Genomic DNA, 144,179 nt, shown 5'->3' with positions numbered 1-144,179 from the left:
GATGATAGCTGAACGGTTCAAAGAAACCTTGAATCTCATTACAAATAAGTACCCCACTCATACAGTTATAATTGGTGCAGACTTCAATCTATCCTCGATTTGTTGGTGAAAATACATGTTCAAAGCTGTTGGTAGACAGAAAACATCTTCCAAAATTGTACTAAATGCTTTCTCTGAGAATTACATTGAACAATTAGTTCATGAGCCCACACAAATTGTAAATGGTTGCAAAAACACACTTGACTTCTTAGTCTCAAATAATTCTGATCTAAGAGAGAGCGTCATGGTGGAGACAGGGATTAGCAAGGCTCAAAACCATATCAACCAAAACCACTAAAAATAAACGCAAAATATATCTATCTAAAACAGCAGATAAAAATTCGCTTGATGCCTTCCTAAGAGAGCGTCTCCATTCCTTCCAAGCTAATTATGTAAGTGTAGACCAGATATGGCTCAAATTCAAGGATACAGTATCGAGAGCAATAGATAGATTCATACCACATAAGTTAATAAGGAATGGGACTGATCCACCATGGTACACAAAACACGTCAGAACACTGTTGCAGAAGCAACGAAAAAAGCATGCCAAATTTGGAAGAATGCAAAATCCCCAAGACTGGCTAACGTTCATGGAAGCTCGAAATTTAGTGCGGATGTCAATGCGAGATGCTTTTAATAGTTTCCACAAAGAAACATTGTCTCAAAATATGGTAGTATACCCAAAGAGATTCTGGTCATATGTAAAGTACACCAGTGGCAAAAAAACAGTCAATACTGTCACTGTGCGATAGCAATGGAAATGTTACCGATGATGGTGCCACTAAAGCGAAGTTACTAAATACAGTTTTACATAATTCCTTCATGAAATAAGATGAAGTAAATATTCCAGAATTCGAAACTGGAACAGTTGTTAGCATGAGTGACATAAAAGTAGATATCTTAGGTGTTGCGAAACAACTCAAATCACTTAAGACAGGCAAGTCTTCCGATCCAGACGGTATACCAATCAGGTTCCTTTCAGAGTATGCAGACACAATAGTGACTTTCTTAGCAATCATATACAACGGTTCACTTGACAAAAGGTCTGTTCCTAAAGACTGGAAAGTAGCACAGGTCACATCAATATTCAAGAAAGGAAATTGGAGTAACCCATTGAATTACAGACCCATATCACTGTCCTCAATTTGCAGTAGGATTTTGGAGCATATACTGTACTCGAACATTATGAATCACCTCGAAGAAAATGACTTATTGATACATAACCAACATGGATTTAGGAAATATCGTTCTTGTGCAACACAGCTAGCTCTTTATTTCCATGAAGTAACGAGTGCTGTCGACAAGGGATCTCAGATCGATTCCATATTCCTAGATTTCTAGAAGACTTTTGATACAGTTCCTCACAAGCAACTGTTAATCAAATTGCGTGCATATGGAGTATCGTCTCCGTTGTGTGACTGGATTCGTGATTTCCTCTCAGAGAGGTCACAATTCGTAGTGATAGACGGTAAATTGTCGAGTAGGACAGAAGTGATATCTGGTGTTCTGCAAGGTAGTGTCATAGGCTCTCTGCTATTCCTGATTTACATAAATGATCAAGGTGATAATCTGTGCAGCCCCCTTAGATTGTTTGCAGATGACATTGTAATTTATTGTCTAGTAAAATCATCAGATGATCAATTCCAATTACAAAATGATCTAGAGAGAATTTCCGTATGGTGCAAAAAGTGGCAATTGGCACTAAACAAAGAAAAGTACGAGGTCATCCACATGGGTACTAAAAGAAATATGATAAATTTTGGGCATACAATAAATTGTCCAAATCTAAGGGCTGTCAATTCAACTAAATACTTATGAATTACAATTATGAGCAACTTAAATTGGAAAGACCACACAGATAATATTGTGGGGAAGGCGAAACAAATACCGCACTTTGTCGGCAGAACACTTAGAAGATGTGACAAACCCACTTAAGAGACATCCTACATCACACTGTAATATTGCTGTGCGGTGTGGGATCCCTACCAGGTAGGATTGACGGAGGACATCACAAAAGTGCAAAGAAGGGCAGCTCGTTTCATGTTATCGCGCAATATGGGTGAGAGTGTCACTGATGTGATACACGAGGTGGGATGGCAGTCACTGAAACAAAGGCAGTTTTCTTTGCACTGAGATCTGTTTAAGAAACTTTCTCTTCTGAATCCGAAAATATTTTGTTGACACCCACCTACATAGGGAGAAATGATCATCATAATAAAATAACAGAAATCAGAGTTCGAACGGAAATATTTAGGTGTTCCTTTTTCCCATGCTCCATTCAAGAGTGGAATGGTAGAGAAGTAGTATGAAAATGGTTTGATGAACCCTCTGCTAGGAACTTAAGTGTGAATTCCGGAGTAACCATGTAGATGTAGATTTAGATGTAGAAGAAGAAGGAATAGTAATTTATGTCAGTTAAAGTTATAAAACTCCAATCACCTTAAGAAAGAAGACCAGAGAGCTGCCCAACAAAGTTGTATCAACAGTGACGATAATTTCCTATGATATCAACAATGATGGATCGGATGAATCGAAGGAGGACTTGACAACTATGACGGAGGACATCAGAAAACATTTGTGAAATTAATCATTATTAGTGGACTCACGTAATTGCTAGGAAAATGAATAGAGACAAGGGCAGTGGTGATGAAATGAAAGCTGTAGGACTCAGCCTGGACACGTATGAACTAAGTGAAAGTGTAGTTAGCAAAGAAACAGTGAAAACCAATATTTTGCAGTTGATTTTATTAAAATTAGAGGAAATGAAGATAGACAACAATAGCAAATTTAGTGTAGTTAATGGTCAGTTAACTGAAAAGTTTACTTCACTACAAGGACAATTAAATGAACTGAAAACAATGACAAAATGGACAGGGTACAATACCAAACAGACCAACTTAGCAGCCAGATTTCAAAGCTAAAAAATGGTTTGTCAGATGGATTAAAAAGTGTGAATGAAAAAGTCGATGCAACAGAAAATAAATTTTTTGTTTTGGAAAATGTGTTAGTTGCACAATCTTTGCATCAGGAGAAGAATGTTAATGATATCAGAGTTCATCCGAAGGTCATATAGGAAAAAATGGAACAGAATTTTAGTAGTTTAGATCAAAAAATTTTAAATGTTGAAAACAGTGTGCTCAATAATGTAAATGTTCTAGATCAAAAAGTTTCAGTAGTTCAGGAAAAATTCATTCACACAATCAGTACTCAAACAATGGTATTGCGTGCTCCAAAATTCCAATCAAAGGTTTTTCATCAGACAATTTACATCCACTGGATTTTCTACACCACTGTAGGGAGAGTTTTGTGTCAGGCATGAGTGATGACCAAAAGGTTAAATTTGTTAAAAGATGTCTTGAAGGTGAAGCTCTGCCATGGGTAAATCTAAATTTAAGTCAGTGGGTGACAAACCAAAGCTTCGAAAAAAAAGTTTTTTTAAATAAATTGTGGTCAGAAGCTGAACAAGGGAGAATTAAAAGTGAATTTCTGAATGGTCCAAACTATAGGAATAGGGACGGTACACTGAAAGAATTTTTTAAGAATCAACTTAAGAAATTAGTACACCTTGACAGGCCATTTGATGAAATGACATTAACTGATATATTAGAAAGGAGATTACCAGAAAGGTTACAGTGGGATTTAGTACACAGACCTGATGATTGTCTAGAACAACTTTTACGATGTGTAGACAGGCTGGATAGGGAAGCAGAAAGAAACGTGTACCATAACAATTGAAATGATAGAGATCACAGTGGTGACAACTACAGAAACAGAGATAATGGTAATTTCAATCAGGGTCAAAATGTTAATAGAGACAGAAATTTTGAACCTCAGCAGAACAAGAATAATGGGGATAACCATGGGCAATATAATAGGAGAAACAATCATAAAGGCAAATGTTTGGGAAACAGTGGTCTGACTCAATGAAGGTCCACAGTTTTGGGGCAAGGAAACAACAAGTACAGGACCCCAACTTACATGTACATTTAGACAGTAATAACAGTACTAATAATGTAGCACAGGCATCTGAAGTTGATCAGAAGGAACACCAGATTAATCATTTATGTTTTGATCAGAAGTTTTGGAATACTGTGTTTAATTACAATGATGTAGATACTAATCACAAACCAGAATGTGAGAGTAATGAGAATTTTGATGTAGTAGGTACTAATGATTTCTTCTCTTGGTCAGAAAAGAGTGTCATCGATGTATGTGAAACAGGTAATAACTGTACTGCATCTGAATTAGATGGTGTTTTTTATGTAAATGTCAATGAGAGCTGTGAAGTGACTGAGGTTGGCAAGTCTGAGATTGGTAGCTTATTGCTACAAGAGTGGCAGGATGTTTACAGTGCTGATAACATAGGTGACAAATATAATGCTTTCACTAACACATTTCTCATACCTGTTGAGAGTTGCTTTCCATTAGAACATTCTAAACGGGGTACTAGCATTAATAGGCAGCCCAGGTGGCTAATTAGTGGGATAAGGATATCTTTATTTTTATTTATCTACAAATTCCATAGATCCTGTTATGCATATGACGCTAAGATGTAGAATGACTTGAGTAATATATGTTCACAGGCCATGGTATCAATTAGTTTACAAGAGCAGAACTAGACGTAAATTACATAAGACTTGCAAAAATAATAATGAACTAAAATAAAGTCGTAGGAATAATACATTATGCAAAGTTTATCACATTGCAAAAGCCTATTTGTCACAGTAAGTATATGGTTACAAATAGGAACAAAAAGAACATAAACAAAAAAACAGTAAATATAAATACATACACAGACTACTTTTCTCTGTTGAAGTATTCATCAAGTGAGTAAAACATTTTCTCGATTAAATATGACTTTAGATTGTTTTTGAATGATGCACTGTTACTATGTAGACTTTTTATATAGCTCGGTAATAAGTTAAATATTTTGACACTGGAGTAATGCACTCCTTTCTGTACCTGAGTTAAACTTTTTAGTTCAAAGTGAAGGTCAGCCTTCTTTCTCGTATTGTGATAATGGAAGCTTTCATTGGTTTCATAGTGGGCAGGATTGTCAACCAAGAAACTCATTAGAGAAAAAATATACTGGCAGGTTGTGGAAAGTATTCCAAGTTTTTCAAAGAGCGTACGGCAGGAGGTTCTCGGGGGTACTCTGCACATTATATGGACTACTTTTTTCTGCATGAGGAAGATTTTTTTAGATGAGGGTGAATTGCCCCAGAAGGTGATGCCATAACACATAATGGAGTGGAAGTATGCAAAGTATGTGGACGTCGTGACATTTATGTCTCCAAATTGTGAGATTGTCCTAATGGCAAAAATTGCTGAGGACAGCCTTTTTACAGTCTCGAGGACATGGTGGTCCCAGTTGAGCCTACTGTCTATGTGGAGGCCTAAGAATTTGGTGCAGTGTACCCTTTCTATCTGATTATTGTTATTTAAAACAGTAATCTCCTGGGGGAGTTTGTTGTCAAGGCTGAAATGGATATAATTTGGTTTGCTCAGGTTTACTGTGAGCGAGTTCACTTGGAACCAGGTTAATAGTACTGTAAGTAATTTGTTGGCATCAACCTCTATATCAGTGAGCTGTTTGTTACTAATCAAAATGCTGGTGTCGTCAGCAAACATGGTGAACTTGCATGTATTGCATGAAAAAGGTAGGTCATTTACGTATATCAGAAACAGCAACGGACCAAGGACGGGGGTACTCCATGGATTACAGTGCTCCAGTCTGACTTTACTACCTCTCCCTCTTTATTGCTCCCATTGAGAATTACCTTCTGCTTCCTGTTTTGGAGGTAGGATTTTAGCCAGCTTCCCACTGCCCCAGTGATCCCATAGTGGCGTGCTTTGTTGAGGAGTATTTTGTGGTCCACACAGTCGAAGGCTTTGGACAGATCACAAAATATTCCAACTGCCTTCATTTTATTATTTAGGGATTCCAGTACATCATTTGTGAAAGAAAATATGGCCTCAGTTGCGGACATACGTTTCCGGAAACCGAACTGTCTATCACTTATGATGCCAAAGTTTTCTAGGTGCCTTACAATTCTGGAGTGCAGTAGTTTCTCAAGGACTTTAGCAAAAGTGGACAGGAGGGAGATTGGACGATAGTTTGAGACTTGCGTTGTGTCTCCCTTTTTGTGGAGGGGCTTCACTATAGCAAGTTTCATGCCCTCTGGGAAAACACCCTGGTACATAGAGGCATTAAATATATGGGCTAATACTTTGCTTAATTCGTCAGAGTAGGTTTTTAGCAGCTTACTGGAGATATTATCTACACCAGATGATCCCTTACATTTTAATGAGGCAATGGTTTTTTAATCTCAGATCTGGTTATGGGGGATGTCCTTATCTTGCTCACCGGAATGGGAAAACTGTGCTTCAGTAGATCCATGGCACTTTCTAAGGATCCATTGCAACCTATTTGCTCTGCAGCACTTATGAAGTAGTCATTGAATGCATTCGCAATAGTCTCTTGGTTGCTTACAGTATTGTCATCAATGTTTAGTACAATGTCTACTGGTTTACTGGCACTGTTCGTACCAGTCTCGCTCCTTATTATGTCCCAGATTGTTTTAATTTTATTACTGGATTGGTTGATTTTGGATCTAAAATACATGCTTTTTGAAAGTTTGATTACCTAACTCAAAGTTTTACAATACTTTTTATAATGATTTATTTGGCTGGGGTTTCCTGATTCTTTTGCTGTTATGTACAAAATTCTTTTGTGGTTGCAAGATGTCCTAATCCCATTTGTTATCCATGGTTTTTTTGTGTTTTCTTTTGGTACATTCCTATAAACTTTTTTTGGGAAGGAGGTTTCAAATATTGATGCAATTTCTTTACTAAACAGGTAGTACTTGGAATTTACATCTGTTTCGGATTATATGTGACTCCAATTTACATTATGGAGGCATGATTTGAATGTTTTGATTGTTAGTACATTTATGGGCCTGAATACCTTCCATGTTGGCTCAGTTTTATTCTGACAAACATTTATATTTTTGATGGTAAGTCTTTGACCATCATGGTCAGAAAGACCATTTATTATTTTAATAATGCTGATACTGCCCAATTTCTCTTGGTCTACAAAAATGTTGTCAATTAGTGTGCTTGAATATGAAGTTACTCTGGTGGGAAAATTGACCACTGACAGAAGGTTGTAGGTATACATCAGATTTTCTAGGTCTGTCTTCCCACTACTATGTGTAAGAAAGTTGATGTTGAAATCTCCAAGTAGTACAACATCACTTTTATTGTTGAATAAGTGCAGTAAAAGCAAATCGAGCTGCTTCAAAAAGAGGTCAAGATTTCCAGAAGGTGCTCTATAAATTGCCACAACTAATAGGGTGGAATTACTTACAGAAATTTCGATGGCACATGATTCAAAATGTTGCTCTAAAAAAAAATTTTGAACATACATTTCTTTGCAATTGATACTGTTCTTAACTTAAAGTGGGAATTATATCAAAATGTTAGAAGTAGTCACAATCAAGCTACAGTAGCCCATTACTAACAGTATTGTAAGGTGCTTAAAAATGTTATTAGGAAGGCAAAGAGTATTTGGTATGCAAATAGAGTAGCTAATTCACAGGATAAAATTAAAACCGTATGGTCAATTGTGAAGGAAGTGTCTGGTCAGTAGCCTAAGGTTGATGACATAAAGTCAGTTCGCAATAAAAATATTTCTGTTACTGATAAATCAGATATATATACAGTATTTAACAAACATTTTATGAGCATTGCTGGTGAATTTAAAAAAAAATGGTTTCTACAGGGAATCATATGACTTTCTTGGCAAATACCTTTCTGAGATTGATATCTGAAATACTCCTCAGTGATACAGACAGGAGGGAGATTGAGTTAATAATTAAATCACTAAAGACTAAGGGCTCTCATAGTTATGATGGAGTGCCTAGCAGAATATTAAAGTACTGTGCTTCACATGTTAGGCCTGTGTTTAGCCATATTTGTAATTTTTCCTTTAGGAATGGTCAGTTTCCTGAACGATTTAAGTACTCAGTAGTAAAGCCATTCTATAAAAATGGGGAAAGGGATAATGTAGATAATTTTATACCTATTTCTATGCCATGAGTGTTTGCAAAAGTTATTGGAAAGGCTGTGTATGTAAGGATAATTGATCATTTTATATCACACAATTTGCTATCAAATGTACAGTTCGGCTTTAGAAGTCATTTAACTGAAAATGCTATATTGTCTTTTCTCTGTGAGGTACTGGATGGGTTAAACAAAAGGTTTTTTTTTATTTAAGTAAGGCATTTGTTTGTGTTGATCACAAAATGTGGCTCCAGAAGTTGGACCATTACAGAATACGGGGACTAGCTCACAATTGGTTCACCTCTTACTTTAGCAACAGGCTGCAAAATGTCATTATTCACAATGTTGATAACAGCTGTGATTTGGGGTCTGAGTGGGGTACTGTCAAGTGGGGGTTGCCCCAGGAATCAGTGTTGCGGCCACTCCTGTCCCTTATTTATATAAATGATATGCCCTCTTGTATTACGGGTAACTCTAAAATATTTCTGATTATTGATGACACTAGCTTGGTAATAAAGGATGTTGTGTGCAACATTGGCTTGGTTTGAAATAATGCAGTTCATGAACTAAGTTCATAGCTTCTAGAAAATAAACTAACATGAAATGACAGTAAGACAAAGTTTTTACAGTTTGTAACATGCAATTCAACAAAACCTGACATTTTAATTTCACAGAATGGGCATATGATTAGTGAAACTGAACTGTTCAAATCTCTAGGTGTTCAGATAGATAGTAAGCTGTCGTGGAAACCCACGTTCGGGATCTTGTTCAAAGAATTAATACTGCCATTTTTACTATTCAAACAGTATCTGAAGTGAGTGATCATTCAACATGAAAATTAGTCTACTTTGCTTATTTTCATTCGCTTATTACACATGGTATTATATTTTGGGGTAACTATTCCCATTCTAATAGTATATTTTTGACTCTGAAACGGGTGGGTCAGGCAATAAGTGGTGTAAGTTCACGAACCTCTTGTCGACACCCGTTCACGAGTCTGGGTATTTTGACATTGGCCTTTCAATATATATTCCTTAATGTCATTTCTTGTTAACAATATTAGCTTTTTCCCAAGAATAAGCAGCTTTCACTCAGTTAACACTTGGCAGAAATCAAACCTGCATTTGAATCGGACTTCCTTAACTCTTGTGCAGAAAGGTGTGCAGTGTATTGCTGTATCCATTTTCAATAAGCTACCACTTGAATCCAAAAATCTTAGCAGTAATCCATATGCTTTCAAATTGAAACTGAAGAGTTTCATCATGGTTCACTCCATCTATTCTGTCGAGGAGTTCCTTGAAAAATTAAGCTGATTCTTGTTGCATTGTTGATTGCATTTATTTAAACTTATGGACTGACTTTTTTTGGGGTCATAAACATTTTTCTTCATTTGTTATTACTTTTATGTTGTAATTTCATGTAACGACATGTTCCATGACCTTGGAGATTTGCTCCTCAATTTTGTCCTACATTACTTGACATGTAAATAAATAAATAAATAAACTGCAAATGAAGTTGAGGAGTGTGACTTTGATGCTGATGAGACTTGTGTTGTTAATGATGTTATTGATGAAGTAATTTTGGAAGAATATGATGACAATATTGATGGTGATAGTATGATGATTATGATTATGATGAGTATCAGGTTTTTGTGGAGTTTAAGAGTAATAAAGTTAAAGAGTTATTTGTAAATACAGATTAGGTAAGTGATGTTTGTGATGATGTAAGTGAGAGTTATGGGACACTAGTCCAGTCAAAGCAGTTTTCATTAATGTTATGCGGAGTAATGATCCAAACAGTAAACGAGGGTTATCTGTAAGCTTAGAGAATAAAGGTGAAAATTTTTTGAAATTTGATTGGGACCATAGTGATGACAACATAAATAAATTTGCATTCTGGATTAAGTCAGCTGCGCTTAGGCAAAATCTGTATCCTAATTGGGGGAGTGATGTGGAAGAAGATCTAAGTAGAAAGTGTAATTTTGACAGTAATGTATTTTGTGTTCCTTCTGTAATAAGTGATGTTAATTGTGCTATGGAACCCATTCAGTGTGTTCAATCTTTACCTAACAACACATGTAACCAAAGTAATGCTATGATACCAGGAAAGTTGATAAAACCCTCAAAAAGCAGTGTAGATGTAGCATTTGACGAAATTGAAAGTGATCTTTTGCATGAAGTGTGTAATAACAGAGATGATAATTCAGATTTTGAATGTCCTTATGTTAAGGTTAAGACTGATCAAAGGGAAGGGGACTGTTTGATTGATACAGGTCGCCCAATTTGTGGTATATCGAACAATTTAGAGACAAAATCCAGTATAGTAAGAATTTTGTGAAAATTATGGGCTGCAGGTAATCAAAGTAAATTGGTAAAATCTCAGGTGCTTTTAACGTTTAGTGTGGAAGGCAAAACCTTTGAACATGAATGCTTAGTGGTCCCCAGTCTGGAAGAAAATATAATTCTTGGTATGGGTTGGATAGTGAAACTTGAGGCTTGTTTTGGATGGAATGCTAGAGAATTGTTTATTTTTGAACCTAAATGTAATACTTTCATGAAAACTAATTTCTGTATCTTAAACTGTGGGAAAAGTTGTAACTATTTGCAAAACATTGTGAACCAAGGTGAGTACCAGTTGTTTGATGATGGTAAAGATTTTGATGAGACTGAGGATCAGGATTTTGAAAGTGTAGTGGATTCTAAAGTAAGGGAAACTATGACTCTTAATGACATACAAAAGGAACAACTTAGAAATTTGTTACTGGAGTTTAGAAATGTGTTTAGTGAAAAACCTGGGAGAGTGAAAGGCTATCAGCGCATGCTTTACCTTAAAGATCAACCTTTCTTTCTCAAGCCATATAATACACCATTTTAAAAAAGGAAACATGTAGAGAAAGAAATTCAGAAAATGGAAACATGGGGTGTAATTGAGAGAAGTAGGAGTGCTTACAATAATCCTTTAGTTGCGGTAAGTAAGAGAAATGGTGCAGTGAGAATTGTTTTGGACTCTAAACATCTTAATAAATTTCTTATCAGAGAGAATGATCATCCTGAGAACATGGACGAGCTGTTACACAAATTTGATTATGTAAAATACATGATTAGTTTGGACTTGACCTCTGGATTTCACCAGATCCCACTTGAAATTAATTCTTGAAAGTATACAGCATTTTTGTGTGGAGGTAAGTGTTTTCAATACTGTGTGGTACCATTTGGGCTAAATGTATCTGTAGCTGAATTCATAAGAGCTCTGGAGTCTGTCATAGGAAGTGAAGTGAGTTCAAAATTAATTGTGTATGTTGATGACATACTGGTCACAGAAAAGACTTGGGAACAACATTTGAATTTGTTGAGAAATGTTTTTTTCAAAATTAGAATCAGGAGGCATGACTTTTATAATAGGTAAGTGTAAATTTGGTGTGGAAGAAGTTAAATTTTGAGGACATGTTACATCTGAAAAAGGAATTGCACCTGATAAAGAGAAACTTGATGCTATTGCTAATTTTGCTCCTCCTTGCAACAAAAAACAGCTTAAATCATTTTTTGGGTTTTATAGAAAATTTTGTAGCAGCCAAGCTTTGAATGCTCCATGCTTGTGTGAACTTTTGAAGAAGAATACCATTTGGGATTGGAATTAGGAGTGTCAGGATGCTTTCGATGAGACCAAATGACAGTTGTGTCAGAGTCAGATATTGTTCAGAACAGATTTGTCTCTTCCTGTTTGTATTATGACAGACAGTAGTGATGTTGATTTGGGTGCTCACTTATTTCAGGAAGTTGAAGTTGATGGTATTATTGAACATATATCTCTTGCATTTGCTAGTAGAGTATTGCAGAAACATGAAAAGACATACACTGTTACTGAGAAAGAACTTTTGGAAGTACATTGGACATTAAACAAATTTAAAAATTATTTACTTGATCACAAAGTCATCATCTATACTGATCACAAAGCATTATGTTATCTTCAGGTGTGTAAACTGTACCATAACAGAATTACTCCTTCGGTCTTGTTTTTACAGCAGTTTAATTATGAAATCAGATACATTAAGGGCACAGACCATGTAGATGCTGATGCTTTGCCTAGGTCACCTTTAGGAAGTGAATCATGTAACAACTTTGGAGAAGGAGAAAAAGAGTTTAAAATTATGTACTTGAAATGTGAGAAAGATGAAAAAGATATCTTGAAAAATTCCAAAGACATCCGTAGGTATCAAAATCATGATAAAAATGGAAATTGGTCAAGAGCATGTTGGGTAAGAAAGGAAGAGAAAAGACAGAACAGTATTATAAGGTACACAAACACAAGGGTATTTTATTCAGAAGATGTAAGACTGACTCAGAGGATTGGAAACTATGTTGTCCGGAACAGTGTATTGATACTTTAATTACTTATACACATGAGAATTTTGGTCATTGTGGAACAACCAAATACACGCAAAAGTTGCTAATTGTGACAAATGTCAAAGAGTGAAGGTAAGAATGCAAACAAGTAGAGGCCAAATGCAAAACATACTGCCTAATAGTAACCTAGATCTCATGTCTGTGGATGTTTATGGACCTTTACCTAAGTCTAAGAATGGATTTTGTTATGTTTTTGTGGTGGTTGATGTATTTTCGAAATTTATAAAACTGTTTCCTCCCAAGAAAGCTACCAGTAAGCTATCATGCAAAAATAAGGCATATTCAATCTTGGTGTACCATCTTCAAGTAATCCTGCAGAGACTGGAAGCCTGTTTAGAACATATTGCAGTAAGAATCATACTAATTGGATAGATTATGTCAGTGATTTTGAGGATATTATGAACAGCTTACATTCTTCAACAGGTTTTTCACTATTTCAAATCATGTTTAATCACAGACCACATAACTTTATTTCTGGAAATGTTGAGTTTCCACCATGTACAATTCTGTCACCTCAAGAGAGGGAAGAATGTGTTAAGGAGATGATGAAAAAATAGGGGGATAGGAGAAAGCAGAGACATGATGGTAAAGGTAGATTTTCTAAGTTTGAAGTAGGACATCTTGTCTTGGTGAAAGCCAAAGAGAAATCTAAAGAGTTGGCATCTGAGATAAAGAAATTTTTCAATATTTATATTGGACCATTCAAAGTTCTTGAAAATCCACATCCTAATGCATACAGACTTGTGTATCCAAAATCTAAGTTGTTGTTTGGATTACACAATATCACTGAACTGATCCAGCCAGCCATAGTGGCCGATAGGTTCTAGGCGCTTCAGCCTGGTACCGCGCGACCGCTATGGTCGCAGGTTCGAATCCTGCCTCGGGCATGGATGTGTATGATGTCCTTAGGTTAGTTAGTTTTAAGTAGTTCTAAGTTCTAGGGAACTGATGACCTCAGCTGTTAAGTCCCATAGTGCTCAGAGCCATTTTTTGAACTGATCCATAAGTATCTAATTTATGTTTGTTTGTTCTTTTTTCCATTTTCCTGAATTTAGTACCGTATGTAAGATGATGTGATTTCTAGAGTTCTGTTTTATCCATTGACTGAGTTTAAATCTATGTGTAGATTTATAAGACTATATAACTATGTTTTGTTTGTCTGGAATTTAGTATGTAAGATGATGTGATTTTTAAAGTTTTGTCTTATCTATTGACTGGGATAAAATCAATGATACACTATATAATTATGTTCTGTAATAGATTTGTGCATTAGAATTTAATATATAGATGCCATGAGACTAAATGAATAGAGCTTTTTACAGTTCTGACATGGGACAATATTCATAACTTGTACTGCAAAGATTAGGAATAGTATCTGAGCATATCTGTGTGAATTACCTTATTAGTCCATTTTTTTACTGCATTTAACTCTGATTATTAATGTTTCATATGCGAACACTTTTCAATCACACCAGACATAAATCCTTTATAACTGACTGTAAAATATCCAAGGAGAATATATTTTGTGTGATGTGAAGGAGGTATTGGTATTGAGCAACATATTTAGTATGCAAAACAATGTTTCAGGATTTGATGTGAATCCTAGACAGGAAGTCACCTATCTGTTGGAGTGTGTGATGAGAACTTTAAGGAGGAAGCTGAAAGATGTGGGCAGACCCACTCTCCACACTGCTGTATGGCTGTACCCTGGTGGACCAGTCAACTTGCAAAAGGTCGTGGGTGCTGGGTAACATACTCGAGCATCAGTAGTCTGGGTAGGTATTGTGACTAATATGTGTGAATTGTTAGCCAAGACTGCTAAAGACACATTTTTTGCTGGTTTGTACCCGATGTGGTTTGCATTCATGGGTCAATCCCCATATTGTAAACTTAGACACTAATATTTTTCCATTATTTTGTTCTTTCATGAGCCAACGTATCCTTGAATACTACCGTTTATAAGGCTGATTGATTCCCGGTCATGTTTGAGTATATTCTACTGGTCTGTACCTGTTGTTCTGAGTTTTTCGAGTCAGCTCACTCATCGTACTCTTAGGTTCTGAAATTTTTTCTCTTCTCTTTTGAAGATGCTGAAGGTTTGAGTGTATAGATCTTAACTTAAAATTTATAAATTCTGGTAATTTACACTGTCTCTGTAATTATTTCTAGTTTAATGGTGTAATGTTGTAGTTTAGACCTTGCATTATTTGTCTTGTGACAGTATGTTCCACAGATCTGAAAATATGCATGCCATATCCTGATATATGTATAGATTATGATTTGTATAGTAGATATTTTTCTTATGTTCTCTGTAATATGTTACGTATCAGATACTTCTATACATCTGTCTGCTATCTTGGGCATCATTTTGTACACCATTTGGTATGTATCACAGTCACTGCTTTTATACTATGTAAACCCATTGCTTGCGGATGGCATATTAATGTAACGACAAACAAAACTTTAATTATCATCAAGATATCGCCCATTGCTGTTGTTGTGGACACCAGTCTGAAGACAGCATTGATGCAGTGCTTGATGCCAGTCTATACTCTGCAAGTCTCTATGCCTCTGCTTAACTGCTGAAATTTATATTCACTTGAAACTGCTTACTGTAATCAAGCCTTGGTCTCCTCCGGCAATTTTTAACCCCCCCCCCCCCCTTTACACAATTCGATCTGTTACCAAACTGTTGCCTCAGTCAAATTATTCCGTGCCTCTTGATCTGAACTACCCATCCTTAGAAATTCCTCTTGGAATCTAGAATTTATTCATTATAGGATTCTCAACCTTCTCCAGAAATGATTGGCAGTTATGCAACTAAATGAGAGATTTAGCAATACTGAGCGCAACAGTAAGAACTGTAGCTTTAGCAAATACTACAAAACTCAAATTTGTTTGATTCTCAGGATGTTCATGGTAAATCATAGCATTTCCTTGGTGCAGTGGCAGTGTTGGTGCTGTTTTTCATACATGGCAGATTCGGACATGATGAGGACATTGCTGAAATATAGTCTCCATCCTTTTTAACACAGTGCAACACACAGGCATCACATTATGAATTGTACCATTCATTTGACATGAATACACATCAGTGTATCAAGTTGAGGAGACAAGAATTGTACTGGCTCAGTAGTAGGTTGCTGAGAGTCAGTTCAGAGGCCAGCTGTGGAAAGGGTGTGCTCCCCACACTGTTTGCTGGCGACTTGTGCATATATATATATATATATATATATATATATATATATATATATATATATATATATATATATATATATATATATACACACACACACACACACACACACACACACACACACACAAACACTCTGGCTCTGGCTACAGTGGCCATCCTAGATATTCCATTCTTAGAAGTCATGGAAATAATGAGATAAATCCATTAGCATGCTCAGCTGTATTTGTCAAGAGAGTAGCCTTGTACAGAAGTGACACATAAACATGTGAAATTTTGTAAGGAAAAACAATGGTATCAAAGTTGAATAAGTACTTTTTTTAATAACTTTATTTAATTTTTATCCACCTGGAAGTGTATCAAAGAGGGGCATTTTTAACTGGTTATATTTTCTGATTTTCTATAGGATTTCTTCATTGAATCTGATTGCTATTCTCTTTTGGATTTTTAATTTTCACTAAAAGCTCAACATTTGTGATTTATGAATAAAAATATAGTTTGCAAATAGTTTTTCATATTATTTCATAGCTCACTGGGTTTAAAAATCTTTAAAAATTTGAGATTTACAGATACTAATAGAATATGCTGACCATTTAGGTAGGAAAGTAATCTAATCTTCAAAAACATATTGAGTGGATAGCTGTCAAACAATTAACACAATAAGTTTTGTGTAGCTCTTGTCAAATTAAGTTCTTAGGACACAACATGTTCTCAGACACCCCAAATCAGTATTATAAAAGCAGCAATTTTATAATCTCCCCCCCCCCCCCCTTGGATAAAAATCTGTGTACACCTATCCATGATTACATTAGTTTTTTGTTCCATAGATCCGTGCTGAGGAGATCCTCGTGGATGTGGAACATGTCAATTTAAAAAAAAAAAAAGAAAATGCTGAAATAACAATACTAATAGTATGAATATATACAATACATCATTTGTTTCTATTAAAAAATTCGTCAATGGAGTAGAAGGCATTGGCCACTAGTAAGTCTTTCAGGCTCCTTTTAAACTGATCTTTATTTGTAACTAAATTTTTTATGTTTGCTGGCAGATTATTGAAGATGAGTGTTCCTGAGTAGTGTACCCCTATTTGAACTAAAGTAAGTGCTTTTAAGTCCTTGTGCAGATCATTTTTGTTCCTGGTATTGTATGTATGAACTGAGCTGTTTGTTGGAAAAAGAGATATATTATTTAGGGCAAATTTCATTAAGGAGTAGATATACTGAGAGGCAGTAGTTAGTATATCCAGTTGTTTGAAGAGGTTTCTACAGGATGTCCGTGAATTTACTACACAAATAATATGTATTACACACTTTTGGACTCTGAAAACTTTTGTTTGACTTGAAGGGTTACTCCAAAATATTAGACCATATGACATTATGGAATGAAAGTAGGCAAAGTATGCAAGCTTTTTCATTTTTATGTCGCCTATGTCTGCTAACACTCGAATTGCAAATACAGATTTGTTAAGGCGTTTCTGCTCCTCCCAACTGAATTTATTATCAAGTTGTAATCCCAGGAATTTAAGACTGTCGACCTCTTCTATCTGCTCTTCTTCATACTTTGTGCATATGCTGGGGGGAAACCTCTTACAGGTTCTGAATTGCATATAGTGAGTCTTTTCGAAGTTTAATGTCAGTGAGTTGGCTTTAAACCATTTATTAATAGCCATGAAAATGTCATTAGCAGATCTTTCTAGAACTGCACTCGACATACTATTTATTGCAATACTTGTGTCATCTGCAAACAAAACAAACTCTGCTTCTGGCAGTGTAACTGATAAGAGATCATTAATGTACACAAGAAAAAGCAATGGCCCTAAGATGGATCCTTGTGGGACACCACATGTAATTTCGTCCCATTCTGATGATGACTGATGACTTAATTCAATAGTCCCTTGCACTGACACCCTTTGTTTCCTGTTAGCGAGGTATGACTTGAACCATTTTGTAGCACTGCCTGTGACACCATAGAATTCTAATTTATTTAAAAGGATGTTGTGGTCCACACAATCAAATGCCTTTGACAAATCACAGAAAATACCTGCTGCTTGTAACTTGTTATTTAATGAATTAAGTACATTTTCACTGTAGGTGTAAATAGCCTTCTCGATATCAGAACCCTTCAGAAATCCAAACTGTGTTCTTGATAATATGTTATTTGTGGTCAAATGGTTGAGAAGCTGCCTGTACATTACTTTTCCTAAAATTTTTGAGAATGCTGGCAAAAGTGAAATTGGTCTGTAGTTTGACGGTATCTCTTTATCCCCTTTCTCGAATGGAGGCATAACATCTGCATATTTTAGCCAGTCAGGAAATGTCCCAGTTACAATTGACTGGTTACCCAAGTAACTTAGAATTGTACTAAACTCACAAGAACATGCCTTAATTAACTTTGTTGATATTTAATGGTAACCACTAGAATGCTTTGTTTTTAAAGATTTTATTATGGAAGTTATTTCTTTTGGTGAAGTGAGTGACATATTCATGTACCTGAAGCTATTTGTAAAGGCTAGTTTCAGATATTCAAGGGCATTATTTACTGATCCTGACAATCCCATTCTATCAGTAACGGATATAAAGTACTTGTTAAATAGATTTGCCACACTATGCCCATCGGTTACTAATGTGTCATCTACCCTTAGTGCTATTTGCTCCTGTTCCTTTCTGGTTCTACCAGTCTCCTCTTTTACTATATCCCATATTGTTTTTATTTTGTTCCCTGACATTGCTACCTTCTTCTGATAGTGCATCTGTTTAGATGTCTGAATTATTTTTTTAAATATTTTACAGTATTCCTCGTATTTAGCTAAATCATCAGCACTGGAGCTCTTCTTGGTTGACAGATACATTTTCCTTTTTGTCTTACAGGAAATCTTTATTCCTTGTGTGGTTTTATTATAGACTTCTGTTTAATTTGAGTAACTTTTAGAGGAAAACAGTTTTCAAACATGGTACTGACATTGTTCATGAATGTGTTATATTTTTCATTCATGTCATGAGCACTATAAACGTCTCTCCAGTTCATATATTTGAGCAGTTTTCTAAAACACTCAATTTTTAGTTGATTGACTACTCTCCTGTACTCAGATTTAGCAGTCTTGATAATCTGCTTAGAATTTACATCTAAAACAAGGAGCTGCATGTCATGATCTGATAGTCCATTTATAACAGGTTTTATGATATGATTTTGTTCACTTGATTTGTCTAGAAAAATGTTATCAATGGCTGTCCTTGAGGATTTAGTGATCCTAGTTGGAAAGTTTACAGTGTGAGTTAGATTGAAAGACAACATTAGTAACTGCAGTAAATGTTTACTGGAAGATTGCATTAGAAAATCTGTATTAAAGTCACCAGCAATCAAAATTTCTCTGTTTCTTCCTGTTAAATAACCCAAAAGAGCTTCTAGGTTACTTATGAATAGATTATAATTTCCTGCAGGTGCTCGGTAAATAGTTACTATGATATAGGATGTGTTATGGAACTCTACTTCTGTTGCACATGCTTCTAGATGCTGCTCTAAACAGAATTTATTAATGTCAATGTTCTTGAATTTATGGCAGCTTTTAATAAATGTGGCAACTCCTCCTCCATCCATATGTACTCTGCAGAAGTAGGAAGCTAGCTTAAATCCTGAAATGTCTAACGTATCTATACCAGTGGTCACTTGATGTGCCCATCCAGTAACTTCTGGGGCTTGGAGTCCACAGTCAAAATGAATTTTTAAAGAACATCAGCTTTCTGCCATTGGCTGTAATGTATTGAGAAATAAAACATTACAGTGAACAGCAGAAAGACAATATTCTTCAAAAATGCCCACCAAGTCATCAGCATTCTTCTATAACAGTACATTTCAGATGCTTCTAATCTTGTCTTGTCTGAACTGCTTACTGTTTATGTGTCACTTCTGTAGAAGGCTACTCTCTTGACAAATACATTCAGAAAAGACTTCCAAAAATATTTATCTTTTCCAGCAATGCTTCTCTTTATACTGCTATTCTGCATTTTATATCCTCTCTACTTTGGCCATCACCAGTTATATTGCTGCCCAAATAACAAAACTCATCCACTGTCTCTAGTGTCTCATTTTGTAATATAATTCCCTCAGAATCCCCTGATTTAATTTAACTACCCTCCATTACCCTTGTTTTACGTTCGTTAATGTTTATGTTACAATGGAATGTCTGGAAATCTGACTGTACCCACACTGTATGACATCAGGTATATGCTTCTGAGGTTATGCAGGATGTTGCTATTCATAAGAGAGGTATTACTGCTCAAAACTAGAGACAAGAATTCTGCAAAATATGTCAAGAAACAAATACATATATTTTTAAATGTGGACCATTTTACTTGTGACAAGTACAGTCAGTACTCAGTCATATAACCTGTCATTCTGTTGACATTCATTCATTATTGGATGTATTTGTCTCAGTACTTGCAACAGTTTCCTGCGTCAGTCATTCCATTTGTATAATTTTGGGTTGTACTGGTATTAGAATAAGATTAATAATTCCATGGAGTGTGAAAAACATAACCAGTGAAACTGAGCCATATTGTTCCATGCGGTAATTGGCAGATCATGGACATGGTGTTCTGCCCTTGATTTAACCAACTATGTTAATCATCAGACAGGTGTCCTGAATGCTAAACAACATTCTCAATCTGCATTCCACATGAAAAAAGAAAAAAAAATTTTTCAGCAAGTTGTTTTGGTGACCTAAGACACAGGATCATAATAAGGACAAGGGATCACAGTAGATCTTGCAAACCAGATATGAAGGATTGAGTGTTGTGACAAGCTGAAGATGATCTGAAACAAGTGTGTGAAGAACTGGAGTATCTGAAGGCATAAGCCACACTCTGGCATGGCCAATTCTGCACAATTATTTATTTTATTCATATTGCTTACAGGTTCACTTTAGTATCAATGTGTGGGAATAAATTGTGGGTGACAGACTTGCAGCACCATACACTTCAAGGCACAAATTACCAGGTACTGTTTATCACCAGTTTCTGTGTGACAAATTACCCACACTGTTGGAGAAGGTTACCCTTACAAGAAGACAACTTCATGTGACAGTATATATCTGTTTAATGAGGAACTCATTAGTCAAAGAGGCTCATTGGTACAGCCACCTTGTTCACCTGAACTTAATCGATTATATTTCTATGGACACAGATAAATACATTGGTGTATTCTGCACCCATCAACAACATTAACACAGTACAGGAGCATATGCCCCTGACAAAATCTGAGAGCAGACTTAGTGTGTTTTCACATGTTCATGATTCTCTTAGAAGTAGGGCTGAGAATGTTGGAATGAGTGGTAACCACATTGGGTAGTAGTGTCAATAGTCTGATGGCTATCATAGGACAATGTCCAAATCTCAACAAATAGTTGGTTCCTTTTTTTCTATCTTTGACCAGTAATATCTCCTGTAAATATATGGGACACTTTTTTAAGACCCTGTGTCAACTAACAAGACTGTAGTAGACTGATAGATAAAAAGAAGTACTGGGGCAGCAAATAAGGAAAAAAGATCTTTTTAAGTAGTTTTCCCTACCATGTGATATGAAGTTTTTGTCAGTTATGAGAGACTAATAGAAATAGTCAAATGCAGTTTCTCTTCTCTAGCATCTATAGATTTACCAACAAATACTAGTTTGCTAATGTGTATTTCACATATGGTATTACTAATGTCTAAATGCTAACAGTCTGACTCCAGATTTTCATGGGTTGCCTAGTTTCCTGTTATGTTCAGAAAGTGTCTGGCATAGTGCATACCAATATACAGGCATGCATAAGATGTGACTAGTATGCATCCTTTATATGAGGGTTGGAAGTTAAATAGCACAACTATTTATTCACAACTGATACAAAAGGGTTAAATGTTTGCACCTATTACTGTCCTTCAAAGTAGTCACCAGTGTTGCTTAGAACCTGTTGCCAGCAATGTGGAAGGTGTAGTATACCGTTAGCAGAGCCTGTTCTGTTGATGGTGCGAATAGAGCGGTCTACTGCCTGTCGAATCTCTGGAACAGTTCTGAAGCAAATGCCACGAAGTGGTTCCTTCATCTTCAGAATCAAATCAAAGTCACAGGGACTTAAGTCTGGGGAGTATGGTGGATGGTGCAGTATTTCCCAGTCCCATCGACTGAACGGAGCAACCACAGCTTGCGCTGAATGCACCCACACATTGTCATGCAGAATGATGGGTGGGTTGCGCAGAAATTGTCACTGCTTCTTTTGCAAAGCTTTTTTTTGGAGCATCACCTGCGACCAGCTTTGCAAAAGAAGCAGCCACACTTTCTGCACAACCCACCCATCATTTTGCATGACAGTGTGTGGGCACATACAGCACAAGCTGTGGCTGCTCTGTCCTGTTGATGGGACTGGGAAGCACTGTACCATCCACCATACTCCCCGGACGTAAGTCCTTGTGACTTTGATTTGATTCCGAAGATGAAGGAACCACGTCGTGGCATTCACTTCAGAACTGTTCCAGAGATTAGGCAGGCAGTAGACCGCTCCATTCACACCATCAACAGAACAGGCTCTGCTAACAGTATACTACACCTTCCACATCATTGGCAACGGGTTCTACACAATGCTGGAGACTACTCTGAAGGACAGTAACAAGTGCAAACATGTAACTCTTTTGTATCTGTTGTGAATAAGTAGTTGCCACTATTTAAGTTCCAACCCTCATACTCAGATATATTTCTCAAGATATATTTCAAACTTAATCACTTACATGTTACGGTATTCCAGCTAAAATCCAATATAAATTCTTTCTCTGTAACAGTACTGAAACCAAATTCTTAGGACTTTGGCTGCAGAGCAATGTCAAATGGAATAAGCATATTGGATACCTCAGTGCAGAACTGAGCAGGACATGTTACCTTCTTTGCTCAATAAAATCATGCTGTTGTGAGAAAACCTACTTCCATTCTTGCCTTAAATATGGAGTCACTTTCTGGGGAAACTAAAACAGTTAATAGCACTTTCAAACTGCAAAAAAGGACGATTAGATCTTGCTTTAATACAATCCTAGAGATTCTTGCATACCTCTGTTTAAGATATCTGTTATTTCTCCATTATCATGTACATACATTATGGAAGTGTTTATATTATTTAATATAAATGTAATAGGTAAGGACTGCAGACTGGAAAAAATATGTGATTGCATGATCACTTTACAAGACAAAACAAAAATTTACACATAACCCAAATCAACACACCTCTGTTGCAAAAAGGTACTTTCCACATGGTAGTTAAACTTTATAACAAACTTCCTGAAAACATAAAAAATATTACTGAGATCAAAACTTTTGAAAAACCTCTAAAGCCATATTTACAGCACCACTGTTTTTAACTCCATTGAAGAATATTTAAATTTATGAAGTGTGTTATATAAATACTTAGTATATGTATAAAGTGTTTTATTGTAACGTTCAATAAGTATGCCTAGAAACCACTTTTAGAAGTGTACTTGTAATTTGACTTGTCCAATGTCTTATGCAAAAGATACTTTTGTAGACAACAAGACCAGTACATACAATACAATTTCCTTGTTGTATTATGAGAACCAAAGTGTTTCATGAAAGGACAATTCTTTTTTGGTATGATACAGTGATTTTTGTTTTGCCATTTTACCATAACATTTCCATTCCATTTGCAAAGAGTCCATTGTTCTCATAAGTTTTGTTTTACAATATTTTCCTTTCTCTTCTGTTATATACTTATTGAAGAAAAATTTTTGAATATTTTTTTTTATGAACTTGTCAGTCCTCTTCATGCCTAAGCCAGTAAATCATAAGTTTGAATGATTGAGCATGTAAGCAGTAGCTGCAAGGAAGTAGGATCATTTTCACTTCAACACCTTTTTTTTTCAGTTGCTAGTAATTAAGAGGAGGTCTGAGGATGCTTCATTTTTTCCGTATTATTCCTACCACACAAGTTCATGACCTTTTTTCTCAGGACAATGCGTTACCTGCTACAACATTGTAACTCTAAAAGCTTATTTCCTTGTGAATTTCCTGATCTCAGGCTATCTAGAAAGTGACACATTCATATTCGTCCCTTTAAACCCATCTGCAATATCAATTGCCTGTTTTATTTAATGTCTAATTTTAGATGTTCCTTTACATTTTCATTTTCTATCTCAGAACTGGCCATCAATGATGCTTAGTTCTAATTAAGAACAGCACTCTTGATATCCTTACCTGGGCTTCCCATTGTTTAGTTCTAAATAATATTGGTGGTGTGCAAATAATTGATTTAATATTGTTTGTATGATCTATTAAAAAAATTAACATGTTTACCTTATTTAATACCCCATGATTGTATTTACTAAGAGCTTCACATGAAATTCATCAACGTGATAAAAAGTCATATTTCTCATATTACTTGACTGCAGAGGTTGCCAAATGGTTTGTTTATTTGATGGCCCCTCATCTGTTTATTAACAACAATGAAACAATAAGCTATTCAAAAAAGGGAAAAGTCAGGAGACTGGGCTTCTTTTTAAATTTTAGCATTTTGTAGGGTTACATCAGACACCATTTCATGATGCCTAAATACTAAACACCGACACTTAATGCACTATGCATACTATAATGACAATACAACATAATTTTCTCCATAGACTTAATTTTTTAATGTGGTTATATTGCCTTAAACAAAAGAGTGTGGTGGATTGATTTATTAAATCTTGTAGATCATTCGTAATCATACCACTCTCCTATTTTCATCTCAGTGGCTCAAAGAAAAGTCAGATTTCATCAATTTGGCTAGATTTTAAAAGCCATAATGTACTGTAGTGATTAAGAATAATGTAGGATATTTTGATAGTGATTCTTGACATTCTATATTCAGTAGATACATGAACATACTGTTATCTAATTCAGTGGCATTGATTGCCCCACATATTTGGAGGCATTACACTCCCTACTGAGGCCAAGTAAGAAAACTAGGATAAGAACCCATCAACATTATTAAAGTGGCTTACATAATTCATGGAAGAGTCCCAAAAATGATAGTAAGTTCGGAAGCTATGTGTCGAATATGATGAAAGCTTAACCAAGTGAAGAACATGTAACATGGCATAGAAAAACATGTAAATGCAATGTCAAACAACAACAAAATTGGAACCTAGAACATGTTTGAAGTATTCAGTATTGCAGTACTTAATTTGGGCAATTATACAGTGATTGGCTACATGGGAAGTAAATTATTCTTTTTGCAAAACTGTTCAGTCCTGCAAAGTAGGTATCAAGACTATTAGCAACATCATCTCTTATGAGAGCATGCCAAACATGTTCTTTGTTGTTGAGAGTATGAGATTAAACTGGCTATCCCATGTTCCAAATTATTTGGTAGTAACAGTTTTTGTCTGCATGGTGAGCCTTATGTAATTGAGCATTGTCATCTTGCAAGATGAAATCATCACCTAGTTTTCTGATACAAGGAATGACATGAGCACAGAGGCCATAATCTGTGTTGACCTGCATAGTCACAATTCAGTATAGAAAGAACTAGATGAAACAACCAAGTTATGGTGTTTTGCCAAATCAAAACATGTCTGCTATCACTCTGAAATAAAAGATGAGACTTATCCCTGAAGAAATAATCCTCCATTAATCTGCATGCCACTGTGTATGGTGGCTTACATACTGAAATTCCATATCTGATGTCCCATGAGTGATACATGTGTGGCTGGTCACATTACATTTATGCATGAGAACTAGGAGACCTGCTACACTAAGTGAGGATTTTTTATGGTACCGAGTAAGCAGAAAGAGAACATGGAAAAAGATGTAAGTAAAACTGTCCATCTTAAATACCAGTGTGACAATAGTGAGAGGAATATAAATACCGGACAAAGATACAATCCAGGTTTAATGACACAAACTGAAAAAAATCACTGCGTAGTACCAGAAGCAAAGGGAGCAAGTGAAGTGCTTAGTATATTACAGGAAGGGGAACTATTACATTTAAAGCCAACTGTTAGAATACTTCACCAAAATGTTCAATACATAAACAATAAAACAGAGGAACTAGAGGTAATATTACAGGAGTATAGGCCAAACATTCTAGTAGTTACAGAACATGGGCTAAAAGAAAATCACATAGGAATTTACAACTTGAAGAATTATGTGAAAGTAGCCAGTTTTTGCAGAACTTCCTATAAAGGTGGTGGGGTTGCCATTTTTTCTAACTATTAATCAACTAAAGCCATAAATATAACAAAATATGCTATAGAATTGAGCTTTGAAGCTACAGCACTGGAAACTAAAATTGCTGGGAATTTATGTTGTGTATTAGGTTTGTATCGATCACCAAATGGTATAATTAAAACCTTCTTTGAACAGCTGGAAGATATAATCCAACACCTCTCAAAAACATATACTTATCTGATCATTATAGGAGATCTGAACATAGACACGAGTAAAAATACAGACAATACTAAGACCCTACTGGACTTATTGTGCATATACAATCTAAAAATAAAAATAGATAAACCAACCAGAGTAACAAAGCATAGTGAAACTATTATTGATCATGTAATAACAAATATTCCTACATGCTATTGTGACACACAGGTAATAAACTCCACATTAGCAGACCATTTTGCAATCATGATAGACATAAATATAAAGACTAGTGATTCAGTGCAGAAGATATGGGAGATGAGAAGACAGAACTACCCACATAACATAAATCTGCTAAAAAAGATGTTAGAGGCAGAAAACTGGGAAACAATATATGCAGCTAAAGATGCAAACACCAAATGGAACCAGTTTTATTCTTTATTCAATTATTATTATGATGTTACATGTCCTGTTAGTAAAAGGCTTGTCAAACAGCAACAAAAAAAGAAAAGCTGGGTGACTGGAGAAGTAATCCATGCCAGAAATTATCTGAGAGTGTATTATGACCTCTCCAAACAAAAAAATAATGAGGCCTACAACACACTGTATAAAATAAAAAAGAAAGAGTACTGTAGTTTTATCAGAGAAACTAAAGCATCATTCATCAGGATGTCTATAGATAAGGGAAAGAACTACTCAAAAGGTTTATGGTCGTTCATTAATGGAGAGAGAGGAAAAGTAACAAATCGGGCAGAGGACATCTGCCCACTGATGAGTGGGAAAAGCAACACAAACCCTCTAGAAGTAGCCAATACTTTTAACAGATATTATATTACTGTAGCAGACGAATTAATAAGTCAAAATAAAACAAATGCAGTAAGTAAATTGTTAAACCCCCCACATACAAATCATACTATGGTTTTCATACCTACAACAGATGCTGAAGTGTCAAACCTAATAAAACAACTTAAAATTAAACACTCTTCTGGCTTGGATGGTGTTACATCACATCTCATAAAGGAATGCAGAGAATGTATATTAAAACCATTGACACACATGCTGAATGCTGCGATAGAAGAAGGTATATTTCCAGATTCACTGAAAGTAAGTAAAGTGAAGCCAATATTTAAGAAAGGGAACAGGGATGAATTAGGAAATTACAGGCCAATATCATTGATCTCAACTTTTGCTAAAATCTATGAAATGATAATAAAGAATAGAATTGTAAGTTTTATAACAAAGTACAGTATACTGCATTCATCACAACATGGTTTCAGAGAAGGGAAGTCAACAAAAACAGCATCAACAGATATAATTGAGCACATTCTTAATTTACTTGACAAGCAGCAAAAGACTTGTGGGATTTTTATGGACCTATCTAAGGCATTTGATTGTGTGAACCACTCAAAATTAATGATGAAATTATATCAGTATGGAATTAGAGGAAAATGCTATGACATACTTAAATCATACATTACAAATAGGAAACAATGCACAGAAATCAGACATACTAGTGGGCGAAATATAACAAACTACATATCAGAATTACAAACAGTTGAACACGGTGTGCCGCAAGGATCTGTGCTTGGGCCAATACTATTTATACTCTACGTAAATGACTTCCCTAGCTATATAAATCAGAAACTTATAATGTATGCTGATGACACAACAATCATTTGCACAGCTGACACAAAGGAGGAGTTTGAGAAGGAAGCACTCCTGACTATTGAAAATGCAAATAAATATTTAACACAAAACAACCTGTTTATGAATCAGTCTGAAACAATGAATGTAGTATTTCAGACCAATCATAGTGAAAATTATAATATAAATGTTAATATAAATGGAAAGACTATTAAAGAAGTAACCAGCACAAATTTTCTAGGAACTATAATAGACAAACATTTGGCATGGGGGGAGCACATAGATGCACTGTGTAAAAAGATAAACAAACAGATCTTCATCATGCATAAAACAGCTAAGACTGTGGATGATAAAGTCCTCAGATCAATGTATTATGGACTTGTCTTCCCACATTTGTCTTATTCAGTTCATATATGGGGAAATGCACAAGCTGGCTACCTAAAAAGAATATTCACAATTCAGAAAAGGGCAGTGAGATGCATTGCAAAAATACCACCAAGACAGACCTGTAGGCAAGCTTTTATACACTATAATATTATGACAGTATATTCACTGTATATATACCAAAGCATAATGGTGGTAAGGTCAAGTGATAAACACCTCCTAAATAAAGATGTACACAAACACGGTACAAGAGGAAATGAAAATTACTACATGATAAACAGAAATCTAAAACTGTCTATGACTGCCCCAGAAGAAGCAGGCAAAAGGTTTTTTAATAAACTCCCCAAAATCATTAAAAAAGAAACAGATCTAAAATGTTTTAAAAATCATTTGGAACTATATCTCACAGAGAAATGTATATACAGTTTGAGTGAATACTAAGATGGTGTTTAAATATATCATTACTGAAATGTACCTGTAAAAATTATCATTTCTGTATGTTTTTTCGATTTGTGTGTACGTATAATGTGAAACATGTAAAACCTTTGTATGATTATGGACTATTTCTGTTTAATCATTTGTTTCATTTATATATATATTGAAATCAAGTTTGATGTTAATAGGCTATTGTATGACACACCCAATACTCTCAGCTGGATTTTCAGCTAGAGTCCATGGGCAAATAATAAATAAATAAATAAATAAATCTTTTATGAAGCCTTTTGAACACGGTACAGTCTGGTAACTGCAGAAAGGGATGATCATAGTTAGGATAGGGTCATTTTCATACTCCTTCAGATACATAATGGTACTTGCACTCATTGCAAAATAATGTTGATCTTTGAATCCTCTGGGTGCCAAATCTTTGGTATAAGCCACAGTGTTTGAACAACAGGATGATGAGTGTTCAACCATCAGATCAACTTTGAGTCTCCAGTGACTCTCCGTTCATCCAGAGAATGTTGCCTCAATACCATTCAATCAAACTTATCATCCCAACTACTTTTTCTTATTCTCATAGTTCCAGTGGCTTGTTTCTCTGATGTGCTGCTCATAGATGGGGCATAAACCCTAATCTTCAATCCTTCTTCCCAGCTGATGGCATAATCAGAAACACACAGTTGATTCCTACACTATCTGATTAAAAGTATCCGGACACCTATTCGTGGACATTAATATTTAGTATGACTACTCTACATCTTTATGACAGTGTGAACTCTTCTGAGGACACTTTCAATGAGGTGGCATGAATGGCAGTCCTTTCTTCCTCAAGAGCTAAAGTCAGAGAAGGTAGGGATATTAGACACTGGGCTCCAAATCACTTGTTTTCACTCATCCATTGTCCAGTGGCATTGCTTTTTACACCATTTCAAGCATTGCTTAACACTGAGTATAGAAATGTGTGGCTTACGAGGAGCTGCTTAACCATTCTACCCAATTCTTTTTAACCCCTTATGCACAATGACCATGGTAGTTGGGCTAATGGTAGCAATTTGGAACTCATGAGTGATTCCTTCTGTTGATTTCATGTGATTTTTTACACAACCCTCTGCAAAACTCGATGACCCTTGTCCGTCAGTACACAAGATCTGCCTGGCCTTAAGCTGTGGTTGTTCTTTCACATTTTGACTTCACAATCATACCACCAAGAGTTAACTTCAGCAACTTTAGAAGGGGTGATGGATTTGCTTTTCAGGTGATGCCCAATGACTGGTCTATGTTTGGAGTCATTAGGGTCTTCTGACCAAGACAGTCTACTGGTACTGCTTCTTTACTGACAACACAATGCTCCCCACCTCAGGTCTGCATCTCATGACATCCATTGGTCAATTCTGCATTAATAGGTGTGTCCAGATACTCTTGATCAGATAGTGTATGTACAGACAATGTAAGCAAACTACAGCACTGCTCATTTAATCATAGGAATTCAGTGCAGAAATATTACTTATCAACAAATTCAGTCTCTATGTCAACCTTGGAGTCATACAAGACTATTAATAATCATTTTTCATGCCTTGGCTCTCTCTGTTCACTATCTTTAGTATTTAGGTTAGCCAAGAACATGTTCCTGTCAGCAGATAACAACTGGGAGTTATAGATGTGTTCTTGGTATTAACTACATAAATGTTTGTGAATTAATGAACATCAGCATACCACCAACCATAATGTTATGATGAGGAGAAGTAATAGCCACAGCAGTGCATACCAAAGACATGGAAACTGTTAAAATCTACAAGAACAGTACATTGCACAGCAGGAAATACAAAAAGAACAACTGTTCCATCTATTACTGCTGAAGAAACAACAATTAGACACCACAATATTCCAAATTGCAGTCACCAGCTCTAGAATTCTTGTTCTTCCGACCAATGAAAGAGGATTGGCAGCAGGGGACACCTCAGGTGTCACTTGTTTTGCCCATGGGCTCTGCTTCTGAGGCACCTCCTAGTCCTCATGACGTGGTGGATCCACCATCACAGCAGGGTGAGTGGCCGGTGGTAACGCATTCGTGTCGCTCAAGGCAGAGGGCCAAAGTGGAGACTGGCTGCCTGTCTTCACCCATTCACCCTGTGAGTGGATAGGTGGCCATTCCTTCAGCAGGGTCTGAGCAGGCACCCAAGGGGAGGAGTTTACTGATTATTGGGAGCTCCAATGTTAGGCACATTATGGAGCCCCTTAGACAAATAGTGTTCAGGGCTGGAAAGAAAGCCCATGTGTACTCAGTACATCCGCCGGGGGGCCTCATCTGAGATGTGGAGGTGGTCTTACTGGTGGCTATCAAGCCTGTAGGGTGCAGTCATCTGCAAGTTGTGGCTCAGGTCGGCACCAACAATGCCTGTTGCGTGGGTTCTGACGTGATCCTCAGTTCGTACAGAGGGCTGGCGGAGGTGGTAAAGACTACTGGCCTTGCCTGCAGGGTGCCAGCAGAGCCCACAATTTTCAGCATCATTCCCAGAGTTGATCAGGGTCCTTTGGTCTGGAGTCGAGTGGAGGGTCACAACCAAAGGCTTCATTGACTCAGTGACTGTCTTGGCTGCAGATTTCTGGACCTGCGTTATCATGTGGGGTTTTGTAGGACTCCCCTTGATAGGTCAGGGGTGCACTACACAAAGGAAGCAGCTACTGGGGTAGCAGAGTACTTGTGGAGTGCACATGAGGATTTTTTAGATTAGACGGTAGTTTGAGGTGCTCTGATGAACACATGCCAGTTGATTCACAGCAGTGGAAGTCAAACAGCGTTCAGAATAAAGACACTTTGACTGTCACAATTTTATCAGTAAACTGTGAAAGTATTCATAATAAAGTCCCCAAATTTACTGCCTTCCACGAAGATTCTTGTGCTCAAATTATTCTAAGGACTAAGAGCTGGCTAAAACCCTAAATGGAAAGCTCTGAAATATTTAGCAAATCATGGAACATATACAGATAGGAGGGTTTTGATTGCAGTTGACAAAAATATTATCTCTATTGACGTCAAAGTTGTGTGTGGCAGTGAAGTCATCTGGTCACGTATAACAGGTGTAGGTGAAACTAAGTTAATTGTTAGATGTTTTTATCAGCCACCCAATTCTGCTGTGACAGTTATAGAGTCATTCAAAAAAAGTCTACTGTCAATAGTGCATAAATACTCAAATCATGCAATACTAGTTAGAGGTGACTTTAACCTGCCAAGACAGGGATGCCTATGGATTCTTTTCAGGGGGTACAGACAGACAGTCATGCAACATACTTTTGAATATGTTTTCTGAAAATTGTCGTGAGCAGCTAGCTCGGCAGCCCACACACAATGAAAATATCTTAGACCTTGTAGCTACAAATAGCCCAGACCTTATCAACAATGTCAGTATAGAAACAGGGATTAGCAATCTTGATGTCATTATAGCAACTATGATTACGAAAGTTAATAAATCAGTCAAGAAGGCTAGGAGAATGTTCCTGCTAGATAGACCAGATAAGCAGTTATTAACATCTTACTTAGACAGTGAGTTGGCATCACTTAGTACCAGTAAAAAGGATGTAGAGGAATTATGGACAAAGTTTAAGCAGATTCTAAATCATGGTCTGGAGAGTTACATGCCTAGTAAATGGATCAAGGATGAAAAATACAACCCATAGATTAATAATGAAATTTGTAAGATTGTGAGGAAGCAGAGGCTGTTGCACTCTAGGTTCAAAAGGGGATGCACAAATCATGATAAGCAGTTAGTAGAGATTCATGCGTTTTTGAAAAGATCTATGCACAAATCACACAATAACTACCACCATCACACCTTAGCAAAAGATCTGGCAGAGAACCCAAGAAAATTCTGGTTGGGTATAAAATTGCTAAGCGGGTCTAAGGCTTCCATACAGTCCCTAGTTGACCAGCTTGGTGCAACAGCTGAAGATAGCAAAATAACAGCCTGAGTTTTGAATTTAACATTCAAGAAATTGTTCACACAGGAGAACCATACAAATATACTGCCATTTGACCATCAGACAGAGTCCCATATGGATGACATAGAAATAAGCATACCTGAAGTAGAGAAGCAACTGAAAGATTTGAAAACAAATAAATCACCAGGTCCCGATGTAATCCCAGTTTGATTTTACAAAGAGTACTCTATGGCATTGGCCACTTACTTAGCTTGCATTTATCATGAATCTATCACCCAGCACAAAGTCCAAAGTGACTGGAAAAAAGTGCAGATGACTCCAGTATATAAGAAAGGTAAAAGAAGGGACCCGCAAAATTGCAGACCAATGTTACTAACTTCTGATTGCTACAGAATCCTTGAACACATTCTCAGTTCAAATATAATAAAATTTTCTTGAGGCCAAAAGCTTATGTCCGTGAATCAGCATGGTGTTAGAAAGCATCACTCATGCAAACTCAGCTTGCCTTTTTCCCACATGATATACTGAGCACTACAGATGAAGGGCAACAGGCTGATTACATATTTCTAGATTTCTGGAAAGCATTTGACAAGGTGCCCCATTGCAGGCTGTCAACAAAGGTACAAGCATATGAAATAAGTTCACAAATATGTGAAGGGCTCGAAGACTTCTTAAATAATATAACCCAGTACGTTGTCCTTGACAGCGAGTATTCATCAGAGACAAGGGTACTGTCAGGAGTTCCCCAGGGAAGTATGATAGGACCACTGTTGTTCGCTATATACATAAATAATTTGGCAGACTGGGTGGGCAGCAGTCTGCAATTGTTTGCTTATGATGCCATGGTGTATGGTAAGGTGTTGAAGCTGAGTGACAGTAAGAAGATACAAGATGACTTAGACAAAATTTCCAGTTGATGTGATGAATGGCGGCTAGCCCTAAATGTAGAAAAATGTGAGTTAATGTGAATGAACAGAAAGAACAAACCTGTAATGTTCTGATACAGTATTACTAGCGTCCAGCTTGACACAGTCAAGTCATTTAAATATCTGGGCATAACACTGCAAAGTAATATGAGGTGGAATGAGCATGTGAAAACTGTGGTAGGGAAAGCAAATGGTTGACTTCAGTTTATTGGGAGAATTTTAGCAAAGAGTTGTTCACCTGTAAAGGAGATCACATATATGACACTGGTGCGACCTATTCTTGAGTAGTGCTCAAGTGTTGGGGATCCATACCATGTCAAATTGAAGGAAATCATAGAAGCAATTCAGAGGAGGGCTGCTAGATTTGAACCAGCAGGTTCAAACAAAACATAAGTGTTATGGAGATGCTTGGGGAACCCAAATGGGAATCCTTGGAGGGTAGGCAGTGTTCATTTTGGTAAGCACTATTGAGAAAATCTAGAGAACTGGCATTTGAAGCTGACTGCTGAAAGATTCTGCTGCTGCTAACATACATGGGCACATAAGTACCATGAAGATAAGAGATGAGAGGGCTCATACGGAGGCATATAAAGAGTCATTTTTCCCTCGCTCTATTTGCGAGTGGAACAGGGGAGGAAGTGACAAGTAGTGGTACAGGCTATCCTCTGCTACAAATCTTATGGTGGCTTGTGGATTATCTATGTAGATTTAAATATATTAAATGATTGACATAGTATTTCAAAACATATAATTAAATAGACTCTTTGAGTTAGAATGCTTTTTGTTCTGTCATTGTCTGATCATGAAGGGTATTAGTTGCTGGGTTGTTTACCCATTAGTAGACACACAGTTGTTAATTTTCAAGAAATATGCAATATGTTAGGTTCTTATTAACAAAAACTCATGGGCTAGCATCTTGGTTGAAATTGCACCAATCATTAAGCAATCACAGAAAGTACAAATGGCACAGCAGTCATTGCAATTCAAGTCACAAGTGGGTTCACATGTCAGAATTGGCAAGTGACATTTGCTGACTCATTAGTATTTAATTTATTAATGACAAATCTCCCCGAGTAGGCTGTTCAGTATGAGATGTTCAAGTTAACATGCTCATTATTGGAAGAAGTACTACAAGTAGCTCAGGCACTCAAGTTTACAGACAAAAAAAGATAGACTTCTACAACATAAAACTGAAATTGGAACAGCTAATTCTGACTACCAACCACTGCTCATCAACATCCAGTTAACTCTTATTAAATATCACAAAGCATCATAACTGCTGACATTAGCCACTGCTTCTAAGGCAGTTGAGGCCATATCAGGAAAACAGTAAGCCCCATAGCAACACAATAAACAAAAAAGTGGATGCTGGAAGATACAAAGGCAGACATGAACAACAAGACATAAATAAGCTTTACAATTACGCTTGGATTGTTTCAAACATAGTGATAAGCAAGAATGCCCATTTTTCACAGCAATAGGCAATTACTGTAATAAATATGACCACATAGCAAGTTACTAACACATTTTTTCTATTGTTATCCAAAGTATTTTCATTAACATGTGACAGGCTTCATTTTATATATACTGCTTGGCTATGAATTATGGGTCAGCGTTAACTGCCATATCATATGCAGAAACTTGCTTGAGACAGAAAATTTTTATAGTAGTAACAAGGAAATAGTCCAATAAGACATTTCAAAACCTACCCTGAAATTTTTTACACAGGAAGAAGACAATGAAAGAATTGCACTGTCAAAATTTTAGCTGCTAAGAGGCACTGCAAGTATTTAAAAGAAAATTTTTTAAAAAAGAAGAAAATTGCCAATTCATAGTGTACCAGGTGACGGTAGAAATGTACACCGCTACTGATACTGTAGCAACTGCACATGTGAAAAAAAAAAGAAAGAAAAAAAGGAAAAAGAAAACACACACACACACACAAACACAAACAGGAAAACAATACAACCTGGTAAAAGATGTTTCAGGTTACTGTTTGTTGATAGTTTTTCTGACACTACAGTGCACAGTTACTATTCTCTCAAATTAGCCACTCAAGTAACATTTATTACAAATTATCACTAAGTATTGACAATACAGATAATGCTGAATTAATATTTGTCATCCTTCTTTTTTTTCCTTCCTGTTTCACAGGAATGTGCAATCCACTTAACATTCTCAGTTTAGTAATGATGAAATATGAAGAACGTGGCTTGCAGCTGAAATCGCATACTTCTCCTGAGGATGTACGTATGTGTCATTTGTTAGTTGATTCCCTTGTCATTCATTCGAATGATATCGACATTTTGTTTGAAATTGTGGATACATTAGAAGACATAGGAAATAACAGTGATGATTCCATGAATTGTAGTTCAGGTGACATAAGTTGTGCCAGCCTAAAAAAAAACACTAACTGCAACAGCCTTAGAAGAGGCAGTGAAATATTGGTGAAACGAAGGAGGGAAAAATGCTTGAAGTTACGCAGAGTGCAAAGGCCTTTTCGTTTCATAAAATTGGAGTGTCAACTGTACAAATGGAAGAATGAATTACATGAAGTAAGAAATATGCACCAAATGAAAACCCGAAACCATCTGAATGAAAAGCTGTTCTAAAGATTTAGAGCTGCTCGTAAGAAGCTATGCACTGTTACTGATGGAGATCTACGAGACTGGGCCCTCCGAATTTCATCTGACATGAACATCACTAATTTCCAGGCTCCATAGACCTGGCTACTCAGGTTCAAGAAATTGTACAGAATAGGAAGCTACAAAATTACCAAGTTTACATCACATAAATGAGTAGAGCAGCCACCAGTGATAGTCAATGCTAAACAGAAATTCTTACCTGACATAAAGATGAAACTTGTCATTATCACCACAACTGATGTTTATAACACTGATCAGTTAGGTATCATGGAAGAACTGCATGTACACCACACTTTATCATTTCGGGATGAAAAAAAGACGGAGTCAGTTGTCCAATTAATGAATGCAATGATACATTCATATACGATAATGCCAGTGATAAGTATGAGTGGTTTACTGTTTCCGCAGCTGTATATCTGTCTTCAAGAACCACAAGGCAAATAAGGACCAAAAATAAAAAAAATGGACTGTTTAATTGCAAAAATCTTGTAATCGATGTATCAAAATCTGGAAAAATGGGAAAGAATAATTTTCAACATTTCATTTGAAACATATTACTACCAGCTGCAGAAACTAACTCATTGCTTTTGTTGGATTCATGGTCTGGACATAACGATGCCTCTGTTTTTGTGTAGGACAATGAAAAATCTGTAGATATAATGTGGAGTCCACCTGGAACTACTAGTGTGATTCAACCTCTCGATAAAGGTTTATCAGCAAAACAGTATTCTTAAGCTCCAGTCATTTGTGCATTACCAGTTTTCTTTGCCATGCTTTACAAATTTGATCAAGTATGCCTGGTATGCAGCAAAATATGCAGAACAATGGCTGGGACCATTTCTGACTCTATCCCAGTTCTTTCTAAATAAAACTAGTGGTTACTGCAAAGTGCCTGACTGCATTAATTTTTCCTTCGTCTGGTGTGCCTGGTGCAAGAAAAATGTTTGTTTTTGTCATTCAGTAGGTACTTCCCATTTTTGTGACAACTAAAGGGAATACACAAATAACTGTTTCACTGATATTCAGATGTACAATAGCCAGACATTATTATAAGGGATGGCCTACATGAATTGTTATAAAATGTAGTACTGCAAGGCACATTTCATTTCAACAAATTACAAGTCCTCATTGATGGAAGTTGTCTGTGACATCAAACACCACCATGATTTTATTTTCTCTGCTAGCCACTTTCATCAGAATTACATGTGCAAGAACTGAGCTGTTGTTATGCAGTTATTAAAAAAAATGTTTGTGTAGTTTAAGCCAGGTTTTCACCTAAGAAAACATACTAACAAGCGCGAGCAGAAGACAATTCTGTCTGGTGTACCTGGTAGGCCTCTTGCAGGTCTTTCAACTGGATGCCACTGCAGCTACTTAGGTGTCCCTAACCTTCCCCAGTTACCTAATCGGAAAATGGAGGCCTGAGTTTAACGTGGAATCTGAACCACATGTCTTTTGTGGCCACTCCGTCTGTGAGGAGTGAAAGCCTGGTTAAAAATTATAGTGAAAAAGTTGTGTTCTGAATGGAATTTGATACCGCGCTCTGTGGATCATGAAGTGCACACTTTGTCACTAGACCATTTTTATGCTAGCTGTGTTACCTCTTGGCATGATGCTCAGTGTCGATAATTAGTGTTCTGTTTATAAATTTCCGCTCAATGGTAATGAGAAGCCAAGGAAAAATGGCAGCCGACATACAAGGAAAGTTTTTGACCAGTGCTAAAGAGAGATGGAGATGCAATTCCATGTAAAGTGCATGATCTCGATGCATGTCGCACTTCCATACAAATTGAGACACTTAAATTCTTCCTTCCCTTGCATCAACCTTTTCCATTACCCCATGGACTGCAGTGACACCCTGATCAGAGCGGTAAGTTTGGATTTCTCTCTCTGTCAGACCATTGACCAGTGAAATATAAATCACATGACGTGGAGAATTCAGTGTTCGGTGGGCCTCGACACGAACAGGATAGCTGTGGAGGAGTGGAGTTGTAAGCAGTTGCTGGGCTTGAAAATCACAATTATTCTCCAAAAGCAATGTTCCATAATGTAAACAAGAGCACTATTTCACAGGGCCTGCAATTTCATCAACACCTTTCTGAATAATAAGCAGATTAATCATAACAAAGGACTGATGTTCTTCAGTATGTGACACCACGAGGAACTGAGGTGCAGCTGAGAGATTCTTTGAATCTTTAGCCTCATTCCATTTATGTTTAGTAGACATAGACTGATATGGTGATTGGCTGATTGCGCCAAAATCCCCCACCTCACCTGCCTTAGGCAGTTATTCACACCTCTGGTCACTCCTCCTGAACTCCTGATGGAGGGACCAATTTTCAATTTGGGAAGGTAATACCTCAGACAGTCACCCCTCCCTGGGCCTGGCCTGTACTAGGGGTACGTGCAAACCCTGCCTATTGACCCAGGGCTGGGAATTACGCATTACCCAGTCACCTGTTACATGTCAAATGGATGGGCTGGACTTCAGGAGCACATAGGGAGGAAGAAGAAAAACAGAGGAACCTTTAACACTGATACAGAGAAAGATTAACAGATGGAGAATGAGGAAAGAAAGAAAAAGCAGATGAGGGGCTATTAAAACCTCAGAATACATTCCCAAAAATATCCTGGGCATTTTTCCTGAGTGAGGTGATAAAGAATAGCAGGAGGACAGACATGCAACGTGGAAAGTAAAAAGGTACTGCAAAGGCTGGGACCCTGTGGTAGCCAAGCACAAGCTCACTAAAGAGTTGTGAGCCCCCGGGCGGGGGGGGGGGGGTCATACTTGTATGATTCCAGCAACTGGCAGAGAAGGTTGATATGTCCAATAAAGCTCATAAGTTTCAGCGCCGACTCCAGAACTGATTGTGGCCCCCTTGTTCAGACTCAAGTCGTAGGACTGAACCAGAGACTGTAGAGGTCCTGTGACAAACTAGGTTGCAATTTCCTGGTCTTGTGGCATAGGGTTGAGAACTATAGGGTGCATCTAAATACACTCCTGGAAATTGAAATAAGAACACCGTGAATTCATTGTCCCAGGAAGGGGAAACTTTATTGACACATTCCTGGGGTCAGATACATCACATGATCACACTGACAGAACCACAGGCACATAGACACAGGCAACAGAGCATGCACAATGTCGGCACTAGTACAGTGTATATCCACCTTTCGCAGCAATGCAGGCTGCTATTCTCCCATGGAGACGATCGTAGAGATGCTGGATGTAGTCCTGTGGAACGGCTTGCCATGCCATTTCCACCTGGTGCCTCAGTTGGACCAGCGTTCGTGCTGGACGTGCAGACCGCGTGAGACGACGCTTCATCCAGTCCCAAACATACTCAATGGGGGACAGATCCGGAGATCTCGCTGGCCAGGGTAGTTGACTTACACCTTCTAGAGCACGTTGGGTGGCACGGGATACATGCGGACGTGCATTGTCCTGTTGGAACAGCAAGTTCCCTTGCCGGTCTAGGAATGGTAGAACGATGGGTTCGATGACGGTTTGGATGTACCGTGCACTATTCAGTGTCCCCTCGACGATCACCAGTGGTGTACGGCCAGTGTAGGAGATCGCTCCCCACACCATGATGCCGGGTGTTGGCCCTGTGTGCCTCGGTCGTATGCAGTCCTGATTGTGGCGCTCACCTGCACGGCGCCAATCACGCATACGACCATCATTGGCACCAAGGCAGAAGCGACTCTCATCGCTGAAGACGACGCGTCTCCATTCGTCCCTCCATTCACGCCTGTCGCGACACCACTGGAGGCGGGCTGCACGATGTTGGGGCGTGAGCGGAAGACGGCCTAACGGTGTGCGGGACCGTAGCCCAGCTTCATGGAGATGGTTGCGAATGGTCCTCGCCGATACCCCAGGAGCAACAGTGTCCCTAATTTGCTGGGAAGTGGCGGAGCGGTCCCCTACGGCACTGCGTAGGATCCTATGGTCTTGGCGTGCATCCGTGCGTCGCTGCGGTCCGGTCCCAGGTCGACGGGCACGTGCGCCTTCCGCCGACCACTGGCGACAACATCGATGTACTGTGGAGACCTCACGCCCCACGTGTTGAGCAATTCGGCGGTACGTCCACCCGGCCTCCCGCATGCCCACTATACGCCCTCGCTCAAAGTCCGTCAACTGCACATACGGTTCACGTCCACGCTGTCGCGGCATGCTACCAGTGTTAAAGACTGTAATGGAGCTCCGTATGCCACGGCAAACTGGCTGACACTGACGGCGGCGGTGCACAAATGCTGCGCAGCTAGCGCCATTCGACGGCCAACACCGCGGTTCCTGGTGTGTCCGCTGTGCCGTGCATGTGATCATTGCTTGTACAGCCCTCTCGCAGTGTCCGGAGCAAGTATGGTGGGTCTGACACACTGGTGTCAATGTGTTCTTTTTTCCATTTCCAGGAGTGTAGATCAGGTGTGCACTTCACATCACAGGCTACCTAAGTAGTTGACTGTGTTTGGTGAGTGCACAAGAGTTTTTTAGATTAAGTGACTCACCATCCAGTCCAGCTGTAGAGGACCTGATAGTGTCAATATAAAATCCAAATAAATGCTCTGTACATGCAAGAGTATAAAATTCTAGTGATTAAATGCCCAAGAATTTACAACAAAATGCCAGAGACTGAAGGGCTCCTAAAAAGCTGTGGATCTCACATTATACCAGGTACAGAGAGCTGATTGAAACCCAAGATTGATAGCAGTGAGATATTCGAGGAAAATTCAAGTGTATATCAAAAGCATTGGCAAATAGTAAATGTAGATTGTTTACTTGTCACAGTAGACAAGAAACTCACGTCCACAAATATAGAAAATGAAATTGCTTGCTAGGTTGTGGAGGTTCAGTAATATGTAAGTTCCCCAAAACATACTGTTATCACTAGAGGAGACTTTAATCATCCAATAACCAACTGGAAAAATTACAGTTTCATAAATGGTGGGTATGGCAGGATGTCCAGTGAAACACTACTGAATGTGTTCTCCAAGAATTTTCTACAATGTATTACACAGAAACCCATTCATGATCGAAATATATTGAATCTAAGAGCAACAAATACATGTGACATCTCTGAGGGTGTCTACATTGAAACTAGCATCAGTAACAATGAGACAGTTGTAAAACCAACAAAAAGGGAAAATAAAACAATTAGAAAGATTTATATTTTCAGCAAACTAGATATAGAGGCAGCACTGTCATAGTTCAACAACAAACTTTAAACATTTCAGTCTGTAGAAGAGCATGTAGAAAAACTGTGGCTCAGATTCAGAAAAATAGTTGATCAGGCACTTTATATGTATAGACCTAGTACAACAGTCCATAATGGGTGGAACCCTCCATGGTATACAGTCACTGTATACAAACTTCTATAGCAACAGATATTACAGAACTGCACAATACATGTTCAAAAAATGGTTCAAATGGCACTGAGCACTATGGAACTTAAGATCTGAGGTCATCAGTCCCTTAGAACCTAGAACTACTTAAGCCTAACTAACCTAAGGACATCACACACATCCGTGCCCAAGGCAAGATTCGAACCTGCGATCATAGAGGTCATGCAGTTCTAGACTGAAGCACCTAGAACCACTCGGCCACAGCAGCCAGCTTAATACATGTAAAACAAAGCATAGGGCTAGAGATAGGGAGATGCTGAATGAAACACATTTGGTTGTAGATGGCAATACATGAAGTATCTCTCACAAAACTGAAAGGAAGTCTGGACATATGGAAAGGGTTGTTACTGATATAAATATTAGTGTCCAGACACTCATGGATGAGGCAGGAACTGAAATGGAGAATAGCAAACCAAAAGCAGAAATACTGAAATCAGTTTTCAAATGTTTACAAATCAGTTTACAAATGAAAATCCACAAGTACTGCCCTAGTTTAATTCTTGCACCACTGCAAATATCAGTCATATAGGCATTAACTTCAGTCATGAGAAAGAGCTGGTACATTTGTCATAAAATGTTGCAGCATATTCTGAACCCAAACATAATCCAGCATGGGTTCCAAAAATATCAATCATGTGAAAACCAATGTGCACTTTTCTTGCATGACATCAGGAAAGCTATGTACAAGGCAGTTACATGGCTGCAACATTTCTTGATTTCCAAAAAGCATTTAACTGAATACCACACCTGGGTCATTCAATTGGAAATCATCAGATGGGGGTTGCAACATGGTTACAAATTTTAATGAAATTTGGTAGTTAATAGTTGCACTAAAGTAAGTTCATATCTCAGGTACTGAAATGTGAAACCCCTGGGGGGCTGAGCTAGGCCCTCCTAAAGTGACAGTTTTGGCCATTTTTTTTCCAAAAAACATGCCACCATGTGTGACCTCCTAGCTCCTGTACCAAATCAGATACAGCCAAAAGGTTGGTCTCATTTGAAAGGTAACACCTCTCCCTTGTAGGAGAGAGCAAGGATGTGTTGCAATCGTTCATGGTTTGGAAGTAGTACATAGACAAACAACTACACAAGTTATCACATTTTTGCAAGTTTCCAATGTTTTTATCTCATATGTGAATGATAGTACTGAAACAGTATTTGATGTGTAAAGAGAACCGATAAGGCTGAATTCATGGAACAAATTTGGTTGTGTTACTTGCATGCACACATTGACTTTTTGGATTTTGAAAATTCTGAAATTGTTGAAAATCAATATCTGGGACCTCCCCAAATGCAGCGTGTGCAAGGTCACAGTGTGCTGCAAATTGCTTCATTGTGTAGCTTGTATCTAAGTCTAATTACCCCCAAAATATCTTTGTGTTACTCCCATTTATTGTAAGTCATTTAACAATGTTCTAATACTGATACACCCCATATTATACCAGGCATTGCATGAGTGAATGAGCCTGTGAATGGATGTTAAAAATGTAAAAGTCATGACTGTGAATAGTTTCAGTGAAATCCTAAAGCAGTAAAATTACAAGTAGAGAACAGAAACATTCTGCAACTTCTTTTTAATATTCATTTATCACCATCATCTTAGAGAAATTACACTTGTGGCTTGGTAGTCATAGATGGTAGGTTGTCAAGTTGGCATTGATTTCACACCATTAATGACAAACAGTTCACTGTTACAATGATTGCCCACCATTATTGACAAATAGTTCATTATTAAGCTTGTTTTCAGTAGCATAGCTAGAAAATCTGGAAACTTGTTCGCATCACCAAGTTCTTTTGCATTAATTTCTTTTTCACAATGAAAGCTCTCCCATCTGTCACTAAAATCATGCTTTGGTTTTTGATAGTAAAGAAAGACTTTTATTTCACTGAGTCATGATCAAGATCTACTGAATTCTGTAAGCTATATTTTAATTCAAATTGTTTTTTCATACATAAACACTGTGATGGATAAACACTGTGATGGATGGCACATGCTACTTGTGATGGATGGGACAATTTATATGAGATAATTAAGTTAAAACCTATCCCCTGAAGCATCAAACTATGACACTGCTATCTTTCTGGGATGTTTTCTGAAGTGTCGACAGTGCACTAAGTTAAATTCAGCATTAATTTTTTTAAATTTTTCACTCTGTCATATTTTTATGGTGTTAATCCAGAACTAATAGTCAAAACTGCAGACAAAAATAATGGTGAATTACTGAAATTGCCCATTAATCTTGTCTATCAAATAATAAATGTTTGAATTACAGCTAAAGAAATCAAGGATTTACATTAAACATTTTCTTTTGATTTCCCTAACTCCAAATGTCGCATTCATCACTTGTGGAAAGCCAGATACATGTAATAGTAATTTATCATTTTTATGTACAGATAGCAACCTAACACACCACCTGTAATACAGTTGTGCCAGCCCAGGAATCCTAATTGGTCCACCACCACCATCCAATCACAACTGTGCTGTCATTGTGCACAGTATTGAATCATCTTATGAAGAATGTGCATGACACTACAGTTCAGTATGGAAGTGAGTCGTGAAGTGCATGGTCAGTGTGTGGATGACGTGGAGAAATGATTCCTTGGTACAGCATTAGGACAGGAGTGTCATAAACTATCTTACTGTGGACAATGAGGGCTCAAACGTATGTGTGACTGTAGTGATGAGACGAAACACCTATTGGCTGTTCATACAGGATTACAAATTGATGATGAGGAAATTTTGTGTTACCATCATGAGAAGGTATACCTATACAATTTTACACACATTTTTGGTCATGTATGTTGTGACCCATTCTCTCGTCACAAGACTGTGGTAAAAAAATCTCAGAGTTATTTCCACAGAGCTGTGTAGGCAGCTTTCTGGTAATGTCAATCTTACACCTGGCACATCTCTGTGCTCAAAGTGTTACTGCATGGTCAACACCAGTATAAGAGGCAACCAAGAGAATGAATGTTCAATCGATACAAGTGATAGTATTCAGCTTGCTGAAGAATTTGTAGCTTCAGTGAATATGTAGTGCTCTCAGTGTGTCACCACTTAAGAAACGGTGCCTGAGTAGTAGTAAAAAAGTCTCACATGGCAAAATGAAGTACAAGAAGATCTGCTCTGCTGACCTTGAGCACTTGAAAAAGGGTCTCAAAGTTACAAAAGCTAATGATGAGGATCATATCCCTTCAGCTTCCAATCAGACAGACTTTGCTGATATTATTGAACAGCTAAAAGAAAAATGTAATATGGCTACCTATGAAATAAAAATCTAGATTATCAGTCTCCTTCTTTTGAAGTGGACAATTACATACTGTGCTAGGGGATTTGAGGTGTCGGAATATTTGGTTCGGAAGGCCAGGGCACTGAAGGAAAAACAAGGAATCTTGCCTGATGTGACACATCATGGACATAATGTACAAGATACTGTTTGTATATTTTATGAAGATGATGAGTACAGTCATTTGTGTCCAGGGATGAAAGACTTTGTATCTATCCGATTGGAATGTGATGTTAAAGAACACAAGCAGAAATGCCTTGTTTTTGTGACTTTGAAGGAGCTGTATGCAGCCTTCAAAGAGAAGTTTCCCACTTATAAAATTGGTTTCTCGAAATTTGTACAGTTGCATCCCAACTGGTGTGTATTCACTGGTGCTCATGGAACCCATGCAGTGGGTTCTGGATTCATCATCAGAACATGAAGTTGATGTTAGTAATCACCAAGCTTAGTAAGACAACTACAGACTTACTTGAGAAGATTGTCTGCTCTACAGAAAGCAAAGACTGTGTGTTATATAAGTGTAATAAGTGCCCTGGAGTGCAATGTATTTCAGCTCTTCTTGCAAAATCAGAAGCACTGTGTTTGGCTGAAGATGTCCAGTATATGCTGTGGATCACAACAGATCAGTGTACATTGATATCGGTGGTGGAAACAGTTGATGATTTCGTACACAATTTTTGCAACAAACTGGAATTGCTCAAAAGTCATCATTTTATAACAAAACATCAATCACGTTCTCTAGCTTCACTAAAAGAAACACTCAGCCCATCAGAGTGCATTGTGATTGGAGATTTTTCTGAGAATCAGTCATTTATTGTACAAGATGCAACACAAGGATTTCACTGGCAACAATCCCAGGCCACAGTGCATCCTTTTGTAGTGTATCTACAGAAATCAGGGTCAGCATCATCAACTGTAAAGACAATGCGCATAATAAGTGACTATCTTATTCTCTCAACAACTGCAGTACACATTATCAGAAAACCTTTATTCCCCGTATAAAAGATATAATGCCACACTTAGGAAAAATTCACTACTTTTCAGATGGAGCATCATCTCAAGATAAAAACTGGAAAAATTTTAAAAATCTGACACTGCATCCTGAGGTCTTCAGAATTGGTGCTAAGTGGCATTTCTTTGCCACTAGCCACAGGAAGAGTGCCTGTGATGGAGTTGGGGGGACAGTCAAAAGACTGGCTGCCAGGAGGAGTCTTCATGAACTTCATCACCCAATCCTCACTGCACAAGCACTTTTTGAATTTGCGTCACAAGAGATAAAGGGTATACAGTTCTTCTCTGTGTCCTCAGAAGACATTGAAGGTAACAGTGCAATGCTACTGAGTGAAAGATTTGATCAGTGCAGGACAATTCCCAACACAAGAGAGTACCACCTCTTTATATCTGCTGGAAAGGATGTTGTTAAGATGTATCATACTTCATGCTCTGTGAGGTATGATATGGGTTATCTCACACACAATGCAGAGGCACAACAGCCTCCAGTACAATACCAAGCAGTATCATTGCAAGATGTCAGGCTGTCTTCTTACATTATTTATGTCTACGATTCTAAGTGGTATTTTGCCTTCATTTGGACCGATGTGTTCAGAGTGTGAAACATATTATTTCTACTTATTCATGCTGAATATGTTGCAGAGTAATGGGTCTCTTGTGTCAAATTCTGTGGAACTTACAATATTGTCCTTATCGACACATACACGCTGTTAAAGAGTACAGTAAAAAAGCTATGCATTGGATTAACACAAAGATATTTTGGGAGTAATTAGACGTAGATACAAGCTACATAATGAAGCAATTTTCAGCACGCTGTGACTTTGCACACATTGCATTTGGAGAGGTCCCAAATAGTGATTTTCGACGATTTCAGAATTTTCAAAACTCCAAAAGTCAATGTGTGCATGCAAGTAACACAACCAAATTTATTTTGTGAATTCAGCCTTATCACCTCTCTATACACCCCAAATATTGTTTCAGTACTATCATTCACGCATGAGATAAAAAATATTGGAAACTTGCAAACATGTGATATCTTGTGTAGTTGTTTGTCTATGTATTACTTCCGAACCATAAACCATTGCAACATATTATTGCTTTCTCCTACAAGGAAGAAGTACTACCTTTCAAATGAGTCCAACCTTTTCACTGCATCTGATTTAGTACAGGATCTAGGACGTCACACATGTTAGCATCGTTTTTGGAAAAACGACCAAAATTGTAACTTTGGGAGGGCCTAGCTCAGCTCCCTGGGGGTTTCACATTTCAGTAGCTGAGATATGGACTTACTTTAGTGGAGGTATTAACTGTACCAAAGTTCATTTAAATCTGTAACCATGATCCAACCCACTTAGTCTAAAATCTGATGATTTGCAGTGGAATGACCCACCTACATTTATTGTCAAAGCTATGGCTGTGTACGGTGTATCAAGCAAAATTTGTGACTAATTGAGGATTTTTCGGTACGGAGGACGCAGCATTTTATCTCGGATGGAGAATCATTATCTGATGTAGACATTACTTAAGATGTGCCCCAACAAAGTGCGTTGTGACTCTTGCTGTTCATGCTTGATATTAATGACCCTGCAGACAATATTAATAGTGACCTCAAAACTTTTTACAGGTGATGCAGTTATCTCTAATTAACTACGGTCTGAAGAAAAGTGCACAAATATCCATTATGGTCTCGATAAGCCTGACAACTTTCTTTAAATATTCGAAAATGTATAACGGTCCACATCACAAAAGACAGAACATAGTAGACTATGGGTACAGTATCAGCAAGGTGCATTTGGAATCGGTCGTCATAAAAATATCTGGGTGTGATGCTTTGTAGGGACATGAGATGGGACAATCACATTGGCTCAGTCGTACGTAAAACCGGTGACAGGCTTCAGTTCATGTGTAGAATACTAGGTAAAGCTATCAATCTAATATCTATTTACAAGGCGATTCCCTGTAAATTATTCGTGTTACTCATTATTCACCGCGCCGATTGTCGACTTAGTTTGGGCGTCGCAGTGGTTTACGAATTAAGTGGATGTAGAATTCTAGCGGAAGCCTTTGCCCATACCTCCACCGACTTTTAGTTAATTACGTGCCATATTCTTTATTGTGCAGGTATCAACAACAGAAACATACAGTTTTGGGTGATACATAACTGGTTTAGTTAAGCGTATTTTATTACGCGCAGTGCTATTTGACATTCCTCTTCCGCATATTATCGATTCTTTTATCGAAAGTGATATCTCTGAAGCGTATGGTATTTGTTACCCATAAGCACCCGGGCTACAGCTTTGATCTGACGCACTATTCGTCAGTGGAAGTTACTGTATTGGCATTGGTTGTCAGTGCTGAGACTAGTGATATTGTTAGCGTTGAGTAAGTGAGTCCCGAAATAATGAACAAAAAAGGTAGTAAGATGGATGTAGAAATAGCACCCTTACGAAGTCTAGGTGATTTTATGCTGGAGTCGGCGAGATTTCAAATCCCAAACTTTCGTGATCTTGACAAATGGGAAAAAAGAGTTGTAAACAATCTTTTGTATTACCAGACAAATTATTTCTTACTGGGCATAGTAATTTTCGCGATCGTGGGGTGAGTAATACTAAGTTATGTGGAAATAATTACCTATCATAGAATGAGTTAGTTACACGTTCCATCGATCATTTTACACGATATATCTTAATGATGTGGAACGAGTCATTCACTCACATCGTAAATTAATTTGTAAATATGGTTACATGCTGAACGTTTGTTTCTTTTTTTAAAATAATATACAGACGTGGGTTAAGAATTCCTCACCCACCACGTTCCACACATTGCAGTATTAGAAATTCTACGGAGTAGGAGGAGTTGTCAAGGAAACACTTTCTCAGTTTGTTTTCAGATTTTATACTGCTGTGTGTTGTCATTTTATATCACTGGGTAAGTGATCAGAAATTTTTGTTGTAGCTTTCTGCACTGCTGTTTGTGCTAAAGACACCCTTCATGTGGCGTAACGACTGTTATTTTTCCTGCTTATATTGTAATCATGTACATCATTTTGCCTGTGAACTATAGTCGACTGTTTACAACAAACTTCATGAGATAATATATATACTGTGAAGAACTACTTAAACAGATGCCTACGAGATAATCGTGGGGGAGCACCACATATTATTCTTGCAGCACGGTTTTGAGCAGCAAAGGCTTTCTTTCACATAGATGAATTACCCCAGAACGGAATCTGAGTTTAAATGTGGTTGAACCGAGTTGTTCTCGGAGTTTCGAAATGTGTGTTTTCCAGTTTAAATTATCGTCAACATGGATACCTGAAAATTTTGAAGTTTCCACCCTATTTATTGTTTCCTTTCCATTAATTGTCATGTGCAGTACTGAATATGTTGCCTTATTAAAATTAAGGGCAAGGCCATTCACAGAAAACCAATCAATGAAACTTTTAAGAACCTTGTTTATCATTACCTCAGTGTCTGTGTGTATACCTGGATTGTTTACAATGCTAGTGTCGTGCACAGAAGAATTAATTCCACTTGTATATTAGGTGGAAGATTGTTTGCATATATGTGGAACAATAGTGGAGTTAAGATTGAGCCTTGGGGAACCCGTATATGACATTTTTTTTTTTTTTTTTTTTTTTTTTTTTTTTCCTCCCCCAGTCAGAATTGACCCTGAACTATATTGGTTTAATTGCTAAGTATCATTTTCTGCTTTCTTTTTGATTAGATATGACACTAGCCATTGGTAGGCTGTTCCCTTGATCCCACAAGACTTCAGTTTATCTGGGAGTATACCTGGTATTCACGCTCTCAAATGCCTTTGATAGTTCGCAGAAAATACCGACTGGCAGTATTTTCTTATTTACTGCTTGTAAAATCTGGTGAGTGAACATGCAAATGGCGTTTCTGAAACCCAAAGTGTGATTTGTTGTGGATATTGTTGCTGAGGGGATATACTATTCTAGAATACATCACCACCTCGAAAATTTTAGAAAATGTCAGCAGTGAAACAGGTCAGTAGTAATTGACATCTCTCTTACCACTTTTCGCATAGAGGGCCAAAAGGCATATGTCTGTCTCTCTGGCAGAGTACCGTGAGAAAGTGATGTATTACTTATCAGTAGTGTTGAACTGCAGTCACATACATTAGTTTGTTCATATAGCAACATCATTTCTCTCTTCTTGTTTAATATGTAGCTTGAAATTTATTTTCCAGTTTTTAATTTAATATTTTATTAATGACATGTGGATAGTGATTATTTTATATTTGTTTGATATTGAGAAGGTTTTTTTATTCCACACTCCTGTAAAACTTAATTTTTTGATGTACAAGACTACTGTTCAACACCATCAGTGTCTTGGATAAGACTGGTCATATTATATGGCAACAGATCTTTAGTACTCAATTGGAAACTCCTTCAAAACCAGATGAGCTTCTATTTTCTAGAGAATGTATAATTTTATTAACTTCAGAAGAAGTTGGTAATACATTCATATGATTGAATTATGTGAGTTACTTTGTCAACACACTGCTGTTATTTTCCTTATCAACAGTTTGTCCCTATACTTTCTACTATAGTTAAGAAATGATTAGAATATTTGATACCTATTACTTATCATTTACAGCCCTTCCATTCAATTCAGTAGTCATGTTATCTTGTTCTGTTGCTGATTGTCCTGTCTCTTGTTTCACTACATTCCATATAGCTAGCCATAAGTCCATTGTTGGAATTAGGCTACTGATTTCTGACGCGACTGCTACGGTCGCAGGTTCGAATCCTGCTTCGGGCATGGATGTGTGTGATGTCCTTAGGTTAGTTAGGTTTAAGTAGTTCTAAGTTCTAGGGGACTGGTGACCACGGATGTTAAGTCCCATAGTGCTCAGAGCTATTTGAGCCATTTTTTGATTTCTGACATGTATGTGCCTTGATATTTTAGTAATCTTTCTGAGTAATTTTGAGTAGTTTTCGTAGTGTGAAACTAGTGCAGGATTCCTATTTGTTGTTGCCAACAGATACATTTCCCTTCACAAAATACTTTAATCCCTCTAGTTATCCATGGTTTTTGACATGTCTGTTCAGTTTGATCAGCTTATGTGGAGAGCTATTTTCAGATGATATGAATTTATCGTGAAATAGATTTAATTTAATGTTAGCATTTGAGTCATTATAAATTTACTCTTAAAAACATTTGTCCTAGAGGTATTAATTATCATAACTGATTTCCACTTAGGAGAATCCATACTGTAAGGCACTGGCTTTGCATCATAAGTGGAGCATTTGTTACTGAGTAAACAGTTATTTTTCTTGCTTTAAGCCTCACTATAGAAAACATTATCAATTAGGGTCCTACTGTCTATCCAACTGTGTTGGAAAATTAACTACGGAGATGAAATGATAGGATAAAAATAAGTTTTCCAGATCATTTTTCGTATCAGAATCCGCAAGAAAATCTCCACTGAAGTCACCATAGACAGTTAACTGCGTGCTGTTGTCTGTTGGGCAGAACAGTAAGGAATCAAGATTCCTCATAAACAGTTTGAAATTTCCCATGGGGATTATATACAGTTACAATTAAAAGTGAACTATTTTTCAATATTAATTCACGAACACACTCCTGTGCACTGATCACTACAAAATCTACTTGTCTCAATGTTTTTGAATTTGGATTCTGTCTTGATATATGTAACAACTCCCCCTTTGACTCGCTAGTCGAAGTAGGATGGGAAGAGCCTCATCCAGCTGTATGTCACAGTATGGTGCAGCAGATTTCTTTCAAAGAAACTCAGTGTAGGTTGGTACAAAAAGAGAGTAGGAAGAAGTCTTGTTGCTAGGTAGTAGCCCTGGGAGGAGTGTAGACCAGGTGGTACAGGACAAATTAGGAAAAGTGTACCAGGTCACAAATATTGTGAAGCCAAGGGCTAGCCTTAGCCAGGTGACAGAGGATATAGGGAACTCATTCTATGAACAGGATGTACCACGTCAATGTAGTGTATGTGCAGCTGTTAGCATTCACTTTTATCACAAAAAGTGAAATGTGTGTTAACTGTAGCTGAATGTACCAAAGTATATTAATTGCATTTCATTGTGATGATGATCTTTAGTCATACCAATTTAAAAATATGTAAGATACATAATATTTACTTTTGATGTTGAAATAATTAGGTGCTTCAGATGTACCGAGGTATAGTTCTGCTGAAAAATTGACTTTTGAAATAAATCCTATTTAGAAGTAGATTATATGTACAAATTGGGAGAACTTGTGAAATTGGATTAGAAAATTAAATTTATGGACATGTTTTGGTGGAATCAGTTTCATTTATGAGTGAATGCCTATAAAGGGAAGCACTGAGCGATGGAATTTTCACACACGCATGTTTGTTGTGTGGTAGAAACTGTCACACAGTCAAAGAGTGTGACGCCACCATATTTTACTAGACGTATTGTGATTGGGGGTAGTATATATGCCCTTCTTTCTTTGAACGGTAAAAAGTTTAGCCAGTTTGTTATCTAGGACGGTTTAATAAATCTGGACCACAGTGTGACAACTACTGTAGTTATATAAAATTCGTCATAGGCCAGCAGACTTTACCCTGTTAACATTGTTCTTGAAGGTATTGGCAGGTGCTTGGTCGTCACTCCATAAAATGCATAGACTTTTTTTAATTTTGACTACAGTGTGTTTATTCTTAGGAGATTTGGTTGTCTTACTGAATAATTTTATGTGAGCAATTAGTTCTAATGCCAGTTTCTTTCCATGGTGGATTTGTGTGGCACTGGTGATTAGACACTTTTGTGTTCAGTGTTTTGTTCCTAAGATAGAGGTTTAGACGCCGCAGTTGCATAAAAAAAAAAAAGTTAACAGCCCCACTCCGCCATTGTCCTGCCGCCCGAGCTCTTCACCATTGTCATCACCAGGTGCAGATAAAGTATGTCACCAGTCTTGAGAATAATTTCATATACAATCTGTAGCACCCAGTTAATGTAAAGTAAGAATAAGACGTCAGCAAAGACTTTTTTACATGGTTTCCCCAAATTACTTAAGTGCCATGGAATTCATTTGAGAGGCCCACAGTTTCCCTGCCCCATTCCTCTCATGTCAGAGAGCTTACACTTTCTAATGACCTTTTCTTTTATCTTCCTTGCTTCCTACCATCCTTCTCCAATCTGAGTTTGTGATTAGTCTCTAATGACTTCCTCGTTAATAGGATGTTATACCCCAATTTGTCTTCAGTTTTTAGGACTTTTCCAAGAGTGTTAAATATATGCCAGTGAACTGTTACTCAGTTGGATACCAAGTTGTTAGATTAAAGCTAAAGCTAAAGCTGGTACCCGGTCTCTGGCACTGTCTTCTCAGGAATGCATAGTAGTTAAGACCTTCAAATTGTATGTGACTGTAGTGGGGCCTGACCATCCAGTGTAAGTTTCTGTATGATCCTAAAAAGCATTTTATAAAATGGAGAGGTCTTCTTAAGGAAGACACACTTCATGCTGTTGCCCTCCTCTAATGCTTGCCCAACAGATCTAATTTTGCTTGTGTAGTTATGGTGTTCAGTCCAGTTAACTGAATTTAGTGGTGACTAATGTTGAAGCACATTTGGCAAGAAATAGTGTAGTAATTATCATTACATTGCAAACATTGACTTAGCCAGCTCACAGCCAGTCGCTGTACTAACTTAGACCTCATTTTGGCATTCCGGCTCAAGATGCTGGAGTTGGCAGTCACGAGCCTTAGACCTCAGGCTATGTTGTAGGTATCCTATCTATGGGACCAGCTCCTCACACCTGGTTCGAGAAGGGCATTCTCCTCCGGTGTCTACTCATGACAGGATTCCCATTCAAGAACCCTCTCCCAGAAAATTTACAGATCAGCTACCCAGCCTCAGCCAGTGGCTGAGGAAGCCACAAAATTATGGTCCTAGGGCTGTCTGCTCTTATTGTATTCCTACACCTACAGTGGATAAACCCTCACAAAAATCTTTGCCACCAAAAGTTGTGAAAGAGTTAGAGAAGAAATCTCAAGTGAAGGCTACTCGGGTGTCTGCAAAGGTACCAGATTCCCCTACGCTGTTGGACTCTGAACTGATGTTCATTGATGTTTTTCCAACCCCATCAGTGGCAGTGATGCTGGGGCTTGACCTGTTTTCCTGGTCCCTTTATGCCTATTCAGGACACCCTCAATGTGAAGATCCAGTGGAACTGCAATGGATATTACTGTCACTTGCCAGAACTGCAACTAATTTTCTCGTGTTGTGCTCTGCATTGCTCTCTGATGACCACTCTACAATTCTTTGGCCTTAAATTCTGTTGTTCTACAAGAGAGCATCTGGAGAGATCTGTAGATTGGTTTTCACAGAAGTCATCAGTGAGTCGATTCCCCTCTGCACCATGTTGGAAGCAATAACAGTTAATGTGTGAACAACCCAAGTGATCACCATTTGTATCATTTATTTACTTCCAGGCAGGGCGCTTACCTTGCAATGACTATCTTAATCCAAAACACTCCCTCCCCCCCTTTTTTCCACCTACTTGGGGATTTTGGTGCACACCATCCCCTTGGATAAGGATCATATTGTCTGGTAGGGGCATTTTGATTGATCAGCTTCTTCCTGATCGTGATCCATGTCTCCTCAGTGACGGTACTCTTGTGCACATTAGTGCTGTCCAATGCATTTTGTTGGCTGTCAACCTTATGATCTCTTGGCACATTCTTGTGGCTTGGATGCCCGATGCTTGAATGTTGCGGCACAGTCCCAATTTTTTTGGAATTCCTCTTTGATATAAAGGTGACATGACTCCCTCATATTTATGAACTAAAGACTAGCTGTATCTCGAAACTTGACACTTTCTGCTTCCTTGCCCACATCTCTTGGGGTGCAGATTGTGCTACTCTACTCCTCATTTACCTGTCTGTGGTCTCATCCCCATTTGCAAGGTGGATGTTATGTTAGGGTTCAGTGTCACCTTCAGCTTTCATATTGGACTCAGTCCATCATTGTGGGGTGAGACTGGCCTCTGGCAACTTCTGGAGTAGTCCCATTGACAGTCTGCTTGTGAAAATGTGGGTTTTCCCCTCTTCATTTCCAACGGTACCAACTCCTATTCACCTATGCAATCACCATCTGGCCATTTCCTTTTCATCCAACTCAAAGTTCTTTGTGCGTATAAGAGATGCTGACCCCCTGACACCCACATTTGGGTTGGATTGCTACTGAGAATGCATTTTGAGGCTCTTTGTAGGAACTTCATCTAACTTTCTTAGGATGTGCTACCTGTTTCCCCACATGCATGTCGTGATTAGCATGTGGACCATGAAGTAGGATCTGTCATATTTCAAGGACATGAAGTTTGTCACCCAGGTGACCTTTTGATCTCTATTCCCCTCAGTTCTTCGGGAGTATAAAGTTGCTACTGCCATTTACATTGATGGCTCTAAAACCATGCATAGGATGGGGTATGCTTTTACATATCCCACCAATTAGGGACGTTTGTTGCAGGTAATGTTTTTTACCAAAGTGCTGATAGTTCTTAACAGTGCCCTATTAAAGAGACCTTCCTCAAATGCATTTTGATGTGTAGTGACTCACTGATCAGTGTCCAGGTCATTGATTGATGTTATTAAATTGCCACCTTGTAATATCTGCTATTCATGACCTTCTCTCTTATTTTACTCGTACTATCAATCTAGCTGCCCTTCTCTGGGTCCCAAGTTGTGTGGGTACCCCAGGGAATGAACTGGCCAACTGTTCGGCTAGAGAAGAGATTAATCACCCAACATGTGCTTCGACCGTTCCATATGCTGATTTGCTGGTGCAAGTATGATCTTTCATCACTCAGATATGGATCATCATCTGGTATGCTACTGCACCCTCCAATAAAATCTGCACTATCAAGGAGACTACTGCTGTGTAGTGCTCCTATGTCTGTTTCTCTCAAGAGGAATCCACTGTCCTACTTCACCTCTGCATTGGTCGTAGCAGACTAACCTGTAGTTTTATTTTATATACTGAACCACCCCTACTTTTGGGTTGTGGAGGCTTACAGGCAGTAGCCCACGTCCTGTTGGAATGCCCCTCCTTCTGGCTCTCTATGCTAAGTGTGGTCTTCTGGATTCTTTGCTTCAAATATCAGCAACAACTGGTGGACAGTTGAAATGTTTGTTCATGAAAGTGGTTTTTATTTTCAGATATAATATTTTAAACTATTTCATAGACATATCCTTGCGGTGTAGGGAGCTAGAATAGACCAGCGGTTATTCATTACAAGTCATAAGAGGAAATTATAAAGGGGCTTATACCTGGTCAAGCTCTCATGTAAATGACTTGGCTGTTATGGGGTGCCTGTCAGTTTCAGCTCATTTCACAACCTTTCTGGCTTAATTACCTATGATCCTCTGTTAGGTTTGACCTCCACTTTTCTAAATTTCACAGAAGCGTGGGTCATTTGTGGAAGGACATGTTACGTGGTGCATAATCTATCCACTATGTGCTGTGATCTTCTGCACCTACTGTTAGAAGAGAGAAGAGTGGATTTATGTTTGCACTGGAATCCAGTGCAGTAGCAAATTCATCACGAGTGGGGGGGGGGGAGGGGGGTTAGGATGGAGCACGGCATCATGTACCCTCATGGTTGTAGCCACTTGACAATGCAGGGATCGCTCTGCTGGTGCCTGACATGTAATCTTCTCATGTCTGCTGAGGAGTAGATGCCTACCCAATCTGAGGCACTGGGACCGTGTGTGATGACTACTATGCCCATGGGGAAAGCCTATGATCTGAGGGAGTGGCATCGGGACAGACAATCTGCAAAGAAATGGATAACTCACCCATACCAGTGGCCATGCCAGCACAGTCATCTGAGCAGGTAGAAAACAAGATTTTAATGCAGAGGCTTTCAATCCCCTTGGAGTTTGTTTTTGATCATACCATATTATGAGTCGGGCAAGGAGGTATTGTGGTGGAAAGTTTGCCCCGTTCTTGATATGTTCCAGAACTTGAAGAACCTTTTGCAACACTGAAGCCACTGTTTTTGTTGAAAATATTGACGAATAGGTTCAGAGGACTTACTGCAATAAAGAAAATGAGAAATGGATCTTCATTGATCAAAACTTAGAATGCTAACCAATCACAGGCACTTCAGGCCAGTGACTAGTTAGGTGTTGTACCAGATACCATGTTCTCTCATAATAAATCAACAGGGTTTAAGGTACCATCATCCATCAGGACCTAATGCTGCAAACACATGAAGAATTGGTGCTAACCTACAGTAACATGGAGTCCATTTTGTACATTGAATCCAGAGAGTACGTAAGGATAATAGGGTGCACACTGGAGCTTTCATCGTAACTTTTGGTGGGAATGTTTTACCTGAGAAAGTTGAGTTCATTGTTTTTAGATGTCATGTCAAACCCTGTTTGCCACCTCTTATGAGATGGTTTACACCCCATAGGTTTGGACACGTCATGTTGTGCTAATGAGACTACTTTTTGGCTGTGTTGAAGGACAATAAATGATGGCAGCCCTTGCAGACAACTCCCTAAAGGTGTCAACTGCCCAGAATGCCATCCACCTCATTTGCCAACATATTCAGTTTCCAAGAGGGAGAAGAAAATCCAGGAGTGTGAAACACTTGGCTACTGGTCTGATCAAAGTGTTTAAAAAAATTGGCTCTACCCACTCAATATGATATCAAACTTTCCCAACATTGTGTCAAAATGTACATAGTATATGAAGGTCTCGAGCAGCAACTCATGGCCCTAGCCATGTCGGTGATTGTTTTTTCAGTTGGACAAAGGGGCATCAGCTCCTTCGACCTCCAAATCCACAGCACTAATGGTACCCAGTCCATTTACGTGGTCGAAGATGACTTGCCCTCCTCTTCCATCATCATCAGGGAATAGGACACCTGCCAAGGCGCCCTCCCCAAAGGACAAAAGGCTAGCAAAAACTGAAACCTGACAGGAACAAAAAGGAGAAATCTGAAGTTAAACTGAATTCTGCTGCTTCAGTCGACCCACCCTTCATTCCCCCTGAGGTAGAGCCTATGAATAGTTATGAAGAATTGCACACTCATATGTAACATGTCTCAGCAGCAAAGTTATTCATTCTCCTGTTTTCCCCTTCATTACTTTCTCACTTCTGAATCTGACATTCCTTCAATGGAACTGTAATCACTACCATGCCACCTGGCCAAACTCCATCATTTAATGGTTATTTATTCTGCAGTTTACGTGTATCTTCAGGTGACATGGTTCTCAGAAACCCATCTCCCTGCTATGCCATCGTGGTCTGCAGCTGCAGTTATCAGGGAGTGCCATAGGGCACTTCAGTAACATAAACACCATCCTCCTATGGAACATTTTTCAAGAGACCTCGAGTGAACGTACAGTTTTTAATTAAAAAAAAGAGAGGAGGAGTGTTGGGAACCGAATGTATCATCTATGAGAGTCTGCTCCCCAGTTGTGTAGAGTATGGACTAAACTCTGCTACATGTCTGAAAGAAGACACCATGCATTCATATAATCAATTTGCCTCAATGGGCAATGAATTGACAACTTTCAGTGGAGATCCACTTTTACATTAGACCACCAGTGAGAATCTAAAATTAGCAAGCATGGACGACACGGATGGGGGCTGCAGATAGGTCGTCATAGTTGGGAATGTGAGTCAACCAGAATGTGTTCAGAGTCTGCACTTTTGTGATAAATACTGTCTCTTGGTGGTGCAATGGCTAACACAACTGCCTAGTAAGCAGGAGATCTAAGGTTTCGTGTCCCGATCCGGCACACAAGTTTTCACTTGTTATTGGTGATTCCACATAAAGTCCCAATGCGACTTATATCATTAGTTCCTTCCCTCCCACGTCCACCTCCAATTTCCATAACATGTATTACAGCTGTGGATTTCGCGTGGTGTCTATTCTTTCGGGAATGTCCGAAAGTACAGACGCCATGCATTCACATAAAAGACCACCAGATTTCAACTAATTGCCGACCAGATTTCAACTAATTGCCGACACCTCTCTCTCTCTCTCTCTCTCTCTCTCTCTCTCTCTCTCTCTCTCTCTCTCTCTCTCTCTCTCTCTCTCTCTCACTCACTCACTTTGCTTGTGTAAATAAAAAGAATCATTAGTCAGTGACTATGTTGGTACCTGGAAGCTAGAGGACAATGTGGCTTGCAGGTGTTCTGATTGACCACAGACCAACTGATTCGCCTGGACCCTGCAGCATGCAATGCTTTTGCTCATTGCCAACACCTGATCGCTGTGTTCTTCAGTTTGCAGAAGTGTACAATACCACCTGTTGCCATCACACCTGTCTACTCTGCATGAGTGTGGCTTCTAGTGCTTCTTACCTATTTCTTATCCAGAATTTCCTATCCCTCTCTTCATTCCCCAGCAACAAGTATGTACAGGAAACTGAGGTGCCTCGTGCATCAGTTCTGAGTGTTCCCGCTGTAGTAAATATTATCCTGGTTGTTGTGGGACCCACAGTCTCATCCTCACTGTTATAGTTGACTTTTGCCTATATTATACTATGCACCTTAGGGTGCCATCTTCAGGGAACCATGCAAGTACATTACTTGGCCCTGAACCATGGATTTCAATTTTCTCCCACTAAACTTGCCTCATTCTCTCTGTAGACTCCGAACTGTGTATCCATACCTATAACTTTACCTTGGTAACCAATAACATGGTGTTGCTGAAGATTTCAAACTTAAGTATCTTATTTGACAGTATGTTAACATGGCTAATGCTGGCTGAAGGCACTATCATGAGGAAACTTAATATACCCAGATTTCTCAGCAGCATCTCCAGCATAGACCGCACAGTTCTGCGATTCTATGAAGCTTTGAATTTATCCCACCTGGACACGGCTGTGTTGCCCATGAGTTGGCAGCGCCATCAGTTGTAATCTTGTTAAACCCTGCCCTCCACAGTGTGCCAATGGCAACTGTAGCCTTATAGACAGCCTTCAGGTGGAAGCTGGTAGCCAACCACCGACAGTCCAACACCAGCAACTGTCAGATGCCTACCCATCCATATTACTTGACTCTGTTTCAAAGCAACTGTTCAGACTGTTTACAGATTGCCAAAAAATAAGTAGATCAACTGGGATTTGATTGGAAGGTGCTGCTGCTGCTGCTGCTGCTGCTGCTGCTGCTGCTGATGATGATGATTATTGATTATGGGTTTAAGGAGACTAAAGATCTAGGGTCATCAGTCTCCTATTCACAGAATCAGTGTACCCCATCTGTCTGTGTCCAGAGTAAATTCTACACCAACGAGCCAAAACATTATGACCACCTGTTTAATAGTTTGTGTCTTCGGAATGAAAAACATCACATCACTGATTCTGCACGTTGGGAATCTGACACTTTTCTGGCAGGCCTTTGGAGGTATGTGGCAGTAGATGTCTACGCACAGGTCATGTAATTCACATCAATAATGGGCCACTGATTTGCATACACTGTGATGGCGCCCAATGGCTTCCATAGGATTGAAATCAGGTGAATTTGTTTACCGAGACATCAACATGAGTCTACTATAATGCTCCTCAAACCACTGTAGCAGATGGTGTTTGTGGAGACAACCATCGTGCTCTGCGTAATAATAATCTGCCCTTTGTCAGTCACTTGTCTCAATGGATTCCCCATATGCAGCCCATATCTTCACTAGGGTGATTCCCTGTCTGTGTCTGCTCTGCTTACATACTTTCATTACGGCTTCACCAGGAAGCATCCAGCATCGTGATGGGCAGTGGTCATAATGTTTAGCTTATCAATGTATATGCAAGTGTGAGAAAGTCATTTAAATGTTTCCATAGCATGTAACTGGGGAGGGATGTGGGTACCAGCCCAGTATTCGAGTGGACACATTAATACACAAGGCTCTGCAGGCAGGTGATTAGAAGTTCTATGAAAGGACCTCCAGCTGCCCCCTCTTGTCTGTGTATACAGGGTGAACATTAATAAAACTGACAAACTGTAGGAATGGACTCCTTGATTGGAAATAAAGAGAAGGTCCTAGGAACGTGTGTCCGGAAATGCATCATTGCTATGGTAGGTGGTGCTGACAAATAGAAGTTCCTCTGACCATATGCTGTGTGTTCCTTGTGTGTTGCAGGCTGTGTGATTGAGGCAACATACTATAAGCAGCAGAGTGGTGTGTTATTCATGTCAGGAACAAGTGGAGATGGTGTTTGTATATGGCCAAGCAGACTGAAACAGAAGAGAGGAAGCACGATTATAATGAAACAAGTAACCTCACACACACCAACCACATCACACAAAATGTAAGCCCTTTGTGGTTGTTTGTGTGATCATGGGTCCTTTCAAACGCACTAATGTGCAGGGAGGCAGTGGACTGTGCTTACACCAAATTTAGAGGACAGGGTTCTGCAGGATATTGAGGCAAACTCTATTACAAGCTCCAGGCAAGTGTTCTGCCAACATGGTGTAAGCCAAAGAATGATGAGGTATGTCCTGTATGACAGCTGTCACTATACTTATCACTTGTAATGAGTGCAAGGATTATCAGCAGCAGACTTCCCTCTACGGGAAGGATTTTGTCCATGGTTTTTGCACCAGACCATCACAATTATGGGATATATGTCGGCTGCCCTCTTTACTAACAAAGCAACTTTTACCAGAACTGGCGTCGTCAGTCTGCATCATTGTCATATGTGGGCTACAGCTAATCCTCGGGGAGATGTCTTATCAGCATCAGTTCAGTATTGGTGTGTGGGCACCCTCCCCCCCCCCCCCCCCCTCCAGGGGGCTCACAGTTCCTTCATGAGTTCATGCGTCCCTGGCTGCATTTCCTTTGCTCTGACCTCCTTCCCTATCCTCGCTCCTTCCCTGTTGCCACCTCCTTCCTCTCTCTGTGTTCTGATTTATGTTGACCTAGCGATCCACTTGGTTTTCCATATTGGTTGCAATTTTGTTCTTTTTACCTGTTCTTTCATCCGTTTTGGCGTGACGCACCTGCATGAGGTTTCACCTCCACTTCAAAATATCCTGTCTTTAGTGTGAACCATATGGGGAAGAACTCCCTCCCTAATATCTACACTGTGGATTCCTCTCCCCCCTTCCTTCCTTCTCCCTCCCTCCCTCCCTCCCTCCCTCCCTCCCTCCCTCCCTCCCTCCCTCCCTCCCTCCAACCCTCCCCCCTTCCTTCCCCATTGTATCACCAGCACTTGTAGCCAGTCCGTTTGGTACTCCTGGCAACGGCCGCCGTGGCAGAAGGCCCTTGCTTTGGCTGGGTGGTGCCCATGGGGAGAACCCCTGGTCGGAGTGGGTGGTATCAGGGCAGGAGCTTGGTGCATGAAGCGTATCAAGCTGCAAAAATCTGGCTGTTCTCAAATGGCCATTTCTTCGAATCATGAAGGATCATTGAAAGCTGCTTCATATGACCTGGCAACCTTCCCTTCCCTGGCTACACCATAGGAGGGGGGCCACACTCGCCATCTTGGGATGAAACCCTTTCCTGTTACCTTGTCTGTACTAAGATGGATGGGGACACATTCACCGCCACAAAGGCATTGTTTTACATGGAAAATATCGAGGACAAGTTTGGTGAAGTGGAGTCTCCTAGTAAGATGCGGTCGGGCTCCCTGTTGATCAAAGCTGCTTCTGCCACCCAGTCTGCAGCTCGTTGTGCCTGTGATAGTCTTGACGATGTTCTGCTGTCTATTACTCCTCACCAATCTCTGAATATGGTCCAGGGAATAATTTTTCATAGGGACCCAATCCTGCAAACTGATGAAGAACTCCAAGCTGATCTGGAGCGGCATGGCATTCATTTTGTACAATGTGTGCAGAAGGGCTCGCAAAGACAATTGCACCGATACTGGCGCCTTCATTCTGGCTTTCGAGGGGGATTGGTGCTTGCATTTTGGGCACATGTCTTTCTGCTGTATGGCGGACCCTTTGTGTGGTGACTGTGGCCACCCACTCCATGGGGAAGCCCCTGTGTTCCGCCACCTGTGTGTGTCAATTGTGCTGACCGCCACTCCCCTCGTGTCCGGATTGCCTGCCTTAGAAGAAGGAAAAGAAGATTCAGGAATACAAGCCCCTTGATTGTCTGTCTTGTGCTGAATCTCACCAAAAGTATGAGAGACTTCATCCAGTGTCACTATCTTTAACTTCTGCTCCTCCTCCTCCTCCTCCTCCTCCTCCTGCCCCCTCGTCCTTACCCAGCCCCGTCCATCTTCCCGTCCCCCTGCCCTGCATTTCCTACGACCTCCTATCAGGGAGCCGCTCCCCCTCCCCAGCTGAAGAAGTGCCCCCCTTCTTTGGCATCTGCTCTTGGGACCTCTCTCCTCGGCGTCTCTCAGGTAGGAAGACTCTTACAACCACTTGGCCACAAGGCGCACCATCTGTGCACCCCAAGGTCGCCCGCTCTCCTTCGGTTCCAGATCTTGCAGAAGCCTGTACCCCCCTGTGCCGTGTTGATCAAAGCTGCTTCTGCCACCCAGTCCTCAGAAAGAAGAGGGGGAGGAGGAGGAGAACAACATTAATCCCAAGACAAGGCACCGCCGGTGCCCCCATGGGTACCATCTCTCTCCTTGCAACCTGAGTCTGAAATCTTATTTATGGATGTCACCCCATCATTGTCAGTGACGACTACTGACAGAGTGACCTGACGTCCTCCTCGGCTTCTTCATGTCTACCCCTTGGACTCTCACCACACGATCACACGATCATCCAGTGGAATTGCAATGGATACTATTGTCACCTAATGGAAGTGCAACATCTTGTCTCCTCCTATTCTGTGTTCTGTCTTGTTCTTCAAGAAACACATTTCCGTGATGGCCACTCTCGAACATTTCGTGGTTATCGGGCATTCTGTCTGAACTGTGCTGGCCCAGGTGTAGCATCCAGTGGGGTCTGCACTTTGGTTCACTCCGATGTCATTAGTGACTGAATCCCCCTATGTACCAACTTGGAAGCGATAGTGGTGCGAGTGCAGATGACTCTGGCACTCACCATTTGCAGTGTCTACCTCCCTCCAGGTAGGCCACTTCCTTACGTAGCACTGTCTACCTTAAACCAGCAACTCCTGCCCCTGTTTCTTCTCCTTGGAGACTTCAGTGCCCACTATCCATTGTGGCGGAGTGTCACTCCAACGGGTAGGGGCATCCTAATTGGCCAACTTATTACGGACCTCAATTTGTGTCTCCTCGATGGTGGTTCCCCCTCCTTCAGTGCCGCTCATGGCACCTTCTCTGCTATCGATCCCACAGTCTCCTCCCCTGCCCTCGTGGCTTCCCTACATTGGTCATCCTATGATGACTTTTGTGACAGAGACCCTTTTCCAGTGATTCTATTGTTCGCCTGGTGCCGCCAGGCAGACAGGCCCCCCCATATTGGGCATTCCACAGGGCCAGTTGGCCTTCATATACGTCTGCTGTGCACCTTGCCGCCGCCCCCCCCCCCCTCCCCCCGCGTCTGGGGATAAGAATAGGCCCAAGGTATTCCTGCCTGTCATAAGAGGCGACTAAAAGGAGTTTCACACATTTTGGCCTTTATATGATGGTGCCCTGTAGGGTTTTACCTACATTTTTCGAAATTTTCCTGAAGAGCGAACCAATTGGGGAAGGGCGCCTTACATAGCGCATCATGTCAATCTTGCATTGAGGTCCTTAGACCACTTTCTTGTCATCACATTGCAGCCCCACCCATTCTCTCTCATGTGCGAGGTCACCTTCCTGGGTGCGTTTTCCACCATGCACTATGCAGTGTCACTTTCTGTGCTGACGATGACCATGGACTTCTTTGTACCTCATATCCAGCATGGTAGCCAGTCCGTTGTGGTGGGGCCGCCATGTACTCTGTTGGTTGTAGCCCCCTGACAACACAGGGATCACTCTGCTGATGCCTGCGCCGTAAACTCCCCACGTATGCCAAGGAGTAGATGCTCATCGCTCTGGGGCATTGGAACTCCTGACAACGGCCATCCTGCCAGATGGCCTTTGCTACAGCTGCGTGGTGCCTGTGGGGAGGGCCCCTGGTTGGAGTGGGTGGCATTAGGGCAGATGACATGCCATGAGGTGTAGTATATCATCTCTTGCTGGTGGTCTGCTGCCAGCAGTCTCTAAGTGAGCAAAACCTAAATTTAATGCTAAGAAATATGACCCCCAATCGTTCCCTTCCCTGGCCACACCATGGGAGGAATGCCAAGCTAAGGATGGAACTGAAGCTTATTCACCCTGGTACCTCGTATGTAAGAGAGTTCATGGGGAATCTTTCATGTCCATGAAGCTTCAGTTTTTTGTGGAGCATTTGGAGGACAAGTTTGGGGAGGTGGAGGGCTTGTCCAAAATGCGCTCTGGGTCTGTTTTGATAAAAACAGCATCCTCTGCCCAGTCATGGGCCTTACTCACTTGTGGCAAGTTGGGGGATGTTTCTGTTACCATCACACTTCATAAGAGCTTAAATACGGTCCAGGGTATTACATTTGACACGGAGTTTCTTTTGCAGTCTGATGATGAGCTGCGCGCCAATTTAGAGTGGCGAGGTATTCATTTCGTCTGGTGCGTCCTACCGGAGTTCGAGGGATAACCAGGTTGCCACCGGTGCCGTCATCTTGGCCTTCGAGGGTGATACATTGCCCGAGAAAGTCAAGGTGATGGTCTACCACTATGACGTCAAGCCATATATCCCTCCCCCAATGGGATACTTCAAGTGCTGGGAGTTCGGCCATATGTCTTCCCACTGTACTTTCAGCCCCACCTGTAGAGATTGTGGTCATCCATCGCATCACAATACTCAATGTGCCCCACCTCCCATCTGTGTGAGTGTGTGCCATGCAAGATCATAAGAGGTGGAAAAGAGCTACCGTGGTACAACAACTGAGTTAAAAAACTGCTACAGAAGCAAAGGGGCTTCACAGCTAACATAAACATAGCCAAAGCCTTGCAGACAAACAAAAATTACATGAAGCGAAATGTAGTGTGAGGAGGGCTATGCGTGAGGCATTCAATGAATTCGAAAGTAAAGTTCTATGTACTGACTTGGCAGAAAATCCTGAGAAATTTTGATCTTATGTCAAAGTGGTTGGTGGATCAAAACAAAATATACACACACTCCGTGACAAAAATGGTGCTGAAACAGAGGATGACAGACTAAAGGCCGAGATACTAAATGTCTTTTTCCAAAGCTGTTTCACAGAGGAAGACTGCACTGTAGTTTCTTCTCTAGATTGCCGCACAGATGACAAAATGGTAGATATCGAAATAGATGACAGAGGGATAGAAAAACAATTAAGATCGCTCAAAAGAGGAAAGGCCGCTGGACCTGATGGGATACCGTTTCGAATTTACACAGAGTACGCGAAGGAACTTGGCCCCCCTTCTTGCAGCAGTGTACCATAGGTCTCTAGAAGAGCGTAGCGTTCCAAAAGATTGGAAAAGGGCCCAGGTCATCACTGTTTTCAAAAAGGGACGTCGAACTATAGACCTATATCTCTGACATCGAACAGTTGTTGTATTTTGGAACACGTATTATGTTAGAGTATGACGACTTTCTGGACACTAGAAATCTACTCTGTAGGAATCAGCATGTTGTTGTTGTTGTTGTGGTCTTCAGTCCTGAGACTGGTTTGATGCAGCTCTCCATGCTACTCTATCCTGTGCAAGCTTTTTCATCTCCCAGTACCTACTGCAACCTACATCCTTCTGAATCTGCTTAGTGTATTCATCTCGTGGTCTCCCTCTACGATTTTTACCCTCCACGCTGCCCTCCAATACTAAATTGGTGATCCCTTGATGCCTCAGAACATGTCCTACCAACCGATCCCTTCTTCTGGTCAAGTTGTGCCACAAACTTCTCTTCTCCCCAATCCTATTCAATACTTCCTCATTAGTTATGTGATCTACCCATCTAATCTTCAGCATTCTTCTGTAGCACCACATTTCGAAAGCTTCTATTCTCTTCTTGTCCAAACTATTTATCATCCATGTTTAACTTCCATACATGGCTACACTCCATACGAATACTTTCAGAAATGACTTCCTGACACTTAAATCAATACTGGATGTTAACAAATTTCTCTTCTTCAGAAACGCTTTCCTTTCCATTGCCAGCCTACATTTTATATCCTCTCTACTTCGACCATCATCAGTTATTTTGCTCCCCAAATAGCAAAACTCCTTTACTACTTTAAGTGCTTCATTTCCTAATCTAATTCCCTCAGCATCACCCGACTTAATTAGACTACATTCCATTATCCTTGTTTTGCTTTTGTTGATGTTCATCTTATGTCCTCCTTTCAAGACACTGTCCATTCCATTCAACTGCTCTTCCAAGTCCCTTGCTGTCTCTGACAGAATCACAATGTCATCGGCGAACCTCAAAGTCTTTATTTCTTCTCCCTGAATTTTAATACCTACTCCGAATTTTTCTTTCGTTTCCTTTACTGCTTGCTCAATATACAGATTGAACAACATCGGGGAGAGGCTACAACCCTGTCTCACTCCCTTCCCAACCACTGCTTCCCTTTCATGTCCCTCGACTCTTATAACTGCCATCTGGTTTCTGTACAAATTGTAAATAGCCTTTCGCTCCCTGTATTTTACCCCTGCCACCTTTAGGATTTGAAAGAGAGTATTCCAGTCAACATTGTCAAAAGCTTTCTCTAAGTCTACAAATGCTAGAAACGTAGGTTTGCCTTTCCTTAATCTTTCTTCTAAGATAAGTCGTAAGGTCAGTATTGCTTCACGTGTTCCAGTGTTTCTACAGAATCCAAACTGATCTTCCCCGATAGTTGGCTTCTACTAGTTTTTCCATTCGTCTGTAAAGAATTCGTGTTAGTATTTTGCAGCTGTGACTTATTAAGCTGATAGTTGGGTAATTTTCACATCTGTCAACACCTGCTTTCTTTGGGATTGGAATTATTATATTCTTCTTGAAGTCTGAGGGTATTTCGCCTGTTTCATACATCTTGCTCACCAGATGGTAGAGTTTTGTCAGGACTGGCTCTCCCACGGCCGTCAGTAGTTCCAATGGAATATTGTCTACTCCGGGGGCCTTGTTTCGACTCAGGTTTTTCAGTGCTCTGTCAAACTCTTCACGCAGTATCATATCTCCCATTTCATCTTCATCTATATCCTCTTCCATTTCCATAATATTGTCCTCAAGTACATCGCCCTTGTATAGACCCTCTATATACTCCTTCCACCTTTCTGCTTTCCCTTCTTTGCTTAGAACTGGGTTTCCATCTGAGCTCTTGATATTCATACAAGTGGTTCTCTTATCTCCAAAGCTCTCTTTAATTTTCCTGTAGGCGGTATCTATCTTACCCCTAGTGAGATAGGCCTCTACATCCTTACATTTGTCCTCTAGCCATCCCTGCTTAGCCATTTTGCACTTCCTGTCGATCTCATTTTTGAGACGTTTGTATTCCTTTTTGCCTGTTTCACTTACTGAATTTTTATATTTTCTCCTTTCATCAATTAAATTCAATATTTCTTCTGTTACCCAAGGAGTTCTACTAGCCCTTGTCTTTTTACCTACTTGATCCTCTGCTGCCTTCACTACTTCATCCCTCAAAGCTACCCATTCTTCTTCTACTGTATTTATTTCCCCCATTCCTGTCAATTGCTCCCTTATGCTCTCCCTGAATCTCTGTACATTCTCTGGTTCTTTCAGTTTGGGTTTCGAAAAAGACGATCGTGTGAAACCCAACTCGTGCTATTCGTCCATGAGACTCAGAGGGCCATAGACACGGGTTCCTAGGCAGATGCCGTGTTTCTTGACTTCCGCAGGGCATTTGATACAGTTCCCCACAGTCATTTAATGAGCAAAGTAAGAGCATATGGACTATCAGACCAATTGTGTGATTGGATTGAAGAGTTCCTAGATAACAGAATGCAGTGTGTCATTCTCAATGGCGAGAAGTCTTCTGTAGTAAGAGTGATTTCAGGTGTGCCACAGGGGAGTGTCGTAGGACCGTTGCTATTCACGATATATATAAATGACCTTGTGGATAACATCAGAAGTTCACTGAGGTTTTTTGTGGATGATGCTGTATATCGAGAGGTTGTTGTTGTTGTTGTTGTCTTCAGTCCTGAGACTGGTTTGATGCAGCTCTCCATGCTACTCTATCCTGTGCAAGCTTCTTCATCTCCCAGTACCTACTGCAGCCTACATCCTTCTGAATCTGCTTAGTGTACTCATCTCTTGGTCTACCTCTAAGATTTTTACCCTCCACCCTGCCCTCCAATACTAAATTGGTGATCCCTCGATGTCTCAGAAAATGTCCTACCAACCGATCCCTTCTTCTAGTCAAGTTGTGCCACAAACTCCTCTTCTCCCCAATTCTATTCAATACCTCCTCATTAGTTATGTGATCTACCCATCTAATCTTCAGCATTCTTCTGTAGCACCACATTTCGAAAGCTTCTATTCTCTTCTTGTCTAAACTATTTATCATCCACGTTTCACTTCCATACATGGCTATACTCCATACAAATACTTTCAAAAATGCCTTCCTGACACTTAAACCTATACTCGATGTTAACAAATTTTTCTTCTTCTGAAACGCTTTCCTTGCCATTGCCAGTCTACATTTTATATCCTCTCTACTTCGACTGTCATCAGTTATTTTCCTCCCCAAATAGCAAAACTCCTTTACTACTTTAAGTGTCTCATTTCCTAATCTAATTCCCTCAGCATCACCCTCCCTGTTGCTCCCACACCACCTACTTCGGAAGAAACAGCCATAGGGACTTTGTCCCCACTTCTGAGCCTGAGAAGCATAAGGCTTCTTCGGCTCCTCTCGCTAGGAAGGGCTCCCTTGGGCCACTCCCTTCCCAGGTTTCTGCTAGTGGGAAAGAAGACATCCGCCAGTCGCTGAAGAGCCCAAAAGCAGCTGGTCATAGGGCTTCACGCTCATCCTGTCCTGGAGATTGATTCAGTGAAGTCCTCCCAGCCAGGGAAACTCAACGAACAGCACGAGAAATAAAAAAAGAAGAGCCCTAAGAACAAGGAACTTGGGGTGGCACCCATACCACCTCTACCTACAAGCTGCGTCTGAGGATGTGGTGCACGTTCTGACGTCCGCTGAGGACCTGGATCTCACTGGACCCTCAAATGCAATGGATATAGACTGCTTAGGCAATAAGTTGGTGGCAGCAGGTGATCCTGAGGCATAAACTTCCTTACTGAATGTTCCATGCCTTCCCAGTCTCACAATGTCATTGCGCCAATTTTTTCCATCGCCTGGCTTCGCTACGGCAACTGTTAAGCTTTACACCTGCTTTCTGCATTGCCCTCCAGGAAACCTGGTCCCGGCAATGTGGACCCCTGCCCTCTGTGGCTATAAGGGATATTGCAGGAACCCTAGTGACTATAATCGAGTGTCAGGTTGAGTTCACATTTATGTCCTAAACTCAGTCTGTAGTGACACTGTGCCCCTTCACACCCCTCTTGTAGCTGTGGCTGTCAGAATATGGACGATGCAGGAAATAACTGTCTGCAATGTATATCTTCCTCCAGATGGTGCAGTACCCCTGAATGTATTAGCTGCACTGATTGATCAGCTCCCTAAACCTTTCCTACTTTTGGGAGATTTTAACACCATGTGGGGTGACACTGTGCTTACTGGCCGAGGCAAGGGTGTCAAAGCTTTACTGTCTCGGTTTGATCTCTGCGTCTTAAATATGGGGGTCGCCACACATTTCAGTATGGCTCGAGGTAGTTAGCCATTGATTTATCAATTTGCAGCCCAGGACTTCTCCCATCTACCCACTGGAGAGCACATGGTGACCTGTGTGATAGTGACCACTTCCCTATCATCCTGTCACTGGCCCCCTCTCAGGCGCACGGACGCCTGCCCAAATGGGCTTTAAACAAGATGGACTGGGAAACTTCACCTCTGATGTCACCGCTGACTCTGCCCCGCATGGTAACATCGATGTGATGGTTGATCGGGTGACTACCACAACCATTTCTGTGGCAGAAAATGCGATCCCTCGCTTTTTAGGGTGCCCCCGGTGAAAGACAGTCCCTTGGTGGCCGCCTGAAGTCACTGAGGCAATTACAGAGCATCAGTGAGCTTTACAGCGACATAAACGAAACCCTTCCCTAGAGCATCTGATAGCCTTTAAGTGGCTCCTTGCCCGTGTACACCAGCTTATAAAATGACAGAAACAAGAGTGCTGGGAGAAGTACGTGTTAACCGTTGGGTGCCATACGTCATCTTCCCAAGTCTGGACGAAGATCGGACGTCTTTTTGGGTACCAAACCCCAACAGGTGTCCCTGGCGTTAACATCAATGGCGTGCTATGTACCGAAGCAAACACAATTGCCAAGCAGTTTGCTGAGAACTATGCTCGAGCCTCTGTGTCGAAGAACTACCCCCCAACCTTTCACACCCTCAAATGGCGGATGGAAAGGAAAGTCCTCTCGTTCACTACACGCCACAGTGAGCGTCTATAATGCCACATTTACAGAGTGGGAGCTCCTCAGCGCAGTTGCACATTGCCCTGACACAGCTCCTGGGCTGTATCGGATCCACAGTCAGATGATTAAACATCTCTCGTCTGACTACAAGTGGCATATCCTCGTCATCTTCCACCGGATCTGGTGTGATCGCATCTTTCCTTCGCAATGGCGGGAGAGCACCATAGTTCTAGTGCTCAAACACTGAAAAAACCCACTTGATGTGGATAGCTATTGGCCCATCAGCCTCACCAATGTTCTTTGTAAGCTGCTGGAACGTATGGTATGTCGGCGTTTGGGTTGGGTCCTGGTGTCACGTGGCCTACTGGCTCCATGTCAGGGCAGCTTCCACCAGGCTCACTCTACTACTGATAATCTTGTGTCCCTTGAGTCTGCCATCCGAACAGCCTTTTCCAGACACTAACACCTGTTTGCCATCTTTTATGATCCATGCAAAGTGTAGGACACCACCTGGCAACATCATATCCTTGCCACATTATACGGGTGGGGTCTCTGAGGCCTGCTCCAGATTTTTATCCAGAATTTCCTGTTGCTCCATACTTTGTGTCCAAGTTGGTGCCTCCCATAGTTCTTCCCCCCCCCCCCCCCCCCCCCCACCCCCCCTATCCAGGAGATTGGGATCGCGTAGGGCTCTTATTGATTGTATCACTATTTTTAGTAGCCATTAACGGTCTAGCAGCAGCTGTAGGGCCACCCATCTCACCCTCTCTGTATGCAGACGACTTCTGCGTTTCGTACTGCTCCACCAGCACTGTTGTTGCTGAGCAGTGCCTACATGGAACCATCCACAAGGTGCAATCATAGGCTGTCACACATGGTTTCCAGTTTTCAGCCGCTAAGATGTGTGTAATGCACTTCGGTCGGCATTGTACTGTTCATCCGGAACCAGTACTTTACATTCATGATGATCTACTCACTGTAGTGGAGACGTATCGATTCTTAGGACTGGTTTTCGACACCCAATTGACTTGGCTACCACACCTTCACCAGCTGAAGTAGAAGGTGCTGGCAGCACCTCAATGCCCGCCTCTGCCTGAGCAACTCCAACTGGAGTGCAAATCACTCTACTCTGCTGCAGCTCTACAAAGCCCTTGTTCAATTCCGCCTTGACTATGAGAGTCTCATTTATGCTTTGGCGGTGCCCTCAGCATTGCGTGTACTCGACTCTGTGCACACCTGTGGCATTCACCTAGTGATGGGAGCCTTTACAATGAGTCTGGTGACATGCACAACTGCTCGCCAGTTACGTTGCACACATTCCTAGTTCTCCTAAGCATCCGAAATACCGTCTCTTTTTTTCCACCCACGGCAGTTCATCTCCCTCATCGGCAGCCCAAGTGTAGGCCACAGATTTGTCTGGACCTTTTGCATGACCCTAAGGACTCAGTTACTCCTGCCACTCTCCGCTGTCATTTCCTCTTGATTCTTGATGTGTTCCGGGGCTCTGAAGTGGTTTACACAGACGGCTTGATGGCTGATAGTCATGTTGGTGTCACCTATGTCCACAGAGCCCATTTTGAACAGCATTCCTTGCATGATGGCTGCAGTGTATTCACTGCATAGCTGGTGGCCATCTCTTGTGCACTGTCCCACCTTGACTGCTCAGCGATGAAATCTTGGGTTACCGGACTCGTTGCCACTGATTTTACGTGACAACGCCTCATCGGCTGCTTTAGTTTCACGTTTTATTAGTGAGGGTGGGTTTTATCATCTGATCTAAGTTTTAATGCATATCGCTTGCCCCTCTTTGTCCTCCACCCTAGTGCTTCTAGGGTGGAGGTTTTAATGTGTTGCAGAGTGGCTGGTTTCTCCTTTTTTATCCTCATGGTCACCCAGCCATGGTAATCTGCTTTGTTGTTTTAATCTCTTCATCCTGTTTCTTGCATTTATGTGGTTTTCTTGTCCCCTTTTGTCCATTTACATGTTTGTTGCCCTTCATCGTTCTTGTGATTTTTCCTTTCATTCTGTTTTGAGTTGTCAGTCTCATTTGTTTTGTTTTCACACTTGTCGCATTGTTTTATTCGGAACAAGGGACTGATGACCTTGTAGTTTGGTCCCTTTCCCCCCTCTTTTAAACCAACCAGCCAACAACTTTTGACGCCTCCCTCTCGAATTCCATTGATGTAGGCTTGGAAGGCATCTCTGCCACTATTCTTCATGCCGCTGGCACAGCTGCCCCCTTATCCTCAGGTCCCTCTAGTCGTTAATCGATACCCTGGTGGAACAAGAATGTTGCAGTCACTGTCCAGGACCGCCAACGGAGGCTGCAGTGATTTAAGCTACTTCCATCACAGACCAACATCCTCACTTTCAAGCATTTCCGTGCTACCCCCCAGGGGGTCCACAACTCTTTTGTGGATACGTGTGTAGCGAGCACGGGACCCCGAGCTAATGTGGCCCTCCTTCCTTTCCGGGCTGCATACCCTCCCTTTCCGCATCCTTCCCCGTCCCCCATCTTCGCCCCCCCCCCCTCCCCCTCACCTCTGGCTCTTTCCTTCCCTTTCACCCCCTCTGGGAGTATGGTTTGTGCCTACATCCGGAGACAGATGCTCGAAACTGTTACAAATTCCTTGCTTTCTCCACTTGCAAGTCTTCGTCCTTCCTCTGTCCTTCTCTTTTCCTTCCCTCTTCTCCTTGCCCTTTTCTCTGCTGCGGTGTTTGAGACCCCTCTTCTTTCCTTTCCCTTTTTCTTTTTTCCTCCCTGTGCGTGTCTGAAGGCCAACCCACGCACTTCCATGCGTAGCCGGTGACGGGGTAACGCGTAATTCCCCGCCCTGGGTAGACAGGTAGGACACGTACGTATCCCCTGGTAACGGCCAGGCCCAGGGAGGGGTGATTACCCGAGCTGATACCTTCCGAAAGTGCCGATTGGTCCCTCCATCCGTTTGTCGGGAGGTGTGAACAATCACCTAAGGCGGGAGTGCCCTCAGAGACGGCCCCCACAAGGGAGGAGCGCGCCATCGGAGACGCCGGTAATCATGGGGGATTCTTCCGCAATGGTTTCCTCACCTTCCACTATGTCTGCTCACAAGCGTAAGTTCACTGAGTCTCCGCCACAGACGGTTCTTCCATCGTTGCCACAGTTCCTTGTTGTTTCTCGGTCTGACGAAGGTCACGACTTCTCCACGGTCAACCCTTTCATTATTCAGAAAGGTATCGACGCAATGGCAGGTCCTGTAAAGTCTTGTTCCAGATTACGGAATGGCACCCTGTTGTTAGAAACAGTCAGTGCCCTCCAGGCACAAAAATTGCTTCGTACTTCACTACTACACACCTTCCCTGTCCGGGTGGAACCCCACCGTACTTTAAATTCCTTGCGTGGAGTCGTTTATACACGCTCCCTCGATGGATTGTCTGACGAAGAAATTCAGCATTACCTGTCTGACCAGGGCGTAACGGCTGTACATAGAGTTATGGAAAGGGTTGACACGAACATCATTCCAACCCGCACTGTCTTCTTGACATTTGACAAAGTTCAACTCCCATCGAAAATCAAAGCAGGCTATGAGAGAATTTCCGTTCGCCCTTACGTCCCAAACCCTGCGCGTTGCTATCGGTGTCAGCGGTTCAATCACACCAACCAGTCCTGTTCCAATCCGGCCAAATGTGTTACGTGTGGCACGGATGCCCATGAGGGTGCTTGTCCACCTCCATCCCCTTGCTGCATCAACTGTATGGGTGACCACGCTGCTGATTCTCAAGATTGCCCCGTTTTTAAGGACGAAAAGCTCATCCAGGAAATTAGAGTGAAGGAAAAAGGTGTCGACCTTTCCTGCTCGAAAATTATTCGCCAGTCGACAGCCCACCGTGCCTCAGACAGGAAAATACAGCACTGTCCTTGCTTCTCCTCGGCCAACAAAGGAGGCGACCATGCAGATTTGCGACCTCACCTTTAGTGCCACGGTCGTCAGATCGGCCAGCGCAAAGATCGCCCGTTCAACCTCACCACTTTCGCCTGCCCACTCTCTGGCTCACCCTTCGTCGGGTTCTGCTAAATCTCGAGCCTAAAAGTCAGACACCAAGACTTCGAAAAAAGAGCATACCCGTGAAGAGTTTTTACGTACCGCAACTTCCCAACCATCTGTTCCTCCTTCATCTAAACATCATACTTCCAAGAAGGCTACAAAGAAACCCAGTTCCTCTCCTTCTCCACCAAGGCGTGTCCCATCTACAGCACCACCTGGCGGAAATCGCCCTTGGCCGTCTTCTGTGTCGCCAAGGCGCACTGCTGGCGGCCGATCGCTGGTGGCAGGAGCTGCTCCTGACCAACCTATGGATCAGGATCTTCTGCCTTCGGCTGAATGCCATTCCATGCTGTCGGTCGCAAGCTCTGAGCAGTCGTTGAGTTGACAGCAACCTTGGTCACATTCCACCATTTTCTGTTCACCCTATGTCCATTATCCACTGGAATATCCGCGGTGTTTGAGCCAATCGGGATGAATTGTCGATCCTCTTACCTTCCTACTCGCCGGTCATCTTCTGTCTTCAGGAAACAAAGCTGCGTCCCCATGACCGCTTTGTTCCACCTCATTTTCAGTCCATCCGATATGATCTCCCCTCTGTTGAAGGCACTCCAGCACATGGAGGACTCACGATTCTTCTCCATGAAGCTCTCCATTATCACCCAATCCATTTAAACACTTCCTTCCAAGCTGTCGCCGTCCGTCTTTCCCTTTCCGGATAAGCGTTCTCTCTTTGTACTGTATACATTCCATCGTCCACACCAATGGCACGAGCTGATCTCCTTCATCTTCTTGGTCAGCTTCCACCCCCCTATTTGCTGGTTGGGGACTTCAATGCCCACCATCCGCTTTGGGGATCTCCGCATCCTTGTCCACGTGGCTCACTATTGCTAGACGTCTTCCACCAAGCGGATCTAGTTTGCCTCAACACTGGGGCCCCTACATTTTTGTCTGCCTCCATGACAAATTTATCTCATTTGGACCTTGCGGTCGGTACTGTTCCGCTAGCTCGGCGCTACGAATGGTTCGCCCTTGACGATACACACTCGATTGACCACTTTCCATGTGTCCTTAGACTGCAGCCTCAAGTGCCATACATGCGCCCGTGACTGTGGAAGTTTGACCAAGCTGATTGGACACTTTTTTCGTCTCTAGCGACATTCGATGACCATCACTTTTCCAGCGTTGACGATGAGGTCACACATATTACCGACGTTATTCTTAAAGCTGCGGAACATTCAATACCACGCACCTCCGAATTGCCCCGGCATCCCCCAGTTCCTTGGTGGAACGAGGCATGCCGTAATGCAATACGTGAGCGGCGACGTGCTCTCCGCGTTTTCCGCCACCATCCTACTTTGGCCAACTGTATCCGCTATAAGCAGTTCCGAGCGCGATGCCGTTGTGTCATCCGCGATAGCAAGAAGGCAAGCTGGAAATTCTTTATTAGCTCATTTAACACCTTCACTCCCTCCTCGGAAGTTTGGAGTCAGCTTCGACCGTTCTCAGGCGCGCCTAGTTTCTCCCCGGTCTCTGGGCTCACTGTCGCGCATGATACATTATTGGACCCTGTCGCAATTTCTAACTCATTGGGTCAGCACTTTGCTGAGATTTCGAGCTCTTCAAATTACCCGCCAGCGTTTCTCCCCAAAGAAACGTGCAGTGGAAGTGCGACCTCTTGCTTTCTGCTCCATTCTCTTTCCTTCCGCTTTCCTAAAACCTTCTTGACAACTAGGGGTACAGCACCGCCTTGGCTGCGTCCCCAGATCTGCCTGCTCCGTGACCTTTGTCGATTTCCCAAGGATGGTACACCTTCACTTGTTTATCGTCGGGCATTTGCTGACCTATGTGCACAAATGACGGACGCCACATTTATTTACACCGACGGCTCGAAAACATCGTTAGGTGTAGGGAGTGCCTATATTGTTGGCGACACCCCAAATCACTTTCGGCTTCCCGACCAGTGTTCGGTTTGTACTGCGGAGCTTTACGCTGTTCTCCAGGCTGTCCACTACATCCGCCGCCATCAGCGGATACAGTACGTTATCTGCTCAGATTCTCTCAGCTCTCTCCTCAGTCTCCAAGCTCTTTATCCTGTGCACCCTCTGGTCCACCGAATTCAGGACTGTCTGCGCTTGCTCCACCTGGGGGGCGTCTCGGTGGCGTTCCTCTGGCTCCCGGGACACGTTGGTATCTGTGGAAATGAGGCGGCCGATATTGCAGCCAAGGCTGCAGTCTCTCTTCTTCGGCCAGCTGTTCAATCGATTCCCTTCGCCGATCTACGGAGCGTTTTATGTCGTCGTGTTGTTCATTTATGGCACGCGCATTGGTCGACACTTCCCCTTAATAAATTGCGGGACGTGAAAGCTCTTCCTTGTGCTTGGACCTCTTCCTCCCGACCGCGTCTTCAGGAGGAGGTAATTTTAACTAGACTCCGGATAGGGCACTGTCTTTTTAGCCATTGACATCTTTTAAGCGGCGATCCTCGTCCACTCTGTCCCCACTGCTCTCAGGTGTGGACGGTAAGACACCTTTTAATTGAGTGCCCCTATTTTAATCCGTTATGCTCCCGTCTACAGCTATCGCCTGATATATCGTCGATTTTAGCAGATGACATGCACTCAGCCGACCGCGTTCTCAAGTTTATTAGTGCCAGTGAAATGACGTCAGTCATTTGAAGCTTTTTTTGGGGACAACCAACCCCTTTCTGTAGTGGATTTTTAAGCATTCCTTCTGCTTTTAGTTTCTCCAATTTTATGACTTTCGTTCCCATTGCTGCTGGTTTTCAACTTCAGTTTTTTTACTGTTTCCTAAGTCACGGACCGGGTGCTAATGACCATAGCCGTTTTGCGCCCTCAAACCCAAAAAAAAAAAAAAAATTTCCGTGCTAAGGCTTGTTACCTTATTAAGCGAAGTGAAAAGGAATGCTGGGAGTGCAATGTTTCCTCCCTGGGCACACATGCCACTTCATCACGGGTTTGGTCCAAGCTCCATAGCCTTCTGGGTCACCAGTGACAGTCAACTGTCCAGGGTCTGAGCCTCCAAGGTGCTCTGTGCACTGATCCATTGGTTCTTGGTTCTCACAGAACACCTCGCTACAGCATCGTTGTCCTCTTCCTACCCTACTGCCTTTCTCCGGCAGAAACGCAGAGTTGTCCCCCCCCCCCCCCCCCCCCTCCCCGTTTCGTCCCACACCATGTTGAGCCCTATACTGCACCCTTCACTGAATGGAGAATTGGTGCAGGCTCTTAGTTCTTCACGAGACACGGCCCCAGGCCCGTATTCCATCCACAACCAAATGATCCAACACTTGGACATTCCCCAGAGGCAACAGCTCTTCAGTGTCTTCAACCTCATTTGGCTCAAGAGTGCTTTTCCATCACAATGGCCGGACTATATAATTATCCCCGTCCGGTGCCATCACATTTTAGTGGCCCTCCATGACTGGGGCTTCTGTGGTCCCCTTCGGATTTTTATCCGTGAGTCGTCTCACAGGCTCTTCCGGGTTAGAGTTGTCACTTCACTCAGCGCCCCTCAGATTCAGGAGAATGGTGTCCCACAGGGTTCTGTGCTAAGTGTCACACTCTTCCTCATTGCCATCAATGGGCTTGTGACCTCTGGTTGCCCCAGCATTGTATGTTGGCAATTTTTGAATCTGGTGCAGCTCTCACTCAGTAGCATCTGTTGAGCGCCATCCAACAGGTGTCTGCATGGGCCACTGCCCATGGCTTCCAGGTTTCTTCCTCCAAAACACTCTTGTCGTTGACCCACAGTACACTCCAAGCAACCAGCTCCTCGATGTTGTCGCGCAGTCACATTTCTTTAGCTTTATTTTCAATAATATGCTGACATGGCTGCCCCACGTTTGCCACCTATAGACTACATGTATGCGGAAGATTAATTCTGCCTCCTGGCCCACACATCTTGGGGTGCAGACCGTTCCACTCTCATCCATCTTTACCATGCTCTGGTCTTGTCCAGACTAGATTATGGTGGTCAGGTTTATGGCTCAGCAGCTCCTTCAACTTTGAAACTCCTTGAACATGTCCATCATTGTGGGGTGCGTCTGGCTGTTGGTGCCTTTCGCACAAGTCTTGTTGATAGTCTCCTCACAGAAGAGGGGAATCCCCCTCTACACATCTGACAGAGCCAACTCCTTGTTTCTTTTGCATTCACCATTCGCAAATTCCCTGACCATTCTGTGTACCGTGCTCTTTGCCAATGAGAGATGTCTCCCTCCTAACACCCGTCCATGGGTGGGATTGCCGGTTGGCATGTGTCTCACTTCCCTCTGTCGGGATCTCCATCTCTACTCACTGGACTGCACCTTGTGTCTTTCCTCCCATACCCCCCACCCTTGGATGGTGCCTAGACCACATACTAGGACTGATCTATTCCAGGGTCCTAAGGTCTCTGTTGCTCCTATGGTTTACCAGCGTCGTGTATGTGCCATCTTTGCAGAGTTCTAGGGTGCCACCATCTTTTACATTGATGGTTCTAAGACACTCGATAAGGTGGGATACACTTTTACGTTTCCTACTGGCTTCAAACACCATTTATTGCTGGGATCATGTAGTGTCTTCACAGCAGAGCTTCTAGAAATTCACAGGGCCCTCCATTTTGTTTCTCAGGTCTCCCTCCACAGTGTTCTAATTTGTTCAGACTTCATGAGCAGACTGCAGGCTGTCGACCGATGCTACTCTTGTCACCCTTTGGTCTCTGCTATCCATGACCTTCTCTCCACTCTTGAGTGTGCCATCTGTTCAGTCATCTTTCTCTGGGTCCCAAGTCATGTGGGCATGCCAGGAAATGAACTGGCTGACCGTTTGGCTAGAGAAGCAGGTACTTACCGACTATTTCCTTTCACGATTCCAGCTTCAGATATGTGGGTCTATGTCAAATCTCTCTTTGCGCAAAAGTGGAATGCCATCTGGAGTGCTACTGCTCTTAGTAATAAACTCCACACAATCAAGGAGTCTACTGCAGTTTGGCCCTCTTCCTTCCGCTCCTCTAGGAAGGAGTCCACTGTTTTATGCCATTTACACATTGGTCATACCCTGCTCACCCATTGTTTCCTCCTATGTAACGACACACCCCCACAATGTGGTTGTGGAGCCTAACTGACGAAATCTCACATATTGGTGGAATGTCCCTTTCTTTCGGCACTTCATGTTAAGGATAGTCTTTCCAATTGCTTAAATTTAATATTAGCAGACAGTCTACGGATGGTTGAACTGGTCCTCATTTTCCTCTATGAAAGTGGTTTTTATTTCCAGATATGAGGTCCTACTTTAGTCTTGGAGCAGAGGCATGTTGGCTGTGGTTGGGACTTCGTTTAGTTTTCCTGGTCTGTGACCCCAAGACCACCCCCCCCTTTTTTTCCAGGTTTTAGATTTGGTCTCACCTTTTATGCTTTTATTGTGCGTGTGTAATGTTCATCATTTTATCGTTTGACTCCTCTGACTGGATCCCTCCACTTCTATTGGACCCTCTTTCTTCTGAGACTAAGTTAGGAATCGCCGGGCTGATGTCACTGTTGGGCCCTATAACCCCCTCTCAATCAATCAATTAATCAATCGGTGTGTGGGCAGTGATTCTTGGTGTCCACATACGCGGACCGGCTATTATTCCACAACACTCAGACGGAGGAATGTACCGGGACTTCCTGCAGAATACTCTGCCTGGGCCACTTGCAAGTGAGCCATTGGCAGAACAACAGGTCATATGGTTTGTGCATGATGACACATTATCCCTCTTCCACATTACAGCTCACGGACACCTCAGCATCGTCTTGCCCTGACGTTAGGTAGGACACAGAGGCCCTGTAGCATGGCCTGCTAGATTACTGGACGTAAACCCTCTGGACTCTTACCTCTGGGTGCGTTTGAAAAGTGTTGTGTTTGCTGAATCAGTTCTTGATGTGCAGACCATTCAACAGCATGTTGACAACACCTGTGATGCTATTTTTTGAGAGGCCGGGACGCACGAAAGGGTGCGGCAATCCATGATGCGACGTGTAAACGCATGCATTGCATCCCATGTAGCCCACTTGAGACACCTGTTGTCATGTGGATGCATTGCAGCTCTATACTGTGTTCCAGGATTATTTTTGTAATTGCATGCACATTGTCCATTTCTGGACACATGTTTATAGGACCTTTTTTCTCCATTTCGTCAGGAATCCATCCGGGCAGTTTGTCAGTTTTATTAATGTTCACCCTGTATAGAGTTCCGTCTGGGCACCCGCCTGCCCCACTGTGGTGTGTACCCAATCCTATGATTCAGATGCACCTCTCCTGTAGCTCTAAGGAAAATGCTGATTCCACATTACCATGTGCCTATTTATTTCAACTCTCCGTGACTACGCAAATTCGACACGCATCTACATAGAGGGATAGGAAATCAATGACACGGTGGATTGTGTGTTTTGCACATGCTAGGGGACACAAGAAGTATTCTCTGCTGAGTACATTTGTGTACATGCTGCAGAGTTGAGTCATAGCATGGGCTATATCTTGCCACTAAGGACTTCCTGGTTTGTAGCAACTCCATCAGCTGAGCTGCTGACTAGGCGTATCTCAATGCTATCCCAGAAACTTGTTGGTCACTAACATCAGAGACCTATTAGTTGACATCCATAGCTCCATAACCACAGTAATTGAGCCATGTGGGTATTCTCGGAAATGAACTCATTGACAAATTATCTAAAGAAGCAACCACAGGAGACAAACTTAAATTTGGAGTACCAGGCACAGACCGAAGATGGCAAGTTCGATATCAAATTTTGAGTCTCTGGGATATGGAATGGCAGGCTACCGTGACCCTCAACAAGCTTGGAGAAATTAAAGGTACCACCGAGGTGTGGCACACTTCTCTTCAAGCCTCTTGTAAAGATGTCATCGTACTGTGCTGAATCTGTCAGAGCTGCACCAGACATACCCACGAGTTCCATTCACCTCAGGAAGACTCCCCTTAATGCAGCTGTGTTAGTAATCTCACAATAGCCCATATTCATGAAGTATGTGGCCTGATGGTTCATCTGAGGTGAGCAATTAACCTGTCTACCTCCTTACCACAGATACTTGCAGATGATGGGATAACAGCTAACAGCATAAGTTTTCTGAGGGAAAGCAGATTTTATAATAAAATTTATTGCACTTCAATGTTTAGTGTTGGGTGGATCTGTGGGGGGGAGATGGGTTCCTCTCACTGCGACATGTGGCCTTACAGCAACTTTCTACCTCTGCACTGTCAGGCCATTATAAATTTTTTTCTCTCTGTTTTATTTCTGTAACAGTTTAAGCTAACTGCCTCTCAATTCCTTACAGTCTTCATTTTCTCAGCCCATTTTAATATGACAATGATTACCTCTTGTGAAGTGTCCTTCAGTGACTGGTTAGATTTTAGCTGCCTGGGTTTTCTCTCACTTGAACTACTTCTTACTGTTGCACCTATTTTCATCCACGATGAGAAGGATGCAAAACCCGGAGCTGTCAGTTCTCCTTTTCTTGTTCCACATTGCTTTATTTGAATTACCAAAGCAACGAGGGACTGATAGACAAAATGCCTAATCTCTATAAACCCGTAGGCATCATCTATTTTCTGGATGGGGTGGGGTGGTTGGGACTGGGGCATCTTCCACTACATGCTGGTTCTGAGGGTCCCTCGACCCTACCTCTTTTGCCAGTTGCCTTGGTCATCCCTCTTGCTCTATTTTAATTGTGTTTAGATGAGGTTAGCCCCCCTTTTTCTGCTCCACCCTATTTTCTGTTTTAGTGGTAGCGCTCTGGTAAATAGTTTGTGCTGTTCCCCTCTTTTAATACTTTCATTATGATGAATCGTCACTGAGATGGCACAGACAATGGTCACTGTCTCATGCAGAGCCCTGGGGGAACACTCGTTTGGCATTACCTGTCTACTGACCTAATTATTTCACTGGCCTATTTTAGTATTGTTGGTCCAACTGATATCCATTACATTTTAGCATACTCACTTCTACTATTACAAATTTCCCACCTATAAGGCATTGTTTACACTTAACAGTCTTTGCCCTTAATTGGGGTGGCAGGTGGCAGGGGCCATATGCGAGTGGGGTTTGTCTTGCTGCAGATGAACTCTGGGAGACCTCTCATCTGCTCTGACCTACAGTCTAGCTGGAGCCATATACGTTTACTTATCTTTAAATTATTTCTCAGCTCTGGCACCAGTATTGCTTCAAAGACCTTGATTTAATCACTCGTCCAGTCTTTCATAATTCAATCAAAGTTCTGACTGACATGAGATGAACTCTTTTGATGGAGGGACTACTGATTTCGCTGCTTAGTCTTTTAACCCCCCACCAACCAATAATGTAGAAATTTGTCCTGCTAGTATCAATGACGTTGAGCTGTCAATCAAGGAAAACCTACCCCATTTGCAAATACACTTCAGTAATAATCTAATTTTCTCATCTGGTTACATGATTTAGAATTTTAAAAGGAAATTGATATGTCTTGAACAATCTCCATATATTAAACATAGAGGACTATCAATTAGCAGCCATTTCTGGAAGGATAATATGGAGAAAGGAGAATTTGTCATGCATGTAAAAATAAAATAAAGTTCAAATATATTGATAAACAGTAATTTTTGTTTAGATAAAAAATTGAATGCATTTGTGTGTAAGCTGTGGTACCAGAAACGTCATATAAAATTGTTAACTATGAAGACCCAGTTGGGAAACTTTCAATATTCTTGCAAAAAACTGAGTCGTCATATCACTTAGCAGACAAGACATTACATGATAGGCTCTGAGGACTTTACTATTAAATATTGTGTTAGACTCAGATAAAAGGTACAATGTTGAAATATTACTTAACACTCATGGCAACTCACGGCATATGTTCTGTTGTTAATTTTACCATCAAAATCACACATGAAAACAGAACACTAATAGACAACATTTTTGTAGATGAAAATGTAGTCAGTGATATAAATGTTCATGCGCTAGTGAATGATCTCTGTGGCCATGATGCAAAACTAGCCAAACTACACAACTTATCTGATTAGAGTCAAGTGGTATCATATAAAACAGAGTAATTAATGAACAGAGAACAAAGTTTAAAGGCTGCCCCACAGGAAGGTGCTGGAAAGATGTGCATGTCAGTTATGATCCATGGAACACACAGTTAACCAACTTATATCTTGTAATTTGGAAATTAATTAATCTCTAACTGAATTTAGTTTTGTATTGGTCTCCTAAAAGAAAAAGTTTACAGATTGTGTTTCTTACTTTTTTCAGTGTTATTCATCCAGTGGATTTGTTTCTGGGATTTCTGTCAACATTTGGTGCATTTTGCCTTTTTTACTATTTCATTAACTCTTCAGCATCAACCAGAGCATTTAAGAAGAACTACCCAGTTTTTGGACTGATACTTATATTAGTTGCCATTCACTTTGCTGTTTATTTGCTGGGGTCCATGTTAGTTTTTCTGATGGGTATATTGCTTCCTGTTGCAGGTAAATTTGTTTATTAAATGTCAAGTGAAGCCATTTAAGCAAACCTATATTTTAAAATTAAATGAAAATAAGTAATCATCTGCCTGCTTTTTGTAGTTATGATTCTAGTAAATATGTCAATGAAATACATTAGTTTTCTAATCACTAGATTTATGCCAAAAAATTTCTGTGTGCATAATGTCCTGTGTGCATGGCAGTATACTGACTGAAGAAGACAATCTGCAATCCTTGTCTTAATTTTTCAGCTTTTTGTGGAAATTTTATTTGTGTAGTAAGGACTAGGTGCTAATGAGTTATTAAAGTAGCATACTGCGTATAGGATTATAACAGATTTGTCTGTCTCTTTTAGTATAGCACAGTTGTTTTCATATTAAACATCCCAATTTCATTGCTGAAATTTATCAGTTCATGTCTTTTATGTACATATAACCATAATTTTTGTATTAGACTAGTTTAAATTAATACAGCTGCACACATTTTAAATAAAGTTATTTTTGTTATTAATCCAAGGGCAAACCAACATGTAGGTTGATAACAGCTTTACATTCTTAACTTTTAAGCATGTTCTGTCCTTTCTTCCCCCTCCCTTCTTTTCCTCTGTTTATCAACGTCACATTACATTTCACTTTCTCTTACTAGAGTTGCTTACTGGGCAGGTGCCTGCCATTTTCTGAAAATTTATATATTTTTTCCTCCTCCTTTTGGTCATTGATTACAACAAATATTCATTTGGTTGTGTTTTTACAAAAGTATTGCTTTTACTGGAGGTACAGTTTCTATCTAGAGGGAGTACAGAAATTGCACTTGTCTGTTCTGGTCTATTATACGCATAGAGTTTTGCTTCTCCCCAATCTTGTATGTTTTTGTTTCTTGAACTGATATTGACATGCCATTATCCAATATAACTAACTTTATGCTGACAAATCCTTCTAAAAAGGATCAAAAATGTGTGGCACCCAACATAAATGTATGACAGTAATCAAACTTATTCAGTTGCTGCATCGCTAAAAAAAAGTATCCATCCAAAGTAGTTTTGCTTGGAGATAATGTAGCCAGGTTACTTGAAAAAGCCAGTTTACTTTTATCAGTGCAGCTCCTCTTTTATTTTTTTATTTTTTTTAACTTCTTGGCTTTAATTTTCCAAAGTTTTCTTTGATGTTGTTACTAACTTTGTTTTTATTTCTTTCAGTAACATTTGTGCATGCATCTATGAGACTTCGAAACATGAAGAATAAACTTGTTAATACGATGGAGGCAATATGTTTGAAGAGAACACCAATGGGTGTTTTTCTGGAATCCATTGGTATGGATGTCCTAAAAACCTAAACATATATAATTTTTAAGGAGTTTTGTTGACCACTGTTTCCATGTGGTGTGACAGCATTTTTATGTGCACAGAATTGTGCACTTGATGAACTTGCCTGTAGTGAATAAATTATATAACTGCTGTATTTTATTTAATATAACATTTTCTGTACCAAATAGTAATATTTAATGTATAACAGACTGAAATGCTGGAAATGAAATCAAGGTACTTTTTGTGGTTCAATAATTAAAATAACAAAGTTCTTGTCCATTAGGCCCAAAAACGAGCAAGAGTAAAAAAAAAGGTGGTGCATGCTTGAAATGATTTTAGTCTTTTGAAAATGTGTTTGTACTTAGACAAAAGTTAATAAAATATTTGACATATTTTAAATCAAATTGTGCTACTAAGTAACAAAGGAGCCAATATCAGTGTAGAGGACTAAATCACATACAAGCTATGGTATTGTTTCAAATTGTTCACAAGATTCGTAAAGTAGATACAGTATTAAAATATTCTTGCCCTTTGATAAAGTGCTTTGTGGACACTTTTAACCAATACTGAACATAAACTTCAGTGATTGCCATAATGCTTTCTGTGCAATGTTTTTAGTCTAGAGAAAAATGTCGAAGATAAAAATTGTTACGGAAATGAAAGTAGAGCCCTTAGGCACGACTTCTTTGCAGTAAAGTGTTATAGATATAGTAGAAAATTTTTATTTTTTGTGAATAGCACTTAAATCCGTCATTTGATTTTTGTGAAGCTTGGCTACCACTTACTTATACGTATGTCGAGAGAGCAGAAAGAACTGAGGAAACGTATAAATATGTTGATCTGTTGTTTATATTGTGAATTTTGCTCTGAATATTTATCTGCAGAGCTGCCTCAAATGATACCAAAACAGGTTCTCTGTCAAACTTTTTGTATCATTTTCACAGTTTTGTACTTACTGAACTAGCGCTAGAATTTCACAAAACTTTACTTTTTGTTACATATTAATGTCTTTAAGTTTCTTTCCTATAACAGTGTATCATGATGTTCACTTATTCCTCATGTCATCATTGTGCAATCAGAGTATCAAAATGAGTTGATGGGTTATAGAAACCTGACAGAAACAAAAGTGTTAACCTAAAGGATATGTTGTCAGCCTTTCAAATATGTCAGTGCTGACAGTGTAGATCAGCAGAAGAGGAGAATTAATTTCTGAACAGAAGTGTATTTTTGAAGGCTGTAATTTTTTAGTATAAAGGTAAAAAATTTTGTCTGAATTGCACTGCTTGGTTTTGCTGCAATATTTAGTGACACCACATCATTACTGTGTGCATAAAAAATTTAATCTTGATAGCTGCACAAACATTCTGAGTGAGGGGGGGAGCAGCAGCAGACCTTCATGAGAGTTTTTGGATTTCCTGCAAGTGGTGATGTCTGTTTTTATGCAGATGTAACGTGTTTTTTTGTGACGATTTTTTGATTGAAATCATTGATTGCTTCTAGTCTGGGTTTTGAAAACAGAATTGGCATATTTTAGAAAATTCTTGATTGGTGAACAGATGAAATAGTTTTGTCTAAACATCGGATTCAGTGGCACAAAAGAAAAAGTGAAACACCGTCATTCGATGAAATGCTTGATATTTTAGTGTTTAGATGTCACAGCTGTAGAAAGAAAATAGAACACAGGTCAATAAAAATTCATGAAATAATGTTCTGGGAATGATATACTACATGTTGGGGAGGAAAGTTTTCGGAGAATGTAAATACTTTTGGATTAGAGGAGACCACGCATGGAAAAGATGAAGTGTTGAGTCATTGATAGGCACAAAAAAAAGAAAGAAAACTTGCTAATTTTTGGAGTAATCCTTTTTTGAGCTTGAGTAAAACAGCTCAAAACAGGATTATTCTGAAAGCTTGCAAGTTTTTTCTTTCTTTTTTGTGTGTGCCTATCTACAGCTCAATGCTTATACTTTTCGGTAAGTGCTCTCCTTTAATCCAAAAGTATATAATAATACTCCTAGATAACACAGTTCATAATTTCCACTTCATCTAATCAGAAGTTTACAATCAAAATCTTCACATTGTGATGCATAAAAATGCTCACAAATTTTGAAATGCAGCTGTAGAAGTCAATAATGGTCTTAAACATATATTAAAAATATGTTGAGTGTGGATAATTCTGTGTAAAGTTAACTTATACCTTTTTTTTTCAAATCTCCATGAGTCATATCTTAAGCAAGCTACCTTCTTTAATGACGTAAAAAAATTGTGCTATTTCAATAACTGTATTTGACACGGGACTTCTTTATTTTCCATTATAAGTATGGAAAAATATGTGGATTGAAGCTGTCAGTGGATTTGACTTTTGTACTTTCCATTCCTGTTTAGTTTGACCTATGTGGCAATTCAGTCTGATGCCATTGATGGTTTTGTATTGAAACTTGTGTGTGTATGTGACAGATTAACAGCTCTCTCATGATATCCCTTAAAAATGTTACTATTTTGGCACAGCTGAGATGTAAGAACTTGGGCAGGCTGCATTTGAATATTTTTGTGTTCAGCAACTGAACATAATGGGACTCCTTTGTTCCTCCAATTAGCAAGCTTATACTGGGCCTTGTATATCCATAATATTTGTTGTATTGATGTAGATGTACAGTGTACATATTTTGAATGAGATGTGTGAGTATTTTTGTATGTTCTGTGGAGTTCAAAACACATTTGAGATTATACAGAAAGTTTCTCATTCCTTCATTTGTCAAAATTTTTGACTGACTTTTTCTGAAGCTGTAATGTACTATGAAGTGAAACTGTGTACTGCATGTTTGAAGACTTACTTGATGTGTGTGTGTGTGTGTGTGTGTGTGTGTGTGTGTGTGTGTTTTGTACTTCTTTGTGTCTTTTGTCACATTAACAACTGGGCATGTTTTATGGCTGTGTTTATTTCTGCGATAAATCTTAAAAGTTCAGTTTATTTTCATTTTGACATGTCCCAGACTATCTTGAGTGTTGCCATGGTGCATTTGTTGCAGTAATGTGTAATTCTTTAATGTATTATTATAAACTGAATAACAGTAAGTAAAAGCTTTGTTGGTGATGTTTTCATAAAGGGTATATGTATTGCCTCACAGCCTAAAAGATGGAACAATAAATTAATGCCAAGAATTAATGCATTTGTTTTACATACAAATCCAATAAACCTTCTTCAAATGGGAAGTGGAAATGTTTTTATGGACATTCTCTCTCTCTCTCTCTCTCTCTCTCTCTCTCTCTCTCTCTCTCTCTCTCTCTCTCTCTCTCTCTCTCCTGGTATACTGTGAAAATGTTATTTGGAAAAGACCTTTTTAGAGCTTCCTGTGTACTTTGTCAAATATGGTGTTAAAATTAGACCCCTGTGATTGAACATTGTTAGTCTGTTGTGATATATATGTCCATATAATTAACATGTGCAATTCCACCAAATTATTTTAATGAAGTTATCACTTTACATGTTTTGCTGTAAAGTAATGTCATACTGCATTGTTGGCTGGAATACCCCTGATGGGTTGTTAAGAAACCTAACTGGAAAGACTTCTCTTCCTCTCCTAGGATGACATCTTTACTTTGCAAAATAAGAATATTGTGTAATGATGCACTTCTGGGTGTTCAGCTGAGCTCTTTTTTGCACAATACCTCCATGAACAACCAATTCATCCTCTTCAGGTGCTGGGATTTATGCTTTTGTGTGTACTCACAGCACTTGGGGAAGACTGGGTCAGTTGTCAAAGTATTGTACATAAAATGGAAATGACAACTCTGCTGAACACCCAGAAGTACGATTCACTGTAATGGAGGAGTTGCGATGCAGTAGCTTTAATCTGTTCCTTTAAGCTGGAGTGGAAATGATTGTGACTGTGGTAGTTGTGATAAGTTGGAATTGTTAATAGAACAGTTTTTAAATGATGGCAAGTTATCACAGCAATATTTAGCAGAGTAATTGAGTACTGGTCTGTGTATTGAAATGAGTAATATTTGTAATTTTATACTGGATTTGACTTTAAGTACTGCACACACAACTTTCCCTTTGCAAAATTGGACATAATTTGAGGCAGTTGGGATACTGATATTGTTGCCAAATGCAGTCATTGTTGGTATATAGTTCAGTAACAGAAAGCCACGTTAAGGTTCGATTAAAATTCTAATATTTGTTACACATTTGTGTGTCTGATCTCATTCCTGCAAAACAATACCTTATCTTATGGCAGAAATTCCAGATGAGAGTTAAATGGTAAGTGTAGCTAGACTACGAAAGAAGTAACATAAAGATCAGTATTAAATATAATATCTAGTGATAAACAGAGCAGTAACTTTCAAAAAATTTTGTACCAGATTTATTGAGACTCGTGATTGCAGTAACCACTTCTTTTACCAGATTTGGATGGTGATTAGTGTTACTATATGATGATATAACAATTCCAGCTAGGAGATCTGGATTGACATGTTACTGGTATAGGAATGATTCTGAACATAATGGGCTGACTAGTGGCAGCGAATTTGGTATATTGGCAAGTAATATTTTAAGACAACAGGAATATATGTTTGATCTGTGCTAGCTGAATGCACAGTGCTATGACTGTAGTTTTGCCAGGGTGGAGTTTGTGCTGGGTGGAGTGGGAGGAGGGAGGAAGGAGATGATGAGATGATCACCTGTCTGTGAAGGTATCTACGAAACACCTTCAGCACACTGGGAAAGGAAATTCTTGCCACTACAGATGTGCTGTCCAGGTGAAGTGAATGTGAGGGTTGGTGTTGAGCCTTTGGAAGAATGAGGACTGTGCGTTTTGGTCTTGGGTCTACATAATGATGATGTCACTGAACTTGAATCAGATAAGGGGTTTGGAATTTTGAGTTGCTTGAAAATTTTCCTGTAGAGGGCCCATAAACATGCTGGCACCTGCATGGAACTGTCATATGTCAACCTGTCTGTGGGAATTGTTTTGCCATCGTATACTTCATTCCCTGACCTCGATCTCTGGTAGCCCCCTGCACCACATCCATCTCAACCCTGCTTTATCTTGCACCCACACTATCTTCCCTGCAATTCCCCATTCCTCTGTCTCGTAACACACCCCCCACCTCCCTTCACATCATTATCATGCACCACTGGTGCCTGTGTCATGTTGCTATCATCCTGTGCTCCTGATGGCTCATCTGAAAGCCAGCAAATTTTGGCTTTATGTGCCTTTGGACAACTCAGTGCCTTGACTACTTAATAACTTACCTTTATTACGCTAGTTTCTGAACAGTTGCTTATTTTATAGATTGTATTCAATACACATGATGTTAAGTAACAAAGAGTAATCATAATTGTGCCACCTGCCTCTTGCTGAGGACAGTAACTGTTACATAATTTTCTGTTCATTGAGGCAGTTATAAAATACTTTAGGCATTGTCTTTTAAAATACCATATTGACTTAAAAGAACTTACTGTGAAGCACCCTCATTTCCTTTTAAGTTGTACAGAATGTTATGTACTATCAAAATCGAATGTTTAATTAACTTTGTATACATGTAAATCGACTTTGGCCTATCCACTATTGTTATGAACTCTAGTAGCAATAAACAGATACCTAAGATAAATGTTAGGAACTGGCTGCAGCTACTTCTGTATTTCAGTTGAAACTTTGTACTGTATTCTCATTGTCAAAATGGTCATTGATAAATTAGGGGATAGACAGTTATGCCTTTGGCATTCCTTTCTTTAATATTAATATCAGAAATTATATGAGAAGTAATGGGAAAAGTGAAGCAACCGTATTAAAATTCTGTCACGCTTTGTGTGTTCAATTTCCTTTTTGTGTGGAGTATTTCGGAGTGACCAGGAAGAGAAACATGGTGAGCTGAGAAAAAGTTAGCAAGATTTTTATTTAATAGTTTAACCCAAATTAGTTTTTGTTAAATTTTTTACTTTTATTACTTTTACCTTGTTTGTTACACTATAAAACAAGCATTAAAGTGAAAGTGGGCTGGAAGACCAGACAACTTGGACTCATTATATTTAACTAAAAAAAAGTGTCAGTAAAAGGAAGAGGAGAAAGTATCACGTGGACAGAATTAGGAAATGGAAGAAGAAAAGGGTGCTGTCTGTCTCCTACCCTTCTCAACCTATACTTTGAAAATATGGTAGACTACTGCTAACTTGATAAGGGGATGAAAATTGGAGGAAGAAGAATATGGTGTTTGAGGTTTACAGATGTCACCACCCTTTTCGAACAGATGAAAAAGAATTACAGGATATGGTGGATACAATTGAAGTTACAGGAAAGATTTATGGAATGAAAATCAGTACCAAGAAAATGGAATTTTATGGCAAGAGGAGGAAATAAGAGTAAAAATAATACTGAATGGAGAAATATTAGAGCATGTGCAAAGCTTTAAATATTTTTGAAGCAGGATAGAAACCAACTCGAAGAGTGACAAGAAATTAAAAACAAGAATAGCAATGGCGAAAGAGACATTTATAAGAAAAGGAGAATCCCCTGCAGCAATATGGACAAAGATTTAAGGAGAAGACTAATACAATGTTTTGTTTGGAGTGTCCTGTATGGTGCTAAAACATGCACTGAAGAAAGAAAGATGGAGCAAGGTGTGAAGCTTTTGAGATCTGGACATTGCACAGGATGGAAAGAATGACATCAGTTAAAGAATAAGCCCATCATTTAAGTTGGATGGATAGTGAGAAATAAAGAAGTACTGAGAAGAGTAGGGTAGAAAGATAATTAATTAATGGATTAGAAAGAAGGAAATTAAACTGGATTGGATGCCCTTAAGTTGTGGTTTGATAAGTGAATGGTTATACAGAGATAAGTATGTATGTAAATGGCATCTCCCATTATCTGTAAAACTTTTATGTTGAGATATTAAACTGTGAAAGCATTATTTTGTGTGTAACATACATTGTTCCCTGACGTAGTAGTAGTTGTAGGAATAATAATAATAGTAGTAGTAGTAGTAGTAGTAGTAGTATTCTGCATCTTCCACAGCTGCTTTGTATAATCTTTCTCATTAAAAGTACAAAGTATGATGGTGCAATAGTTCAGACTGGACTCTGCTTAGGAAGGAGCACAGTTTAAATCCCCATTAGACTATCTAGATTTATATTTTCTCTAAATCACATTTGGTGACTAGCAGGATGGTCCATTTGAAAAGGAAGTGTTTGTATAAGCTCCCTAATCTGGTCCTAAATACTCAGCTTTGGAGTAGTTTATTGTTGAATGGAAAGACTCCTGCACATGCCATATAGTTCCACAGTCTTGATTTGTTCAACTTTTATAAAGAAGCACACAATGTTGCCTGCATGGTTTGTCACAGGTGTTAGTTAGTTGTCACGTACATGGTTCAAACATTGCTATGTAGGATTTGCTAAACTTTTTAACCTGTTCTCAAATAACAACTGGGAAATATTTAAATAGAATATGATTTATAGATTATTGACCACAGTGTAACCACTAAAGAATGTGTGTATGATAAGGTGCTTTCTTTGGGGAGTGTCTGCACAGACACGTAAAGAGGGTGTAACGACAGACTGTAATCTGTTAATTATGTACAGTCACAGACTATGAGAGTATCGAGGTTCAGTTTGAAGTATAAATGAATAGTATAAGATACATAGTGTTCTCGCATTTGAACACAGTATTTTTCTAAACAACTTCCATCCTCAACATGTTCTAGTACTACTTTGTAAACCTTCTTTATAATTGGTCATATTATTGGCTGATGTCAATGTAAATAATGAAAGATCGTGAGTGCTCCTCATCATGCATAATTTGATTACTTAATGTTATGTTACTAACTCACTTTCCATTTCCACAACTTGTCATTTTTAAAGAATCCTGGCTTAAAAATGAACATGTATTCACATCATTATATGTATGTTGATATCTGATTGTCACCAATTTATGTCAAAGGATTTTCTTGCTGCTGACAGTATTACTTCATAATGTGACATCATCAAAATATCACCTATCAAGGGATGGCAGTAGTACACCCATGTTCAAAGAGTAGTGCAGTTTTACAGGTCTGGTAGAAAGTAGTAATTTATCACTTAGAAATTTCATATTTACTCACATTTTACAGTTCTTTCGAACACATTACATTTACAAATCTTAAATTGGTCCCAAGTGAACTAAGGCTCTTCAGTAATTTTTGTAAGGCAGACATATAATATTCTCATAAAATGTTGCTGTTGCTTATCCAGTCTGTTAGTTATTCTGTAACAGCTTGGTTTAGGTCATTGGATGTGTTCTGATTTGAGTGTTCATCATTGTTTTGTAGTTTTTCTGAATTTTCATTCTGCATGAAAAATCAGCACATCATTTCACTTTACAGACAAGTTCACGAGTGAAATGAGTGGAGAGGCGCGTACAAAATTGAAAGATGCAAAATCAAAGTAAATATGGCAATGACTGTAGAAAGGTATGAGACATTCCATCTTATATTACTACAAACATATCAAGAGTGAAGGCTCTCCAGGTGGTGGACGTTAATAAAAATTTAAGTGTAGATATTATTAGTTGCTTTAAATTCAGAGTTCCTCATTTGACAAAGTCATTACATATTTTGCAATGAGTGCAGTTGTTGATTAGTGTATAAGATATGGTAAATTAATGATCTTGTTACAAAGTTAACAGTGAATTCGTTGTGTATGAGGCTGTATAAACATCGCAAACAAAAATTACAATTTACAATAGCATGTGCCCCAAAAAATACAGAATTAAATTCTTCTTGTGGATCTATAAGCCATTTAATTACAGATTTGGTGTTGGTGCTGATAATGCCCAAGATATTAGCCATTTTTTCTGGAGACATGGTAGAAAAGCATTGATTGTGTGTTGTTTTGTGCAGAACAGTCAGATATCCTTTATTTGCTCTTAACAGATTTTGATGACTGTAGCTGCTTGTAGGATATATGAATGCAATGATATGCTCTGCTGGAACTGGAAAGTGGCACACCACCAAGCACCAGTCTGATATTTATCAAACTTTGTGTAAGTGTTAATGATTGAATGATTGAACTCTTTCCATTCAGAAATGATGTCCATCATCATCATCATCATCAGTAATCTTGTCTTGAGGGTTTTCTTGCCACACCTTAACTGACTGGAAGCTTCTCTTCATGCCTCCCCCATTGCATGTCAGACATGCTCTATGGATGACATACCAAAGGACCAGACAGACCAGTCAAGGATCTGTACATTCATCAAGGCACATGTGTTAAGAACTTTAGTGTGGGGCCTTGTATTTTTATGCTGGAATATGCCATTTGGTACCCTTATCCTAGAGAGTATATCAGGTTTTACCACTGTCATATACTGCCACGCATTCAGCCTCCCTTCAGCTGCCAAATCAGTCCTGTTGCTTTGCTGCTTCCTGTGACCTTCCCCCAGCTCACCTGCACACAGGTTTGCAACAGTCTACCTTATTTGCTAGCATAAAAGATGCACCTAGCTATTTTAAGACTCTTTTAGATACACCTTGCTATTTTAAGACTTTTTTTGGGGAAAAAGTTTCAATACATCTACTGCAACACAGTTATATATGTGCTTGACATGAAACATCTGGGCAATATAAACAGGAAAAATTGCTCATCTTTTAATTTTTGTCTTCAAATCCTCAAAATTCATCCTCCGAATCGAAAGAAGAAATACTTGAAGCTGCCATGTCAGAATCTGAATCCCTGTACAACAAATTATCAAATTATCCTCTGTACCATCCAGTGCATTCCTGATTCCACACTTCGTAAATCATTTAATCATTGTTTCAGTTTTCATAGTGTTCCATGAAGCCTTTCCCGTGTTCCATGAAGCCTTGACAAACTCACAAACTTGAGAAATGCTAGGTCTCTTCCTCCTTCCTGACAGTGATAGCGTGCTTTTAAAATGTGTAGATTCAATCCTTCTGTTCCACTCTTCCTTCATAAGTCTCTTAAATGATCAATTGATACACACTTGTAACAGTTGACGTAAACTAGTTCTACATATACATCTACATTTATACTCCGCAAGCCACCCTATGGTGTGTGGCAGAGGGCACTTTACGTGCCACTGTCATTACCTCCTTTTTCTGTTCCAGTCGCGTATGGTTCGCGGGAAGAACGACTGTGTGAAAGCCTCCGTGCGTGCTTGAATCTCTCTAATTTTACATTCGTGATCTCCTCGGGAGGTATAAGTAGGGGGAAGCAATATATTCGATACCTCATCCAGAAACGCACCCTCTCGAAACCTGGCAAGCAAGCTACACCGCGATGCAGAGTGCCTCTCTTGCAGAGTCTGCCACTTGAGTTTGCTAAACATTTCCGTAACGCTATCACGCTTACCAAATAACCCTGTGACGAAATGCGCCACTCTTCTTAGGATCTTCTCTATCTCCTCTGTCAACCCGATCTGGTACGGATCCCACACTGATGAGCAATACTCAAGTATAGGTCAAAAGACAAGAAGAGAATAGAAGCTTTCGAAATGTGGTGCTACAGAAGAATGCTGAAGATAAGGTGGGTAGATCACGTAACTAATGAGGAGGTACTGAATAGGATTGGGGAGAAGAGAAGTTTGTGGCACAACTTGACTAGAAGAAGGGATCGGTTGGTAGGACATGTTTTGAGGCATCAAGGGATCACAAATTTAGCATTGGAGGGCTGCGTGGAGGGTAAAAATCGTAGAGGGAGACCAAGAGATGAATACACTAAGCAGATTCAGAAGGATGTAGGTTGCAGTAAGTACTGGGAGATGAAGAATCTTGCACAGGATAGAGTAGCATGGAGAGCTGCATCAAACCAGTCTCAGCACTGAAGACAACAACAACAACAGGTCAAACGAGTGTTTTGTAAGCCACCTCCTTTGTTGATGGACTACATTTTCTAAGGACTCTCCCAATGAATCTCAACCTGGTACCCGCCTTACCAACAATTAATTTTTTATGATCATTCCACTTCAAATCGTTCCGCACGCATACTCCCAGATATTTTACAGAAGTAACTGCTACCAGTGTTTGTTCCGCTATCTTATAATCATACAATAAAGGATCCTTCTTTCTATGTATTGGCAATACATTACATTTGTCTATGTTAAGGGTCAGTTGTCACTCCCTGCACCAAGTGCCTATCCACTGCAGATCTTCCTGCATTAGTTAGCCCTCATGGAATTACAGTGAACAGAGTCTTGAATTCATTCTGTCTGTTTTTAATGACTTCTGGTCTGTGAGAAGTAACTGATCCCATATTAACAGGGCAGCCTTCCTCAATAGGCCTCCAGGTTGCCTAGACCAAATTTTGTCTATCCACAACCTCATTCCTCCTCCATCCATCCATCCAGCCTTTATTGTGTTCATAGACAAATACTCCTTTCAGCAATTCTTCCTTAGGAAGCATCTTCCTTCTAAAAAACCGAAAGTGGTGGTAATTGAGTTCCGTCAGCACAGCAGGATAAAACAACTGTGTAGAGTTTTAACAATAACACTTTTTGTGCCCTTGGAATCCACAGTTCTGTTAGAAGGCACATCAAAGGTTAGTGGAGTCTCATCCATGTTCTCAGTTTGTGAGAGTTCAAACTTATCTCTCTTCCTTGCGGTAATGATGAATCAATGAAATTCAACAATTTGTTCTTCATACTCAGCTGCCATCTTCTGCAATATTTTTGTCTCGGTCACATGTATAGTTGATACCTCGTCATTAATCATGAACACCATGATGTTGATCCAGTAAAGTTGACAATCCCTTTGTTAGTGGATATTGCTTTTGCTTGATGAATTATCATTTTTGTAGAAACTGAAATTCTGACTTGTCTGTTCTCTAAACTCCAAGTATTGAGTTCTGCTTAAAGTTTTGATCATTTAACAGTCCACTTCTCAGATTATATTTACTGTAAGGTGTTTTCTTTAAAACATCTTCCTGTTGCTACCAAGTTCTTGTTTTTCAGTTGAAAGTGGCCTGAAATACCTTTCTACTGCCCTGTTTCCATGCTCCTTTTTGCATGTGCAGTCACTTGCAACTTAAATGCAACAGTATAGCAGTACCGTTTTTTAGCCATGGTCTGCAAATAAAACCACAATATAGGTATGACCCAAGTGGATCTCCACACTGAACACATCAATAACTTAAGCCTGAATGAGCAATATAAAAACTGTTAATGCTGGGGCATGTGCAACCACTGAATTCTACAGAAATGGAACGCTCAAAATTTGCAGGGAAGCTAACAGTGAATTGCCTTAGGTCAAAACACACAAATTTTGAAGAAATGGAGTTTATAGGTATCTATCTTAACTTCCTAACAGCATATAAGACTCGTCCAGTTTTTACATCTATTTTCGAAGGAAAAAAGTGCATCTTCTACACTGGCAAATACAGTACTGTCACTAGCAGAAACGAGACACTTTACTGAATGCTACCTAATGCCACTCGGTATCCTAGGTGGCTCTCGCTCCACACCATGCAAGTATCTTCTGTCCGTGGTACAGTGTCAAAGTGACACATGGTGAGTTGAGATGTAAACCCAGCCTCCAATATTTTGTTCCTGATGGTCTGTGGTGACACTGCCTGTAACGTTCTACATCGATTTCAGCTGTTGTCATCTGTCTATTCATCAGAACCAGTCAAACTACCTTCTTACGGTGTACTCCTTTTGGAAGGACCATGCTTGCACTTCGTGCTGCTACACCGTCGGCCAAAGTCCATCTTGACATTACTCTTTCTACAGTAATTGTGCTATGACCAACTGCCTGTTTGATTAGTTGTGATGTTCCCATGTCCATCTCACCGATGATTCAATCTTTCTCAAAGTCCAAAATGTGGCAGTAAGCCTTATGCGCACAGCATCTGGTGTGCTTCAATGTGGTGATCACCTGAAAAGTTCCAGTAATGTCACACGTAATGACAGTCATGTACTCATGCCATTCACCTGCAGGAATGGTTTTTTTCTGTACAGAAGATAAGCTTACATAGGAATGAAATTTTAACGAATCTATTCCAAAAGCACGGAAATAGTAGAGCATGTTTGGCAGTCATGGGTCGTGTTCGTGGTGTAACAATTTGCATTTCTGTCATTACATTTTTAACAAGTGCAGAAGCTGCTATTGTTTTATTTTTAGGTAGCAAGTGGTGAAAAAACCTGTAGTCAGTTATATTCATGAATTAGTCTGTAGTGAATGCTAAACAATACACATATGCAGTGTGTTTGAATTTCACATTATAACAAAAAATTTTACGATACTATATACATAAAATAAAATGGTATACCTGCATGTTTATATAAATTTGCATACAGCTGGCTGTAAAAACTTAGTAGCTGATGAATGGCATCAGTAAAGATGTATGCATAAATTGACAATTGTATGTTTTAGAATATGGTATCTTATCTCCAGCTTTTTTAATGTAATTTTTAAAGAATTTCCTGATCTGATTGCTGATGCCTTAAAATTCCACAAAGTTTGCAATAGTACAGGCCATAGTACTGCATATTTCACTTCAGGTAAACTGTTGGTTTCCAGTTTGAATTAAAAAGTTGCAAGAGTAAAATCTGATAGTCAGAGAATGAAAACACAATTACAGGATACTACTAGCTTCTTCTATGTTTTTGTTAAGATTAAACTGCTGCAGTTTAATTAATAAACTCTACAACTTACCTGTAATGAAACTGGAGTCATCGATATAGAGGATAGCAGACTTCCCAAAGAAGTTACTCTCATTCTACAGTAGAAAATGAACAGGTTGAGGATACACATGCAGGAACTACTGCTGTTAACTTTGGAAAGGCTTTGGAACATTTACAGGATACAGGGTGCTTAATAAAGAAAGGATAGATTTTAATATTTAATTATAAACAAAGCATACATGATCAAAATTATGCATGTATTGACAGAAAAATCTTGATTTTCATACTGGTTGTACATCAATACATTCTATGTGAGTGCTGAATGTAGCACTACAAACATCAGACTAATACTCCATTTCCTATCCATGTCGAGTGGTCAGGCCTTGAGAAGTTCTGTATGGTTCCAATACTTTGTGTTGAACTGAGACAAACTTTTTATTTAAATAAACCTATATTTTAATTCTGCAGAAGGAAATCTATGTTAATGTGCTTTGAATTTGGAGTCACCCCATCAGCTCTCCCATCATCTTAAAATTCTTATGTTAGTATATCAGTGGGGACCTTGTAGTGGGTCTGAAATGAAGGTATCTGTCTCTTGAGACAGTTAACATTATACAGGAGGTTTTAGAAAGAATATATGTATTTTGAACACCTGTATTTATTAAACTGTAAGACATGCAATTATGAAACTTGGGATGCACATTTACAAATCTCTCAAGTTTAGATTATAGATGTTCAATATGTCCTCCACAAGAAACATGTACAATATCACATCAATAGTTGAATTCCTCCCATACTCTGATAAGCACGTCCATCGTCACTGATGTTACTACAGTACAGATCCAGTTCAAATCTTCTAGATTCTGCGGTTGTGTCGGTGCATAATGTCCTTAATGAACACGCCCACCCCCTCCCCTCCCTGGAAGAAGTCGCAGGGTGTCAAATCTGGCAATTGTGGAGGCCAGCTGAGAAGTGCTAACTCTCCTGCTGTTTGATGACCACCCTAGCAACTCTGTAGAGTTTTATTCAGACATTCACACCTTGGCAACTTCAGTGAGGGAGAAAATGAATTGCTGAAAACCGAAGTTGTCCTCATTCATCCTGAGAAACAGCCAGTTATAACATAGAAAGATACTGCTGACTGTTTCTCATGTTACCGTTCAGAAGAATGGACCATAAAGAGATGAGTGGGATATTGCACAAAACACATTGACATTGTGTGCGTGTGCATTCTGTAGGTGCTGAATTTGAACATCGTGTTTGTTACTTCCCCTGTATGGGTGGAAAGTCACTTCATTACTGAACACAATGCATTGTGCAAAAGTGTCATCATTGCCAATAGCATTCTGAAGCTCATCAGAAAACGCCACAAGTTTGTGTTTGTCGTCGTGACAGAGAGCCTGTAACAGTTGTAACTTGTACAACTTCATAATCAACAGATTTCTCAAAACGTGCCAAATTGTTTTTTTAGACACTTGTAACTCCTGATTGGTGCGATGAGTCAATTTTTTAGGACTATGCTGGAAAACGGTTTGAATTTGTGTGAAATTTTCATTGGAAATATGAGGGAGACCAGGATTCTTGCCTCTACATACACAACTTGTCTACAGACTGTCAATACTGTTTGTGAATGTTCCATCCATTTGCAAGCTCAGTTTGATACCTCAGCCTGAGAAGTCTTTGTATTATAATTATGGAATTATACTTCACAAACTCAAGAACACAATATCATTTTTCCTGTGGAGTAGGTATTTCGCAGTGGCAACGGCATTGCTTATAAACTCTTTCCTTCAGTAACCAAGGTGTGGTGCAATGCTCAGTAGTTTTCACAACATAGTACTTTGTAATACATGTACTGCTTTTGAAACACCCTGTATTTTCCTCTTTTATATATATAAAACCTCACTGGCTGTTGGGATAGACTTTATTGAAAAGTAAGGTGGATCTGGTAGAGACTCAAAAGGTGTGTGCACAGGTAATGCTTCCACAAGACGTAAAGTTGCAGTGAATAGCAAGAAAATAGTTTTAAAATAGGAAGGAGACATCTGGACATTTAATACAACATAATGGGAATACAGGTAGTGTGTTATTCACAAGTGGTGTTATGATAGCTGTTGGTCTCCACTACCACTTATTGAGGAATAAAAATTCAGGCATGTGTAAGAAATTGTGTACTTTTAGCACTGGGTTAAAATAGTGATAATGCCAAACGCTGGCCTATTGGCACATTCATGGGCCCTATAAAACCAGCAGCGCAGGCTCAGATGTCAGTTGTCTTCCGACAGTGCTATGGTATCATATGTCGTACCTATTGTTGTTCAGCTCTTGATCTTGATGCATCTAGGCTTTCGATTTGGTTTACTCTTCGGACTACTTGTTCTGTCATATCCGTCCACAGCTGTTGTTGTCGTCTTCATTGTTGTACATAGCTGTTGTCTTCCTGTGGTTTTGGTGACTCACCTTCGATACTCTCGGCTGGTTGGCCTGCGTCTCCGGGTCGTGTTGGATTCCAATTACTAGACATGCGATATAATATTAAGAAGTAAGTTAAAGCTAAAAAAATCATTCTATAAAGAATTATGTGTCTCTCTGAATTTGCCAATATAGTCATTGTGGTGTTGTCATAATTTTTTTAAAAAAACACAGTTATTTAATATGCGTAACAAGAAATGAGAAAATGTGGAGAATATTACATGAGGAAATATCATTTGCTTCTTATTACCAACTTTATTTATATATGAATGGACATCAAAGGAAAGCAAAGTGTGTTGTAGAACTTGGGGACTTAAATTCTTGAAAGAAACCTAAAAGGCATTTAAGAAATGTCACGTATGGAATAAACGAAACTTCAATCATTATCTAATTAAACAGTTGTAATGGCAATTGCCCAGCAAATATTTATATTCCAAGCATAAAAATTCAGACCATCATGAGCAATGTGCTCTGCTCAGTATGGATTAATACTTTGTGCGAAACTGTTACCGACAGTTTTTGTTTGCTTCCAAGAAGTCAGTCCTAGAGTGATAAGACTATACAAGTTATGGGAATGCTGTCAAAATGTGTGTGCAACAGCCACAAAATCTGAAAATCCCACACAAGACACCTATCATCCCCGCAAGGGGCTTACCACTCTAGTTCGTGCTCGGTTACCATAGGGGCCACGGCCTTTGCAGCACCTTTTTCCTTTCCATGCTGAATGTCTATCCTCCTCCTATTCTTTATCCCCTCCCTTGGGGAACATGTCTGGGATATTTTTGGGAATGTGTTCTGACGTTTCAGTAGCCTGACATCAGAACAGTCCTTCCACGTTGTCTTTTTTCTTTCCCCCCCCCTCTCCATCTCCTATTCCTCTGTTGTCCGCCCCCGGTAGCTGACTGGTTAGCGTGATGGATTGTCAATCCTTTGGGCCCGGGTTCGATTCCCATCTGTGTTGGGGAATTTTCTCCGCCCAGGAACTGGGTGTTGTGCTGTCCGTATTATCATCCTCATCAACTGCAGGTTGCCGAAGTGGCATCAAATTGAAAGACTGGCACCCAGCGAATGGCCTGTCTGGTGGGGGGGGCCCTAGCCATACAATTAAATAAATAAATAAATAAGTCCCTCTGCTTCAGTGTTTGAAGTTCCTGTATTTCTTCTTCCTCCTTGTGCATTCCTGCAGGCTGGCCCACATGTCTGACAAGTAACAGGTGACTGGGTAACACGTAATTCCCAGCCTCGGGTTGACAGGTAGCATTCACACGTATCCCTGGGACAGGCCAGGCCCAGGGAGGGGTTTGAGCTGTTACCTTCCCAAATTGGGGGGGGGGGGGGCGGGGGTAAAGCAGTGTGCCATTGGAGACACCGGCAATCGTGGGGGATTTTCTAAGAATGAGCTGATTACCATCTCATTCTACATCTTCCAAACATAAACAAAACAAGGCTAAAGATTCCAAGAATCTCTCAGGTGCACTTCAGTTAGTCCTGGTATTACATGCTGAAGGTGGTCAGTCCTTTGCTATGATTAATCCATTCATTATTTAGAAAGGTGTTGATCTGGTTGCAGGCCTTGTGAAATCTGCTCTCGTTTATGTAATGGCACTGTGCTTTTGGAGACCAATTGTGATTTTCAAGCCCAACAACTGCTTGTAACTTCACTCCTCCATGGCTGTCCTGTTTGTGTTGAGGCCCATCAAACATTAAAACATAGAATTCTGCACGTGGTTTTATTTACACTAGGTCTTTAGATGGCCTGACTGAGGGAGAAATTCAAGCGTACCTGTCTGATCAGGACGTCACTGCAGTCCATTGGGTAATGAAGTAAGTCGATCCAACCTTAGTGCCTACACGCACTCCTTTTATTACATTTGATAGAGTAGAGCTTCCATCAAAGGTTCGAGCAGACAATGAAGTTGTCATGTTCCAACCATAAAATCCAAACCCGATGCACTGTTACGAATGTCAACACTACAATCGCATTGGAATATGCTGTCGAAATATGGCAAAAATTGGTAGTGTTGCTCACTAGGGCGATTGCCTCCTCCTCCTCCTCCTCCTCCTCCTCCTCCTCCTCCCCCCACTGTATCAATTGCAATGGAGACGATGCAGCCTCGTACTGAGAATGTCCCGTGTATCTCAATGAGTGTGCTGTCCAGGAGATCTGAGTCAAGGAAAAAGTGCCTTACCCTGCCGCTAGCAAGTTGTAAAACCTGCATTCTGCCATTTGGCACTTACACTACCATTCTTGCTGTGTCTCGCTCCATGAAGGTCATGGTCATGCAGACTTGCAACCTCAAATTCAGCACTGCAGTTATAAATTCACCCAGTGTCAAGGTAACAGCCCCATATCTCTCTCCTCCAGCTGTGCGACAAGCCACCAAATTGTCTCCGGCAGCGAAATCGCCCACTGCACAACCAGCAGGTTGGAAAGGACGGAAGGAATACTCGTGCAAAGATTCCTTACGTCCCTACAGCCAAGAAACGTCTGAGTCTTTATCTGCCAGTCTGAAAGGCTCAAGAAATCAAAAAATGACAAACGGTCCTCTCCTTCGCCAATTCTGAGATCCTCTTCAGTGTTGTCACTGCATGAATACTCATCCAGCCAATTCTACATCCCGTTTCACCATTGTGCAGTGCCAAATGTTTTTCTGCTCTGGAATCTGCAGGCCAGCCCAGATAGACTGTCAATGCCTCTGTAGATCTTGTGGAACAGAATCCTTTAGCCTCTGCGCCCTTTAACAGCGAGTCTTCAAAGGGTGACAGCCCTTCATTTTTTCCCTTCTCCCCTTTCCTCATCATGACTCTCCTCCAATGGAACATCAGCAGCATTAGATCGAACAAGGAAGAATTACAGCTGCTCTTTACATCACAGCATCCACTTGTTTTCTGCCTTCAGGAAAAAAAATTGTCCCCTTGCGACCACTTTGACCTCTCGCATTTTTTTCCTGTCAGTCTTGACCTTCCCCCCCTCCTGAGGACAGCATTCCATCTGGGGGGGGGGGGGGGGTCATGCTGCTCATCCGGGATGATTCATAGTCAAACCATCTCACCACTGCAAGCTGTTGCAGTCCAATTTTCCTTTCTAGCTTCACCTTTTCTTTTTGTAATGTCTACATCCCTCTGTCTTTTGGTATCTCCAGGGCAGACTTCCTCCAGCTTATTGGTCAACTCCCTCACCCCTTTCTGCTACTCTGTGACTTTAATGCACACCATCCCCTTTGGGGCTCTTCCAGAACCTTAATGCACTCCATTCCCCTTTGGGCTCTTCCAGAACCCATCAGAAATGTGCCCTTGTCTGACCTTCTCAATGAACTCGACCTCATCTGCCTTAACATTGGAGTATTCGCGTTCCTTTCAGACTCCATGCACACCTATTCCCATTTGACCTCTCATTCTGCAATGCCCAGCTTGCCCGTCTTCTCGAGTGGTCCATTCTCTCTGAAACTGCTGCTGTCCATTTGCTGACTCCTACGCCCACCTATGTGTAAACCCAATTGGCAGCTTTACTCGTCTCTGGCGACCTTAGACAAACATTTCCCCAGTTGGGTTGACCAGGTAGAATGCCTTACAAATGTTATCCTTACTGCCACAGAACATTCCATTCCTCACACTTCATCTTTACCACATTGTGCCCTGGTCCCTTGGTGGAGGCGTGCCATGATGCAATTTGTGTGTAGAGACATGCTCTCCACAGTTTTAGCAGTCATCTTATGATGATGAACTATCTTCATTTTAAACAGTTGCAGTTGTGTGTGCAGTGTCATCACATTATTCAGTAAAGCAAAACAGTTAGCTGGATTTCATTTACTAGTTCTTTTAACAGTTCCATTCCCTCTTCCGTCATGTGGGCCAAACTCTGACGGCTCTCTGGGACCAAGGCCCAGTCCTCAATTTCCGCCCTGACTGTATGAGGTGATGTCATTATGGACGCTATTGCTATCTCTCCAACACCTTAGGCCTCTATTTTCTGGAGATTTTGAGCTGCACTCACTATCATCCCACCTTCGTCCATCTGAAATGAGTGGAGGCAGCTTGGATGGTACTCGTCTCCTCTTAGATTTGTGAATGCTACAATTCCATCTTTACTATGAGGGAGCTAGATCATGTTCTCACTTCATCCCAGTCTTCTGCCCCTGGGCCAGACAATGTTAACATCCAGATGTTGTAGCACATTTCTCTTGCAGGCATGCATTTTCTCCTTGATAGATACAATTGTATCTGAGCAGATGGCACATTCATACCCATACCTAAGGCTGGGAAGGTCAAACACCTTCCCTGTAACATGTGATTCATGTCCGGCTGGTATGGCAGCTCGAGTCTCACAATTTACTAACCACTGCACAATGTGGATTTCAGGCATGACATTCTGCTGTTGACCATGTCATCACTTTGTCAACCCATGCCGTGAACAGTTTTCTGTGGAAGTACCAGGACTGTAGTTGTATTTTTTGTTCTGGAGAAGCTTACGACACCTGCTGAAGGACTGGTATCCTCCATGCTATCTGCATGTGGGGTTTCTGAGGCCACCTGCCCTTTTTCCTTCAGGACTAAGTTTTCAAGTTACGTGTGGGTTCTGCCTTGTCAGACACCTTTACCCAGGAAAACGTTGTGCCTCAGTGCTCTGTCCTGAGTGTCATCCTCTTTGCTGTAGCCATTAACCCTATTATGGCCTGTTCCCTGCCAGGCATCTCTGCCTCTTTTTTCGTCAATGACTTTGTGATCTATTGCAGTTCTCCCTGGACTTGGCTCCTTGACCAGCATCTTCAACGATGTCTCTATCATCTTTACGTATGGAGCATTGACAATGGCTTTCACTTTTCCACTGACAAAACTGGCAGCTCAATGGCTTTCTTCCACCATCCTTACATTTGAACCTGTTGCTCTTCCATTTGCTGAAACTATGAAAGGCCTGTGGCTCACACTTAATAGAAAACTTTCTTGGTCCTACCACGTGTCTTACCTGGCCACACGCTGCATCTGGTCTCTGTTCTACGTGTTCCTAAGTGGTACTCACCGGGGAGCGGATAGGATCACCCTGTTCCCTTTGTACTGATCCCTTGTCTGTTCAAAACTAGACTATGGTTGTTTCATTAATGCATCTGCATGTCTGTCCATCTTACAATGTCTAAATACAATCCACCATCATGGAATCCATTTGGTCACTGGCGCTTTTACACTAGCCTGGTTGAGAGCCCCTACAAAGAAGCCTCCGAATTACTACTATTATTGGCATGATGTTCTCCTCAGTGGATATGCATGCTGTTTGTCTGCCATACCCTGCCACACATCCTATGCCTCCTTCTTATATGACTTCTTTGACCACCAGTATGGGGCACTTCCCTCTTCTTTTACCTCCTGGAGTTTGCTTTCGACTATTGCGCCAGCAGCTTAACTTCACGCTACCTGCCACTCTCCCAGTGGATGTGAACCCTTCACCACCGTGGCTTCATGCAACGGCCCGTTTTCACCTTTGACTTCATTTGTTTCACAAGGAAACTACTCCAGATCCAATCTATCACTGTAAGTTTGTTGACCTGTGCACGGAACTTTGCGATAGTACCTTTGTGTAAACTGACGGCTCTGACTGACCATGGTGTCAGGTGTGCCTTCATCATTGGCACCAAGAATTTTTGGTACCAGCTTTCAGAACACTGCTCAGTATTTACAGTAGCACTCAGGGCATGCAGCACATCTTATGACACAGGCTTTTCAGTTAAGTCATCTGCTCAGATTCTCTCAGTATCCTTCAGAGCATGTGTGTGCTATACGCAATCCATCCCTTAGTGCAGTGGATCCAAGAAAGCTTCTAATTGCTCAATCTTGAGGGAACCACTGTGATGTTTCTAGGTTCCTGGTCACGTTGTCTGATGGGGAAATAAGACTGCTGCTGCTGCTGCTGCTGCTGCTGCTGCCAAGGTTGCAGTCTTGCAATCTCTGCCTGCTAGTTCTTCCATTCATTCCAATGAGCTCCACCGAGCGTGGTGGCGCAGTGGTTAGCACACTGGACTCGCATTCGGGAGGACGACGGTTCAATCCCGTCTCCAGCCATCCTGATTTAGGTTTTCCGTGATTTCCCTAAATCGTTTCAGGCAAATGCCGGGATGGTTCCTTTGAAAGGGCACGGCCGATTTCCTTCTCCATCCTTCCCTAACCCGAGCTTGCGCTCCGTCTCTAATGACCTCGTTGTCGACGGGACGTTAAACAACACTAACCTAACCTACCCTAACCAATGAGCTCCATGTTGCTGTCTGTCAGCAGCTTGTGTCACGTTAGCGTCACCACTGGTCTTACTTTTGCTAATTGTCATCAACGTTTGACAGTTCACCATCTCCAGACCAAATGCCCTTCTCTTAACCGCTTAGGTTCTTATATATGTTAGCCGCCTGAGTTACTGGCCATTTTAGCGAATGCCACGTGGGCTGTTGACCACGTTTCACTTTTTAACCATCATATCAATATGGTGAAGGGCATTTAATCTTTAGTTCGGGACCATTGTTGTCTGTATGGCATATTTTGTGGACATTTCTCCAAGAGGAAGTCCTTGTTGTTAGGTCTCTTTTCTTCCATCGATTGGGCTTACTGTGTAGTTGCTTTTAACTCATTTTAAAATTTTATTCATGGCTGTCAATCAGCTGCTGTGAAGCACATTTTAAGAATAGAAATAATCAGTCGTCAGCTGCACAATTTTTTTTATTAACTTCTTGACAAGGTTTTAAGGTACTAATGTAAATGTGTTATACTGCAGCTGTTATTTATAAGAGCTTTGGTTGGTTGGTTTTTGGAGGTTGAAGGGACCTGACTACAAAGGCCATTGGTCCCAAGAGCTGTGGGTAGAGGTCCTAAACAGAAAGGCAACTTGTAAAAATGCAGTGGAATCTCGCACTTGCTGTTCGGCCGGTCTCTGCATAAAAATACATGAAAGTTCAATGTAGCACCACTCCTCCATCGGCCCATGGCACCACTGTCAGCTGATTATTAAATAAACTTGGTCATTGTACCAATTCTTAGCCCCCTTTTCACCAGATATGTTATTTTTGTGTATAAATTTATACACTTGATTAGCACATGATGTAAGGTCATAATGGTGTTTCATTTCTTTTTAAGACTGATGTTCTGTTTTGTTTGACTTATAGTAAAGATACAAGCGTCCTTATTGTGCTTAGTTTTCGTAAGCTTTTAGGCACACTAGTGCTTGTTGCTTCTCATCTTTTATAGTAGAGTGAAATCTCTTATCAGTCTGTGAGGGCTAATTGTAGTGTGTCTCATGGTATTTCAATATTTTGCTTATGATACGAAGTTGTTTTTGGTCACCACATCTTCGCATTTTTTACATTTCTTTTTAACTGATTGACAGTACTATGTAAAAATTGTAACAAAGGTACGTTTATATTCTGTTTTCACTGTACGCTTCTTGTTTTTAATCAGCTGTTAATTGTGATCCAACCCTGGTTATCACTTAATTCTTATTTTATACCCATTTTTGTAGGACTCCATTGTCCAGCGTTTGCCTGATGATTGCTTTCTGATTCAAGCCTAATTGTATGATCTTCTGAGGATGGTAAATTTATTTGCCAAACCTAGTCAAGAAGTTAATTTAATAAAAAAAAAAAAAAAACAGTGCAGCTGATAATTTTTTTAAGAATAATAGAAATATTCAGTTGACTCCTTTTTGGCATTAATGTTTTCAGGTTCTGACATGGGCACGCATGATCGTAGTTGTTTTTGCGCCCTAAAACAAAACAAAAAAAGACACCTATCATTGGTTTTTGGACAAAGTTTCATGACATTCAGTAAAAAATGGAGCCGTTTCTATACGTTATTGGCTCCTGGGATGAGCAAAGTGATACCTCCTCACATTATGACCTGTTTTGTCAGTGAAATCTGAATACCAACATGTTCATTAAAAGTAATTCTGCCAAAGAGTATGCCTTTCTGTGAACCCTGCAACTTACATTTTTACTGCCATGTGAAGAATACATTTGCTGATTACAGGAGTGTCCTATTTTCATTGCACAGTGAAGAGAAATCACAAGAAGAAGTGATGCAACGAAAATAAGCACCTTCATTAACAATCAGTTGCAAACTCCTGCTTTTGAGAAAATGCTTGGATATGCTTAGTTTGCCATGAAATTAGTGCCATATTGAAAGCTATTTAGCAAAATTAATGATGTTGCTTTTACTAATGATATTCACACCAAAAAAAATGTGACTGAGACTTCGTACATTGCCCTTGGTGCTCTGAATTTTTATGCTTTGATTTTTTTATGCATTGGTTTCCTTAAAAGATAAAAAAACAAAGCAAAAATCGAAATATTAGGATTTACATTTCATTTTTAATTATTCTTAGTTATGAGATTTATATAAGATTTGCAATGATAAAATATATTTTTAATAAGATTTAAAATGCTTATTTCTTTTATCAATAATTCCATTGTATTTCTTGATGTCACAAAAAATATTGATGTTGCATACTTATGCAACAACAAAAGGAAGAACAAAGAACCAGCACTAGATTGGATTTGAACATAGGATGCAGAAAGTTGAAGTTGTGCTCTGAACCACTGTTTGATTTTAAATTGCATGGATGAACTGATAAAGTTGTATCAAAACTTTGTCTTTCTCACAGAACATGTTGAGTGTTGGCACTTAAGCCAAAATAGGAACCCCTTTAAGTGATTTTTATCCATAATGGATGCAGTTGAACTCAATGACTGTTCCTTTATAGGATGTAGGATAATGACTTCTACCAGTCATAATATATAATTTTATTTAATGTATGACTGGTTTTGGGGTTGTGCCCATCTTCCGGTGGTATACATACAATGAAATGCTTCCATGCTCAGTGTTGGAGATCACTGTTTAAATAAAAAACTAATAATGTGAGGATGAATAAACAGATACAACTGAAACAATTGGAAGTTGATGAGCAAAGTGTGTTGTAAAGCATTATAGTAGCAAAGTGTGTTGTAAAGCATTATAGTACTTATGTTCATCTGGAGTATCCATGTTGTTTCCACTTTAACACCATCTGTATTTAACTACTAAACTATTGTACAACACATGTCACTTATCAACTTCCAATTATTCCACTTGTGCCTATGTACTCATCATCACATTATTTGTTTTTTATCTGAACAGTGATCTTCAGCATTGAGTGTGGAAACATGTAATTGAATGTAACCCACCTGCAGACAGGCACAAAGCTCGAAACATATTGTGCATGAAATAAAATCATCATCTTTGTGACAAATAGTACAGATTCCCATTGTCAGCTTCACTATGCCATTGTAGTGATCTTTTCTCAAATTTTTCTTATGTTGCAATTTTATATCACAGATTTGATGATGGTGGCACTGAAACAAGTCATGAGAAGTGAAAACCGAGAACAATATATTTTAGCAGCCAAGACAAGTGTAATAATTAGTGCTAGTATTCACTGTTTGCTCAGCAGGCAAGGATGACAAGAAATAAAATATCAGTGCATTTAATTGTGATTTGATATGGATGCCAGATAAATGGGGCACTCGGTCTCTGATGATGACCGGGCATTGAGCTCTTTACATGCCATCATGGCAAGGCTAAATGATGAGTACTTAAAGTTGGAGAAAACTCTCATCACCAGAGTCAACCTGGATTTTCAACAGAATGTTGTTAACAGGAATTATTGTCAGCTGTCACAGACTGTAACAGAGGACACACAGTGTACAGTACAGTCATTTCAATACTTGTCAGTGGCATTTCATATAAAATATCGACTTCGCTGTGTGGTTCAGATGCCACCTACCAGCACATTTACTTTTATTCATTGTGTACCACAGTCCATAGGCATATTTGCATGGGTTCAGGACTACCGCCATTGAGCACTTCAAGTGTGGAAAAATTTCACGTGGAATGATGACTTGCAGTACACACAAACAATGTATCCCACTTGCCATCAGAACACCATTAAGGCAGGTGATGCAGTATTCTCACATGAGAAAATGTTTAAATTGGATGAAATGGGGTCACGTAGCTCCCCTGCAGCACTGCAGAAGCAACTTCGTTTTTGTAACATCCCTGGTTAGTGACTGAGTGAACATACTGACACCAATGTAACAGTGCAGAACAATGGCGAATTGCTGTGCCAACTGATTATTGCAAGTAGCATAAGTATGGCAATGAGCACTTACTCCGACCTGCATCATCATGTTCCTCCCCACTGTGGAGAATTCACTGCCCTGTATCCCATGCTGCATTTGAACCTGTAACTCTCTGAAAACAAACACACACACACACACACACACACACACACACACACACACACACACACACACACAGTGAATCGTTAGCTCCTTCAAGCTCCTTACAAGCAGGCTTCACAAACCACGATGCCACAAGGAACACCACTGTGCCTCTCCAAAACATCAAGAATGGGACCTCTCCCCAGGTCGCAGATGACTTTCATCAAAGGTAGTACAGAACTGTGCTTCACAGTTGAACATGATGCAATGCTATTCATTAGCAGTCCATGCTTCTCAGTCACAGCACAACTCCAGAACAACTGTTTGTGGTATTTTGTTAATGCAGACTATGCATGGGACAATAATTCCCTAGTCCGGTTCCTGTTAGTCTCTGACCAATGTTGCAGATTGCCACAGACTGTTGCAGGGAGTTTATTAATTGTTCTCAGATGGCAGGTGCAGATGTGAAAGGATTACAGTGTACTTAGTGCACAATACAGTGATGCTCCACAGTGGTGGTCAGACATGGTCACTCATAACCTTGACAATAAGTATGTATACTGTCACATTCGAATGCCCCACAAATCTGGATACTGCATGATACAACAAGCTGGTCGAATGAAGACCCACAGTGAGGCTCCTTTAAAACTCTGTTAGGTGCTGAAAATATGGTCTCACTGTCCTTCAGTTATAGTCCGACATCTGATGCTGTTCACACTCTGCACATACTGCAGCTTTCTGGGGTGTGCTAGGATGTGGGAGCATGCAACTGGTAGCTTAGTTAGACAGCATCAAAAGTTAAAACATATTATTAATACTCGTGCAACTATACTTTTTGGGGTCTCAGTGGAGGCAGCAGCCACGTCCCCTCACAGTATCTGGCAAGAATGGCATGTGGCAGCAGCGAGCTGATGGCTACCAAGTAGTGACAGTGGCATCCAAGAATGCTGCCTGCAGAAACTTATGCAGCCATGTACACCCGAGTTACAGGGACACAGCTGCACACAGATGGAACTGGTGGTGCCAAAGACTGTCATGTTGCTTGCAGCGGAAGCCAGTTCCTGGTGGTGGATCTCATCCTTGCAAGTGACAGTGCGTAGTGCCTAGGTGTCTGTACGGGCACGAAGAGTAGGTGGCTCTGCTGTCCTGGTCCTTTCCACTGCCCTCCAGGGCAGGAGTCTGACTGCTATAGGAGTGGGCCAGGAGACGGCCCACATGTAGAGAAGTACAAAGTCTAAGGAGGAAGACTCAGCACTAGCAGAAGGTGCGGCAGTGGAGGCTAAGATTTTAGCAGCTGTGTGCTGTCCCATATCACTCAGTCATCTGACGGGGCCCCTCATCCCTGTAAGTGCTGGGTGGACTGCTCTCCTCTGCTAAAATTAATGGCTATTTATACTGGTTCGCAGTGCACTTGTTGTGCAAACACACTGTTTCTAATCACACTCTGGACAAAAAATCTGGGGCCTGGCCATGTGGAAACAGCTCGATTCGTCCTGCAAGAGCTCCATTTTTACCGCTGCATTGCGTTATTGTGGTGTTTGGTTTGTTCACCCCATGCTGTATAAACAGCCTTGTTGATGCAACCAGCATGTCAACAGTTTATCACTGTCCAGCTGTCTTCAACAGCTGTGACTGGTCTGCTAGTTTCTGGAGTAGTGCCTAAAAAATAGTGATAGCACTACAGTACCCTACTAGGTTTGGTGACATCACCAAACACACAATGCACTTATGCACTCTGGTAGTCATTCTACCCACCACAGAGATTTGTAGCTGTAACCCCTTACATACCCTCTGATGGTGTGTCCATGTACAATGTTATACTGACATTCAACCACATCTTTCGGGTGCTTCACCTTTTTTTTTTTCCCCCCATGCCCTGCATATAATAGTTTGACCAGAGTATAAATAATAACTGCAGGTTGTATCTGATAGTGAATGATGGCACACTGGTGCATCGGGCACACTTTCTCCTCATGTTACCTCTCGTGCAACAGTACTGTGGTGCCATTTTTTAACAGACTATGTTCTTCTGCATATGGCACATGTTTCTATAAACTGTTTACATAATGTTGATGTATTCTTGTGACCATCAAGATCTACCCAACTATGTCCCTGATAGACCACTTGTGTAACTAGCTTGGATGTCAACTGTATCCTAGTGCCAGTATCCAGGATATCAATGACCAGCTAAGAATTGTGGGGTCAACTTGCCTCAGGGGAGGCTTTATGATAAATGCCCAGCCAAATTAGAGCACACAGGCTAGAGGGGATGCAATGTCATGCTAATAAATGGGGTCTTACTGCCAAGTTCTTTGTAAAATTAAGTTGAATCTGTGAGTATTGAAATAAAATTATATACATACTCACCCCAACTCATGAAGTTACATTTCATTTCCTTCTCCTCTGGTAGGTGCTTCACTGTTTTTGTCAGGCAGATAGTCGAATTAGAAGTTCATAATGTAAAGAGTTGCTTCTGATACTCTCTGTGATATTGCCTTACATGTCCCAGTAGCTGTTCCATTGAAATTAGGTTATTCTGTGCTGTTGTCGTTTGGTCTATGGAGGTGAGAAGTGTTGAGTACAAAGTGGTGTTTAGGCATGTTAGGTTTTCATTGGACAGGATCTTCAGAGGAAGATCAGGTAGTAAAGCAGAGAATAGGTGGTGTTCGGCATTGTAATTCCTGTAAAAGTTGAAATTTGCAGTCAGTATCTTCCCACATCGGTGATGGCTTACTTCACAACCTCATGTGGAGGGGCTACTACTGCTGCAGGTGGAATTTGCTGACTTTGCTGGGTCTTACTCTTCTTACCTGTACCTCCTACCATCTCCCTCCTGTCTTTCGAGGAGGCTGCTGGCAACTTTGGCAGAGCTTCTGGGATATCTCTGAACGGACGCAATCTCTCCACCTGCAACACAGTGGTACATATCAGAAGCTGTAATTTCACATTGACCTGGGACATGTTCTTGACCACCTGATAATGTATAATCCATTTATTTGTTTTACCATTAGGAGTATAAGGGTTGGTTATCATTACCTACTGCTCAATTCAGAACTTAGGTAGTTTCTTTTTGCATTTTTGTTCAATTTCTTGCAGCTATAGAGCTTTGATATTTGTGTCCACACCTGATACCAAACATTTCTAAACCTTTCTGCACATTTCTTTGGCACATCTTTGTCAGGAGGTGGTTTGCATAACTTTAAAGGGGATGCCATTCTCCACCCACAGTCAACATCTCATAGTGACAGTCCAGTACTCTCTTGGATCTTTGAGTTGTAAGCTGCTACTATATATGATACTGTAAACATCTGTCACTGTGATGACTGTTCACATAGTAACTCAACATTTTACTTCTGGCCTTGGGCTCTGTTCTTACATTAGCCTGTGGGTGCAGTGCGCTCATCCATAACTTCCAAATTTGCCGGAGCTTCATCAGTTCAGGTATAAAATTGGTTCAATGCTGCATGAGCTACTGATCTGCCTGTTAATTTGGTATGACAGCATGAGAATTGGTGTTTGTGCAAAGGACTGAAGATATCCATGCCAGTCATATGGGCTGTCCTTCAGCAATTTCTGCAATGGTTCCCACTTGTGGCTAAGCTCTGCTCCTTGTGCTCAGCTTATACACATGTTGCTCCACTTTCCACTTTTGTGTCCACCACCAGTAGTTCTCCGCAATGTGTCCCTTTGTAGTTCATTGTCCTCCATGTCCTGCCAGGATAGAATAGGTGGCCTGTCTCCATACTTAGTCCTGCAAACATGTTGGTGTTGCTCTACATCATCATCACTTTTTTTTAAATATAGAATTTCCAGTCATCAGCACGGAAATGTGTTTTGATTGCTAACTGCTGACAGTCTGGGTCAGCACCCTCTGCCTTTCACCATTCATCTGCAGAAATGTCAACATCTTAAATTGCATCTCCTTTCTGACTGGGGCCAACAGCATTACCTCGAGCTTTCTTCAGGCTGTGTATAACTTCAAAGTCAAAGTCACTGTCACTAAGCCTTAATGTGCAGCAGGTTTGCAGCTAGTCTGATCTTTCAGGCCCATAACCTGCTGTAATGCTGCTTGATCCATTACTACGTTGAAGCAACTGCCATACAACAGGAATATGCGATACCATAAATCAGGCTCTGCATCTTCTTTTTGTAGAATAACTCTTCTTCACCTTCCATAGCTACCTGGAAGTGTAGGCATTGGGTGCTCTGCTCCATCTACTTCTTTACTTAATACCCATCAAGTTCCTTATACTACCTAGACATATTTTTTCCTCCTGTAGTGCTGCAGTAACCCTTTTCGAAAAACCTGGAAGGAACAAGCATCTTGTAACTTCTTATGGCTCATAACATATGCCCTTGCATTCCCTGTTTACACTGACAGATCCGTGGTCAACATCACATGTCAGCATTACATGACAGTATGAACTGCTTCTGGTGATAGAGAAAAGCTTGACTGGCATCAGTGGCCAATAAGTCTTTCAACCACACAAAAGCTTTTTTGCAATCCTGTGTTCAGTAAAACTTTATCCACTTTTTCAGAAGATTTGTGAGGGGTCATGGTACTTATGCAAATTTTGGCACAAATTTTCTGTAATAGTTAGCCATACTTAAAAGGGACTGCAACTCTTTTTCCATATTAGGAGTAAGAAATTACTGCACATCTTATATGAGCTGGGTCTCTGTTCAAACCCCCCCCCCCCCCCCCCCAACCAAAAATATACCCTAAATAGCGAACTTCCTTTAACTTTGTGTTAGCTGTGCAGCACATCCTGTAACTGTACTATATGCGTGTGGATGCTGTTGGTAGCTAACAGCGTACAGAGGAACTGGAACAAGTAGACCCCTTTGTATACCTAGCAAGTACCATCTGGAAGGGTGGAGGGCCAGTGTAGGGTGTAAAGAATCGGTTATGGAAGGCAAATAGAGCCTTTAGCCAGCTACACCTTGTCTGTCATAATACCGCGAGACAAACCAAGTTGTGACCGTTCAATAGCAACTTAAAGTGAGTGAGTCCTGTACAGCTGAAAAACATGGTAGGTGACAAACACAGTTATAAACCAGCTATAAGTCTTCATTAACTGCTGTGTTTGGCAGAGTATAAATGTTAGCTGGCCAGATAAAATATCAATCGTGGGAGATAACAAACTAGTGATCAGCCTGTGAGCAAACAAAGGAAAGTAAATGGAGATGGATTGGTCACACAGTACAAAAAACTGATGCTATTGAAAAGGCAGTACTTGTTTGGAACCCACAAGGAACACGTAGATATAGCTGCATGAAGACAACCTGGAGAAGGTGGTGAAAGAACTAGCTCTGAAAGCTGGCAAAACGTGGAATGAAGTGAAGTGAAATGTTTGGATGCCAACAGAACCAGATGGGAGGTCACTACTACTGCCCTATGATCCAACAGGAAATAACACAGTAAGTCAAAACTCATACCCTACAGGAAACTTCAGCTGGCAAACCCCACATCAGTGTGGCCAGAGTCCTTGTTATGCTTCCTGTAGAATGATTTTATTAACACTGTCATTGTCTGTAAGCTCATAGGGATTAATTCTAAGTCGCCTAATTCTGTCCACAAAATTTTCTATGGTCTTCCCTTCTTTCTGGATACACTATTTAGCTGTTCCCTATACTAACAAGACATATTTTTTCCTCCTGTAGTGTTCCAGTAACTCTTCTCAAAAGTCCTGGAAGGAACGAGCATCCCGTAATCTTTTATGGCTCATAACATATGCCCTTGCATCCCCTGTTTACACTGATAGATCCATGGTCAACCATTGCTAATTGTTCTATCCTTCTAACTTTGCAGCTGTGTGTAATTTGTCTATGGACTGCCAAAACATCTTCCCTTGAATTACCCAGTAAAGGAGTCATTAATCTGGTGGTGCTAGCATGTGGTATGGATAGACACACACTTTGAGGGTACTGTTCCCTTCTCTCCTCCCGTAACCTCTCTAACTCCTTATGCAACTCTAAATTATCTGCTCACACATTTGAGTGACTTGATCAAGTAAGTGCTGCATCAACTCCTGGGCAGATACCTTCTCACGCTTCCCTTAGTACCTGGCACCATCGTGCTGAGAATGTATTAGTACCATAAGCCAAAAAGAAAACTACTACACGTACGAGTGGCGTTCAGTAACCAATGCAACACATTTTTTTCCTGGAAGAAGGTTGGTTTTTATTCACAATTACAATATACCATGTTATTCCCCACTCTTCTGGCCACAAAACCATATTTTTCAACATATCTTCGTTCAATGAGATGGTTTTACACCAGCTTACTGGAAGGGCTTGTATGCCCGCATGGTAACACTCTACCAGTTGATGTGAGAGCCATCTTGCTATATCAGTAACCTCCCCATTGTCCATGTACTGCTTGTCACAGAGGGCATCCTTCATTGGGACAAACAGATGAGTCAGGAGGTGCAAGAGTGTGGCTGTAGGGTGGATTCAGAAGAACAGTTCCATGAAGTTTTGTGGGCTCCTCTCAGGTGCACAGACTTATGTGAGGCCTTGCATTGTCATGAAGAAAGATTTGTTAATTTCCATTTTTGTGGTGATGAACATGCTGAAGTGATTTCTTCTATTTCCTGAGAGTAGTCCAATAAACATCAGAGTTAATTGTTGCGCCTTGAGGTAGGACATCAAACAAAATAATACCCTTCAGAGTCCCAGAAGACCACCACCATGACTTTATCAGCTGAGATGCAGCTTTGAACTTTTTCTTTCTGAGGATAGATGGTGTGGCACCACTCTATGGACTGCCATTTTGTTTCTGGTTCAAAGTGATAAACATATGTTTCATCATCTGTGATGGTGATCCACAAAAAATTATCACAATCAGCCACATAATGCACAAGAAACTTCACACACGTTGTCCTTCAATGCTCTTTACGGTCTTCTGTTCGGTGGCGAGGAATGCGGCAGGCACACATCTTTGAGTACCCTAAGTGGTGGACAAGTGTGTTGACATTACCAACACAGATGTCTACTTGTGCAGTGGGGTGTCTGATTGTGATCCGTTGATCACCTCAAATGAGTGTGTCCACACGTTCCAACATTGCAGGAGTCTCAGCTGTGTGCAGCTGGCTGGTACATGGGAGATCGGACATGTTTCCACGACCTTGTTGCAATGACGACGGACACCTCGTCCAATGACTCACTGTGCTTTTATTTACTGCCAGATCCCTGTAAACATTCTGAAAGCTCCTGCGGATATCTGCGATGCTCTGGTTTTCTGCCAAAAGAAACTTGATGATTGCTCTCTGCTTGGAATGCACTTCCGTTATAGACACTATTTTGAAGGCTACATATACTGCCGTCACCTATTAGAAAATCGTGAAACTGTAGGGGCTGAAGCAAAAATATTCCGCACTGTCCCACAACTGATTTCACATTTTTCAACTGAAATTGGCGGAGAAAAAAATGTGTTGCATTACTTATTGAACTTCCCTTGTAGAATACCACCAAGTGAAGAGAGGTAAGAGGAGAGAAATGATGATGCTGAGAAATCTTTTTGGCATAAAGTGACAGTGTGTGTCTGTATCGTTTAAGCGTGAGATGACCCTTAGAGGCATGCCGACATACTGAACAACGTAGACAAGGAGCATTGTCCAGTTAACAATTGGAGACAGTGTTCTCTATGCAACTGCACAGAGAATGAAGGCTAACTTGTATGCCTATTGCAAAGGTGGTATTGTACTGAGAAAGAGGTTTCTGCTAAAAAGAAAACAAAACCTTGAAAGTCATGAGGATTGTGCAACATTTTTTTCCTTTTTGTTTTTTTCCATAAAACATGCAAAAAAAGATTAATATGAATACTGAAATGTAAGAAGAAGCAGGAAGCAAGTTCTGTTTACATAATGGTGGAGTAGTAACTGGGAAAAGTTTGGTTAAAATTCAATTTATGATTGTGCTTTGTCTACCAGTTTTGATCACTCTGTGCAAATACAAAAAAGTACTGAAGTAAATTTTGTTTATTTGTGTTATATGTAAGAGGGCAAAATGTTTAATTCTGAGTATTATAGGAAACTTAGATTTTTATTTGTATTTATTTTTTTAAATATTTGGATAGAGTGAGTTAGAGAGTGATAAATTATGTAATACTGCCATTCATAGTTTTACAGTTGTAGTACAGGCAGACCAAAAGTAGAGGCAGAATTTATTGTTTGAATCTAACGTTTACTTTTAGAAAACTGAACTTGAGTAAATTAATATGCAAAAGCTTCACTTTGCTGAGTCACATACCTCAGAGTTGTAAGAGAGATTTTATTGTGTTAACTTCCCTGTGAGATTGTTTGATTTTGATGGTGAAGATACTGTGGGAACTTTACCCCTGCTTTCATTTCTGAATTAAGTTCATAGTGTAATGTGTTCCTAAAAATATACAAAACCTGTCTTGGTTTCAGTTATGGGTATTGTTTGTTACAGTTTTTTGTCCGTTGGTTAACAGTATTGTATAAATTATTTTATGATATGGATGCTAACCTTTTCTGTACACCAGTCTGTCTGTAATTGTCACAGTAAGAGGCTAGAACATGTCTACTGTGCTATAATTTCTCCTTGTGGTATTATCTAATAGCAACAACAGTTCTTCATAATGTTCAGCACTATTAACACTCATGCAGTTTATCAAACTAGATAGGTCACTGTTTCTCCCCTTCCTCATCACTATTACCAGCTAAATTAAGACCTGAAGACCTTTGTTTCTATGAAACCACAATAATAATATTTTTTTCCAACCTGTATCAGTGAGCTCATTCTTGTGTCCTTACTGTAAATAAAGTAATAAATTTTTGCTTAAGAGGATAGAATCCTGTCCATGAGTGATGTGCCACACACACTCCTGATGTTGAAATAGAAATAAAGAATTTGCATGCTACAAATAAACTTTTTAATTTGTCAGCATTAAAGATGACCAGAGATCCACTACGAATTCTGGATAAATCTCCACTTGCTCTAAAAATATTTAATCAACTTCCTGAGAAGAGCTGTTTAATCTGTTAATCTGTCACATTTTTACGTCTGAGGTGTTGTTTCATTGTATCTTTTTTTCGACTACATTTTTATGCTGTGCTGATTATTTTTCAGTTACATGATATTTAACAAATAAAATATGGCACTGGAAGATTCAGCATTTATATTGTGGCTGACATATGGGTAAATAGAAAATCTGGATTGGTTTCGTTAAGGCACTCCAGACGAATGCTGGGTGTAACTCGAATGTAAAGTGTAATCTCTCTCTTTTCTGTGATGCCACAATCACTATTCAAATTGCAGTTGATCCAGAAATCTCCTTAACTTTGTGATGAGTGCAGTCTGTATTTTACTATTTGTCTCACATTATATATTGTCCCATATTTCTTGCATGGCTTGGTTATACAGTCTCATACATGTTTTCATTTATATCTGTATGTAGAGGTTTGACAAAAATATGGAAACACCAAAAATGCAACACATGGCTAATGTGGTACACGAAACTGCTGGCATTCAAAATGGCTTCCAGTTATCTTGGAACAGATAAGTACAGGATTCTTATACCATTCTTCCTGCAAAATATTGAGAAGTTCAGGCAATGTTGGTGGAGCTGGATAGTGATGATGCACAATTCTTTCCGAAGTAGGCCACAAAGGGTCAATAATATTGAGATCTGGAGACTGTGGAGGCCAGAGGAGATGTAAGATTTCATCCTTGTACTTAACAAGTCAGTCCTGGAATATGCGAGCTGTGTGAACAGGTGCCCCTGTCATTTTGAAACATAGCATCAGTATTAGCACTGGGAAACAAACAATGTACCATGGGCTGGACCTGATAAACCAAAATGGTCACATAATCCTTGTCCCTATTGTGACCTTGCTGAGTAACCATGGGGCCCATGGAATACCATGATAAGTCTGCCAAAATCGTTACCAAACCCAACAATGTTTCACTCTTTGGATCTAAACTTGGCTAGAAATTGTGAACAGTGTTAAGGAAGACATACGACCAAATGACATTCTTCCATTGCTCCATAGTCCAAGTTTTATGACTTCAGCACTGTTTTCCTATTATGGACATTTGCATCACTGATAAGCGATTTTGGAATTCCAGCTTGCCCTGCAATTTCCTGCTTACGGAGTTCCTTTTGTGTCATTTTGTTGCTGACAGGGTTCGCAAGTGCGACATTCAGTTTTGCAGTGACTTTTGAATCTGTTGTCCTCTTGTTTTTTGCCACAATTATCTTTGATGACTGTGTGACACAATCACTCGACACACATTTTCGTCCACATTATGACTTAGCGGATGCTGCTTTTTCTGCTTTCCCTGTTTGCAGTATAAACCTTTGTTAAGGTGCCTTTTGAAACACCAAACACTTTGGTTACCTTTGTTAGGGAAACACCCACCATACGAGCACCAACAATTTGCCTACATTCAACTTCACTTAGCTCCAACATAATGCACCCACAACTACACAGAACACTGTTCTGACCATGACTGACACTTGCAATATATTGAGGACATTGCACAGGGGCTGTTCATGGTCAAAAACAACAGTACAGCTTGCAGGCATGGCCTGGCTAACATTTATATTCAAGCATGCATTTATTATGGTGTTTCCTGATTTTGTCCAACCCCTGCAACTGTGCTTTTCGAGTCCATTGTGTTGAATATATGAAGTTGCTCTTTGATCTCTGTTTTGTGTATACGTATTTCAAATTAACTCACTGAGTAATTTCTTTCAAGTTTTTAAACTTGACATATTGAGCAAGCTGCTTGTCTTATTGGTTAATTTTGTTGCAGGTAAAATTAAATATATTAAAGAAGAAGCTCACAAGATACAGGAAATCTTTCCAGACAAACACCAGACATCGCCTTTACCAAATTAACTTTATTGTTGGGAAGAAAATATATTTTGTGTTTAAGTTCAGCAGTGTACATGTATTGCAGTGATCTAGTGTACAATTCAATCAGTTTGAAAGAAATGTGTAAAAGTGCAGCTGTGCATCTTGCACTTCAGTTTTATAAAACTATGAAGATGAAGAGAAGTTACCAACTGCTGAATACTATATCTTTAACAACGAGGGAATAAAAAAAGATCTTGTATTCCTTAGAACCTTCATATTGCATACTCTCAACTTTGATAAGACAAATTACTCTTAGCATAACAGAAAATAAGTGATTTGGTTTCACTCAGAAGACTATATGTGTATCATAAAAATCCACTTTTAGGTACAGATGAAACTGAAAAGAAAAGGAGATGCAGTATTTTCATATCCATGTTTAGTGAAGTGACATAATATATGCTATTTTTCTTGATATAGAACTCAAAGCTATTGTGAACTATAATAATAAGATAAAATGGACAAAAATGATTGTGTCATTGGGCTTTCAATGTAACTTTTAATAACCGTTCATACTACATGTGAACAGTACTACAAAACTGTGATACAATGTTGACTATAATATTAAAGTGAGATTTAAAATTCTGTATCTTACATTTTCATCCGTAATCTTCTCTCTCTCTCTCTCTCTCTCTCTCTCTCTCTCTCTCTCTCTTTCTCTTTCATTGTAAATGCTAGTGAGGAATTTATTGAGGTTTCATTTTATTTTTAGTTGATCTAAACAGGAGGAGAAAAAAATTACAACTGCTTTGCCACATCATACGCACCCTGTGGGAGAGAGACACATTGAACTCAACAGTTTTCATGCAAGATGAGGCCCCACCGCACATCTCTCTTGAAGTTCACCTGCTTCTCCAAAACACATTTGGAAACAATCAAATTGTCAGCTGATTTTTTTTTTTTCCCAATGCTTGACTGGTGCGAGCACCTGATCTCACTCCCTGTGATTTCGGGTTGCGGGGCTACCTGATGAACAGGGTTTACCAGGAGAACATTCACACGTGCGGATCTGAAGCACAGCATATCAAGAAAGGTAGCCAGTATACCTACAGACAGGCTTCATTCTGCTGTGCAGAATCCAATCCTGTGCTTTCAGACTCTCCTGGACACTGACAGGTGCCATATTGAGCCCCTTTTGTAACAGTAATGGTACCAGTATGTAATGGTATGGTGTGCTGTAGCAGCACATTAAAAGTGTTTCAGGTGAACTGATTCTGCATTATTTCTCTTCCTCATGTCCTTGATAGTAATTCTATCAAGTTTGGTCCTTGTACGGTCATAAGGTATGAGATTCTGGAGGATAACATCAAATTCATCAACAAAAAAGTGTGATTATTTCTGTAAAATGGAGTTTGAAGAAACAGAATTAAATCTGTTGATCATAATTTGTATGGGTGTTTGGAATGTAAAGCATATTGATGGGCTGCTAAAAGCAAAAACTTTTTACATTGTTTAACCCCTTGTGAGTTACCAAATCTAGTCTGTGGAAGATTGACAGAAATTACAGCTAGTGGTAGTGTCAGATAACCACATTAAGGCTTTATGCTGTTGAAATGTGCTATCATAATGGATTTGGCTAGTTGTAACTCTGCATTCACAGGTGGTGTATGTCACAAAGTCCAGTGTGGCCCTCATAAGATGAGAATTTCTTGTTTTACCCATTTTAAAATGGAGGATTTCTCAATAAAACTCAACCCCCCCTCCCCCCAATTTGGGTGGTACAATAGCAGCTTTTTACCTCTTTATTGGTCAGTGACTGCTCTTGAATCATTTTTCTAATTTGAACGGGGAGCTCATGTTTCGCCCCTACAAAACCTCATAGGAGGTATGTTAGTTGACTCATGGATTCGACTATTGAAGGCAGATGTAATGTATGGAAATGGAAAATACCTATCTCGGGGGGGGGGGGGGGGGGTTAGTGATCTAATAAGAAAGCATCCTAGGTATGGTTTTGTGTGCAAGGAGGTACCCAAAAAAAGACAGGAATAACATTACCGTGGGCACAGGTTGTGTAGTAAGCATTTCTACTGCTGGGCATGTATAGCACAGCTCATTGCCAGGTCAGTGCCACCTGTATTGTTTATCTGGCTTGTTCTGTTCACCTGCAGTGATTGCTTTTTCGAGTACTGTTTCATTCTTGTTTTGTTTTCTACGATGGCAAGTTTAAGTGAACAATGTGCTGCTGTGAAATTTTGTTTTCTACTCACTAAAAAGTCTTCTGAAACTGTTTTAATGTTGAAAACAGCTTACCAATATGGGAAAAACTCAAGTGTATGAGTGGTTTGATTGATTTAAAAATGGTGACATGTCAGTTGGTGACAAATCTTGTTCTGGATGTCCATCAACTGCCCGAATCACCAAAAGTATTGAAAAATTTCAAGAGCTTGTACCCACAGTGCATCGACAGACAATTGGTGAAGAAATGTCAGAGATTAGTGGGTTGTTTTGGAGGTCTGTTCAGCAAACGTTTCCCCCTGTGGGTCTGGGGTAAGAATAGGTCCGAGGTATTCCTGCCTGTCGTAAGAGGCGACTAAAAGGAGTTTCAACCGCTTCGGCTTCCTAGTAGTAGGTCCCCCTTGGGGTTTGACCTCCATTTTTCAAAATTCTACAGAAGTACGAGCCTTTTGGGGAAGGACGCCTTACGTGGTGTATCACTGGTCCTCAGTGCACTAAGACCTTGGCACTCAGCATTGTAACGGCGTTGTAACCACACCCACTATTCCTCCAATTGGGCCTAAACACCTGATGGGTTGCACACGTTCCGCCCATAGTGCGTCCCCATCTGCACCTACGATCATGATGGACTTTCCATGGCACCCAAAATCCAGCACGGTAGCCAGCCCGTTGTGGTTGGGCCGTCATGTACCCTCTAGGTTGTAGCCCCCTGACAACACAGGGATCGTACTGCCGATACCTGAGCTCCACCCTCCCCATGTCGGCCAAGGAGTAGATGCCCGTCTCCTTGGACCATCAGGACTCCCGGCAACGGTCATCCTGCCAGGTGGCCCTTGCTGAGGCTGGGTGGCGCCCGTGGGGAGAGCCCCTGGTCGGAGTGGGTGGTATCGGGGTGGACGTTTCGCAGATGAAACGTCAACATGTATCTGGTCGCTCTGCGGCCGAGTCTTTTAAAAAGAAAGGTACTGTCTCTGGTTCTGGTTCTCCTGCCCTTTCCCCCTTGGCCCCTCCCTGGGAGGCAGGACAGGCCCGCCGGGGGACGTTCGCCACCTCCAAGCCCAAGTTCTTTGTCCAGCACATCGAGGACATCTTCGGGGAAATCGAGCCTCTCAGTAAAATGCGTTAGGGGTCCGTTCTTATAAAGACCGCCTCCGCCACACAGTCGGCGGCGCACCAGGCGTGCGACCGACTAGAGGATATCCCAGTGTCCATTGTCCCGCATCTGGCACTGAATAGGACGCAGGGGGTTATTTTTCATCGGGACCTCCTGCTGCAATCTGAGGAGGAGCTCAGGGCCAACCTGGAGCGCCGAGGCATGCATTTCATCCGGCGAGTTCAGCGCGCCCCCAAAGACCATTGCTCGACACCGGAGCCTTTATCCTCGCCTTCGAGGGGGACGTTCTCCCGGAGAAGGTAAAGGTGATGTGCTACCGGTGCGACGTGCGACCTTACGTCCCGCCTCCAATGCGCTGCTTTCGGTGTTTGCGCTTTGGGCACATGTCGTCACGGTGTGGGGCTGAGCCCCTTTGTAGCGATTGCGGACGTCCTCTTCGTGAGGAACATACATGCACCCCACCACCTCGGCGCGTCAATTGTCCTGGCATCCACTCGCCTAGATCTTTAGACTGCCCCGCGTATCAGAAGTAGAAGAAGATTCAAGAATTAAAAACTTTGGATCGTCTCTCTTATTCTGAGGCCAGGAAGAAGTATGACCGCCTCCATCCCGTGATGTTGACAACTTCGTTTGCCTCAGTCGTGTCCACTCCTTCCACAGTATCCTCACCCCTATCCTGTCCCCTCTCCACCTCCTCACCCCATCCGGGGTCTATGCCTCCACTTCCCAAATCCCTCCCTTCCAAATCCTCCTCCCTCGCTGCCCCTGCCCCCTCTGCCCCAGGGGCCACCCTTCCTCCTCCTCCTCCTCCTCCCCCCCCTCCGCCGCCTGAGAAGCGATCCTCTTCTCAGGCGTCCATCGGGGAAACGTTCCGGACCCCGGCTTCCGAGGTCTGGCGTTCCAAAACGGATCCCACGCGTGAGGACCTTCTTTGGGTCTAGCCCACCATCCCCGTGCCTCATTGGACTTCCAAGAAGGCCTCCAAGAAGAAATCTTTATCCCCCTCTCCACCCCGGTGCGTTTCGTCTGACGCTCCATCCGCGAGTCGCTGCTCCCGGGCGTCCTCAGTTTCGCCGGGACACTCTGCTGCCAGGCGCTCAGCTGGCCTCTCGTCGGCGAATGATGCTGCCCCTCCTACGCAACCCGGGAAAGCGGCCGTAGCTGGCGATGACTCGATGGAACAGGATCCGCCTCCCGCCGGTTGTAGCATTGTTCCCTCGAAACCTGGCCCTCCGCGGCTGTCGAGGTGACCAGCTCTTCACCCGTTTTATTCCCCCCTTTTTTCTGACTAGCGATGGCTTTGTTACATTGGAACATCAGAGGTATTCGATCTAATCGGGAGGAATTACAACTGCTCCTCCGCCTGCACTGTCCGCTCGTCCTTGGTCTCCAGGAAACCAAGTTGTGCCCAACTGACCGTATTGCTTTTACCCACTATACCTCGGAGCCGTCTGACCTCACCCCTGCGGACGGTATTCCAGCTCATGGTGGGGTCATGTTGCTCGTTCGGGACGATGTCTATTACCATCCCATACCATTGACCACCCCACTCCAAGCAATATCTGTCCGTATTACTCTTTCTGCTATTACTTTTTCTGTTTGTACCGTCTACACTCCATCGTCATCCGCAGTTAGTCGGGCTGACATGATGCACCTGATTGTTCAGCTTCCTCCGCCGTTTTTACTGTTTGGCGAATTCAATGCCCATCATCCCCTTTGGGGCTCTCCTGCATCCTGTCAGAGAGTCTCCCTCTTGGTGGATGTCTTGTCTGCCTCAATACTGGCGCCCCGACTTTCCTCTCGGACTCCACTCATACCTACTCCCACTTGGACCTCTCGATCTGTTCTACCACTCTTGCCTGTCGGGTCGAGTGGTATGTCCTTTCTGACACCTATTCGAGCGACCACTTCCCCTGTGTCGTTCGTCTCCTACACCACACCCCATCCCCACGTCCTTCGAGCTGGAAAATACCGAAAGCTGACTGGGGACTTTACTCCTCCCTGGTGACCTTTCCGGACCACGATTTTCTCAGTTGTGACAGTCAGGTCGAATACCTCACGGCTGTTATCATCAATGCTGCCGAACGTTCCATTCCTCGTACTACCTCTTCTTCACATCGCGTTTCCATCCCCTGGTGGAATGAGGCTTGTAGAGACGCTATCCGTGCTCAACGACGTGCTTTACACACCTTTCGCCGCCATCCTATGTTGGCGAATTGTATTGGATACAAACGACTCCGAGCGCACTGCCATAGAGTCATCAAAGACAGCAAAAAAGCTTGTTGGGCCTCTTTCACCAGCTCCTTTAACAGTTTTACTCCCTCTTTTGTCGTCTGGGGTGGCCTGCGCCGGCTGTCGGGCATTAAGGCTCACTCCTCGGTACCTGGCCTGACTTCAGGTAATGAGGTCCTTGTTGATCCTGTGGATGTCTCCAACGCCTTTGGCCGCTTTACCACCCTGCCTTCCTTCCCAGGAAAGAGGCAGAAGAGGCTCGGCGACCTTCCTTCTACTCGCTGAATCTGGAACATTATAATGCCCCCTTTACTATGCGGGAACTCTAACGTGCACTTGCACTGTCCTGGTCCTCTGCTCCGGGGCCAGATGCCATTCACGTTCAGATGCTGGCACACCTTTCTCCGGCAGGCAAAAGCTTCTTTCTTCGTACCTACAATCGCGTCTGGACCAAAGGTCAAGTCCCCATGCGTTGCCGTGACGCCGTCGTTGTTCCTATACCCAAACCCGGGAAGGATAGACACCTTCCTTCCAGTTACCGCCCCATTCGTCTTACAAGCTGTGTCTGTAAGGTGATGGAGTGCATGGTTAACGCTCGGTTAGTTTGGATTCTTGAATCTCGACGGCTACTTACCAATGTTCAATGCGGCTTTCGTCGCCGCCGCTCCGCTGTTGACCAACTTGTGACCCTGTCGACATTCATCATGAACAACTTTTTGCGAAAGCGCCAAACTGTAGCCATGTTCTTCGATTTGGAGAAGGCTTATGATACCTGTTGGAGAGGAGGTATCCTCCGCACTATGCACAGGTGGGGTCTACGCGGTCGCCTACCCCTGTTTATTGATTCCTTTTTAACAGACCGAAAGTTTAGGGTACGTGTGGGTTCCACCTTGTCCGACGTCTTCCTCCAGGAGAACGGAGTGCCTCAGGGCTCCGTCTTGAGCGTAGCCCTTTTTGCCATAGCGATCAATCCTATTATGGATTGTATTCCACCTAATGTCTCAGGCTCTCTTTTTGTCGATGACTTCGCGATCTACTGCAGTGCCCAGAGAACATGCCTCCTGGAGCGCTGCCTTCAGTGTTGTCTAGACAGCCTATACTCATGGAGTGTGGCAAATGGCTTCCAGTTCTCTGAAGAGAAGACGGTTTGCATCAACTTTTGGCGATATAAAGCGTTCCTTCCGCCATCCTTACATCTCGGTCCCATTGTTCTTCCATTCGTGGAAACAACACTGGACAGGAAACTTTGTTGGTCTCCGCACGTCTCTTATTTGGCTGCCCGTTGTACACGTTCCCTTAATGTCCTCAGAGTTCTTAGTAGTCCATCTTGGGGAGCGGATCGCACTGTCTTGCTTCGCTTGTATCAGTCCATAGTGCGATCGAAGCTGGATTATGGGAGCCTCGTCTATTCGTCTGCTCGGCCATCTCTCTTACGCCGTCTCAACTCCATCCACCATAGGGGGTTACATCTTGCGACCAGAGCCTTCTACACTAGTCCCGTCGAGAGTCTTTATGCTGAAGCTGCCGAATTACCATTGACCTACCGGCGTGACGTACTGCTTTGTCGGTATGCCTGCCGGCTGTTGTCAATGCCCTGCTGCCCCCTGGAGTCCGCTTTCGTCGCCTGCTTCGACAATTGGATTTTGCCCTCCCTATCACCTTCAGAGAGGGTGAGAGCCCGACTCCACCTTGGCTCCAGGCTCCGGTTCATATTTATCTCAACCTCAGCTCGCTCCCAAAGGAGGGTACTCCGGCTGCAGTGTATTGCTCACGGTTTGTCGAACTTCATGCGCGACTTGCCAGTCACACCTTCATTTACACTGATGGCTCCAAAACTGACGATGGTGTCGGCTGTGCCTTTGTCGTCGGGGCCGTCACCTTTAAATACCGGCTCCTCGACCAATGTTCCAGCTTTACGGCCGAGCTTTTTGCTCTCCATCAGGCCGTTCAGTATGCCCGCCGCCACCGTCATTCATCGTATGTACTCTGCTCTGATTCACTCAATGCTCTTCAGAGCCTTGGAGCTCCATACCGGTCCATCCCTTGGTGCAACGGATCAAACAGTCCCTCCATTCTTTTGCTGTTGGTGGCTCTCCTGTCAGCTTTCTGTGGGTTCCCGGCCATGTAGGAGTGCCTGGGAATGAGGCTGCTGATGCTGCACCCAAGGCTGCAGTCCTCCTGGCTCGGCCAGCCTCCCATTGTGTCCCGTCATCTGATGTTAGTGGGGTTGTTTGTAAGAGGCTTGTGTCATTGTGGTGGGATGCTTGGTCCTCACTTCAAGGAAACAAGCTCCGGGTAGTAAAACCGTTCCCAACTGCTTGGACAACCTCCTCCCGACCATCTCGGCGAGAGGAGGTCCTTCTGACCAGGTCGCGGATTGGGCATTGCCGGTTTAGCCACCGCTACCTGCTCTCCGGTGACCCAGCCCCGCAGTGCCCTTGTGGTCATGTATTAACAGTGCACCATGTTTTATTGTCGTGTCCCCGTTTTAGTCAATCTCGTGTTGTCCTGTCTCTACCATCTACTTTACAGGATGTTTTAGCTGATGACGCTCGTGCAGCTGCTCGTGTTCTTCGTTTTATTACTTTGACTGGCTTATCCAAAGACATCTAACTCTTTCACTTATTTTATCTGCATCTTTGTAAGAACTTTCTGGTGACCCCCCCCCCCGCCCCCCCTTGAGTTTTACTAGATTCTATGTGCTCTAACAATTGTAACTGGGCACTAATGACCTCAGTAGTTGAGCGCCCTTAAACCCCACAAAAAAAAAAAAAGCAAATGTTAATGGTAGATTTGGGAATGAAAATGGTTGCTGCCAGGTTTGTTCCTCAGGTTCTGACTGACAATCAAAAGGAACATTGAGTTGAAACATGTCAGCCTGTGGAAGATGTCATCGTCACCCCGTCTAAAAAAAAAAAAAAAGTCGTCATGTCATATCAAACATCAAAACAATGCTGATGTGCTTTTTTGGTGCCAAGGCCGTAGTTCATTCAGAGTATGTTCCCCCAGGTCAGACCATCAATCAAATCTTTTATTTGAAAGTTTTAAGAAGCTTGCGCAACATCGTTAGTCAAAAAAGACCCAATTTGGGGCAGACTGGAGAGTGGTTCTTCCGCCATGACAAAGCAATTTCGCCCACAACCAATCTGTTAGACAGTATTTGGCTAAAAATGGCATGGTCCCACTGCCCCAAGCAGAATGTAGGATGTAATTTCATCATCTCGTAACTTGTAGTTACAAATCAAAGATTTTTGTACGGGAGACATGTCAAATTACTTTAAAAAAATAAGATTATAATAACTAACATATTTAAGCAGGTATTTCTGAATTTTTAGACATGAACAATTTAACAACAACATATATTATAATTATGGTCATTTTGCAGCTTCCATTACAATTTATACAATATATTAACTATTTATTATACAATATATAATCTTTACTGTTTCTTTTCTTTTCAAATTGCCTAACTGTCCAGCATGAATTTTCAATTGAATAACAACATTTTTCTGCTATTGTATTAAATAACAATGTTTTCAGTGGGTCAAACTCCATATTTAGCAGACTTGTGTTGTTTAATTTATTGTAAATTTTTAATCCCATATACAGTGGTGTTTGAGTTTTAAATTATGAGAGGAAAGTTTGAAAGTGTGTCTGAGACGAGTACTGTAATTGTGGTCAAAATGAAAATTTTCAAGTGAGTTTTGGTTTTTGTATATGAAAATAGAAATTCTGTATATGTACAGAGAAAGAATGGTCATGATTTTATTTTTTTAAAATAATGGGTGACATGATGTTCTTTTTGGACTAAACACATTTTTCTTATGTTTGTCTTTTGAAGAGTAAGTAATCTCGGGCTGTTTGTAGAGTCTTCCCAGAAAGTTATTCTGTATCAAATTATAGGCTCAAAGTAGCTGTGGTAGACTATCTTCCTGGTGTCCATAAGGGTGGAACCAGATAAGATATTCATCGCATAAGCTAAGCTGTTTAGTTTGTTTGCTAAGAAGTCTACATGTGCCACCCAATTTAAATTTTTGTCAAGATTTAGACCTAGAAATTTTTCATAATTTGCTTCAGTCATTTCCTGATTTCCGTGCACTGTTTTTATTGGAGATACTGATGATGTTTTAGCACTAACTGCATTAACTGTGTTTTTTGACATTAAGTTTTAATCCATTATGCTGAAACCATAATTCTAGGTTTCTCATTATATTTCCCACAGTATCATGAATTTGTTCTAAATTGTAATTTTCAATTAAAACGAGGTGTCATCTGCGAATAAAACCCAGTGAACATCAATGCTTAAAGGTAAATCATTTATGTACAGCAGAAAAAGATAGGGCCCTGAAATTGAGCCCAGTGGGATCTCTGTAAAAATCTTTCTCCAGTTCTTACAAATAAGATTTGAACCACTGCAATGCCCTGTCCACAATCCCATCTCTCTCTAACTTGTGTAGAATTACAGTGGTAAGTGATTGATTGAGTCAAAAGCTTTGATCAAATCACAAAAAATACCTGTGACCTTTTTACCCTTGTCTAAAGCAGAGCTTATCTTTTCAGTGAATTCCCTGATCGCAGTTATTGTATTTTTCCCCTTTTGGAATCCAAATTGATTTTTAACTATAGTATCATTTTCTATAAGAAAGTTTTCAAGATGTTTTGCAACAATCCTTTCCATCACTTTAGCAAAAACTAGCTGCAGCAAATTAGGGCAGTAATTTCCTATGTCATCTGGTGAGCCATTCTTGAACAGAGTTTTAACACGTCTGGGAATTATCCTTCCTCAAATGACTGATTAATAATTTTAGCCAATGGATGAGAAATGGTGTTATAAACAGCCTTGACTACAGTGGTTGGAATTTCATCCCACCCAGCTGATTTCTTGTTTTTTGAAGACATTATAGCATCTTCTACATCTTTTTCAATAATTCTTTTGAGTGTTTTAAGGCTTACCATTTTGTTTTATATTTACAAAGCTAACATCTACCTTGTCCTGGTGAGCTGTGATATCTACTTTCAATTTTGCCACATTTATGAAGAAATCATTGAAACAGTTTGACATTTGAAAAGGATCTATAATTATATCATTTTTAATTTTTATTTGGACAATTTCTTGGCACTTGTTCTTTACTCCCAACTCAGATTTGACCACACCCTAAATTGCCTGTGACTTATTTTCATGTTTACTAATATACAGATTGTTAGCCAATTTTTTTGCTGCCTATACAACTTTTTTGAATGTATTCTTATCTCTCTTTTACATACCCCACAAAGTCAGAATTTTTGTTATGTTTTAACTCATTGTGAAGCTGTCTTTCCCTGGCACTATAAACTTTTATTCCTGGTGTAATCCAGTTTATTTTATTGGACCACTCTTTGTCGCCAGGCTTGACACACTTTTTCCCCACATGAAAAGGGGCATGGAAGGACACCAATTTGACAACATTGAAGAAATCGCGAAAAAAAGGGGGAGGAGCTGTCAGCCATTTCTAACCATGACTACAAAAAATGTTTTGAACAGTGGAAGCACTTGTGGGACAAATGTATTAGTTGTAATGGAGATTATTTTGAAGGGGATAAAGTTGTTTTGTAAACAATTTGAAAATATATAGCTTTTAAAGAATAATTCTAGTTTTGGGGGAAACCCCCCATATGTGCTCCACCATTCCATTCACCTTAGGATGAAAATGTGTCCTCCATTTCTTCATTCTCCAAGCTTATAGACATGAATGATGAATGAAGACATAATGTCTGTCACTTGATTTGAGAGTATTGCTGCAGGACTTCCCAAAATGTACAACAAAATTTGTAACAAATGCATTTGCCACAGTTTCTGCTGCCTTGTCAGTAGTTGGGACCAAGACTAGGAAACATTAGAAGTGATCAGTGATTGATAATATGTTCATATTTTCTTGCTGTGTTTGTGGACATGGCCATACGGTGAGCAAAGCTACTATTTCAAAGGGGAATGGAGGCTTCAGTTTGTATTTGTAGCAGAATTTTAGTCTTAGTCTGTTGTGTGCCTTGTGTGGGAGAGATGCAGGTACAGATATAATATTAAGTGTTGTGTCATACTACCAATATTTAGTGGCCACAAGGCTATTGTACAACAATACATCAGTTCAGTGCTTTTGGTATTACTAGTTTGTTTCCTTGTTGGGTTTTAAGGTATGACACACCATCTTTGGACACACAGTATGGCAGGATGGCAAGTTGCTGACTTTCCTCATTTTTTTCCTGTTCCTCTTTCAATTCAGCTAGGAGCACTTCATCCACTTGCAACAAATGGACTTTCTTACTTAGTGCATTGGCATTTTGGTGAAGCGCATTGGGTTTATGATTGACTTCATGATCATACTCAGAAAGTGTTAGAGCCCATTGTGTCAATCTACGAACTCAGAATTTTTAAATTTAGAATCCATAGAAGCACAGCATGATCAGTAACTACTGTAAGCATCTCCCATAAAGATAGCACTTGAAATAATTTATGCTGAATACCAGAGCTAACAACTCCTTCTCAGTAGTACTGTAGCTAATTTCTGCTTTATTCAGTTGTCGTTATGCATAACTAATTGGTTTCTCAACACCATCTTGTTTCTGGTCTAGAACACAGCCAGTAGCATAATCACTAGCATCACACAAGGGAATAAATGGTTTCTCAAAGTCTGGATATCCAAGTAGAGGGGAATTTATTAGATCATCTTTAATTTGTTGCATTGCCATATCACACTCAGTGGTCCAGTTGAATGGTACCCCCCCCCCCCCCCCCCTTTTCCAATAATTTAATCCGAAGCTTCGTGATTATGGCATAAAGTTACACAGATCTGCAAGACCCAGAAATGATTCTAGGTCTTTCACATTTTTCAGCGCAAGAAAGTAGTCCATAGCTCCAGTGAAGCATGGGTCAAGCTTAGCTACTGCAGAACTTATAATTTGGCCCAGGTATTGCACACGAGACTCTGCAAAAGGACACTTCTCCAGTTTTCGGCTGAGATTAGCACTTTGTAAATGCAACAGTATGCTTCTTAATCATTCCGCATGTTCCTCAATTGACAGAGAAGACAATGATATTGTTGAGGTACCGATATACCAGACACATAGTGGGTTTCAATCTATGTAATAGAAGTCTGCAAAGTGATGAAAAGTAGGGGTGCATTTATTAGTCTGAAAGACATTCTGAGGAATTCATATAGCCTGGAAGGCACTACAGATGCCATCTTGGGTCTATATTAAGTAGCTATAGGTATCTGAAGGCAATCCAACTTCATTTCTTGTGCCCTCAAATACTAGCAGTTTCCTAAGTGGTTGAATGTTTCCTTGACATTGGGGAAGAGGGGGGGGGGGGGGGGGATTAGGGAGGGGAAAGGAGGCTGAATGTGTGTCCAGTGTTGTAACTTGATTACTTGATTCACTGCTGACATATTAACACAGATGCAGTAAATTTTTCCCACATTGATACTTTTGTTTTGGGTACTATGACAGTGGGTGAGGCTCATGGGCTAGAGGAAGGTTGAATTATTCCCACATCTAATGGCTGTTGAAGGCTTTCTTCTACAACTGACTGTAGATGATACGGGATGTGGTAAGGCTTCTGAGCTGTCAGCCTCATATCCCCTGTTGGAATTTCATGCTGTGTGAACTCTGTGCCAGTAAATATTATCTTTCCTTGAACAGCCATTCACATTATTTTAACTTTGATTGCAACAGGTTCCTGTCTGGCTCCATCAAATGCATTAACTTCTCTCTCAGTTAATGTTTAATGGGTGGTGTGATTGTATGCAGTTCTTGGTTTAACAAGTTTTTTAATTCTTTATGGACTGCTTCCTGCACCCTCTAACACAATTGTGAGCCCTTGAAATTTCCTGGGTCTCTATTTCTTGTGTGTGATACTATTCAGTAGCTACTGCTTCAGTTTCTTCTACACTGGCCAGTACTGTTCCATATGAAATTGTTACATATTGTATTCCAAAATTGTCTAAGCACATGGGAATACATATTTCTCTGTTAATGCTTTCAGCTCAACAAATGCCTCTTTTTGCTTATACTTGGAGTGACTTCTAATAGGATTGCGTGCCTATGGAGTATTGTTTCAGCTCTGCAACTGGATCCATGATTTTCTCTTGGAAAGGCCACAGTGTGTAGTAATCAATGGAAAATCATTGATTAAAACATAAGTGATATCTGGCATTGCCCAAGGTAGTGTCATGGGCCGTCTGCTGTTCCTAATCTACAAAAATGATTTAGGAATTAATCTGAGCAGCCCACTTAGATTGTTTGCAGATGATACTGTTATTTACCACCTAGTAAAGTCACCAGAAGATCAAAACCAATTGCAAAATTATTTGCTCGAGATATCCGTATGGTGTGAAAAGTGGCTATTGATACTAAATGATGAAAAGTGTGATGTTGTCCACATGAGTACTGAAAGGAGTTTGTTAAATTTTGGTAACACGATAAATTTCACAAATGTAAAGTCTGTCAGTTCAACTAAATACCTAGGGATTACAATAACAAAGAACTTATATTGGAACGACCACATAGATAATGTGGGGAAGGCAAACCAAAGACTATGTTTTATTGGTAAGTCACTTAGAAGATGCAGACTGCATACACTACACTTGTTCATCCTGTGCTAGAGTACTACTGTGCAGTATGGGATCTTTACCACATAGCAATATCACAAAAGACATCAAAAAAGGCCAAAGAAGGGCAGCTCATTTTGTATTACCATGAAATAGGAAAAGAAGAGCAGCTCATTTTGTATTTTCATGAAATAGGGGAGAAACAAGTGTTTTTCATTACTGTGAGATCTTTTATGAAATTTCAATCACTAACTTTCTTCATTAAATATGAATATTTTATTGCCACCAACCTACACAGGGAGAAATGATCATCATCATAAACCAAGAGAAAATCAGAGCTCGTACAGGAAGATTTAAGTGTTCATTTTTACCAAATGCTGTTAGAGAGTGGAATGGTAGAGAAATAGCCTGAAGGTGGTCCGAAGAATTGCAAAATAGTCATGTAGGTGCAGACAGATCTGAAAGAGTTTCTGCTGAGCTGATCAACCAGAAAGAGGATTCCTTTGGGCTCTGGGATCTCAGTTCCTATCCAGAGAACTCTTCCTGCTCCCCATGAATAAATTTAGGGGTGCACACTTTGAACTTTAAGAACTTGGTTTGGTGTGAACTTGGGCAGTAGGCCTCTTTTCCTGAGTTACTTGTGCCTTTGCAGTGTCCTCTCTGCCAAATTGGTGCACTGAGTTGGACACTCTGTGACCAAAAGTCGACAACTCCACAAAAGTCGCACAGGAAATCGTTCCCAAGAGTAACATCAGTGTTGTCCTCATTTCCCAAGCACTCCCATGTCACACTTATATTTTCCTTCACTGATCTCCATTTTGACATGACTTGTCACCAGCAGACAAATAGTTTCTATCCAGAATCCACTAATGTGACAGTGTGGTGGCTTTAATGCCTGTTTATTGCCAGAGGTTAAAAGTAATAGGCTCATCTGTGAATGCCTGTGTCTATTAAAATTATGTTGCCTTTTACAATCAAGCCTACTGTCTCAGTTAACTCTTGAAAACTAACAGGAGTAACTGATTTTAATGGAAGCTCAGAGCAGCAGCTATACTGGCTCCCTTCCCATTTCTCGGTCCATATCTTCCATTAACTCTATTTCCTTGAAGTCCTCCATGCCCTCTGTTTTGTCTGTTCTGTGAACTATTATAGTTGGCACTTAAATGACTGATCTCTATACAGTGTGGACAGCAGAGTACCACCAATTATCAGCTGTGTGTTTCTTCTCTCAGCAGTAAACAAGGCATGCAGCCTCTTATATAGATGGGGGTGATGCAAATATTATTTCTCCACTAATTTTCGAGTTTATTCCCTTGATAAACACACCCATAACTCTCACCTCTGCCTCTTCCAAGAAGCACATCATTTCTCCCTTTGTGTGAACCGAGGACATAACTACGACATGAAATGAATCCACTGGGATCAGTAAAAGCCTCAAAATCTTCTCTGGTTCACTGATGAAGATTGGACAACTTGTCGCTGTAAAAACTTGTACCCTTTTTATTGGTGTAATGATCAATAACTCCTCGGTCAACACGTCAAAGGTACTGACATTCCGTAGTGATTCAACTAATTCCCCATAGGATCTTGGGTCTACAGTCAGCTTCGTATGTGCAACATTCAACTGAAACTTCCCAAGCCAGGAACATTTTCAACAAATATCATGTGCATTTTGCAAGAACACAGATGACATTTTCAGATGCATTCTGAAACAGAGGTACGAAGTTAACGGTGGGAAAACTGTTTGACTCCTGACTGCAATATAAGAGAATGAATTTCAATGTGTATGTGTAAAAGACTCGTCTAGAGTTTACTGAACACACAAGCCTACTTACTTCTTGTTTTGCTCACAGCTGTTCATACAGCTGTAAATTCCTCAGGACAAAGGCCTCTATATGAATTTCCAATGCTTTGTGTGGATCCATACTGCCTGCCTCTATAGAACCTTCCATTTGTGAATGGGTAGTACGTATTTCTGTAATAAAGTTAGTGACAAGGCATGCAAAGAAAAAAATTTAAACATGAGCATGCAAATATGCTAGGAGTTCTCCTCTGGACTTGGTCCTGAAAATTCATCAACATAAAAATATTATTTTCTTCTCTAATGTCTGTGGCATCCTCAGAACTCCTGGCTGGACAGGTTAGCAGTTTTAAATCTGTGCTTTAGCAATACGTAAAATAAACATCTCATCATTGAGGTGATGCAATGCGGTGAGGTGTCAACATCTTTGGTTCAGAGGCGAGGACCCCCATAGCTGCATGTGTGTTGGGACTGCGTGTGATGACAGTCAGTGGCTGGCTGTGTGTTAGCATGGATCATGCTGATCACAATGGCTAAGGATAGAGAGGAGAATGTCAAGCTGGCTGCATACTGATTCAGTACTCAGATTGTCTCTCACTGGCCCCAGTTAGCTTCTGATGCTTAACTCATAGCAAATGTTTCCACGAAATCACATGCCACTTTATAAACCGAAAGTTGGGGGATCCCACTTTTGATATCAGTTTGTGCAGGATCAGAGTGGTTGATGGCCAGGATGTGGGCATCATGTCAGTGTTGTGCACTGTATAAAAAGATAAACACAAAGATTTTCCTCATGCACAAAACAGAAAAAGTTGTCGATGATTAAATTCTCAGGAAAATGTATTATGGACTTGTGTTCCTATCTCTGTCCTACTAAATTCATATATGAGGAACTGCATAAGATAGTTATGGTATCTAAAAAGAATATTTAAAATTCAGAAAAGAGCAGTGGGATGTATAGCCGAGCTACCATGCAGACAAGCTTTTGTACACCATAATATTATAGCAGTGTACTCACTGTTTATATAGCATGAGTTTCCTTCTTGAGACAATGCAATATCTCAAAAAAACTACATGTCAGACTAACAAATGGAAAAATATTTGTTCAATATTTTTAAAAATGTTCTCTGGCGGCGGCACTTCCCTCCCTGTTGCTCCCGCTCCACTTACTTTGGGAGCAACACCCCCCCCCCCCCCTCCCCAACTGTCAGGCATTTCAGTCCCCATTTCCGAGCCAGAGAAGCATAAGGCTTCTTTGGCTCCTCTCGCTAGGATGGGCTCCCTTGGGTCACTCCCTTCCCTGCTAGTGGTAAAGAGGACACCCACCAGTTGCTGAAGAGCCCAAAAGCAGCTGGTCGTCAGGCTTCATGCTCATCGTCAGTCCCGGAGAGTGATACAGTGAAGTCCTCCCAGCCAGGGAAACCCAAGGAACAGCGTGAGAAATCGGAAAAGAAGACTCCCCCCCCCCTCCAAGAAGAAGGGACATGCGGTGGCACCCACACCACTGCTACCTACAAGCTCTGCATCTGAGGATGGGGTGGAGATTCTGGCGTCAGCCGAGGACCTGGATCTTGCCGGACCCTCAGACACAATGGATATAGACTGCTCAGGCAAAAACTTGGTGGCAGCAGGTGACCCTGAGGCGTAAACGTCCTCACTGAATGTTCCATGCCTTCCCAGTCTCACAATGATATCATCCTCCAGTGGAACTGTGGCGGTTTTTTCCACTGCCTGGCTGAGCTACAGCAACTGTTAAGCTTTACACCTGCTTTCTGCATTGCCCTTCAGGAAACATTGTTCCCAGCAATGTGGACCCCTGCCCTCCACGGCTATAAGATTATTGCAGGAACCGTAGCAACTATAATCGAGTGTCAGGTGGAGTTTGCGTTTATGTCCTAAACACAGTCTGTAGTGACGCTGTGCCCCTTCACACCCCTCTTGTAGCTGTGGCTGTCAGAATATGGACGATGCAGGAAATAACTGTCTGTAATGTATATCTTCCTCCAGATGGTGCAGTACCCCTGAATGTATTAACTGCACTAATTGATCAACTCCCTAAACCTTTCCTACTTCTGGGAGATTTTAATGACCATAACCCCTTGTGGGGTGGCACCGTGCTTACTGGCCGAGACAGAGATGTCAAAAATTTACTGCCATAACTTGACCTCTGCCTCTTAAATACTGGGGTCGCCACAGACTTCAGTGTGGCTCGAGGTAGTTAGCCATTGATTTATCAATTTGCAGCCCAGGACTTCTCCCATCTACCCACTGGAGAGCATATGATGATGTGTGTGGTAGTGATCACTTCCCCATCTTCCTGTCACTGCCCCTAAGTCAGCCCCACAGACGCCTGCCCAGATGGGATTTGAACAAGGCAGACTGGGAAACTTTCACCTCTGATGTCACCGTTGACTCTCCCCACATGGTAACATTGATGTGATGGTTGAGCAGGTGACTACCACACACATTTCTGCAGCAGAAAATGTGATCCCTCGCTCTTTAGGGTGCCCCCAGCGAAAGACAGTCCCTTGGTGGTTGCCGGAAGACGCTGAGGCAATTACAGAGTGTCGGTGAGCTCTACAGTGACATACGTGGCACCCTTACCTAGAGCATCTGATAGCCTTTATGCGGCTCCAGGCCTGTGTACACCAGCATATAAAATGACAGAAACAAGAGTGTTGGGAGAGGTACGTGTCGACCGTTGGGTGCCATACATCACCTTCCCAAGTCTGGGTGAAGGTCAGACGTCTTTTTGGGTACCAGACTCCAACAGGTGTCTTTGGCATTAACATCAATGGTGTGCTATGCACCGACGCAAACACAATTGCCGAGCACTTTGCTGAGATCTATACTCGAGCCCCTGTGTTGAAGAACTACCTCCCAGCCTTTCGCAACCTCAAATGATGGATGGAGAGGAAAGTCGTTCACGACACGCCACAGTGAACCCCGTAACACCCCACTTACAAAGTGGGAGCTCCTCAGCATACTTGCACGTTGCCCTGACACAGCTCCTGGGCCAGATCAGATCCACAGTCAGATGATTAAACATCTCTCGTCTGACTACATGCGCCATCTCCTCGTCATCTTCAACTGGATCTGGTGCAATGGCGTCTTTCTATTGCTATGGCGGGAGAGCACCATTGTTCCGGTGCTCAAACCCAGTAAAAACCCACTTGATGTGGATAGCTATTGGCCCATCAGCCTCACCAATGTTCTTTGTAAGCTGCTGGAACGTATGGTGTGTCTGCAGTTGGGCTGGGTCCTGGAGTCACATGGCCTACTTGCTCCATGTCCGGGCGGCTTCCACCAGGGGTGCTCTACTACTGATAATCTTGCGTCCCTCTAGTCTGCCATCCGAACAGCCTTTTCCAGACACCAACACCTTGTTACCATCGTTTTTGATCTACGCAAAGCGTATGACACCACCTGACGAAATCATATCCTTGCCACATTATACGTGTGGGGTCTCTGAGGCCCGCTCTCGATTTTTATCCAGAATTTCCTGTTGCTCTGTACTTTCCGTGTCCAAGTTTGTGCCTCCCATAGTTGCCCCCATATCCGGGAGATTGGGGTCCTAAAGGGCTTTGTATTGAATGTATCACTATTTTTAGTGGCCATTAATGGTCTAGCAGCAGCTGTAGGGCTGTCCATCTCACCCTCTCTTTATGCAGACAACTTTTGCATTTTGTACTGCTCCACTAGTACTGGTGTTGCTGAGCGGCACCTACAGGGAGCCATCCATAAGGCTGTCATGGGCTCTCACCCACGGCTTCCAGTTTTCGGCCAATAAGTCGTGTGTCATCCACTTCTGTTGGCATTGTACCGTTCATCTGGAACGTAGTACTTTACCTTCATGATGATCCACTCACTGTAGTGAAGGCATATCGATTCCTAGGACTGGTTTTTGATGCCTGATTGACTTTGCTACCTCACCTTCATCAGCTAAAGTAGAAGTACTGGCAGTACCTCAATGCCCTCCAATGCCTGAGCAATACCAACTGGGTGCAAATCGCTCTACTCTGCTGCAGCTCTACAAAGCCGTTGTTCAATCCCACCTTGACTATGGGAGTCTGGTTTATGGTTCGGCGGCACTCTTAGTGTTGCGTGTACTCGACCCAGTGCACCACTGTGGTGTTCGCCTAGTGACGGGAGCTTTTAAAACGAGTCCAGTGACCAGTGTCCCGGTGGATGCCGGAGTCTCTCTGTTACGGATGTGATGTGCACAACTGCTCACCAGTTACGTTGCGCAAATTGGTAGTTCTCCTGAGCATCCCCCCAATTACCGTCTCCTTTTTTCCACCCGCACCAGTTCATCTCCTGCATCGGTGGGCCAGGTCAGGGCTAATGATTGCAGTTTGCATGCAATCCCTTCTGTTTGAACTGGAGTCCTTCCCTGTACCACCTCCCATCCGGGTCCGTCTGCATACAACTCCATGGTGTACACCCAGGCGACAGATTCGTCTGGACCTTTCGCATGATCCTAAGGACTCAATTACTCCTGCCGCTCTCTGCTGTCACTTCCTCTCGATTCTTGACATGTTACAGGGCTCTGAAATGGTTTACACTGACGACTTGGTGGCTGGTGGCCATGTCGGCTTTGCCTACATCCATAGAGGCCATTTTGAACAGCGTTCCTTTCCCAATGGCTGCAGTGTATTCACTGCAAAGCTTGTGGCCATCTCTCGTGCCCTTCAGTATATCCGTTCATGACCCAGGGAATCGTTTCTTCTGTGTACTGACTCCTTGAGCAGCCTACAAGCTATCGACCAGTGCCACCCTCACCATCCTTTTGTAGCATCCACCCAGGAGTCCATCTATGCCCTGGACCAGTCCCATTGTTCAGTGGTATTTGTGTGGACCCCAGCAATGAACGTGCCGACAGGCTGGCTAAACAGGCCACATGGAAACTGCTTCTGGAGATGGGCATCTCTGAACCTGACCTGCGTTCTGACTTATGCCATAGGGTTTTTTGGCTTTGGGAGATGGAATGGCATAACAGTACACACAACAAAGAGCATGTCATTAAGGAGGCTATGAATGTGTGGAAGACTTCCACGCAGGCCTCTCACAGGGAATCAGTTGTCCTCTGCCGGCTCCACATTGG

General features: G+C 41.0%; 1 protein-coding gene across 2 annotated transcripts; it reads left to right on the top strand.

Annotated features, from left to right (window-relative positions):
- Positions 1–48,046: 48,046 nt before the first annotated feature.
- LOC124555031 (PRA1 family protein 3) lies at positions 48,047–123,753 on the top strand. Of its 2 annotated transcripts, XM_047128792.1 has the most exons (5): positions 48,047–48,351; positions 84,457–84,674; positions 85,864–85,977; positions 94,336–94,422; positions 123,071–123,753. In XM_047128792.1, exons 1-4 carry the CDS (start codon positions 48,155–48,157, stop codon positions 94,398–94,400), a joined length of 594 nt encoding a protein of 197 aa, XP_046984748.1. In that variant the 5' UTR covers positions 48,047–48,154; the 3' UTR covers positions 94,401–94,422; positions 123,071–123,753. The 2 variants fall into 2 exon arrangements, with proteins under 2 accessions (XP_046984748.1, XP_046984746.1); XM_047128790.1 differs by lacking the exon at positions 94,336–94,422.
- Positions 123,754–144,179: the final 20,426 nt, after the last annotated feature.

This window comes from Schistocerca americana, chromosome X (assembly GCF_021461395.2).
Source record: "Schistocerca americana isolate TAMUIC-IGC-003095 chromosome X, iqSchAmer2.1, whole genome shotgun sequence".
NCBI lineage: Eukaryota > Metazoa > Arthropoda > Insecta > Orthoptera > Acrididae > Schistocerca > Schistocerca americana.
The sequence above is the reverse complement of the archived record's forward strand: the minus strand, read 5'-3'. Positions and strand labels throughout refer to the sequence as shown.

Coding starts and splice junctions, on each gene's coding strand:
- LOC124555031 (XM_047128790.1), top strand. CDS start 48,155: ATGAACAAAAAAGGTAGTAAGATGGATGTAGAAATAGCACCCTTACGA. Junction 48,352..84,456: donor GTAATTTTCGCGATCGTGGG/GTGAGTAATACT, acceptor TACTTTTTTCAG/TGTTATTCATCCAGTGGATT. Junction 84,675..85,863: donor TATATTGCTTCCTGTTGCAG/GTAAATTTGTTT, acceptor TATTTCTTTCAG/TAACATTTGTGCATGCATCT.